A 144,179-nucleotide genomic window follows, 5' to 3' on the forward strand; every position below is an offset into this window, starting at 1 on the left:
TATGCAGTTCCTTGCGGAAATGACACAGCAAGATGCCCCCAGACTCTTCAGCTGGTGATGCAATGATCCTTCTAGAAGCATCAATTTTGAGTTCTTCTTGTGTCTGGAGATGACCTGTCCAATCTTCCAGGTGACTGTAGTATTTATCAGGAAACACATGAGTTTGCATATTGTTTGCATCAAAGTCATGTGCATGCCTTAAGGCTGAGATTGTGTTCATATAGGTCATGATAGGTCAATAAATTAGAATGTCAAGGAAAAATTCATTTATTTCACTAATTCAACTCCAATTGTGAAACCCGTGTATTAAATAAATTAAATGCACACTGACTGAAGTAGTTTAAGTCTTTGGTTCTTTTAATTGTGATTATTTTGGGTCACATTTAACAAAAACCCACCAATTCAAGATCTCAACAAATTAGAATATGGTGACATGCCATTCAGCTAATCAACTCAAAAAATCCGCAAAGATTTCCTGAGCCTTCAAAATGGTCTCTGACAATCATTGACACCCTTCACAAGGAGTGTAAGTCACAAAAATGCATTGCCAATTAGCTGGCTGTTCACAGAGTGCTGTATCCAAGCATGTTAATAGAAAGTTGAGCGGAAGGAAAAAGTGTGGATGAAAAGGATGCACAACTAACCGAGAGAACTGGAGCCTTATGAGGATTGTCAAGCAAAATCGATTCAAGAATTTGAGTGAACTTCACAAGGAATGGACTGAGCCTGGGATCAAGGCATCAAGAGCCACCACACACAGATGTATCAAGGAATTGATGTGGCTACAGTTGTTGTATTCCTCTTGTTAAGCCACTCCTGTACCACAGAAAATGTCAGAGGCGTCTTACCTGGGATAAGGAGAAGAAGAACTGGACTGTTGCCATTGATCCAAACTCCTTTTTTCAGAGGATAGCAAGTTTTGTATTTCATTTGGAAACCAAGTTCCTAGAGGGTGGAGACGCTCATAGCCCAAGTTGCTTGAAGTCCAGTGTTAAGTTTCCACAATCTGTGATGGTTTGGGGTGCAGTGTCATCTGCTGGTGTTATTCCATTGTGTTTTTTTTTGAAAACCAAAGTCTCTGCACCCATTCACCAAGAAATCTTGGAGCACTTCATGCTTCCTTCTGCTGACCAGCTTTTGAAGATGCTGATTTCATTTACAGTAATTGGCACCTACCCATTCTGCCAAAAGCACCAAAAGTTGGTTAAATGACCATGGTGTTGGTGTGCTTGTCTGGCCAGCAAACTCAACAGAGCTAGACCCCAGAGAGAATCTATGGGCTATTATCAAGAGGAAAATGAGAAACAAGAGACCAAACAATGCGGATGAGCTGAAGGCCACTGTCAAAGAATTCTGGGCTTCCAGACCACCTCAGCAGTGCCACAAACTGATCACCTCCATGCCACACCAAACTGAGGAAGTAATTAAAGCAAAAGAAGCCCCTACCAAGTATTGAGTACATGTACAGTAAATAAACATACTTTGCAGAAGGCCAAGAATTCATTAAATGTTTTTTTAATTGGTTTTATGAAGTATTCTAATATTTTGGGTGAATTGGTGTTTTTGTTAAATGTGAGCCAGAATCATTAAAATTACCAATGCCTTAAACTACTTCAGTCTGTGTGCATTGAATTTATTTAAAACATGAGTTTCACAATCTGAGTTGAATTACTGAAATAAATTAACTTTAATTTATTGAAAAGCACCTGTATTTCAGTTGCCACCACCCTCTATTGTTTAAAACCAATAAAAATATTTAGATTAATTAACGTGGACCACAAACAACATCTGAAAGCTGAATTAATAGGCTTTCCATTGATGTAAAACATTTTTTTTTCTTCAGAAAATCACCTTTAAAGATGTTCAAATGAATATCTCAATTTGAACATGATCTTTACTTAATATCCTAATGATTTTTGGTATGAAAGAAAAATCATTCATTTTGACCCATACAATGTATTTGTTTTATACAAATATACCATGCTACATAAAACTGGTTTTGTGGTCCAGGGATATATATATATATATATATATATATATATATATATATATATATATATATATATATACACACACACACACATATATTCATTTGAGGTGTGCATTTCTAAGGATATTTTAAAGAGGTCATATGATGTTGCTTAAAAAATAACATTATTTTGTGTATTTGGTGTAATGCAAAGTGTTTATGTGGTCTAAGGTTAAAAAACACATTATTTTCCATATTATGTACATTATTGTTCCTCCTCTATGCCCTGCCTTCTGAAACGTTGATTTTTACAAAGCTCATTGGTCTGAAAAGCGAGGTGTACTCTGATTGGCCAGCTATCCACTGCATTGTGATTATCCCCTTAACATACTGTGATGTCGTGTCCCGGGGTTCTAACAAATAATGCTACATATCAGATTATGCTACCAACACTGTATTTATCCTACTGTAAGGGTAGGTTTAGGGTTGGGGTAGGTCAGCAGTTCTCAGTTCCAGTCTTCACGTCCTCCTGATCTGCATATTTTGTATTTTTCTCTTAAAGTGCTATGCAGACCTATTAAATACCATCTAGACATCTCTGTTCAAGTTTTAAAGCATTTTATACGCATCTGTAATGGAGAGATGCCTTAATATAGATTTTTCCTCTGAAACACAAAAACGACAATTTAAATAAAATAGATGAATTATGTTTTGAGAATGGCCAAACCTTCACTGGAGATATTGTTGCTTCTGGTTTGTGCATTGTAAATCACAGAAAGTCTACAAAATATATTGTCTCCCAAAAACAGTTTTTGTCACGTCTGTAATGCATGTGTATTTCCCAAATCTAAAATAGCCTATTGAGAGTGAGGAGTTGTCGTCATGGTACAGAGCCCCTCCCTTCGATATCAACCTCTCCACCATGTTGGCAGGATTCCAGCGACAAAACAGGATTGTTTACGGGTGTTGTTAACTCGGTAGTAGAAGAGGTTCTTGCAATTCCGCACTGTTTTAACATGCCTGGAAGTCACTGCTGCGTTAAAAAGTGCTCCAGTGCCTTACACGATACATATGGAAAACATAGGAACAATGGAATAGTTTTTTTAGGTTACCGAAATGGACACAGCATCAATCTGCAGCCTCATCTGAATCTCATACACCTTGCATTCACACTGTTAATGGCTTTAATCTAACCAGGACATTTACATCTTGCAATCACACATTTAACTACCCTAGCCAACCCAGAACTGGTTTGTCCACTTTGCAGCTCCCAAAACAAAAACATGGTACAGTATGTGTCATTGGGCTAAAATCAAATTACAACTAAATACCTAAACATACACAGCTTTAGCCTACATCAAAACATGTTGGAAACGTTTGTGTATATTGAACATCTAGTGTTTATGAAACAATCGCAGTTAATTACTTTTTCATTTTGGTCAAGAAGTTTCTGCTAAATGCAATGTAATTACAACACACTAAAACGCATGTGAAGAAACTTACCTTGGCCAGTACAAGCTTGGTGTGAGCTTGTTCCTGTAAGGTCCCTTTCTTTCGTCTTATCTTTTTGCATTTCTTTACTTTCTTCCTTTTCTTTCCACAATAATAACAAATTATCAATTGATAATTATTCATTATTTTTGCGAAAATCATTGTTATTTGTGAATGTAGGCATTTAAGAAGGCTTTAAGACCAAGCAGAATCCTCTGCCAACTATTCCCGCCTCACAGTGAGCGTGACTCGCACTAACTGACCCAGCTTCACCGTGCATGGTTTGATTTTACCAAATCAGTTTGAGGTGAAAACAACTTATTGATCATGAGCCCAACATTTAGCAAAACAGGAAAACTTTCAGTCTACCTGAAAAAAGACTATATAAAAAATATATATATCTATATGTTAAATATAGATATATATATAAAAAAAACTAGTGTAGACTATTCCTAAACTTGGACCTCATTATATTGAAATACAAATACAAACACCAGAAGCAACCTACTAGTGATGGGAAGTTCGATTCTTTTCCACAAACCGGGTCTTTCAGGCAGTTTGATTCAATAAACCGGTTGAAACCGGTTCAACGGTTCTTTTACGATTGACGTAATGACATAATTGGCAATGACATAATGGCTTCAAGTCTATCAAACATTAAAAAAACACACATTACTCATTAAGAGAATAGGGACAACCCGTTTAGACCATGTGCCTGGGTGCGCCAATCATTTTTCTGTCGTTAAAATAGCCAAAGTGGATTTGGACATGCCCCGAGTGCACCTAAGCCATGCGCTTTACACTTTGCGTTTAGATCGTTAAAAGAAGGCCCAGAAACTTTAGTGTCTTAATTATTGTTCAACTTCCCTTTGGTCTATAATCCAACTTAATCTACAATTTAACAAATTACACAGATTAGATACATTCTTTTTAACAAAAGCAAAATAAAATAGTTATTTTATCACACTTTCTGATGTTTCACTAAATACTTTGATATGCATTTTGTCCTCTTGAAAAATTACATGCATGCGCATTATCATCAGCTCCTCGGTTCTCAAATCGGACACGTCTGAGAGAAACGGTTCTCGGTACAGTGTACTGGTGATCCGAAAACTGTTGCAACAGTTTCTTGACTCGAGAATGAGAATCAGCTAATCAGTTCTCAAATCAGACGCGTCCGACAGAACCGATTCTCTGTTCAGTGTACTGGTGATCCGAAAACCGATGCAACCAGTTCTTGACCTGAGAACGAGAACCGCTCCAGCAGTGGGTGTGTCCGTTCGTTATCTGGCTCGGCTCGGTGTTCATCTTCAGTTCTCACTTCACAGCAGTTCAGTCAGTGTACTTTTTGAGTAAACTAATTACTCCAGGATATTGGTTTATTTTGACTCAAAGGGAGTCCCAGACACATTAAAAAAGTTAACAGTTTAAGGCATTTGTGGATTAATGCTTATTAGAGATGTGAACAGTTTTAAACGATTCAGTCCGATTTGGTGAACTGGTTAAAGAAGAACCGGTTAAATCGAACGTAGGACATCACTACGTTCACCTACACAACTGTTCTTTCATTGAAAAGTATAGATTTTATTTATTCACAGCTATATGGTTAAAATGTTTTATTTCAAAACTATAAGTGCCATTGTTTAAAAAAATGCTTTATTGACTAAAGTTTCATAGACCTTCAGTTTTTATGCTTTAAAATCCAATGTCATTTGTAATTTCACAGAATTTTCACCTCCTAAATTACTAACCTTGTAAAGTCACAATTCTATAATGGTAGAATTTACTCAGGCCAATGGCATTTAAAAAAAAAATATTATTATTTTATTTGTTTTTTAGAATAATCGGAGCATACATAAATGGGTGAATCAAAACAAATATGATAACTTTTTTACTGCAGGCAGATATAGGTGTTATGTTATTGGACAATATTTGCATTGTCCCTTATTCTTTCCCTTATTTTCTTAAAGAATAAACACTTATTTTCTACAAGAATAAACATTATAAACAAGGAATAAAAGAAAGAATCTCAATTAGCCCTTATTTACCATTTCTAAAGTTAATTGGCAACTCTAATGATAATGTAGTTTTTTTTGTAATCTTTGACTCCCCTTACAGTGGAACCTTCTTCTTCTTCTTCAAAAAAAACCCTCAGTTGTAGGAGATATGCAGTGAACAATACATTGAAAAAGCTGGTGCTTGGTTTCCGAAATGGAAAACTAATACAGCTCGTAAAAAAAAGATGTGATGAAAAGTTAATGATAGCATATTATTAATTCATAAGAAATAATTTAAGCAATTAAAAGCAATTAAAACCTTTTTTATACTAGATTCAACTTGAATTTCAAAACTATTAAACTGACTTTAAAATCTCATGGAGTTTATGAGTTGAAACTGTAAAATGTCACAGTGCATGTTAAATGAACTTGTATCTTGTATAGTATCCGAAGACCTTGATTGCATGTAAGCATAAAACTAACAATATAATTAGATTTTTTTTTTTTTAATGAATGATTCCTGTAGAAAATGGGAAATCAACCTTTATATCAAACATTATGAAATCATCCTAAGCTGAGCAACGCTGGAGGCAGGTTCTGCGCAAAGTGAATGTGAAATGTGCAAAGTAATTTTCAGATGCAATGAAAAAGAAAAAGAAAAACCTGGATAAAAACATACACGAAACTTGTAAATCGGTAAGACATAGCCTAGATTAGGCCCAGACCAAATTATTTTAACACGCAACTGACTTGCAGTTAATACCGCACCCATTCTGGTTGTCCAACTACTGTATGCTGGAACAGCATCTTATTCTGTCCTAGAATAAAGTTCTTCATATACTATATGCAGAGAAGACAAAGATACCTAAATTCGAAGAGGCAAGTCAGTATATTATAGGACCTGCACTATGGTATACACGTACATATGTTCCTAAGAGTGGACTCTCACTCTACACTGACTAAGAGGTGTTTCTTATAATTTTGAAGAAACCAAAATTACATACAAAATTTTCATTCAAGGTCTTTTTTTCAAAATATAACTGAAAAAAAAAACTTTTATTTATTTTTTAAAACATAAAAACAGGACCAAGTAGGGACCTGAAGCTCTGAAGTCTACTTATCCAACAGAGGCCCTCCATAGACTGCAATGTAACTGTGTGTGCAAACATAAGGGCAATTGTACCAAGTGTTTCTTCACAATCTAACTATATTTAATGCAACTCTAAACTTTGAAACATTCACACTATGGGCCCTATCATACACCCGGCGCAATGCGATGCAAGACGCAGCGCAAGTGTGTTTGCTAATTTTTACTGTACATATGTATATATACATTATATGTACATATAATACTGACACATTGAGAAGTATCATTATAGTTAGTTTGTTAGTACTTAGTTTCTTATTTTTCAAATAATAATAATAGTAATAAAATTAGAGTAAGCCAGCTGGCAACAGTTCAAGGGCAGAGGTAATGCCTCTCATAATAAACAATATTATTTGTTTTATTTAACATTTATTTAACATTTTCTTGGCTTAACCCCATACACGGCGTATGAATGCAATCAAAACACATTTCTGGGAAGCTCCTGTCGTTGATGATAATTATATCAGATAGATAGATAGATAGATAGATAGATTGATGGAATAGTGCTAATGTTCATCAAAACACTTATTTTTTTTCAGCACAAATAAAAATGACCCTCAATGGCCCGAAATATCAAAGGAGGATTTGTTGCAGAGTGTCTGACAAAATTAATGTCTTGTAATGTATAATGTACACTAAGCATCGCAGAGTGTTCCCGCGATCATTAAATCGAAGCGTGCACGTGCATTTAAAAGTGATTTTAATGCCCCACATTTTGATAGCAACTCACTGATGCACGCAAATTAGGCTACATAACATATGTAGACTGTTATTAGTATGTAGGCTATAACAGGTTTTGTAGTTGTCTATAGATCTGCATAGATCTTGGCTGAAAAAATTGGCTCAATTTGTACTTTGAATATATAGAGAGGACTTATTGTTCCTACTTAATACAACTATTTTTATGTTATTATGTGTTTATTTCTATGTTCAATTTGTGAAAAAGATTTCCATTTCAGTCGGTCACTCTCGGCATCATGTCGGTAACGACCGAAAAATTGGGATCCAATTAGGGCTGAACGATATTCTGTTTTAACATCGACATTGCGATGTAAGCGTGAGCGATCGCCGGAATATGTGATGTGAAGGGTAGTAGCGTAGTAGCCCATGGTGTATTAAGAGAATGGTAGCACCAGGGTAGCACACAGTAAACACGAGTTTGTTGTATGGCTTGTTGCTGGGGTGACATGCATGTTCCATGTGCCTGCACAATGATTGTGTCGCTGCTCACCGCTCACAGCCAACATTCACTGCTAAAAATGCGTGACGAAGAGGATCCGCCACAAAAAATGATTTCGTACCAAAAAGAAAGTCGAAATCATCTATTTGGGTCTATTTCAGCTACAAAAAGGAGGATGTTGAAAAAGAGGTAAACACCACCAATTTGTCTGATCACTTAAAACGGCACCACAAAGCTCTTTACGATGAATACAAGGTCAAATCTGGATGCCATCCAAAACAAACAAATATTTGTGAGGCCTTTGCCAGTGTGACACCTTACAAGAAAGGCTCTCAATGACAGAAAGAAATAACAGACGCAATAACGTTTCATATCGCTACAGATATTGTGATGTTGTGTTTGGAATGTCGTATTGACAACTAATTAATGAGACTTAAAACCATACTGACAATTATTTAATGAGACTGATTTGGGAACGAGGAACACCGGGGGTGTGATCCGCGTATCCAGAGACTGGGGTGAGAAGGATTAAAAAAAGGGTAGGAGAGAATGAAAGCGGACAATCTATATACAAGCCGAAATAGGACGGTGGTACCCAGACATCGTTGGGAGGCTGTCGTTTGCGGTCGTTTAGGACCGCCGGGGATGAAGATAGATAGATAGCTGGGACGGCGTGAGAGTAAGTTTAGGGACGGGGAGTTAGGAGTGCCGTCGTACTGTGTCTAATTAAACTGCTGGACGGTCAGAGCACGCTAGCGTATGGACCAATCCCATTCTGATCAGACTGATTGCTGTTTCTGCCGATGAGATTGATACGTGCATAAGTCCTTGTGCTCTTGAAGTGACGACACGCGGCTCGTATTTGCCTTTACTGATCGGAATGCAACAAGTTCCATGGACTGCAATAAGCTCCTTCAACCTCCAGCACCCCCGAAGAGGGAGTGTCGCCGTAGGGCAAGTTAAGTGGTTTTATGGTTAAAAAAGTTGTGTCTCTTGTAAAATTAGAGGGTGATAAGTGAGGGGGGTAAGACTGAAATAGGCAGGGTTTGGGAGCAGATTTTGCACCTGTTTGACATGTGGTTTTATTTGAGTTTGAAGTGTCACGGTTTGTAGTGGATTTTATGGATTGTCAAAGATGGAGTGAATTTGTGGTACACTGCCCTGAGGCTTTTCAAGTGGAGGTTAGCCCCTCCTGCAGTTATAATTGAAGTAGTGGTGGTGTGTTGTCTTCTGGTGCCAGACCACACTAGCTTAGAGAATTAAAGGTGGTTTCAGCAGCATATCAAAAAAACAGTGCTTATTACAATATGTTGGCATTAAATACCGTCGCCAAAGAGGGATTTAAGAAAATGATCCGAACGCTTGACAGGCGGTATGCTATACCATCCCACACATATTTTTCCCAAGTTGCGATAAAAGAGCTGTATGAAAAATGCAAATCTAAGATTGAAGCAGAACTGTCGCACGTGGAATACTATGCAACTAAAACAGACTTGTGGTCCAGCAGGACATCGGAGCCCTACATGAGTCTGACGGTCCATTTCATCACAGAGGACTTCAAGCTTAAAAGTCGCTGTTTGCAGACCGCATTTTTCCCGGAAAGTTATACAGCAGAGAATATGGCAGAGGCCCTGAGAGAAGCGGTGTCCGCTTGGGGCTTAGATGAGACACGTCTGTATAACAACAGATAATGTAGCGAACATGGTGAAAGCTGCCGATCTGAAAAAGTGGACCCAGACTACAGTGCTTCGGCCACAGACTGCATCTTGCAGTTAGTGAGTAATGACCATGATCTTTATCCTAAATAAATATAAATTTTTACTCAGCTGTTTTACTTAATAACCTGTCCTGAACCTTACAAAACTTGTAAAATTAATTTGTTGCATGTGTGTACGTAGAGCTTTAAAACGTGAGAAAAAAATACAGAGACTAAACATTTAATTTTAAACAACTTATTATTGAATCAGTGGCAAGAAAAAATAGTTTTATGAGCACATTTGAGGAGCTCTTTTCCAAAACGCGTTAACTCCATTTCATTAGTTTTCAGAGAAAATTTAAATTTTTACCTAGACCCAAATATTTTGTGAATATTCACTTTATCCTGTTAAAATGATTTTTTTTGCTCAGTCTGAACATGTTGAATAATGATTATTAAATCAAACAACTATATTGTTGTTGATAAATTTAAAGTAAAAATATTTCTTTTCAAAACGCCATAAATCCGTCAATTTTTTTCAAAAATGGATGGTTGTCTTTTTAAAAAGTCTTTTGTCTTTTATTTTTCATGTTCACATTTATGAGGAAAAACAATGTTACATGACAGTTCTCCGTAATGGATGCGGACGCTCTGAAAAAGGCACTAAAACTTTCACAGAGACCTCAAACAGAAAGCACAAAGCCTTTATTTAAAGCTAATTTCGTTTTGTATTAATTGTATCTTAATTTCAATAAGTGTTTCAGTGTGACTCTGCAATTTTCATAGTCATGAAAATAAAGAAAACTCTTTGAATGAGAAGGTGTGTCTGTACTGTACTGTACTGTATGTTGATGCCATGAAATTTAAAATCAACTTATTTTTCCCTTAAAATGATACATTTTCTAAGTTTAAACTTTTGATATGTCATATATTTTGTATTCTGAATAAAATATTGAAATTTGAATCTTCCACATCATTGTATTCTGTTTTTATTCACAATTTGTACAGTGTCCATACTTTTTTTGGAATCGGGTTTGTAAATACTGTAGTGTATTTTAGTTTTTACTACATTAAACTGTAGTGTGTTGCAGTATAATATACCCTATAGTTGTAAAAAAGCTTAGTACAGTATTGGGAAAAGTACTGTAGTTCGTTTTTATATTACTATAATTGTTATAATACCACAGCAACCATAGTGTTACCACAACAAATTTAAGTACTTTACTATCAGTGATCCGCGGATTGATCCAAAATGAGCGGGTGCCTTTGGTCACCCGTGGTTACTAGTCATCCAAAAGTATTTGTAATGATATTCGGGTCACGGTCGGTCGGGTTGTTTAAAATAAAGATGCCAATTAAACCTTTGTAACTTATATAGTACTAGACACAATTAAGAAATACATAGGCCTACACTTTATCTCATGTTCTCATGTTCTGCCTTCCTTGTGTTTGTTTTTCAGCGTTGGATTGTCTTGTCTTCCCGGAACCCCATCCACTCATCTCATCACTCGTATGAAACTTTATTAGCGTTCTCATAACATCACGCCAACAACATAACATGAATAACATCCTCTCTGCCCCTAACGCTCACTGACTCTGGTCGCTATGGTGACATTTAAACATGCCTTAAAAATAAAAAAATATCGCAAAAATCCACCGCTCCCAGCTCTACTGGTCTAATCAGCGCAGGGCTGTGCCACAGTGTTGTTTTGTGTCGAAAACGTAAAAAATATATATAATGAGCGAGTACATCATGAATCCATTTTCCAAACCGTGTTTTTGTCTTTTCCTTAATCACTACGGTACGCTTATAATAAGTGTTTATATTAGGACTATTTTAGTCTGGTTGGGGTCGGCAACGCTGCAGAGTAGCACAGTACCTGCGTGACTCGCCATAGATGTAAACAGAGAGAAGTAGCTCCGGCTACAATGTTCTTCCACCAGACGCGAGCGCAGAAAGTTCTCTTCCTCTTCCCAGAGGCTCTGCCTGGGGAGTGGGGGCGCCCCATCCATTTCGTGGATCGATGCCCGGTAATGGAGGTGGGGATGTTGGTGTGGATCCCGGACGACCCGCAGGCCGCCACCGATCAAGCCGGGTTATACCAGATACCTGTGACTATTAAGGGGAGTACTTATCAGGCTTTGGTGGATTGAGGTTGCAACCAGACCTCCATACGGGCCACATGGTTAAGGTTGGGTGTGTACATGGGGATATAGTGGAATACCCTGTAAAGGCCATATCCATTAAATTCAGGGGACAAAAGCATAGTGTGGAGGTGGCAGTTAGTCCGCTCCTTCAACATCTGCTAATTTTGGGGACCAATAGGCCTGCTTTTGAACAATTATTGGGATGTTTAAAAGCGGATGTCTCTGGGAAAGTGAGACTGCGGGGAAGGGGGGCGAGCACTCAAGTTGGAGAGTCTGCCGGGGGCCCAGGGGACGGTTTCAGAGTTTTTTCTGCTGGGTGATGCTAAACCTCTTCAGTCGCGATGACTTTCCCTCAAAAACGCATTTGAACAGGTCGGTTCCATCGACGGGTAGATCCTCCAACCTGACCGCACACTCTCCTATCCTTATTTTGCCATTATCAAAGACAGGTTGCATCAAGTGACCCAAGACGCTCAGACAAAGGAAGATACGACACAATTGTTAGTACCACGAAGCCATCGTGAAATGGTTTTCCAGGCGGTACATTGTAATCCGATGGCACCGACATTAACCCGTCCAATGAACGGGTTCTTTTGGCCAGGCATTCACGAGAACGTGCACAGATGGTGAACAAAAGCGCCATTGCGCCCTCTACTTCTAGTGCAGGTCCCCTTCGAACGAATTGGCATGGACCTCATCGGGCCATTAGAACAGTTGACATGGGGACATCACTTTGCGTTGGTTATTGTAGAATACACAACATGATATCCTTAAGCAGTGGCGCTCCGCAACATATCAGTTAAGAGTGTGGCAGACGCCCTGTTTTGTTTAATCTCCCGCGTGGGAATCCCAAAAGAGATTCTCACAGATCAGCGCACCGCATTTATGTCACACACGTTAAAGGAATTGTACGAAATATTGGGCATTAAACTGGTACGTACCAGCGTCTATCACCCACAAACGGACGGCCTGGTCGAACGATTGAAAACAATGATTCGTAAATTCGTGCAAGAAGAAGTGAAAAATTGGGACATCTAAATTGTTAGCAAAGTGGCAAGGACCATTTGAGGTCACACAGCGAATAGGAGATCTCAATTATGAAGTAGTATGAACGGACAGAGGCGATTCATGGCAAATCTACCACCTCAACCTCCTTAAAAAATGGAGGGAGGAGGAGTCAGTGTTGCTGGCAAAGGCAGTGAGTGGAGAGGAGGATCTTGGGCCGGAGGCGATCGTCAAAGTGGGGGGGAGGGGGTCACCTCTCGCCCTCATAGCTCACTGACATCACACGCTTACAATGAGTTTGCAGACGTGTTTTCACCCCTGCCTGTCTGTACTAATCTGATTCAGTACCATATTGACATGGGCGTGGTGGTGTGCGTACGGCCATAGAGATTGCCTGAACACAAAAAAAAGTGGTTTAGACGGAATTAGAGGCAATGCTGGAGATGGGAGTAATCGAGGAGTTACACAGTAACTGGGTGAGCCCGATAGTTTTGGTTCCTAAGACGGACGGCTCGGTGCGGTTTTGCTTAGACTATCGCAGGGTGAATGCAGTGTCAAAGTTTGACGCTTTTCCAATGTCGTGGATTGATGAGCTGCTTGATCAGTAAGTTACGGCTTGTTTTTATTTGACATTGGACTTAATGTCTCCGCTGAGTCGAGCGGCAGGGGAGGCATGGTTCAGCGAGGTCTGCAACGGGAGAGAGAGCGGGGAGACGAGCGTCGATAAGTGAGTACTAACACCTAGGTCTCGTTGCAGTAATGGGCGTGGGGAGACGGTATATAAGCCAGTTGGACGCCGGCAAGGTGCAAGAGAGCTGAGGACTCATGAGGGATGGAAAGTGGAAACCGGAAGTCAGAGCAACATTGCAAGATAGCTATTGAGAGTGTGTGCATGTGGGGAAGTCGTGGCCTAATGGTTAGAGAGTTGGACTCCCAATCGAAAGGTTGTGTGTTCGAGTCCCGGGCCGGCAGGAATTGTGGGTGGGGGGAGTGCATGTACAGTTCTCTCTCCACCTTCAATACCATGACTTAGGTGCCCTTGAGCAAGGCATCGAACCCCCAACTGCTCCCCGGGCGCCGCAGCATAAATGGCTGCCCACTGCTCCGGGTGTGTGCTCACAGTGTGTGTGTGTGTTCACTGCTCTGTGTGTGTGCATTTCGGATGGGTTAAATGCAGAGCACAAATTCTGAGTATGGGTCACCATACTTGGCTGAATGTCACTTCACTTCACTTCAATTGTTTCATTTTATAATTCAAGTCCTCACGAGCCTCAGACAGCCGACCCTGGTCTCCTTCCTTCCCACACACACACCTGGCCTGGCATGAAGCAAAAATAAATAAAAAGATGTGAGTACTTTAACATATTCTCAAATATTTGGTTAAATATTTTAAACATATCAATTTAATTTAGTAATTAATTAAATAATTGTTTTAATACATGTAGCTACCACCTTGGTGTATCTAGTTGTAACATTAGATACATTTTCACTTGAATCATTGAATTAATCTGGAAAATCTGGAAAAAGTAGTATAATTAAAGTTTATTTTATTAAGTATACTTAAGTAATGATCAATTTTTTTAAAGAATACTTTATTGAGTATTATAAGTATTGTTTTGATTAATCTCTTTTTCTTTCTCCTTGTTTCATTTGTTTCAGTAGTTTTTTGTTTATAAACAAATCTTACTATGTGTTTCCAGATCCCTACTATCACTACCACTAGCAAACCACACATCACACAATGTAGACAGCGCAATCTTAACAACCTGCGCACTTTGCCTATATCTGCTAATACACTACTTGCTTTTTCTATTGGTCTCTGGAATTGCCAGTCTGCTGTAAACAAAGTAGATTTCATTACTTCTATTATTAGTCATTCAAAGCTTAATCTCATGGCCCTAACAGAGACCTGGATCAAACCAGAGGACACTGCTACACCTGCAGCACTCTCCAATAATTTCTCATTTTCCCACTCCCCCTGTTTGACTGGAAGAGGTGGAGGTACTGGTCTGCTCATCTTTAATGACTGGAAATTTAATCCTTTACCATCTTTGAGTATCAACAGCTCCTTTGAATCTCATTTAGTTTCTTTTACCTACCCTCTTAAAATACATTTTTTAGTTGTCTATCGACCCCCAGGACCACTGGGTAACTTTTTGGATGAATTAGATGTGTTGCTCTCAACCTTTCCTGAGGATTGTACTTCACTAGTTATACTTGGAGATTTCAACATCCACCTAGATAAACCTCTGGATGCTGATTTCCACACTCTGCTTGCCTCTTTTGATCTCAACCGAGTGTCAACTACTGCTACTCAAAAATCAGGCAACCAACTGGACCTTATTTATAAATGACACTGCTCTACTGATCGTGTTCTGGTTACTCCACTGTACACATTGGATCACTTCCTCCTCACTCTTAACCTCAACATGGTCCCTGACACATCACTTACCCGTCCACATGTAATCTTTTGACGTAACCTACGCACACTTCCACCCTCCCGGCTATCTGCAATGGTTTCATCTTTACTTCCTTCTCCTAAACTGTTTTCCAAGACAGAAATGCTTGTGATTCCAGCAAACCCATCGTTTCATCACAATTTCACCATCAAGTTAGGCACGTCAACCATAACTCCTTCAAAAACAGCTAGAAGCCTTGGAGTTATGATTGATAATCAGCTGACTTTCTCAGACCACATTGCTAAAACTGTCCGATCCTGCAGATTTGCTTTATTCAACATCAAGAAGATCAAGCCCTTTCTTTCAAAACATGCTGCACAACTCCTTGAATATTCTCAAAAAAATCTCGTTCTGTCCAGGCTGGACTATTGCAATCCCCTCTAGGCAGGTCTTCCAGCATATTCTATCAGACCTTTACAATTAATTCAGAAAGCGGCAGCAAGATTAATTTTTAATTAGCCAAAAAGAATACACGTCACACCTCTGTTTATCAATTTGCACTGGCTTCCAATAGCTGCTCGCATAAAATTCAAGGCATTGATGTTTGCCTACAAAACTACCACTGGATCTGCACCCATTTACCTAAATTTGTTACTTCAGACTTATGTGCCCTCTAGAAGCTTGCGTTCTGCAAGTGAACGTTGCTTGATTGTGCCATCCCAAAGAAGCAGAAAGTCACTTTTACGGACTTTTAAATTAAATGTTCCCTCCTGGTGGAATTACCTCCCCAACTCAATCCGAGTCCTTAGCCATCTTCAAGAATTGGCTTCAAACCCATCTCTTCCATCTTTATTTGACCCCCTAACTTTAGCACTCACTATTCTAATTCTATTCTTAAAAAAACAAAAGTCTAACTACCTTTCTAATATTTTTGTATTCTATTTTCTTTTCATTTATTATGCAATTGTATGTGTGTGTCTGTATGTGTAAATGACCTCTAACACTAGCTTGCTCTATTCTTTTTTTTATTCTATCTGTTTTCTTTCTATTTATTATATTATTTAAAATCCCATGCTACGTGTACTGTGTTAAGCTAACTGAGACTTGTTATAGCACTTATATATCATTGCTCTTTTTGTTGTTTTTGATTGCTTCCACTGTCCTTATCTGTAAGTCGCTTTGGATAAAAGCGTCTGCTAAATGAATAAATGTAAATGTAAATGGAGTAAATATACAAATATCATTGTACTAGTATTATACGTGTAAGTGTACTATTTCGATACTCCTTGGGACTAAATTGGCCCACTTTCTAGTATATAAAAATATACTTTTGAGTATACTTTATAACAGTAGTAAACTGGGTACACAACTAGTTACATCAAAGTTTTTCGCTTGTACTGCAATTATACTAAAAGTGAACTTATAGGTATACTGATAGTCAGGGGCGTCACTAGGCCCTTTTTAGGGGGGCTTCAGCCCCCCTAAACTTCTGCCCAGCCCCCCTAAAAAAATATTTGATTAATACATTTTTTATCGCTTCAGTCCCCTTTAAAAAAAACTAATTTGAAACGGCGGCAAGCTGCATCAAGTTTCGGCTCCTCCCCTTATCTGAGTCTGCTTGGAGTTAGCGCATTTTTCAATCTGCAGGGGCGCCGAGCAGAGCGAACATCAGAGATTACAAGGTGTGTCGGGAGTGCATTTATTGATAGATTGCTATGATATTACATCTGGATCGGTGCAGTTCTTTGTCATAAATGCATTGCAGTTTACATAATGTAATGTTACTGGAGCATTGGGAGCAACACGGGACGGCTCGGTTTCTCATCCAATACCAATACGTTTCGCTGCGTTCACCTTCAGCCCTATCACACAGTGTGATAGTTGTTTTTTATTCCTACAAAAATGAAGCGATTAACACCCATGAAAACATACTTTAGAAAACGATCATGATTTATTTTATTTATTTACTTTTTAAACTTTAAAACATATTATTTTGTATTTTGGCATTACATTATGCTGCCATGCACAGAAATGATTAAAGACACACATCATTATCTGAAAGCACTAGATGGACCAGAGAGAGAACATCATTATTATTTTGGAGTTTTTTTGTTTTGTATTAATAAATATAGTTTTGTATTAAGTAATAATGAATCAGGAGGAGTGTACATACATATATTAGAGTAAGCGTAAAAGGGATTTGTGATTTTTTTTAAGTACTTGTACTTTTGTCTAAGTAATACATACTATGTCCCTATTTAAGAATTAATTTGTATATTTATTCAGACCCTCCAGGATTTTGTGATTTTGTGATCGTTGAATTTATCGAAAAATCAAGCAAACTCCACAATTGTAATAAATAATTAAAGGAGTCTAACTAACCACTAGGCCACGACTGTACTGCAGATGAACAAGCACCCTTGCATATGTAAATGCAAACATTAAATAGACATCTCCGAGATGTACATGCACCATCAGGGTTAGTGCTTCACTGGTGCCACCTTCTGTAGAACTTAATGGCACTGGTGCTGGTGTTGTCAAACGTTAGTCTGTAGACCTGCAGTGGTTCTCGAAGTCAGAAAAGTGTTAGGAGAACATTGTCTGTGATATATATTCGCTGCAAAAATCACTGCAAATTTTGAGAAAAACCACAGAAAAATAATAATTTTATTATTATATGAAATATCATATAATAATAATTATATATATATATAATAATTATAATAATTATCAAATGAATTATCATCCACATTTTCCATATGATCATGTACACCAAGATGGCGGAGTAGAGGCACAGTTGCTCACAGCTCTCCCTGCCTAAATTGCTAAAAGAGCTAACCAAAAATCTCCAAGTGCTTAACCTAACTTTTGGTTTTCGAAATTTTCTGTTGACTTCATTATGCCTGAGAAAAGGGGAAACCCAAAGGAGTCGGCGAATGTACAGGCTGAAATCACTGACAATACCTCATGCGGAGGACTGTCTATGGCGGCTCTGGAAGAAACTCTGGAAAAGTTTTTTGCTGTAGCCGACAAAAATGCCAGAGATCGCTTTGAACTTTTGGAAAGTCAGCTTGACTCTATCAAAGTGACACTTGATCAACATTCCAAAGACTTGGATTCCCAGCGTAAGATTACGACTTCTTTACAAACACGTATGAAGCGAGTAGAGAAAGTTACGACTGAACATAACGACATCATGGAGAAACTTCAGCAAAAACTTGCCTCGATGGAAGACCAGAGTAGGAGGAATAATCTCCAAATCATAAACTTGAAAGAAGGAGTGGAAGAAGATCAGGCCTTGGCTTACCTGGTGCGTAACCTTCTTAAATGGTTCCCTGAATTGGTCAGCAGCCCTTCGGAGCTCACGCGAGCACATCGTGTAGGTCCCCCGCGCAAAGCTCCTGCTCCTCAGCGGACCATGATCCTGCACTGTCTTCGTTTCATCGACAGAGATCGGATCCTGGGATTCGAAAGGAAGTCTCCGGTGACAATAGACGGCCAAACAATTCGCTTTACTGCCGATTATAGTGATGCCACCGCTCGCCGCAGATGTCCGTGCTTCTCTATTATGAACAGGGCTCGCACCTTGGGTTTTCAAGCTTTCTTGTTATATCCAGCCACCATTTAGTTGACAAGAGGATTCGACCAAAACTTGTTTACTGAGCCAAGTGTTTGTTTACTTCCGTGCACGGTTTGACGCGCCGATCAGTGCTTGATGTAATTCCATTCAAGGTTATACGTAACGTGTGTGACGGTGTGACCTGATTTTGATTTAATTATTATTATTATTATTAGTTTAATTATCTGCCTTTTTACGGCTTGGAGGCTTGCCAATTTTTAGTTGGTAATAGTATGCTGTTTTGTTGTTCTATCACACTGAGATTTAACTCGTATTTGTTGCTGATCTCTTTTATTTATTTAGCAAAAATATAATAAAGCTGATTGATTGATTAAGCTCAGTAGTGTAATCTTTAGGGGAGAGAGCAAAGGATAGTTATTTGATTTATTGACGTTTTTGTTTCAATGCAAGATTGTGTGTGTGTGTGTGTGTGTGTGTGTGTGTGTGTGTGTGTGTTTGCTCTCATATTTGCCTTACCCCAATTACTTACCGGTATCATTTTACTTTTCAAACTGTAATCAATGGGTAAAGGTCTTCATGTAATTCATCTAAACATTCGCAGTTTAGTTCCTAAAATTGATCAACTAAGGGCATGGCTTGTTTATAATAAACCCAATATTATAACATTATCTGAAACATGGCTAAATGAAAATACAGCAGACTACAATGTTAAACTGGACAACTACATCATATATAGGTTAGATAGAGGAACCAGGGGAGGTGGGGTCGCCACTTACATTTCATCAAATCTGAAATCACAATTAATTACTCCTAAAGTTGAGCCTGAGCTTTTTGAAGGTATCTTTGTCAAGGTTATTCTTCATGAAAATAAACAATTAATAATTGGTAATATATATCGCCCACCAACATCGCCAAAGTTAGAGTCTGTTCGAAACATCCTAGCCACTGTTTCATCGTTTGGTGACTCATCAGAAATTGTGCTGTTGGGGGACTTTAATTTAAACTGGAGAGATCCTTGTACTCTCACGGAACATAACCTGTTCAATGGTTCAAATTTTACACAGGTTATTAAAGAGCCTACAAGAATCAGTCCAAGTTGTAAATCTCTTTTGGACTGGATATTAGTCACTCACCCCAACAGAATAATCAAATCTGGTGTTCTCTCGGATTGTTTCAGTGACCATTCTATCATATATTGCACTTGGAAAATTTCAACTCCCCATCTTCCTTCGAAATATATTAGGATCCGTGACATGAAATCATTTAACAGTGATTTATTTATAAATGATGTGAGTAGGATAAATTGGAATAGACTTAGCCTTATTCCCGACGTGGAAGCTGCTTGGAATTTCTTTTATACAGAATTTGTGCAAGTTATTGATAAGCATGCCCCATGGACAACTATTAAGGTCAAAGGTCATCATCTACCTTGGGTAAATGGGGACCTTATCAGTCTGTTTAAGCAGAGGGACAGGGCGTGGAATAAACATAAATATACTAAACTTCCTGGTGATTGGGAGGAATATAAACGGCTACGAAATATGTGCACCACCCAAACAAGAAATGCGAAAGCCAATTACTACAGAAATAGCTTGTCAAATGACTTCAGTAATCCTAAACAATTTTGGAAAAAAATGAAAACACTACTTGGTAAGTCTAAAAGTACAATGAGCAACATGACAATCAACAATGAAATTGTTAATGATCCAGCAGCGATCTCCAACGCATTTAGTTTGCATTTCTCCCAAACTCCGCAGGTACAGTCATCTACCTTTCTTCCTGAGCCGACTGTAAATTCTCAGCCTTTCCATAGATCTTTCACATTTCGACAAGCTAGCTCAGCTGATGTCCAGCTGGCCATTAGCACGCTATCCTCTAGTAGTGGACCTGGCCCTGATGGCATTGAGGGTAAGTTTATAAAATTTTCTTCATATGTCTTATCCTCTCCATTGGCTACGCTCTTTAATTTGTCATTTCTAACCCATGAAGTGCCTTTGGCATGGAAGTGTACCAAAGTCATTCCATTGCATAAAGGAGGTGACATTCAAAATATGAACAATTACAGACCGATCTCAATAATTAATAGTATTGTGAAAATTTATGAGAAAATTATCTTCGATCAATTATCTAATTATCTCTCTCATAACAACTTACTATCTCAATGCCAGTCAGGTTTCAGGAAACACTTCTCAACTACCACTGCTCTCTTGAAATTTACGAATGATATTTTTTCTAGTTTTGATAATAATATGTGTACTGGTGCCATCTTTTTAGATCTCACAAAAGCATTTGATTTAGTAGATCATTATCTGCTCCTGGATAAATTATATTCAATTGGCCTTTCCCGTTCATCTCTGTTATGGTTTAACTCATATTTTCATCACCGTCGCCAGTGTGTGTCCTTCAGGGGCACTCAGTCGAATTATATAGGGGTAGATAAAGGCATACCTCAGGGTTCTTCGCTTGGGCCTTTGTTATTTTCAATTTTTATTAATGACTTGCCACTGTGCTGTTCAGGATGTGATATTCATCTGTATGCAGATGATACAATTATTTACTGCTCTAAACCAAACATTTCTGACATTAATTATTCTTTACAACATGATTTTGATTCTGTACAGCAGTGGCTGTCATTTAATAAACTTCTGCTGAATAAATCAAAATCTTACTCTATGCTATTCCAGAAGAATGATAGAAATAATCTTAATTAGCATTTTCTGGATTCTTCTCCTCTAGAGCCAACCGAAAAATGTAAATATCTTGGTGTTTGGCTAGAAACTGATCTCTCATTCAAGGCTCATACATGCGCTTAATAACAAGCTTAGCTTTCGTCTTAAAGCATTATATCAATCGATAGACTGCTTTAACTCTCAGGTTAGGAAAAGAATAGTCTCTCAGTTGCTGCTACTTATTCTGGACTATGCTGATACTATATATGCTAACACTACTGCCACTCGTCTACATTCTCTTGATGTGGTATATAACAGCCTGTGCCGATTCGTCCTTCGCTGCCCCTATAGGACTCATCATTGTGTGATGTATGAACAGCTGTCCTGGCTTGCACCCTCAGCCAGAAGACAATATCATTGGCTTCAGCTTATTTTTAAAAGTATTTACTTTCAATATCCATATTATTTATCACAATATCTTGTGCCTTTTAGTTCACAGTATAGCCTTCGTCACAACGAACAGATCTTCTTTACTGTCCCTAGAGTTAAGAGAGAAATTGGGAAATATGCTTTCTGTGTCAGAGCCCCACGTGACTGGAACAGCCTTCCTGCATCTATTCGCTCGCTTACGTCTTTTCCTTTGTTCCGAACTGCTTTGTTAACACATCTTCAGAATACTTGTCTATGTTTCTAGCATCTCAGACTTACAGTTGCATCGATATGTGTGTATATATGTACACTGGGTAGGTAAAGTGAGAGCTTGTGTGTGTGTGTGTATATGTATGTGTGTTTGTATGTTGGGTGAGAATGAGAGAGTGTGTTAAGATTATTATTATTATTGTATAATTTTTTGATTGCATCTACTCTGCTGCTTTGCTGTTCTGTTCTATTCTGAGGACCCCCATGAAAACGAGATGATTCATCTCATGGGGTTTATCCTCTAATAAATGTTCATAAATAAATAAATAAATAAAATAATTTTAGACCGAAAAAAAGTCTGATAAAAGTTCTGCGAAATCCTGGAGGGACTGTATTTTGTTATATGAACATCTGATAATCAAAGAGTAGACGGAGTCGATCAACACCCCAAAGCTTGACAGTCATTATTACCTCTTCATTGGTCGATATTTTATTCCATATTGTTTCACAGTTTTGATGATGGTTTATGTCTGATGATCATGTTAGATTAAATGTGTAAGCATCTTGTTTCGGTTACTTCTTCACTTGTGTTTTTTTGGGGAATTCTGTAAAGATGATTCATTATGTTAAAAGGTTTCACAAAATAATCTGATGGCCAAGTCAGATGGGAGTAGGAGAGTGATGATGATGATGATGATGATGAAGAAGAAGGGAAAAACAATGAGGGTGTCGAGTTTGCTGAACCTGGAACTTTGTTTGGACCAAGATGATGGCCTGGAAAATCAACTGCCTAAAAATTCCCATGTAAATACCACTTAATTTTCAAAACTTAGCTTATTGATTGCAATATAATACAATATTATTTATTAATGGATCTTTGACAGTTTTGAATGGATTCAAACAGACTTATAATAAATTAATCTATAAAAATAATAAAGAATATGACGAAATATCACATTATTACTGTGTATGAAAAGTTAATCTATTTTTTTTTTTTCTTAAAGCGGAAGTAAGCCTTCTGGTTCATTATCCACTATAGTAACTAATAAGAAAAATAAGAGTGTTCCATAAACAGTAAAATTGTTTTAAACTACAAACCAGTGTGCTCATAATTAAAGATAATACATTACAATTTCTTACTGCTAAATTCTGAAAAAACAGAGGTGTTAATTATAGGACCTAAAAACTCCGCTTGTATTAACCTAGAACACTGTCTAAGACTTGATGGTTGCTCTGTCAATTCTTCGTCAATCAAAATCAACTGCGGGCGGCAGATCCTTTTCCTATTTGGCGCCTAAACTCTGGAATAACCTACCTAACATTGTTCGGTAGGCAGACACACTCTTGCAGTTTAAATCTAGATTAAAGACCCATCTCTTTAACCTGGCATACACATAACATACTAATATGCTTTTAATATCCAAATCTGTTAAAAGATTTTTAGGCTGCATTAATTAGGTAAACCGGAACCAGAAACACTTCCCATAACAACCTATTTATAACACCCTACTTGCTACATCATTAGAAGAATGGCATCTACGCTAATATTAGTCTGTTTCTCTCTTATTCCGAGGTCACCGTAGCCACCAGATCCAGTCTGTGTCCAGATCAGAGGGTCACTGCAGTCACCCGGATCCAGTACGTATCCAGACCAGATGGTGGATCAGCACCTAGAAAGGACCTCTACATCCCTGAAAGACAGCGGAGACCAGGACAACTAGAGCCCCATATACAGATCCCCTGTAAAGACCTTGTCTCAGAGGAGCACCAGGACAAGACCACAGGAAACAGATGATTCTTCTGCACAATCTGACTTTGCTGCAGCCTGGAATTGAACTACTGGTTTCGTCTGGTCAGAGGAGAACTGGCCCCCCAACTGAGCCTGGTTTCTCCCAAGGTTTTTTTCTCCATTCTGTCACCGATGGAGTTCCGGTTCCTTGCCGCTGTCGCCTCTGGCTTGCTTAGTTGGGGACACTTCATCTACAGCGATATCGTTGACTTGATTGCAAATAAATGCACCGACACTATTTAACTGAACAGAGATGACATAACTGAATCCAATGATGAACTGCCTTTAACTATCATTTTTGCATTATTGACACTGTTTTCCTAATGAATGTTGTTCAGTTGCTTTGACGCAATGTATTTTGTTTAAAGCGCTATATAAATAAAGGTGACTTTGACTTTGACAATAATATTGCAAGACTCACCAATTTGCAATATCAAGCAGCAAATCGAGCTATTTTGTAGAGCTAAAAATAGCTGGACACGGATGAGACTGGAAGCCACACCCATAAAATTTACCCAGTCTTACAGAAAGAAAAAGGTGGATAAAAGTGCACTGCAAAAATTATTTCCAAAAATGATTTATCTTTTTGACTATTGTTCAGATAACACAACATTTTTGTTTTATGTTGATTAAACTAGTGGCATGGTGGCAATGGATTGATATAAAATAAAAACATTAGCTGATTCTACTAATAGATAGTTTACTGGACTTCATAGACTTAATTTTCCCTGTGCATGCGCCGGGCACCTGGGAGTAAACATTTGAGCGAGAAGGAACCATTTTCTTCTCAGCTTTTTCAGAGGCAAAGAAAGACAGTTTATGGTAAGTCATTTTAAAATTCAGTGTTTCTATTGACTGGTTTGTCTAAGAGTGAATTTATTTATTTACTAGGAAGCGAAAAGTCAGAAGATGGTTTAAATCTATAATAATTTTGGCTAAGAAATTCCAGAAGAAAACATCCTAACGGCCACTTCAACACACACACACACACACACATGATAGGTAAAAATTGATAGCCTGAATGCACTGTAAGTCGCTTTGGATAAAAGCGTCTGCTAAATGCATAAAAAAAAAAATATATATATATATATATTAAATAAAAATATAAAATATGCTATTGGATATATAAACCACCTTGTCCTCAAATGTATCTTGCAAAGTTGAAGTAGGCAAATGACTAATGTCTTTATTTCTTTCATTGTAGTTTTACTGATAAGCTATCAACATTTCAATTCAAAATTTGCTTTGTAAATTATAGAATTATGATAATAGTATTTACCCAAGTAAGCTTTAATGCAGGACATTCAAGCACTGATTAATCAATCAACATACACATTTTACCATTTCTTATTTAATTCATTGAATATAATATTTCAAATAAAATTCAGAATATAAACAATAATGTATTTTGGAAATACTACAACACATACTGATTCTATTAGATACTTTAATTAAAATTACTTCATTTTTAAGGTAATGTAATCTTAATTTTGTAAGTTGTTATCTTTTGCATGATAACTTTAGTGAGAAAAAAAGTCTCAAAATCCCAATTAAAAAACAATATGCACGTCAGCAGGTGCCACTCGTTCAGACTTTGTTGCAAGTACATGAAAATAGATACAGGAAACTGTTTAGAAAATGAAAAGAAATGCTGAATATGTGTTTGTAGTTTATACCTAGTCTGATATGATGAACAAAACATAAACTGCACTGAAAAAATGGTAAAATGTAAATTCAAGTCAAAGTTATAATTTAACATCACTAAATCAACCCCCCAAAAATGTTGCACCAATAAATGTGTCCCTGGACCACAAAACCAGTCATAAGGAGCATGGGTATATTTGTAGCAATAGCCAAAGATATATTGTATGAATCAAAATTATCGATTTTTCTTTAATGCCAAAAATCATTAGGATATTAATTCATCATATTCAATCATATTCAATCAAGATCATATTCAATGAATATATTTAGTACATTTTCTACTGTAAATATATCAAAATGTAATTTTTGTTTTGTAGTTTCCTTTGCTAAGAACTTTATTTGGACAGCTTTTTTTCTCAGATTCCAAGTTTTCAAATAGTTGTATATTGGCTAAATATTGTTCCTTCCTAACAAACCATAAATCAATAGAAAGCTTATTTATTCAGCTTTTTTGGATCATGTATACAATTCAATTTCAAAAAATTATGACTGGTTTTGTGGTCCATGGTCCCAAATATGGGTTTAAATCAGATTTTTTTTAAAATCTCCCTATGGTAACAATTCCAAGCTATCACATTTTACAGTGTAAAATCATGATAAAAAAATTACAGTCAGAATATCCTGCAAAATCTAAATGATCATAATTATATGTGCTGTTAATACAGAGGATGCAGGACTTCTATGGAGAAATACAAATCAACTTTATAAGTATGTGGAATTGCTCTCATCGTCATTCTGATATTCTTCTACACAGTTTTGCTCCAGGATTTTGATGAGCATTAACAATGTGCTATTCGGATCCAGCAGAGTCACTAGAGGGACATTCACACCTCTATCAGCAAAGAGAATATTCTGCAGAGTCATGGCTAACATTGAGTCAATCCCCAAATCGAAAAGTTTAACATCATCATTCAACTCATCAATCTCAACACCAGCTGTTTCGCTAATCATGAGCTGCAGATAATCACGTGGTGAGGAGGATGTCATGGGTTGCTCAGGTCTAGACATGATCACTCCAGTTTTAATGATGGCTTCCTGTGCTATTTTGTACAAGCGTACACTCAGTGATTTGTTCTGACTAAGGATGTTATTCCAGCTTTTATTAAAATCAAACCTGCATACAACCTGTTGAGGCTTGTTGATCAAAATGCACTGCTCAAGACTTTCATGGATTTCTGGAATCTCCAAAAGCATGATTCCCTTTGCCTCCAGAAATCTTTGGAAATGGACTTTGTTCAGAAGAAGGCCAAGATTCAAAGCCCCCCAATTAATGGACTGTCCAGAAAGCCCAATGTTTCTGCGATACTGACAGAAAGTATCCATGAACGTATTAGCCGCAGCGTAATTTGTTTGTGAGGGATTGCCAATGAAGGCAGAGATGGAGGAAAAACACACAAAGTAATCCAGATTGCATTGCAAGGTTGCACGATGGAGGTTAATCACTCCATTCACCTTTGGCCTCATGACTTTCTCATAAAGAGATCTGTCAAGACGTTCAATCAGCCCATCGTGCAGGACAACCGCACTGTGGAATACCCCTTTAATGGGACTGGATGGAAATAGTTTTCCAATATTAACCATCATCTGGTCCACTTGCTCAGATATTGAAACATCACATGGCAGAGATTTAATGACTGAATCCCATTGGCTTCTGACTTGACTTATCTCGTGTTGCATCGTAGAGTTTGGATTACTTCTAGACAGGATAACAATTTTTCCTCCTCCTTTCTGAGCAATGAACTTTACTGTCTCAAAGCCCAATCCCGTTAGACCACCTGTGACAATATATACTGAATCTTTCTGGAATAAACCGTGCTTAGGCATCACTGGAATGTCAGACAGCTGGTGTTTGGCAGCACTGTTCAGAAGTATTATGGGTATGATCTGGCATCTGAAGTATGATTCAGATTCTTTTACAGACAAAAGATCAACATCTTGAGATTTTACTCTTTGAACAGCTGTTGCATCCAAAGACAACGACTTCCTGCCCAAATCCATAGATATCAGCCAACGGTAAATTTGTGGCATTTGGGTTTGCAGAGAGGATTTCTGCATTATTTGGGACATGTAGAGTACATGGCAGTAGACTTCCTCATTTGTACCTCTAAATGTTGTTGAATTAAATGGAAAATCTGTCTGGTTGTCACAGACAAACACAATGTCTTTGATGCCTCTAACACTGCTAGCTATTTCAGCAGTTTTTACATTATAAGGCGGAAGAAAAACAGCTCCCACAACCTCACTAAAATCACAAAACAGCTGATCAGCCTGTGTGCTCACTCTGACATTCCAACCTAATCTGTTTGCAATAGCAATTAAAACAGTCATCAAAGCTGAGTCAGGGACAGTGGAGAAAATACCCAGTTTCCTTGGCTGTTTAGCTCTGGGTAAAGCCTTATGCAAGATCTCCCAAGCTAAGACCATATAAGATACACAAGGGATTTCATTTAGGAATGAAAGCCTTTTAGCTTTGCAGCAAACAGCTGCTGGGAGAACTACTTTAGTGGTGGCAGCAACAGGGCAACAACACACAACGTGATCACCAACTTTAAATTTACTGACATCTTTACCCACTGCTGTGACAGTGCCACTGAAGTCGAGGGCTAAGAGCTTATGGTTTTCATTTGTGTGCTTGTTCCAGTACAATGTCTGACCATAATTCAGATCAGAAATGCTGACTGGAAAGTAGTCTGATGAATGAATGCAGATTTTTCTGAGGTGAAGCTCAATGTTTTTTTCTTGTTTAAGTTCAATTAAATTATCAACTTGTGTTGCTGACAGATTGTTCATTATATATGGGTCAGATGTTTGCAACATAAAGACTTGATCATGCAGCATGTGGACATTTGTTGAAGAGATTGCCAAGGTTGGCAATGGTGTGTGGGTGATTTCAGGTTTGAGAATTATGCCTTCCTTCACAACTAGCTCTGGATATTTGTGACAGGGGTAAGACCTAAGGACTTGAATTAAAGCTCTAATGTCTTCAAAAGAGGCAGAGCCCATGTCAATCAGCTGGAAGGAAAGTTCTGGCAACTCAGCTGCACATGCTCTTGTCATACCTGACAGAACATATCCAGGGTTGATGGAGTCCACTAAGGTCTCAGAGCACCTATAGGTTATTACTCTGATATCACCTGGAAAATGAATTGTCTTGAGATATCCGACAATCTTTCGGAAAACCTCACAACACCCTGCCATGCCGTCCAAGACCTTCTCTGATTCGAGAGAGGTTAAATCTGCATCACTCCAAATGAACAAAATTTCCTGGAAATTTTTCTTTACACTTGAAATTTTCAGTTTTGACAGAAGGAGTTCAACTCCATCTTCTAACAGTATGTTAGCTTTTGAAGGGGACACGTATCTAGATTTTGGATCCAAGTACTGTTGCAAAGCTTCGGAAATTCCTACCTGGTCCGAAAATACCAGTGCCTTAATCTGTGTATCAAATTGAGCAACTTCAGAGATGATACTGAGATTGTTATGGAAGAAGTAGTCTTTGACTACTTGGGAACGACTTCCTAGCATTTTGATCTTCACATAGCAGAGTTCAACCAACACCCTACCCTGTTTGTTGGCTAAGCAGCCACAAATGTCAAAATCATCTTCTCCCACATGTACTGCTCTCAGATATACAACCATCTCCTCTTGCAATGGTTCAAATACAGTCAGGCTTCCAATTTGTGCAGGAAATTGAGGTCTTGATGATATATCATGCACTATAGTTACTGGAACAATTTGCATGACGTAATCCAAGACCACAGGGTGAACGTAATAGTCATGTAATTGAGGCAGTAATTCCTTTGGGACCTTCACAACAGATATAACCTCTCTAAATTCTTCTCCACAAAAAATATCTGCCTTATTTCTGAAGACAGACCCATATTCAAATCCTGTTTGACTTAGATGTTTGTAAAGTTCTTCAGTAGTGACATGGAATGTGCACCTTTTGTAAATACAATCTAATGAAATGAACTGTTCTTCAGGCATTCTACCTGGTTTTGTTTCTACTGTGCCAAATGCATATACTGCAGAAGTAGACTGTATTTTGAAGTTACATTTGTTATCATCCAAATGATCTGAATGATCCAACTGTACATTTATTTCTGGGGCCTTCTGGGTTAAAACGAATGGACTCTGGAATGTTACGCTGAGCTGCAGGTAACTTAGTGGAACCTTAGGTTTTGCATATGCCATGTAAGCTGCTAAACCTAACTCTGCATAAAATGCACCAGGAATGATGGCAACCCCATTGTGCTTGTGGTCCTGCAGGAAGGCCACAGATTCAGACAATAAATCACAGCTGAACATTGAACTGCCTGTGCCAATTTGTGTAACTACTGGATGGTTGCTAGTAGGACCATTTGACTGCAAGCGTGAAACGAAGACATCACTCTTCACATCATCAAACTGGTATCGTGGGTAGGGAATTGGTTCAGTCTCAAAACCTTTGTATAACGTTTCCCAGTCCACTGTGACCCTAAACTCAAACAATTTTGAAACAACAGCAAGCATCGTCTCGTGATCTTTATCAGGCTGCACTGAGGGAATCACAGTGAAGTCATTTCCCAGAGTCTCATTGATGTACCTCTGCAAAGATCTTCTTGGACCAATTTCAACAAATATCACATTCTTTTTGTTTTTAGCTGCAGACTTCACAGCTTGTTCAAATTCAACTGGCTCTCTGATATTCCTTGCCCAATATTCACCAGTAATAAAATCTGAGGAACACAAACTTACACCTGTCACTGTGGAGAACAGTTCTGTCTCCAAGTTATGTGCCTGGAATGAGCCTATACTTTCTTTTACTTTGGACACAATGGGATCCATCTTGTGACTGTGATATGCAGCAGGTACATCCAAAATGCGAAGGAACAATTCAGTTCCTCTAGCTGAAATGCTCAAATTCTGATGCAATCTGTCAATGTCATCTGCATCTCCTGAGAGGGTGCATGACTGAGGGCTGTTATAAGCAGCCAGGCAAACCCTTCCCGAATAAGAAGGAAGAATTTTCAAGACTTCAGAAACAGCCATATTACTGACTACGAGCATTTTCCCTCCTGTCACGGTGCTTTGCAAAGAACTGCGATAGTGGATGATTTTCACTGAGTCTTCAAGTGACAACAAACCAGAACAATGAGCTGCAGCAACTTCTCCAATAGAGTGCCCCAAAACAGCATCAGGACTGATGCCCCAATGTTTCAGAAGTTTGACAATAGCAACCTGAATAGCAAACAGAAGAGGCTGGACAATCTTTGGATCAGATGACTCTGTTCTTTTCTCAGATTCACTTTCCAGCATCTCTATCAGATTCAGACTTCTATAGCTTTGCAAAAGACTTTCAATCTTAATGATTTCCTCTCTGAAAACTGGCTCTTGTTTTAGGAGCTGCTTGCACATACCATGATATGTCACACCGTTGCCACAAAACACAAAAACTAGCTTGGAGTCTGTCTTTGATGGTTCAAGCTTTTTCTGTACAGAAGCAGTAAGTTTCTCTTGCAGTTCTGTCAACGATGCTGTTTGAAACATTTTCCTGTATTTGTTTTTCAAATGACTTCTTCTACATGCAGATGTGTACGATAAAGCCTGTAGATTTGATATTTTCCCTGCTCTGATTTGTTCTGCTGTATCTTTAATGATATTTTTTATAGATTTTTCAGAGGCTGCAGAGACGACAAAATACTGATGGGATTTGCTGATCAGCTGAGCTTTTGGCTTTTTTGACTGCACATATTGTCTGACAACTGCATGTGCATTTGTTCCACCAAAACCAAAGTTATTAATTCCTGCAAACCTCCCGCCTTCTCTCATCCATTTTTCTGCTGTGGTAGGGACTTTTATGTTGAGAGATTCGATGTCTATGCTGGAGTTTTCCATAGAGTAGAACAATGATGGCACAATAGTTTTGTGCTCCATCATCAAGAGAACCTTTATGAGCCCTGCAACACCTGCAGCAGATTCTGTGTGTCCAATATTGCTCTTAACAGAACCAATGATGAGTGGCCCTGACTTTTTAGGTCTTGCTTTGGCAATGACTTTTGAGATGCTACCTGCCTCTACTGGATCTCCAACTGGAGTCCCAGTCCCATGAGCTTCTATGTACTGGACATTAGTCAGATCAGTCTCTGTTGAGTAGATTTTTTTAAGCAGCTCCTCCTGTTGTGCCATGGATGGTTTGGTTATTGGACTAACACTGTGGCCATCCTGGTTTACTGCAGTTTTGCAAATGATGCCCCAAATGTGATCATGGTCCTCGAGTGCCTGCAAAATATAGATATAATATAATAGAACTTATGTTTCTTGATTTTAGCACTTTATTGTATGGTGCATTGTTGTGATGGTGATGTTTTTATATGATACAATCTTTTGTTTACTTTTTTCAAAGGCTTTAGAAGAATAATCCCACAGCCTTCACCTCTCCCATATCCATCTGCTTTGCTGCTGAAAGGTTTACTGGTGCCATCAGAGGAGATCATTTTTGCCTTGGAGAGAGACACAAATATAACTGGCTCCAAAATACAGCTCACACCCCCACACACGGCCATTTCACAGTCTCCTGTTGAGTGAAACACAGAGAGCCAGACATTACAAATGATATGCTCAGGGCCGGCGATTGCTATAGGCGAACTAGGCAGTTGCATAGGGCGACAAATATGTTGGGGGCGCGGGCACCCTCTAGGGTCGCCGTTACGTTATGTTACGTCAGGCAAGTGCGCAGCTGATGAAGAAAATAAAGCGGTCTAATAAACCCTCCAGTACACAGGGACGAAAACGGAGAAAGGAAGAAGGAAAAGGAAAACCCAGTATAGAGGTAAATCTTCTTATCTCAGCCATTAAGGTGTTAAATGAAATAAATTTGCTTAGTATTGTGCATCATCACCTTGAACATTTCATTGCTGTCACTAAGCTATCACTAGCTAGCTAGTTACTTTGCTAGTTTGCTACGTATTACTAGCTAACTTCACTGATAACCTACATGGATGTAAATGTCAAAAGACCAGTATTTCGGATTAACGTATGCATGCTCGTTATGAAAAGTAGAGTTGCTCTCTACTCTACATTCATTATAACTAGCAGGCTTATACACACACAGTAACCATTATGCTGATAGTGGCGTTGACGTGGTGTTCACCCTTCTGCACAGTTTCCCTCTAGGAATATACTAAAATATGTTGTTGTTTTTTTTTTATTGGCCATGGCCAGATGGACTCTGCAATATTTGCAGAGGCTGGCACCTGCTGGAGAAAGGACACTTGATCCTTCATGTTCTCCTCTCTCTGAACTTTGTAAGTACTTTGTAAGTACAATTAGTACTATTGTTGCTGTTTTTGTTATTGTTATTATTATTATTAGCAATTATTACTTTTATAATCACATCACATTAATACTACTAATTGTAATAAGTAGTATAATTTAGCCTAGTAGCAGCCTAATAGATTAGTAATAATAGTAGTGGTGGAAGTAATTGTAATTTATCTACTACAAGTTACATGGCCAGAGATAAAATGTATTTGTTCAATGCAACTATGTGGTAGGATGATAGAAATGACTAAATGCAATTGTGTAATGAACAGCATGGATGAACTCTGTGTTTAAATACATACAGCTGCAGGAGTAGGGACATCCAGTAGTGGTACTCCGGGGACGGATGGGAAATGTCGCATTAACAGATGGGAAAATGGGAAAGTCGCATTAACAGTGTACAGGCTCTGAGATTCCAGACAGCGGAGGTGAGGGATGCCCTTCTTGAGGTCAGGGAGAAAGCCACTGATTCTATAATTAAAACTGAGGCACAGTCTTTGGCTGAAGTGGCTGGGTCATACTGCTTCTCCATTTGTAGCGTTGTGTGGTATGACATGCTGGCCAAAATTCATTATGTCAGCAAAGCATTACAGTCCATGTCTATGCAACTGGATGTGGCTCTGAATCTCCTGAGGACAACTGAAGCCTCTCTGGTTAGCTACAGAAGCACTGGGTTCACTTCTGCTCAGGTATCTGCAAGAGATCTCTGTGAGGAGAAGAATGTGGACACTGTCCTAAAGCAGAAGAGGCTGAGCAAAAACAAAAGACAGTACTCTTATGAATCCCCTGATGAGCCAGAGAGATATGCGCTAAAGAAATTGGAAAATTTCCTTTTTCAATATCATTGTTAATGCGTCAGTTACATCAATGAAAGAACGCTTCAAGTTCATGGGTGATGTTCAGGACAAGTTTGGAGTGTTGGTGAACTTTCCTAATTTGCCAGAGGAAGTACTTGCAAAGGAATGCGAAACCCTCAGCAACACTCTGAGCCACGGTGACCATAAAGATGTTGATGGGAGGGAACTAGCACTTGAGTTGGAAAATTTCCCAGTGTTGCCAAAAGCTGGCATGACGACAATGGAAATTCTGAATTTCTGAACAAGAAACTTGAAGAAGTTTTTCCTAATATGTGGGTGGCCCTAAGAATTGCTGTCACACTACCTGTGACAGTAGCTTCTGCTGAAAGAAGCTTCTCTAAATTAAAAATATTTAATGTCAATGTCACCTTTATTTATATAGCGCTTTAAACAAAATACATTGCGTCAAAGCAACTGAACAACATTCATTAGGAAAACAGTGTCAATAATGCAAAAATGAGAGTTAAAGGCAGTTCATCATTGGATTCAGTTATGTCATCTCTGTTCAGTTAAATAGTGTCTGTGCATTTATTTGCAATCAAGTCAACGATATCGCTGTAGATGAAGGGTCCCCAACTAAGCCAGAGCCAGAGCCAAGCCAGAGGCGACAGCGGCAAGGAACCGAAACTCCATCGGTGACAGAATGGAGAAAAAAACCTTGGGAGAAACCAGGCTCAGTTGGGGGGCCAGTTCTCCTCTGACCAGATGAAACCAGTAGTTCAATTCCAGGCTGCAGCAAAGTCAGATTGTGCAGAAGAATCATCTGTTTCCTGTGGTCTTGTCCTGGTGCTCCTCTGAGACAAGGTCTTTACAGGGGATCTGTATCTGGGGCTCTAGTTGTCCTGGTCTCCGCTGTCTTTCAGGGATGTAGAGGTCCTTTCTAGGTGCTGATCCACCATCTGGTCTGGATACGTACTGGATCCGGGTGACTGCAGTGACCCTCTGATCTGGACACAGACTGGATCTGGTGGCCACGGTGACCTCGGAACAAGAGAGAAACAGACAAATATTAGCGTAGATGCCATTCTTCTAATGATGTAGCAAGTACATAGGTTGTTATGGGAAGTGTTTCCGGTTCCGGTTTACCTAATTAATGCAGCCTAAAAATCCTTTAACGGATTTGGATAATAAAAGCATATTAGTATGTTATGTGTATGCCAGGTTAAAGAGATGGGTCTTTAATCTAGATTTAAACTGCAAGAGTGTGTCTGCCTCCCGAACAATGTTAGGTAGGTTATTCCAGAGTTTGGGCGCCAAATAGGAAAAGGATCTGCCGCCTGCAGTTGATTTTGATATTCTAGGTATTATCAAATTGCCTGAGTTTTGAGAACGTAGCGGACGTAGAGGATTATAATGTAAAAGGAGCTCATTCAAATACTGAGGTGCTAAACCATTCAGGGCTTTATAAGTAATAAGCAATATTTTTAAATCTATGCGATGCTTGATAGGGAGCCAGTGCAGTGTTGACAGGACCGGGCTAATATGGTCATACTTCCTGGTTCTAGTAAGAACTCTTGCTGCTGCATTTTGGACTAGCTGTAGTTTGTTTACTAAGCGTGCAGAACAACCACCCAATAAAGCATTACAATAATCTAACCTTGAGGTGCATGGATTAACATTTCTGCATTTGACATTGAGAGCATAGGCCGTAATTTAGATATATTTTTGAGATGGAAAAATGCAGTTTTACAAATGCTAGAAACGTGGCTTTCTAAGGAAAGATTGCGATCAAGTAGCACACCTAGGTTCCTAACTGATGATGAAGAATTGACAGAGCAACCATCAAGTCTTAGACAGTGTTCCAGGTTATTACAAGCAGAGTTTTTAGGTCCTATAATTAACACCTCTGTTTTTTCAGAATTTAGCAGTAAGAAATTACTCGTCATCCAGTTTTTTATATCGACTATGCAATCCATTAGTTTTTCAAATTGGTGTGTTTCACCGGGCTGCGAAGAAATATAGAGCTGAGTATCATCAGCATAACAGTGAAAGCTAACACCATGTTTCCTGATGATATCTCCCAAGGGTAACATATAAAGCGTGAAGAGTAGCGGCCCTAGTACTGAGCCTTGAGGTACTCCATACTGCACTTGTGATCGATAGGATACATCTTCATTCACTGCTACGAACTGATGGCGGTCATATAAGTACGATTTAAACCATGCTAATGCACTTCCACTGATAACAACAAAGTATTCAAGTCTATGCAAAAGAATGTTGAGGTCAATTGTGTCAAACGCAGCACTAAGATCCAATAAAACTAATAGAGAGATACACCCACGATCAGATGATAAGAGCAGATCATTTGTAACTCTAAGAAGAGCAGTCTCAGTACTATGATACGGTCTAAATCCTGACTGGAAATCCTCACATATACCATTTTTCTCTAAGAAGGAATATAATTGTGTGGATACCACCCTTTCTAGTATCTTGGACAGAAAAGGGAGATTCGAGATTGGTCTATAATTAACTAGTTCTTTGGGGTCAAGTTGTGGTTTTTTGATGAGAGGCTTAATAACAGCCAGGTTGAAGGTTTTGGGGACATGTCCTAATGACAATGAGGAATTAATAATAGTCAGAAGAGGATCTATGACTTCTGGAAGCACCTCTTTCAGGAGCTTAGATGGTATAGGGTCTAACATACATGTTGTTGGTTTAGATGATTTAACAAGTTTATACAATTCTTCCTCTCCTATAGTAGAGAATGAGTAAAACTGTTCCTCAGGGGATCTATAGTGCACTGTCTGATGTGATACTGTAGCTGACGGCTGAATGGTTGCAATTTTATCTCTAATAGTATTGATTTTAGAAGTAAAGTAGTTCATAAAGTCATTACTGCTGTGGTGTTGGGAAATGTCAACACTTGTTGAGGCTTTATTTTTCGTTAATTTGAACGAAATTGAATAAATACCTGGGGTTATGTTTGTTTTCTTCTAAAAGAGAAGAAAAGTAATCGGATCTAGCAGTTTTTAATGCTTTTCTGTAGGATATGTTACTTTCCCGCCAAGCAATACGAAATACCTCTAGTTTTGTTTTCCTCCAGCTGCGCTCCATTTTTTGGGCTGCTCTCTTTAGGGTGCGAGTATGCTCATTATACCATGGTGTCAAACTGTTTTCCTTAACCTTCCTTAAGCGTAAAGGAGCAACTTTATTTAAAGTGCTAGAAAAGAGAAAGTCCATAGTTTCTGTTACATCATCAAGTTGTTCTGAGGTTTTGGATATGCTAAGGAATTTGGATACATCAGGAAGATAACTTAAAAAGCAGTCTTTTGTGTTAGAAGTGATGGTTCTTCCATACTTGTAACAAGAAGTAGAATTTACCATTTTGGCTATATGAATTTTGCAAAGAACTAAATAATGATCTGAGATATCATCACTTGGCTGAATAATTTCAACACCATCAACATCAATTCCATGTGACAGTATTAAATCTAGAGTATGATTTCGACAATGAGTAGGTCCTGAAACGTGTTGTCTAACACCAATAGAGTTCAGAATGTCTATAAATGCTGATCCCAGTGCATCGTTTTCATTATCAACATGGATATTAAAATCACCAACTATTAAAACTTTATCTGCAGCCAGAACTAACTCGGATGTAAAATCAACAAACTCTTTAATAAAGTCTGTATGGTGCCCTGGTGGCCTGTATACAGTAGCCAGTACAAACATAACAGGGGATTTATCATTAACATTTGTTTCTTTGGATAATGTTATATGAAGTACCATTACTTCAAATGAGTTATACTTGAAGCCTGCCCTCTGAGAAATCCTGAAAACGTTGTTATAAATTGAAGCAACACCTCCACCTTTGCCTTTTAGACGTGGCTCATGTTTATAACAGTAATCTTGGGGGGTGGACTCATTTAAAATAATGTAATCATCAGGTTTTAGCCAGGTTTCTGTCAAACAGAGTACATCTATATTATGATCAGTGATCATATTATTTACAAAAAGTGTTTTCGTAGAAAGGGATCTGATATTCAATAAGCCAAGCTTTATCATTTGTTTATCCATATTGCTTCTGTTTTTTATTTGTTGAACCTCAATTAAATTGTTAATCTTAACTTGGTTTGGACGTTTTTTGTATTTTCTAGTTCGGGGAACAGACACAGTCTCTATAGTGTGATATCTAGGTGAAAAAGTCTCTATGTGCTGAGAATTGACTGACCTCTGTGACGGGAGGCAGCTAGCAGACGGTCGGTTTAGCCAGTCTGTCTGCTTCCTGACCTGGGCCCCAGTTAGTCAAGTATAAACACTAAGACTATTTGCCATATTTCTAGAGAGAAGAGTGGCGCCACCCCAGGAGGGATGAAGACCATCTCTTTTAAACAGGTCAGGTCTGCACCAAAAGCTCGTCCAATTGTCTATGAAACCTATGTTATTCTGTGGGCACCACTTAGACATCCAGCCATTGAGTGATGACAATCTGCTATGCATCTCATCACCACGGTAAGCAGGGAGGGGACCAGAGCATATTACAGTGTCTGACATCGTGCTTGCAAGTTCACACACCTCTTTAATGTTATTTTTAGTGATCTCCGACTGGCGAAGTCGAACATCATTAGCGCCGGCATGAATAACAATCTTACTGTATTTACGTTTAGCATTAGCCAGCACTTTTAAATTTGCCAAGATGTCAGGGGCTCTGGCTCCCGGTAAACATTTGACTATGGTGGCTGGTGTCTCTATATTCACTTTCCGTACAATAGAATCACCAATAACTAGAGCACTTTCATCAGGTTTCTCAGTGGGTGCATCACTGAGTGGGGAGAACCTGTTTAATGTTTTGATCGGAACAGAAGAGCGGTGTTTTGACCCACGACTACGCTGCCTCACCGTCACCCAGTTGCCCTGCTGCTGGGGCTCTGTTTCCGGAACCGAACAATGTACAGGAATCCCTGAGCTAGACGCATCCAAAGCCGTATCTAGAGCCCTAACATTCTTACTGTCCTCAATTAAAGTTTGGATGCGTGTCTCTAATTCTGAAATCTTCTCTGTCAGCCTAACTATTTCCCTGCATTTATCACATGTGAATCCCTCATCAGCGACAGAGATAGATAAACTGTACATGTGGCAAGAGGTGCAAGAAAACCTGTGACAGTAGCTTCTGCTGAAAGAAGCTTCTCTAAATTAAAAATATTTAAGACCAACTTGAGGTCAACTATGAGTCAGGAACACCTCAATGGGCTTGCACTGATGAGCATCAACCAAGAAGTCTCAAGTAAAATATCATTTGATGATACCATCAACTAATTTTTGTCATTAGGAAGTCCAGACGAGTCAAATTGTAATGCTGCGTCAATTTTGAAGGTGAAAGCCGAATGGGACTTTTGTTTGTAGAGGGTATAGTTTTGCAGAGTTTATTACTTAATTTGGTAAATACCCTCAAACATTCTTTGTAGCATTTGTGTAAGTACAATTTATTACTGTTGATCCTTCAAGTCCTAATTTGCTTGTTGAAGTGTTGCAGTGACTATAAAAGCATTTTTGTTTGTTCATCCATTGTTTGAGTCATAATTAAATGTCCTTGAACATTCTTTGTAGTATTTTTGTATATGCAACTTATTAGTTTGGGTGGGGGGGGGGTGATAATGAAAACACATGTAAATCACAATAACATCACATCCCTATGAATCTAATTTCAACCACAGTTTTAGTAATTTTCACTAATTTAATATAACACATCCTCGAACATTCTTTGTAGCATTTGTGTATGGGGGGGGGGGGGGGGGGGTTGTAGCGCAAAACTCAATCTCGCCTAGGGCAACTAAAGGGCAAGAGCCGGCCCTGGATATGCTAGTGTACTCAAAGCTGATTTTTAAGACACAAATCAGGTAAGTACTATAATAGACAAATCACACTTAATTACAGATTACAATAATATTGCTACAATAATTTATACCTTTTTTTCCTGTTTGGTATGCAGTAATGGCACCAACCCCCTGGGTGCCACAGCAAAAGTTAGACATGGCTATCCAATGTTTTGGGTGTGTGAGTTCACTAGTATGTGTGTGTGTGTGTGTGTGTGTGTGTGTGTGTGCACTTTGATAGGTTAAATTCCATGTATTGGACACCATACTTGGCCACACATCACTTCACTTTAAGTTACATTTATATTATCTATAACTAGGGATTGATATTATTTGACTGTATAATTGGCCATTGATATTAATTTACTGTATTCATCTTAATCCTGTGATCAGCAATTGGTCGATCTTGCTTAAATTTAAGACCCATAAGTTGTACTCACTAAATGCACAGGACATGCTTTTCCTGTCCAAGAGTCCCACTTAAAATTGGATTAAAATGGTTCCAACAAATTGTATTACTGTACTGTGATGCATTTCTAAGTGAACTGGCTATCTTACAAGAAAATAAAATACAGGACAGGATTTGATTTTATCCATCAATTTGGATTGTGAAAAGTGAGTGTTGCATACACTCAGACAACGGATCAATTAAAACTGACATTGTCACACTTGGTTGCAAGGATGAGAAACTACGGGCAGCCATTAGTTTTTCAAATTGGTGTGTTTCACCGGGCCGCAAAGAAATATAGAGCTGAGTATCATCAGCATAACAGTGAAAGCTAACACCATGTTTCCTGATGATATCTCCCAAGGGTAACATATAAAGCGTGAAGAGTAGCGGCCCTAGTACTGAGCCTTGAGGTACTCCATACTGCACTTGTGATCGATACGATACATCTTCATTCACTGCTACAAACTGATGGCGGTCATATAAGTACGATTTAAACCATGCTAATGCACTTCCATTAATGCCAACAAAGTGTTCAAGTCTATGCAAAAGAATGTTGTGGTCAATTGTGTCAAACGCAGCACTAAGATCCAATAAATCTAAAAGAGAGATACAACCACGATTAGATGATAAGAGCAGATAATTTGTAACTCTAAGGAGAGCAGTCTCAGTACTATAATACGGTCTAAATCATGACTGGAAATCCTCACATAGACCGTTTTTCTCTAAAAAGGAATATAATTGTGAGGATACCACCTTTTCTAGTATCTTGGACAGAAAAGGGAGATTCGAGATTGGTCTATAATTAACTAGTTCTTTGGGGTCAAGTTGTGGTTTTTCGATGAGAGGTTTAATAACAACCAGTTTGAAGTTTTTGGGGACATATCCTAATGACAATGATGAATTAATAATAGTCAGAAGAGGATCTATGACTTCTGGAAGCACCTCTTTAAGGAGCTTAGATGGTATAGGGTCTAACATACATGTTGTTGGTTTAGATGATTTAACAAGTTTATACAATTCAGAAGAAACTCATTGGGATGGAATCAATGATGAGAACAACCAGGGGTGTGGATTCGCATGACAATGTGTCCGTCTGCTTGGAAAAATATAACCTGCCATGAAGAAAGCTGACAAGTGTCACAAAAGATGGATCATTAAATCTAACCAGTACAAAACACTTGACTGCTAAAAGGTTAGAAGACAAAATAAAAGAAGAAACTCCAAACTCAGAAGAACTGATATTTCTTAACTGCATCATACACCACCTTGTGTAAAAATGTGTTGAAGCTAAAAAAAAGTCAAAGTTGTTGTGAAACAGTTGCTTAACGAAATGGAGGCAGAGCACCAAATCTCTTGTACCATTCAATGTCAAAAAGGTCTCGACAATGTGTTTTACTGTGTATGGGAACTAAAAGTTGAGATAGCAACATTCCTCGATACAACTGGCAAAACTGATGACTTTCCCGAATTACAAGACACAGACTGGCTGAACGACCTCGCATTCGGCGTTGATATACTGAGGCATCTGAACTATCTCAATTTCAGACTTCAGGGAAAGGACGTTGTCATGCATGAACTATACAGCAATGTGAAAGCTTTCTAGGCCAAACTTGTACTGTTCTCCAAACAGATATCCAGCCGAGATTTCACTTATTTTCCCACAGTGACCAGATTAAGCACACCAATAACACAGTCCCGTATTAAACAGCACTTTGCTCGACCTGCATGCAGATTTTTCCCATCGCTTCACAGACTTTGAGAAAATTGAGACTGAGCTTGAACTTATTGCATGCCCCCTAACTTTTGACAGTGGGAAAGACACACAGCTGGAACTCATCGACATCCAGTGTGACAGTACTTTGAAGGAGAAGTTTCAGACAGCATCAGTTAACCAGTTTTTTGCCTCACTGGATGAAAAACAATTCCCAAACATTAAAAAGCATGCCCAAAGAATGATTATTTTATTTGGATCTCAGTCATCAACTACAACAAATCCCACCACAGATCAAATTTAACAAATTGCCACTTGTCAGCTATCCTGAGGATCTCTACATCAAAGATCACTCCAGACTTTGACACCCTTGCAAGGAGAGCAGACCAGGCTCATTGTTCACATTAACATACTCATAACCATGACATGGAAAAACAAAGACTAGGGTTCTCCTTCAGTTTTTATCATACATAGTTTAATGATGAGTGATATGTACATAATAACCAGTGCTAATAAGACTGTTGTAAATTTGACTCAATAATAAATATTAAATAAGATTTTATGTTTAATGTGTTAATATGTTAAATGTTTCTGTCAGATATTATATGTTCCATGTAGGGCTGGATGAATTGAAAATTAATCGAAACCGAAATTCAGAACCTCTAACCAACGTAATTTTCCCATGTCAGTTATTTCGTTTTTTTTTCATCCTGTTAATACTTCCCACTTAAAAACATACTAGCGCGCGTGTAGCCACGTGACTCTGCCCCATCCAGTCAACACGCAGGTGAACGCCGAGTCAACACAGAGATGGCGTGAGCAGTGAGCCTACGGTTACGTGTATTAGGTTTATGTGTATTAGCCTACGGTTTGCCAGTTTAGACATTCAAACGAATATATGATTGGATGTGTATTATTATATCGAGCTATAGTGCTTGCGCAGCTGCATTGTGGCATGAACACAGAAACTAGTTGTCAGCGCTGTCCTGTGATTTATTACTAAAGTAGCTTAGAAACTCAAAAGTTATTATAGCATATATTTTTCAACTTTTGAAGGAACTATTTACAACCCACAGCTTTACAATTTAATAGAGAAATGGTATAACTAATTCACACACGCAAACACTCTCATTATGTACTGGTACTGTGCTAATTTATCTTTATCTGATTTACAAAAAGCAGAAATCTTTTAGAAATGTTACCAACATAGATAAAATAACTGCTGAAATTGAGCTATGTCATGTCAGATCATTCTTTCAAAAGGAAAAAATATCCCATCGTTAATAGTCAAGCAAATTTACAGTACAAACGTTGTAAGTGAATTATGAGGGCAAAACAATCAAACAAACAAAACAATCATTCATTAATCGTAATCGAGGTCAAATGTTTATTTAATCGAAGTTTTGATTTTAGGTCATAATCAGCCAGCCCTAGTTCCATGCATACTGCCACTGTAATTAAAAGTTCCTTTATTAAGGATATGGCATGTGGCCCTTCACTTGGTTTGCCAAACTTGATGTAGCCCTCTGGTCTAAAAAGTTTGTCCACATATGTTCTAGAGGCACAAAAGTCTGAAGATGTGCATTTAGGTAAAAGGGTGACGTCAGTGGTAGTTTTTAAGGCAAACATTAATGGGTTTAGTTTTATGCGAACAGTTATTGGTAGCCAGTGCTCATTGTGTCACGGTTCAGGGTGCTTCATCGGCTTCCCCTTTGTCTGTGTCCTGTCATTTTCTGCAGCTCTTGACCTGGGCAATCAGCGCTGATACATCGGCGCTGGTATGTGCAGATCACGAGCTGATTGCCCTCACCTAGGATCACCGAGCGGTGCCATCATCTCACTCACAGTCTGTGTCTTCACTGTGGGGGGGCGGGGCATGTGGCGGCCTCGTGTCCTGTGAGGAGGCGTCGTTTTTCGCCCAAGGAGGGGCATACGATAAGCGTCACTAATACATTGCTGCCCTCTGGTGGTCGTTCCGTCCTCCAGGCTTCATTACAATTTAATAAAACTCTTCACCAGCTGTCAGCTTTGATTGATTCTGGAGCAGAGGTTGATTTTAATGGACATTGAGCTGGCTGCAGGATTAGGTGTTCCATCAGTTCTGCTGGCCGAGCCCATTTCAGCCAGGACTCTGTGCAGCACCCATCTCACCAGAATTACCCACTTCACCAGGTTTATAACTCTGACCCTCTCGGGTAATCATTCTGAGGAGATTTGTTTTCTCCTCGTTCATTCTCCCTCTGCTCCATTAGTGTTAGGACACACATGGTTAGTCAAACATAACCCGCACATTGACTGGACTCTTAATTCTGTTCTGGCATGGAGCTCCTTTGGTTTATCTCAATGTTTAGGTCCTGCGTTTTCCCTGTTATGTCTTGTTCTGTGTTACAGGAGGAGCCGGTGAGCCTGGCGAATGTACCGGAGGCTTACCATGACTTGAGAGCGGTTTTTAGTAAGTCTCGAGCTTCATATCTTCCTCCCCACAACCGTACGACTGTGCGATAGATCTGTTGCCTGGCACTTCTCCACCTAGGGGGCACCTTTACTCTCTTTCCGGGCCTGAGAGGGAGGCCATGGAGAAGTACATCAATGATTCTCAGGCAGCTGGCATCATTCTTTGTGGGGAAGAAAGATGGATCGCTCCATCCCTGTATAGATTATCTGGGGTTGAATGACATCACGGTCGAGAAGGAAGTCGTGGCCTAATGGTTAGAGACTCGGACTCACAATCAAAAGGTTGTGAGTTTGAGTCTCGGGTCTGCAGGAATTGTAGGTGGGGGGAGTGCATGTACAGTTCTCTCTCCACCTTCAATACCATGACTTAAGTGCCCTTGAGCAAGGCACAGAATCCCCAACTGCTCCCCGGGTGCTGCAGCATAAATGGCTGCCCACTGCTCCGGGTGTGTGTTCACAGTGTGTGTGTTCACTGCTGTGTGTGTGTGCACTTCGGATGGGTTAAAAGCAGAGCACGAATTCCGAGTATGGGTCACCATACTTGGCTGTAGGTCACGTCACTCACTTAAGAATTGTTATCCTTTGCCGTTGATGTCATCGGCCTTCAAGCTCTTGCAGGGGGCGACCATCTTTACGAAGTTGGACCATCGCAATGCTTATTACCTAGTTCGGATTAGGGTGGGGGATGAATGGAAAACCACCTTTAACACCCCATTGGGGCACTTTGAGTATTTGGTCATGCCCTTTGGACTTTCTAACTCCCCGGCGGTCTTCCAGGCACTCGTTAATGACGTGCTTAGAGACATGGTTGACCGTATGTATTTGTTTATTTCGACGACATCCTGATCTTCTCCTAGAACGAGCGTGACCATGTCCAACACGTCAGACGAGTGCTCCAGCGGTTGCTTGAGAATCGTTCATTCGCCACGGTGGAGAAGTGCGAGTTTCACGCACGGTTGGTTCCGTTCCTGGGATTTATTCTTTTACCCGAAGGAATCCGAATGGATCCTGCTAAGGTAAAAGCAGTTGCTGATTGGCCCACCCCAGATAGTCGTAGAAGGATCCAGCTATTTCTGGGGTTTGCCAATTATGACAGGCGACTCATTCGGAATTTTAGCCAGGTCACCTCCCCTCTGACGGATCTCACCTCCATTCGAAGATGTTTCTGTTGGTCACCACAGGCTCAGGCTGCATTCTCTAATTTAAAGAGTTGCTTTGTTTTTCGGCTACCATTCTTGTTACTCCCAATCCATCTCGTCAGCAGGGGCAATTTTGTCTCAGAGGTCACCTTCGGACGACAAAGTACATCCCTGTGCATTTTTTTCTCATCGTTTAACCCCCTCGGAACGGAATTATGACATTGGGAATAGGGAGTTACTGGCTGTTAAGTTGACGCTGGAGGAGTGGCGTCGCTGGTTAGAGGGCGCGGAGGTCCCTTTTTTCATAAGAACTTAGAATACATCCGCACCGCTAAACGACTGAATTCCCGACAGGCTCGCTGGGCACTATTCTTCGGTCAGTTCAATTTTAACATCTTCTATCGTCCGGGGTCCAAGAATGGTAAGCCTGACGCACTTTCGTGGATCTTTGAGGCTGAACCAAGATCCATCCTTCCGGTGACCATTCTGCCCCCCGATCGGGTAGTAGCGATGGTCACCTGGGGGATGGAGTCCAGAGTCCGCTCAGCTCTGCGCAACGTCACAGTTCCCTCGGGTTGCCCTGAGAGACTGTTGTTCGTGCCAGAATCGGTCTGAACTAACGTCCTACAGTGGGGTCACTCGTCCGTAATAGCTTGCCGGCCAGGAGCAACTCGTACCTGTAGTTTAATCAAGCAGCGCTTCTGGTAGCCTTCCATGGCGTGAGACGCTCGTCAGTTCGTGTCGGCATGTCCTGTTTGTGCTGCGGGTAAGGGCTCCAATCGACCCCCAGCAGGGTTACTCCAGTCGCTGCCTGTCCCTTCGAGACCCTGGTCACACATAGCTATAGACTTTGTCACAGGCCTACCTCCATCTAGCGGCAACACAGTAGTCCTTACTGTGGTGGACAGGTTCTCGAAGGCCGCACATTTTATTCCCCTCCCCAAATTGCCCTCAGCGAGGGAGACAGCAACTATTGTCCTGGATCACGTTTTCCGTATTCATGGCCTCCCAGTGAACGTGGTTTCTGACAGGGGTCCCCAATTTGTGTCTAAGTTTTGGGCAGAGTTCTGTCGACAGCTGTGGGCGACTGCGAGTCTTTCCTCCAGGTATCACCCACAGACAAACTGTCAGGCTGAGTGTGTTAACCAGGATCTGGAGAGAGTCTTGCATTGTGTAGTGTCCGCAGAACCGTCATCTTGGAGTTCCAGATTAACTATGGTGGAGTATGCTCATAACTCCCTCCTGGTCTCATCTACGGGTTTGTCTCCCTTCCAGTGCTGTTTAGGCTACCAGCCACCCTTATTCCCCTCCCAAGTATGACGGCTCCTTAATGTGAGACGGAGGGGTAGAGGTTATCAATACCTGGTAGACTGGGAGGGCTATGGTCCGAAGGAGAAATGCTGGATTCCTGCTCGTGACATTCTGGATCGCGCTCTCATTGACCAATTCAATCGGCATCATGGTGAGTCCGCCGGGGGGTACTGTCACGTTTAGGGTGCTTCATCGGCTTCCCAGTTGTCTGTGTCCTGTCATTTTCTGCAGCTCGTGACCTGGGCAATCAGTGCTGATACATCGGCACTGGTGTGTGCAGATCACGAGCTGATTGCCCTCACCTGTCGCTTGTTCCCGTTCTCCCTTATATTCCCTGCTGTGTCTGTCCCTTGTTGTCAGTAGATTTCGTGTTTTCATTGTGACTGTGCTGTGTTTTCCTCTGTTGTTCTCAGGATGTCTAGACAAGGAGTCTTTCGTTGGCCGTGTGCCCGAGATCCTCTATCCCGTATTTCCTCGTCCCGTTGGGCATTGCACCAGAGGTGGTCTCCACAGCCTGTGTCCGCATGTGACTGTACGGATGGCTCTGGGGTTTCACCAGTTTTTGGCTCGTGTGTGTGTCTTCACACGTTGGATTATTTTTGGATTTTCTGTTACCAAATAAACTGTCGCACTTATCCTCTGCTTTTGAGTCCTCTCTCTTCATGCACCCTAACACATTGATTAAGAGAAGTGTTATGTAATAAATGATTCAAATCTGAATAAAAACAAAATCAATTGAAGACATTATGTAAGTTTTAATCAGTGTTTTATCAAGGTACATTTTTTTAGGTTTGAACAATATTTTGAAATTGTGATAATATGCAATATGATTGTGAAGTTGGGTGTGATAAGATGTGACAGAACCCTCATGTTTCTCTAAGTAAACATGCATTATATGGCTATTAGAGATGCACCAGTTGACCGGTTATCAATCAGAACCGGCTGGTTTTTGCTTTATATCGGCTAATCTCTAAACTTGCAAACAAACTGCATTACAGTCATTTTCCAAAATGTAATGTTTCTTGAAATATTACAAAGTCTATGAACACAACATTAACAAAGGCCAGAGATGCTGAAAAGATTAATGCATGATGCTGCACAAAATATTGGAAGAATATCAAAATATTGAATTGGGGTGGAGGTTTCATTTTAATGTATCTTTGAGGGGAACTATCTTCAGAAAGTTTATTTGGCATTTTTTATTAATCTTGTCTCTGTATAATGCATATATAAAGGAAGTAAATGTTGTGTTGCTGCCGTTCCAGACTCTCCCTTAGGTTGCCATCAATACAATCAGCTGTGCCATTATTTATAAAATTAACTTGTCCTTTTGATTCTTAAGTAGTTTTAATATCAGTTACTTTAATACTAAGTATTTTTCTAATGAGCAATTTTAACTTTTACTTTAGTAAAAGTACAGATACCTTTATGGAAATTGAAGTGTGACAGTTTACTTTATACTATGATTACTTTATAGGATACTTAATATTACACTGGGCACAGGAGATTTCGTGCTAGATGGGACCATTGGGGACAAGAAAATATCCTCTTCAAGTTGCTGAAATGATGAAGGGGACAGTTTTCAACCGGCACACAACAACTTGCAAAATCCACATCACCAACAATTGTAACACAGTTCAGTGACTGATGCACTTTAGATAGAGACCCAATATGCCAGTTGACAGAACATTGACTGTGAATGACAGAAAGATAAAGTATAGGTTACTGTTGTTACCCTCATTCCCTGATGGAGGGAATGGATACATTATTTTCCTCCGGCCACATCTTTGAACTACCCCAGCTGAATGGTCTCAGCTCCTGAGCATAAACATGAATGAGTAAAGAATGCCCACCAGCTTATATACCCATATGCCCAAGGAAGTGGCTCAGGAATCAAATTCCACTCACCAATTTCAATGCCCATTTTTGTAAAATTCAGATTTGACTAGGCTCCCAAGTGAGACCCCATATATCAGTCGACATAATGTCTTTGTTCGCTCTATCAGGGAAAGGGGGTGTAATGACTGCGCTGAGGCAGTGTGAGAATCCATTAGCAGAAGTTTATTGAAGGGACTTGCAGTAATCAATAACATAAGTTTAGGAAAGGGGTCAGTAGTAAGATAGCAGTCCAATCCGATAAACACAGGGATAGTCCAATCCGATAAACACAGGGATACTCCAAAAGGCAAAGGTGAGTAGACAAACAAGAGGTCAAAGCATAAACATCTGTCAGATCAGGCAGTCAAGAAAAAATGCCAAATCCAGGAACCAGTAGTCAACAAACAGGCAGAGTCATAAACAGAACAGGCAAACAGAGAACTTTGAGAAATGCTTGATAAGGCAGATGAACTGGCAATACTTTGCATGGTCTGAGAGGCTAGGCCTGCTAATAAGTGCTACAAACAGGAAATGAGTACAGAAGCAGAGGAGGTTGGGCCGTGTCAGTATTCAGACGATGGGCTCCCTCTGCTGGTGGGATGTTACAGGGGGTTATGATAGTATCCAAGACGTTTTACATACAGTACATATTTGTGAAGACTACCTTGTTTTATGGCTTGACAAGCGAAGTGCAGGGCAACAAGGGATGAGGAGCAGGCACAGTCAATGGACAATGAGGGGCCAGTGAAGTTGAATATGTAAGAGATGCGGTTGGCAGCTATGCTCATAGCGACACCAGTGGCTATGGTGTGGTCGATGTTTTTTGGATTGGTCCTTATACTAGCCAGCTCAAAGTCCCTGTTCATTAGGCCTGAAAAATCAAGTAAACAATAGCACAGCATATTAACCACAGATTGCCCCTAGGGTATTTACCATCCAATTACAAATGTACATATACAGAAATCCACTGAGATTAAAAACTGAACACACACATACATTTTCTCCCAGACAATAACAGTAATAATATATCAATTATTTAAAATGTTACCCAAAAATACTCCTGTTCTCGTTCCACTGGCCTTCTCCATTGGTATTCCAGCATCCTCAAGAGCCCTGTAGGTGCACTGCAGCAACAGTTTGTGCTGAGGGTCCATATTGTTCGATTCAGCATCAGTGATTCCGAAGAACTTGTTGTCAAACTCATTCAGTCTACACAGAAGAAAAGTAAACGATGGGCTTATTGTATTTGGAGAGTGAACTGATGCAAACAGAGGCCAAACAGATGGCCTTTAATGTATTAATACATTCGGACCATTTATTTTACAAACATATGTGAACACTAAGGAGCATAATGATTAAAAAAAGAGAGTACAACCGCTTTGATTTCTTTTATAAAGGTAAATGAAATGAAGACTGACCCATTAATAAGTGCTGCCTTTGCTGTGTATGTCTTTCCTGCTTTACTCTCATTTGGATCATACCACTGAGAGAGATTAAACCTGTCATTTGGTATTTGAACCGCACAGTTTTCTCCATGAAGGAGGACTCTCCAGAAGTTTTCAAGACCCTCGCCTAAAACAGATGAGAACACATACAATTCATATATATCCAAATCATGACATGAAGGAATAATGAAATAGAGTAAATTCTTTACAATTACCTCCAGGAAAATTGCATCCAATCCCAACAACAGCAATTTCTGCATCATCATCCATCATATTTCCCACACCATGTGTGCAAATACAGTTGATTTTTACAATCTATAGACAAAAATAAATACTGAGGTACTGAGGAAATCATATTGAAAAGAAACAAAGCTACACACTTAAATTGACTATTTCCAAGGATCTGCACTCTCTCTCTGAGAAAAATGATGCTTGCTGTAAGAATTTTATGCAAAATAACTGAAGGCTTTTATTTGTCATATTGGTTTTGGTTCAAATATATGTTGTCCTATTTTATTTTGTAACAGAATGTTCTGATTGGTTGTTTTTGGTTTCCTGATCCCACCCTGCTCTCTCTCCCACTTTCATTCAAGAGCAAACAATGGAAGATACATTTCAAATCAACTTTGTTGCTGAAATAAATACAGCGATGCAGGCAATAATTGTCATGTTAGAAATACACGTATACCTAACTTGCATAACTCACATAAAATCCATAATGTTTGTAAAAGTATTTGAAAGTGAAAAAAGTGAAAGTGACATGACATTCAGCCAAGTATGGTGACCCATACTCAGAATTCGTGCTCTGCATTTAACCCATCCGAAGTGCACACACACAGAGCAGTGAACACACACACACACACACACACACACACACACTGTGAACACACACCCGGAGCAGTGGGCAGCCATTTATGCTGCGGCGCCCGGGGAGCAGTTGGGGGTTCGATGCCTTGCTCAAGGGCACCTAAGTCGTGGTATTGAAGGTGGAGAGGGCACTGTACATGCACTCCCCCCACCCACAATTCCTGCCGGCCCGAGACTCGAACTCACAACCCTTCGATTGAGAGTACAACTCTCTAACCATTAGGCCACGACTTCCCCCCTTTATCAAAAGGTGTGATGAAGGTATGGCATGGCCATGAGATTTCATGCTAGAAAGGAGTTTATTGTCAGTGCAGTAAATGCCCTCACTGTGCCATATGACTGAATTTACACTGAAGTGGAACTTTTTTCCTAGATAAAGGGTGAGCTATAGTAATGTGCAGTCTCTACCATGGTAATGGCTCTATATACTGTATCACATGGCATAATGTAATGTAAAATGATGTATTTGATGCCATCTGTCTTCCTTCTTCTGATACATCTTTGATCAAATCCCTGATCAGTTACTCTCCCTTGTGTCCTGCTGGATGTTGATGTGTTGCCAAGTCCGCAGGAATTGGGGTACTTTAACAGTTACCGCGGGTTGTTTTTCATGTCTGCAGGTTATAGGGACCACAATAATGTGATATTTAACCCCTGGAATGCTAATTTTACCAGGGGAACCCTGCCAAAAAAAAAGTGTATTAGACCCCCAGAAGTTTTTACAGGGTACCTCCTCAAAACACGATTTTTTTTACATTTTACATTTTTACATTCGTTTTACAAATGAGGGTGTCCTCAACAGTTTTTGGTGATTTGTCAGGTTTTGCTCACTTCTGGGTACCAATTAGTCCCCAAAATATGGTTAAGTAGGTAGACACACAAACTTTCTATAGCCTTTTATTACTTTTATACTGATCAAACAATATTTTCTACCCCCTAACCCAAACCTAAACCTAATCTTTAAAGAAAACCTAATTGCATTGTTTCACTTTCAAATCAACATCATTTAGTATTTTTTATATTTTTTTTTTTCTATTGTAGGGACCAGAGGCCTATTTCTATTGTAGGGACCACAACATTTTGGGGACATTTGTTCCCCACAATGTACCATAAACAATAACACACACACACACACACACACACACACACACACACACACGATCAACCACCTGAGAGACACACACACACACACACACACACACACACACACACACACAGATATTCATTATGGTAATTTTCCATCAGAGTAATGGATTTTATACTGTTTTATACTGTACAAACTCTATATTCTATCCACTACATCAGTGATTCTCAAACCTATACCCCCAGCCCTGCACATTTTGTATGTCTTCCTCATCTATCACACCTGATTCCACTCATCAAATCATTAGTGGAGACTGCAAGACCTGAAGTGGATGTGTGTCAGATATAGGGACATACAAGATGGCCAATGGCCATGCAGTTTCACTGCGTGATTGTAAAGGCTTCAGTCATCAGAGAAAACGGAGTGTTTCCCACTGCATCTAGTGAAACAGTACGAGTGTAGTATCGAAAGGGACCTGAGGTGACATTAGTAACCTTTTTTTCAAAAGAAAAAAAGTCTTTCCCGAACATCTTTATTGACATCTTTCTGGGAACACACACTTACAAAATAGTGGTTATCATCTAGGAAAAATCACTTACAGTGTAAAAATAATTATGTTTGGTTATCCTTAAATTGCAAACGAGTACTTTGGAAACTGTACCTATTGAAGCTATATCTATAGATGCACCAAATGTTTAAACGATTAAACATTAAGATGAGTTATATAAAAAAATAGATAAATGAAAAAACTGAATGAAAAGGCATGCCAATGAAACGTTTGATAGTAAGAGCTTTAATAAAGTTAGTGTGAATGAAATGTTTGTATAGATTAAACACTTTTTTTGTTTAGTGAAAAGGATGCTTTTTGATTCTGATAAAGGCTTTTAGCAAAAAATGCACAGAACAAGAACAACACCCAGAAAACTGATGCTTTGACTCTGAGTACCGGCAACATGTCAGAAGTGCCGGTATGCACAAAGAAGTAAAGACGCTAAAGACTAAAATATAGACGTGTCTGTACTGCATAACTAGTCTGTACCTGCCCACTTCAAGCACTGAATCTCACTCATCTTAATGACTAATCAGTTAATCAAGAAGGTGGAGCTTTATATATATATAATCATTTTTTGCAATATCCTGTTAAGCAAGCTATTGTGAATGCAAAATCTGTGAGATTTTTTTAAAAACAAGTGTTGAGATAAATTCCGCTGGAGCGGGTGGACACAAACATTGCGGGTGCGGGCGGGCCTGGAACACATACATTCATACATGCGGGCGGGCCCAGACATACATTCATCGGGAGCAGGCGGGTGCGGGTTTAAGAAAACAGTACCGCACAGGGCTCTGGTGTGTTCTTCTTCTGCTCTGGAAGTCTATGGCAACCCATAGGACTGCTTGCAGAAAAGTTATGAAATGTGGTACACACATGGAGAACAGCATCAACATTAAACATACCTACTTTGGAATGTCTAATTCAAACCTGCTAGCTCCACTAACAGCTCAAATTTGCATGGATAATAACATTTGACTATAAACATTTCCCCCCCCTCTGATTCCTTCACTTATTCGAATGCATACTAGAATTTCTACAGGTCAAGAATTTTTGCCATATTTAATTATTTGAAAAACCTACTTTTATAACTTGTCCTAGATGGTTTATCAGATTTTTACCGAAATTGGCTCAGATCATCTTCAGTCCATGCTGGCAAAAAGTTATCAAAAGCTTTGTAAAAAACCTTACCATTCTCAAATAATGTGCAAACAAATTTTACAAAGAGCATGCCACAATGTATGTGAGGCTATATGTCCATAAAGCTTCAGCATATTCAAACCAAACTTGGTGTGTGATATAAAATTCATGACCCAAGGATTCCTGCATAGTTTTGGGACAGTGCCACCTAGTGGTCAGGAGATAATACAAATGGCTGTTTTTGTCTTTTTATAAATATTATCCAGTTTTCCCATTTTGGATTTTGTAGTAAAAAAGCTGTATTTTATGTATTGGCCGATCATTAAAAAAATGATTTATGGGTTATCAGCACTATGCCCTGAAGGAGTCTGAGAAGTTTCCAGTCAGAGACTGTACATTTGCGAGATGGACGTATGTGCATCTTGTCATTTTGCAATCACATATGGCATTAGAGTTTACATATGGTCCTGTTGTGTCTAATATGAATAGACCCAAGCAGTTCACAGATATTGCCAGATAATCACTTTTCCTCTAACATACTTTTAACAGACTTGAATTGTTTGTGATTCTGGCTGTCATCCTTTCTTGTATTGTCTTGAGCCTTCACATTGCCAATTATAAGCTATATTGTAAGTAGCCTGGATAGCCCACAGTCATTATGCTACATCAGTATATCCTCTACTCAATGTAAAATGCTTTGCAGTACATTTTGTCATTTTAGAATGTATAGTTCTACTTCTGTAGTTATTTTGGTGAAAGTAACTCAAAAGTAATACAGGAGTCATGTAACACATTACAATTCTGAGACAGTAATATTGTAAGGTAAGGAATTACTCTTAAGTGAAAGTAACAAGTAATCTATAATGTATTACAGTTTGGAAGTAACTTGCACAACACTGGAGCACAGTCTCAACATTAACATTGCAAGTTTGAAGTCTCTAACTCAATCCCTCTAGTGCCACCAACAGCTAAAATTTTCACTCATGTTTATGATACTAACTTTGAACCATGGAGATAAGACGCAAAAAATGTCCCTTTGATTCCATGGCTCATGCCGAGTCAAATGCATACCAAAATCTAAAATTGTATGTGCCAAGATTTTTCAAAATTTGATTATTAAAAAAATATACAGGTGCATCTAAATAAATTAGAATGTAGTGGAAAAATTCATTTATTTCGGTAATTCAACTCAAATTGTGAAACTCAAGAGTTGTAAACACAAACAATACTGGACAACGCTAACTGACAGGATTCAGGTTTTTAAACACGGGATGATAAGGAGCTATGGAGACACACATGGGAACAAAGGAAATGAAACATGGGAAAAATCTGGGATGAAATTAACACAATCAGAGACCAGGAACACATGCAAAACATGGAATAGAGTCTGACAATAATGTAATATAATGTAAAATGAAATGGCGCAGAAGTTCACTTTGTTTGAACCTGATACTGAAGCAGTCAGGTGGTTTTCAGGCAAATGAAGCTTTGAATGTCATAGATCACATGCTTTCTCAAAATGATTCAAGCTCCTATGCAGTGATTTAATGTTAAATGTGTTTTTTTAATACAAGCTTCAAAGCTTTGATGTTGAATTTAACATTAACACTACTGTTTGCTACAGCCTGGACTATTGCTTGTGTTTACAGATTACCCCTTTTATCAAAAATTGTTCACCGATCGATGACCCACGCCTATCCTAAGATTACTGGCTTGCCTCATTCATGTCTGTTTGTTGTTATTTGTCCCATGCCTGTTCCCGACCATGCTCATGAATAAAGATCTGCATTTAGATCCACACACTTCCTCTATTCTCTCTGTAACACATACAAAGGTACATTTTTCATTTGAAAAACATGAGATGCAATAGGATGGAGAGTAAAAAAAACCTTAAGATCTTAAGATATGTTTTTTCAAAGTATTAACTTATATTAATTTTACATAGCTTTTAAAACGTGGCTCTTTTGGGTAAACGGGAGTGCAACGGTGATATATGTCCCTATAGAAAATGCAATAAATATGTATTCCGTGTGAATGGCTTCATTTCAGTTTTGACGTAAACAAGATCTTCTCCTGATGTCATCATTGATGTTCTCTTTTTCCAAAATATTATTACTGAAAACCACAGCAGCGCCACGTCTAGTGGCTTTAACGGGAAAGCCTAAAAAAAAAATTTATGTGGATTTTTATTTTAAATTTGACAAATATTCGAAATTCGAACTTTTTTTGACAGCCCTTTTAGATGGTCTGTCTGATTTACACCAAAATTGGCTCAGTTTATCTTTAGAAAATGCTGGCAACAAGCTATGGTATTCAAGTTAATTAGTCAGACCTTTCAAAAATAAAATGTGAAGGAATTGGATGAAGAGCACACAAAAATGGAACCAAACTTGGTGTGTCATAACAGGGGTTTTCAAACTGTGGGTCAGAGTGGGACAACGTGGGTCGCACAAAAGTCACATGGCTGCAGATAAATTTACATTTCAATGACACACACAGAACAGTCAAGGGCTGCGTGAAATACCAACGAATTGCGATATTGCTTAGTGCGATTTTAGAATCGCAAAGACCACGATTTAAAACCTGTCTTGCGTGTTCCGAAGCATGGGCACACATGAATTGTAATAAAAGTTAGGATCTCAGAGGGATGAGAAGAAACTTGCTCACTTCAGTCCACTGTATTCTGCATGAGATTGCATAAACCGGAAAATTCAAATGTTACGAAAACTGTTTCAGGTATGTTCATCCATTTCCATCAACTGTTTAACCCCTTTGCTTGCAAGCATCGCCGACGGCCCCAGATTTTGGGCATTGGCCATTTTTAATTTTGTTAAAGATTCTGTATTTGGACTTCCGGCTGAGTATGTGAGTGAGAAGACGCACGTGAAGCGAGCTCCCGAGCATTTTTTCATCTTTCAGGCTATCTAAAGTTTTTAGCACACTTGGTGGTTTCGTTTTGTAAATCACTTATTCTTGGATTGATGCTCGGAAAGAGTTATGGCTTCTGAAAGGCAACGTAAACTTAAATCGTCAGCGACCGTGACAGAGAGTCATGGCGACAAGCTGCCGCTTGATCTGGAAAATCTCCGTGCCACCCTGATCTCCGAGCTATCATCCACCATCGCAGAACAGGTGAAAGCAGCCATTGACTCCGCTCTTGCTCCAGTTGTTGCGTCCTTTGAGAGCTTTAAATCGAGCATTGAATCACAGGGACGACACATTGACGAGCTCGATAAGCACCTGAATGATTACAGTGACCGCATTGTAGCACTGGAACAGGCGGTGCTAAAGTTGAATTCGGCTAACAAACAACTCACCGACAAAGTGGAGGACTTGGAGTCACGTTCTCGGCGTTGTAATCTCCGTGTCATCGGCATCCCAGAGCGAGCAGAAGGAAGCGACCCGGTTGCCTTTATGTCACAGTTTTTCCAGGATGTGCTCGGGTCAGAAATCTTTCCAACTCCGCCGCTGCTAGATAGAGCGCACCGTATTGGGCCCGCGCCTTCGGCTGACCGGGAGAATCAAAGGCCTAGATTAATGATCGTGCGGTTCCACTACTTTAGCGATAAAGAAAAGGCTGCTCGTCGTGGGAATTGGAACCAGCTCTTCCATCAGAGCCGTAAGGTCTTCATTTTCCCTGATTTCAACTCTAGTGTTGCTAAGAGGAGGGCGGCATTTACAGCAGTGAGGAACGGCCTGCGTGAGAAGAGCGTGCGGTTTTCTCTTAGATTCCCTGCTCGTCTGGTGATCGACCTCGGTGATGAGAAGCTTCAATTTGATTGCCCCAAAGAAGCACAGCGATGGTTTAATGAACGGTACTCAGCATCCTAGGTATCTTGTAGAGGAAAAATGCAAAGGACACCATTGTAAAAGCAATGTGCTCTTGATACAATGCTAACCGTCATCCAAGTGAATTTAGGCAATAATATCCTTTCGGGTTGCCTGAATTGAATGTTATAGATGTTAACTTAACTCCATGTTCGGGAGTGACTTCATGCGACATAGATGCAAATAGATAGGGTTCACCAGCATCGGATGTTCCTGAGTTTTGGCGTTCTGCCTCCATTATTTGGGAATGGAGAGAAGAAATTGAGTGATGTTCAGGGCAGGGTTGTTTTTTTTTTTTTTTTTTTTTGTGCTTTTTTTTGTTTTTGTTTTTTTGTTTGTTTTTTTGCATACACTACTTTTTTCTCCTCTGCTTTTGGCCTCTTCTAATTATAAATTAACCTAACTTGATGAACAGCACCAGAGGTTCAGTTAGGTTCTTGAGTTGGAATATGAAAGGACTGAATGGCCCCATTAAAAGATCCAAATTTTTGACACATTTAAAACAACAGAAACCTGACATTGTATTCCTCCAGGAAACTCATCTGCGCCTCAAGGATCAATGTAGACTCCAATCTCGCTGGATATCACACGCGTTTCATTCCAACTTTGATTCTAGGTCAAGAGGAGTTGCCATTTTGGTTAACAAGACTGTGCCGTTTTCGATTGACAATGTCATTTCCGATATGAATGGTAGATATGTAATTGTGAAAGGGAAAATTTCACAAACACCAGTAGTTTTGGTAAATGTATATGCCCCGAATTTTGACAATGCTCTCTTTGCTCAAAACTTGTTTTCTAAGATCCCAGCTCTGAACACACATTTCTTGATATTTGGGGGTGATCTAAACTGTGTGATTGATCCAGATTTGGATAAGTCAAGTACTGTTATGAGAGCTCCATCTGCTATGTCAAAGGTATTTTCTGAGTTTATGGTTCAAAATGGTTACATTGACCCATGGAGACACATTAATCCCACAGCGAGAAAATACTCATTTTATTCGTATGTCCATCAATCTTTTTCTCGTATAGATTATTTTTTTATCAACAATTCTCTAATTCCCCAGGTTGTAAACTCAGAATATCTGCCCATTGTTATTTCAGACCATGCTCCTCTAAGTCTTGACATTCTTTTATTTTCATATCGCACTTCTCGACCACCCTGGAGGCTCAATTCTTTACTCCTATCTGACTCAGCATTTTGTGAATATATTTCTAATTCAATAGATGATTTTCTCCTTACTGATCAGACCGATTCAATCTCTTATTCCTTACTCTGGGAAACTTTGAAGGCTTTTTTAAGAGGACAGATGATCTCTTACTCTGCTTATGTTAATAAAGAACGGAGGAATAGGATTAAAAAGCTATCTGACAATATTCAAGCTTTAGATGACCAATATACTCACAACCCGACTCCTGACTTACATAAGCAAAGGCTTAACTTGCAGGCAGAATTTAATCTATTATCCACAGGTGAGGCAGAGAGACTTTTATTACACACGCGTGGCAATTACTATGAGTATGGGGATAAGATCGGTCGGCTCCTGGCCCACCAGCTGCGCGGACGAGCGGCTTCTCGTTTTATTACTCAAATTGCGCAACCCGGTGGCGCATTAACCTCAGATCCTGAGGAGATCAATTCGACCTTCCAAGATTTTTACTCCTCCCTATACAAAACTGAAGCTTTGAACGATAAAGAAGAAATGGAACAATTTCTTGGGCTTGTTGACTTCCCCAAGGTTGATTCTATTTTGGCATCTGAAATTGATGGACCCATTACTTTAGAGGAAATTGTTAAGTCAATTCATTCATTGCAATCGAAGAAATCCCCTGGCCCAGACGGGCTGCCATCTGAATTTTATAAGAAATTTCATGCTAAATTGGTTCCACTTCTTTTATCTGTATTTGAGGAATCCTTAGAGCTAGGTATGTTGCCCCCATCATTGAGACAAGCATCTATAACTCTATTGCTTAAAGATGGGAAGGACCCGACATTATGTAACTCGTACAGACCTATTAGCCTGCTCAATAATGATGTTAAAATCTTAGCCAAACTTTTAGCTTCTCGTTTAGAGGCAATACTACCTAGTATTATCTCAGAGGAACAAACTGGATTTATAAAAGGACGGCATTCATTTTCTAATATCCGTACTCTTTTTAATATTTTATACTCAGGACAAAACAATAGCTCCGCTGAGGTGATCATCTCGTTAGATGCCGAAAAGGCATTTGATAGGATAGAATGGGCTTATCTGTTTAGGACATTAGAGGAGTTCGGTTTTGGGGATCGATTGATTTCATGGATACGTTTATTATATGCTGGCCCTCAAGCTTCAGTTTATACTAATAATGCCAAATCTGAATATTTTACTTTATCACGGGGTACGCGCCAGGGATGTCCCCTATCTCCAATACTTTTTGCCATAGCTATTGAACCCCTTTCAATAATGCTTAGAACACTTCCGATATTTCAGGGCATAATCCGCAAGGGAACTGAATATAAATTGGCTTTATATGCTGACGACTTGTTACTCTATGTTACCAGCCCAACTGCATCTATCCCCGGGATAATACATCTATTAGATGATTTTGGGAAATTTTCTGGGTATAAATTGAACTTACAGAAGAGTGAATGTCTACCCATAAATCAGTCTGGCCAAAAACTAAAACAGAATGACATACCCTTCCATTTGGTGAATTCTAAATTTAAGTATCTTGGTGTTAATGTTACGCTTTCTTATTCCGCCTTAAAAGCAGCAAATTTTACACCTTTGGTTTCATACATGAAGTCCGCTTTTTAAGATGGGCAACTCTCCCATTATCTCCACTAGGTAGGATAAACGCTGTCAAAATGAACATTCTGCCAAAATTTCTTTATCTCTTTCAAGCTATTCCTCTGTTTTTACCTAAATCTTTCTTCAAGAATATAGACAAACTAATCTCTTCATTTATATGGGCAGGGAAAACTCCTAGAGTTTCCAAAATTTTGCTCCAAAAAAGTCGGCTAAGTGGAGGGCTTTCCCTGCCTAACTTTATGTATTATTACTGGGCGGCGAATATTCAGAAATTAGTGTTTTGGGTACAGACCCCCTCTTTACCATGGTGCCGCTTAGAAGCTAAGTCTTGCATTTTAACATCTCTCCCTGCTATGGCATTCTATTCTCTCCCTATGTCCCTTTCACATTACACGAAAAACCCAATAGTATGCTCTTCTCTCAAAATATTCTTTCAATTTCGACGCCATTTTAAATTTACCTCAGCATCAACCATGGCTCCTATACGAAATAATCATCTCTTTCTTCCTCCCATTTCAGATTCTGTATACTCTCTTTGGGAAAAGAAAGGTCTGAAATGCTTTAAAGATCTTTTCATTAATGATATGTTTGCAAGTTTTTCTGAATTATCTTCATCCTTTAATTTGCTTCCTTCTCACCTATTTCGTTATTTTCAAATTAGGCACTGTGCCTCCTCTCTGTTTTCCGGGTTTCCCTCTCTGCCTACAAAGTCTACATGGGAAGAGGCTTTTAAACTGAATCCTCACATGGGGGGGATTATCTCAAAGATATATGCAATTATCTTGTCAAAAGATAATGCTCACAACATCAAAACTATCAGGGCTTGGGAAGAGGAACTTGAATTAGAGTTTGAAGATGACTACTGGAGTAGAGTATTAGACAACGTACGTACCACTACTTCGTGTGCTAGGCTTAGTTTTATACAATTTAAAACTATTCATGGAGCTCATCTTTCGAAGACAAAACTTTCTAAAATGTATCCCAATGTTTCAGATTTGTGTGATAAATGTAAACTTTCACCATGTAACCTTAGCCATATGTTTGTATTGTGTCCCAAGTTACAAAACTTTTGGAATTCTTTCTTTAAAATAGTTTCTGAGGTCCTGGGGGTCAAGTTAGCGGTTTGCCCTTTGATTGCAACCTTTGGAGTTCCATCTCGGCGTTAGCCTTCAAGCCGTAGACAGGCCGATGCCGTAGCTTTCGCATCTCTCCTCGCCAGGCGGAGAATACTGTTATCTTGGACCTCCCCACAACCCCCTTCTATTTCAGCTTGGCTCAAAGATTTGGTCTTTTTTTTTGAAACTTGAAAAAATTAAGTACAATATCAGAGGTAGGGGAGATTCCTTTGGCAAAAAATGGCAAAAATTTATTACATTCTTTAATGACTTACCAACCTTAGACGTGGATTGAATGGGGGTCTATATATGTGTCATCTCAATTTGGTATGTATCTTTGCCTGTATGTAGATATACATTAATGTATGCACATATGTGTGTTTTTTTTTTTTTTTTTTTTTTTTGATCTTCAGATGCCTTGTTTATCAGATTGGGGATTGCTTTGTTGGGGCTGGGTAGGGTTGTTTATGGTGGGTGGGGTGGTATAAAATGTAAAAATGCAGTTTGCAACAATAAAAATTCTATGACAAAAAAAAAAAAGATTCTGTATTTTACAAATGCATTAGTTTATCAATACGAAACTCTGTGTGCTACTCAGAAAAGCTCCACTTACTGGTCAAAATTCATGATTATATGTTTTTAAAATACTAATAGATTTTGATTAATTTTGCCTATTTTAATTTAAACTGGTCTTGATAGATTCCTTGGTTCATCCAGAGAATAAACATAATAAATGTGCCTCATTGGCCGCTTGACTGAATGTCACCGCCACCGCCATATTGGTGAAGGCAGCTCTCCATAACCCTCACATCTGGACAGAAGAAAGTATGCGATTTGTCGGCAGCTTGGGCATCTACAAACCATCGCACACTAATAAAAACAGATCTCAGGGTATTATCTTTTACAAATAAGACCAAACAGTTGTTTCTGGATGTTTTTTGGTCATTTTTAACATTATGTTGACAGCTTAATTAGCCACCCGTGTCAGACTATTAATAGCTAGCGATATCGCTAGTTATCTGTGAAAGCTGAGACTTTATAAGAAATCAAAGTTTCAATTAATTATTCATAAGTTTTAACTTATATTGTAGTTTATATAATAAACGAAATTGTGTTATGAAGCCCCGCCCCACCCCACCCACCCAGTTTCTTCAGTCAATCACAATACTATAGACTGCATTTAAAAATATTTACACAGGCTGTTTAATGCTGATCATGTACTGTATGTGTCTTTACACAAAACCTGCATATTGTAAATAGCCTAGAAATTAAAAACACAGAAACTCATTAGTGGGTTAAGCTGCAATATCATGACAAAATCATTGTTTATTATTGCCTGATGTTGTAATAATGATAATTAATTTTGATTAATAGATTTGTTTTTTGAGGGGGAGGATCTCATATTCTGGTCTGTGTTAAACATAACTATACTTTAATATTTTGTTGTACAACATAAACTGCCCACACTCACACCCCAAACATTCCTATGTATGGAAAAATAAATGACTCTTTTAAAAGTTGTGTTCTCTTACGAGAGTTCTCTCGTACTGCGTCTTAGTTAAGACGCTACGGGAAAAGTCTCTTTTCACGAAATACTGAAGCAAAAAATTATCCTTAATTTTGAATTGTTGTAAAGCGCATTTGCAGCAGCACACAGCCATAGGCGAGACGCTTCGCGCCCTTCTTGCCACTTCCCGCCAAAACGGGTGTGGCCCAACCCTATAAAAGGAGCTCGAAAAGGCTGACTCACCTGATTTTTCATCTCTTCAATGAAGCTCACGCATCGTTGGATCACGAAGGAAGCAAGCGCCGTCTGATAAGCATCTCAGCGGGACGAGCCACTTCTGAAGCCGCTGGCCTTCGCCGCCTTCCACTGCCATTCCTGCTGCGCTCTCCGGCGCCTATATCCTTTAATATTCTTGTGTGTTTTTCGCCCTGCGACACACATTCATAAAAGATGCCCTCGTGCGGCTCGTGCAGAGCCCCGCTCAGCGAAGGAGACCGTCACGTCATCTGTGTCTCCTGCCTGGGTGAGGATCATGCAGCGCTCGTGCTCGCTGACGGCGGCTGCCCTCACTGCGAGCTAATGCCGATGGTGACTCTGAGGACTCGCCTGGCATTCTTCTCTGAGCCTGCATCCTCCGCTGCGCCGCAGCGCCATAAAAAGCGCAGTTCCCAGCGATTACCGGAACCGCCTCCAGGTCTACCGAGCTCGCCGGTTCTTCCTGCTTCACCGGCCTTGCCTGCATCGCTTCCTGATGGTCAGCGCCCGCTGTCTGCTGCCGCGTCTTCCGAGGAAGTGGATCTCAGGGCCGCATCTGAGGAAGAGGACACGTGCTCTCTGCTAGCCTCAGAGGCCCGGCAGACGGGCTGATATCGAGAAGGAGCTGATGCGAGTGCTCACGCTGGCTGCGGCGAGCCTCGGCTTCGAGTGGTCTGCACCAGTGCCTCCCTTTCATTCCCGGCTGGATGGTAGCTTTCTGCCGGATGAGCGTATTTCTCCCAGCTCGAAGTCCGCCCCGTTTCTTCCTGAGCTTCATGAAGAAGTGGCGAAAGCTTGGAACTCGTTTGTCTGTTTCGCCAGCATTCTCCACACTGGATGATGCTAAAAACAGAGGCTACCAGTCACTTCCGCCGGTGGAACAGGCTATAGCAACGCACCTTTGCCTGCCCTCTGCGGCGAAAGCGGCGTTGCCATCGAAAGCCTGCCGCATGACGTCATCTCTGCTCGCACGGATCTTTTCTGCTGCTGGGCAGGCTGCGTCTGCGCTACACACCATGGCCACGCTGCAGATTTTCCAGGGCGATCTCCTCCGCAAGCTGGATGAGATGGGGCCTGAAGCTATCTGCCTCGCGGATCTGAGGAGTGCTTTGGATCTCTCCCTCCGCGCTACTAAGTCCGCTGCACAGGCCATGGGACGGGTTATGGCTTCTGCTACGGTGGCTGAGAGACATTTGTGGCTAACGCTTTTGGACATGGCAGAGTCTGAGCGCGCTGCGTTCCTCGACGCCCCGCTGACTCCTGCTGGCCTCTTCGGATCGTCTGTCAACAAGTTTGTCAAAAGATTCGTCAAGGACCAGAAAGCATCACAAGCCTTTAAGCACTTCTTACCGAAGCGCTCCAGTTCTGCAGCGAGTCGCGCTAGACCGGCCCCGCAAAGCTCTCAGTCACGCCCCCCGCCTCCAGCTGCTTCATCGCGACAGCGTCAGCAACGCAGCTAGGGACCCCGTTCTCGCTCTACCAGCCGTCGCCCCGCACCGCGGGAGTCACGGCAGAGGATTACGGTGAAGCCGGAAGCCCCGAAGTCATCCTAGCACTTCTAGGAAAGCGCCATTGAACGAGTTCTGCTGTGGCCGAGCTCTCACCCAAGCGCGCCGCTGTTGCAGTTCCAGGAATTGACTGTCTTAGCGGTTTCTGCAACGCGCAAGCCTGCACAGTTGCCCGCTTGCCTGCACACAAAAGCCGTTATCACGGCTACCCAGATATTTCCCGAAAAAGGTGTTATTTCTGGTGTTCCAGCCACGGCCGATGGTGCTGTAAAAGTAGTGACGATGCCCACTCCTCAGTGCCCATCTCCACATATAAGCACAGCCCTGCACACAGGGCTCGCGCCCATAAGATCGACTCAGGTCGGTCGCGCGCGCTACATAGTAAACGTGCCCACTCCTCAGTGCCCACAAACACTATGTCTCACACGGCGCGCGGTTTCTGTAAAAACGAAACCCGTGCACGTACGCTCTGCCCAGGCAGACAGCGAGTCGAAAGTAGTAAATGTGCACGCTTACAGCCCACAGTTACTCTCAGACATCACGAGTCCCACGGGACCCGCTCAGCCCTCCCTCAATCGGTTAAGCACCGTGGCGGGGTCGAGGAAGAGCGATCTGCCCGCTGTGATCAGCGCGCTCCCCGCCTCAAATGCCACAGGCATAACGCCCATGGTGCAGCACATCGAAGCACCGCCGTTGCCCAGTCAACAGAGCGCACTTCGCATCCAGCCCTTAGCCATTCATGCAGATGCATGGTCAGCGCTTCCAAGGGTTTCGGATTGGGTGCTAGACATTATAAAGAGAGGCTACTCGCTACAGTTTTTTCGACGCCCTCCGCCGCTCTTCAGCGCGCATCAAAACTACGGTCAAAACAGAAGTAGCACACCTACTTCGGGCCGAAATATCAAAACTGTTGAGCAAAGGGGCTGTGGAGCCTGTATCTCAAGCTCAAAGCGAGGGGGGGCTGTACAGCAGATACTTTCTAGTGCCCAAGAAAGACGGGGGTCTCAGGCCCATACTGGATCTAAGTTTACGAGGTGCATGGACTTAGCGCTCGCTCCTCTCAGACTCAGAGGCATGCGAGTGCTGAACTATTTGGACGACTGGCTGATTCTGGCTCAATCACGATCAGAGCTCGTGGAACACGGGGCCATTTTACTCGATCACCTCGAGAAACTCGGTCTCAGTGTCAACTGGACAAAGAGTTCGCTGAACCCCAGTCAGACGATACTGTTCTTGGGTATAGCTCTGGACTCACGTTCTATGACGGCCCGGCTGTCACCACAGCGCGCGTTGGGCATTCAGCGCGCAGCGAGTTCTCTCCACTGCGGCGCGACCGTCTCGCTCAGAGGTTTTCAGAAGATGCTGGGTCTCATGGCCTCAGCATCTCCAGTTCTTCGGTTGGGCCTGCTCCGCATGCGGCCCTTGCAGTTCTGGCTGAGAGCGCGGATATCTGGTCAGCTGCGTCTCAGGGTCAATCAGAGCTGCGTTACAGCCCTGAAACCCTGGACAGCGAACGACTGGTACCAATCAGGTGTAAGCCTGGGGACTTCCTCGAAAGTGAAGATGGTGTCGACGGACGCCTCCACTTCGGGATGGAGAGCGCTGCTCGAGGGCAGACCGTCCTTTGGCCTATGGTCAGAACGGGAAAAGCTCCAACATATCAACTGTCTGGAAATGCTGGCAGTGGAGAACGCGCTGACGCGTTTTTGTCCCCGAATCAAAGGCCAACACGTCTTAGTCCGTTCGGACAACATGTCTGTGGTGTCCTACATAAATCGCCAGGGCGGTCTCGGGTCCCGAAACCTGTACAGGTTGGTGGAGCGCCTCCTGGTTTGGGCTCAGCACAACTTGCGCTCGCTGAGGGCAGTTCATGTGCCTGGGCTACAGAATCTGGGTCCAGACAGGCTGTCCAGAAACAACATACCCACGGGCGAATGGTCTCTACACCCGCAAACACTCCAGCTGTTGTGGGAGAGATTTGGCAGGGGGACCTCTTCGCGTCCCACGAAAAAAACGCTCACTGCCCCGCGTTCTTTTCCAAGAACGAAAGCGCGCTGTCACGGAGATGGCCGAGCTGCCCGCTTTATGCTTTTCCCCCTGTCTCCCTCCTTCCGCAGGTGATAGAACGGGTGAGGGAAACGAGATGCTCAGTACTGCTTGTAGCACCTTTTTGGAAGAACCAACCATGGTTTCCAGATTTGATGCAGTTAGTAGACACTGCCCCGTGGCCAGTGCCGTTGAGGAGGGATCTCCTCTCGCAGGCCGGGGGCTCGATTTGGCACCCTCAACCGGAGTTGTGGTCCCTTCATGTGTGGGCGCTCAACGGTTACCCGCTGATCTCTCAGTGGGAGTGCTAAATACCATCACTCAGGCTAGAGCCCTGTCGACACGACGGCTGTATGCCTCGAAGTGGTCGGTGTTTTCCAGCTGGTGAACAGCTCGGGGATTTTCGCCCCTTAGTTGTGAGGTGACGGAGGTTCTCTCCTTCCTACAGGAGCTGTTGGATAAGGGCAGAGCCCCCTCCACGCTCAAAGTGTACGTGGCGGCTATCGCAGCGTTTTCTGAGACAGCGCTCGGTCAGTCAATAGGAAGGAACAATTTGGTTATCCGCTTCCTTAGAGGAGCTAGGAGGCTGAATCCTCCCAGACCTCCGTCAGTCCCTGTATGGGACCTCGCGACGGTTTTGGAGGCCATGAAAGGTTCCCCATTCGAGCCTATCCTAACGATTAGCCTCAAGCATCTGTCGTTCAAGACAGTGTTCTTGTTGGCTCTCGCATCAGTGAAGCGTGTGGTTGACCATGGAGTTTGGGCCTAATGACTCAAGGGTCATACTCAAACCTAGGCACGGTTATGTGCCGAAATCCCTCAACACGCCGTTTTCGGGCTCAGGTTATTGCCCTGTCTGCCCTGTCGGTGTCAGGAGAGGATGTACGAGTACTGCGTTCTCTGCCGTACGCACGATTCACTCTGGTTCGCTTCGGCGATGAAATAAATCAGGTGAGTCAGCCTTTTCGAGCTCCTTTTATAGGGTTGGGCAATACCCGTTTCGGCGGGAAGTGGCAAGAAGGGCGCGAAGCATCAGACATTGGTCTGATGTTCATCAGCCTGCGCTCGATAGGCTTGTGCAGTTGCCGCAGAGCAGCCAATGAGCGAGCGAGCCGTCTCGCCTATGGCTGTGTGCTGCTGCAAATGCGCTTTACAACGATTAAAAATTAAGGATAATTTTTTGCTTCAGTATTTCGTGAAAAGAGACTTTTCCCGTAGCGTCTTAGCTAAGACGCAGTACTCGTTCCCTCTTCTAGAGAGAACCGAGGTTACGTTAGTAACAGAGTACGTTTTCTGCATGGGTGTGTGTAATTTGCAATGTAGAGCAAAATGTCAAGCATCGTCAAGTTGTTCACATTATTGTAGAATTGGTCTTTATTGGTCAGGTTTTGTCATCACAACTAAACCACTCTATTCCCGGGGGAAAGCTAGAACTGAAAAATGAAATAGAATGTGTATCTTGAGCTAAAATTGAGTTATATATGTGTGTGTGTGTGTGTGTGTGTGTGTGTGTGTGTAGTGTCATTAGCTGTGTCTTAATTTAATAATTACACAAATACTGTAATAAATCTGTAGTCTATTCTGTATTATTCCACCCTTGATTTTTCATATTCTAGCTAAAATTCATCTATTGTAATTCATTTATTTATTATGGTATTACACATAATTTTTGCTATTATAAATCTGTTATATCACTTATGTTACTGTTGTACTCGCTTTTTATATTATTCACTTTACTACATATTGTACTACATATACTTTTTAAGATCACATATCACTTTTACTATATTTTTACTGTGTACTGTATCAGTGCATAATATTTTACCACTGTAACTGTAAGTTTTACTGGATCCATAAAGGCTTATCAGTTGCATTTGTTATTGTTTGTTGTGGAGTAGGCTATAGAATGCTGTCAAAATAAAAAGAAGACTACCAGTGTGTCACTTTGATTTGTATTTGCATTCGTTTTTGCAGGTGCATCCCAAATTTGTACTTATGCACTATTCTATGACGTTTTTAGCATGAATAGTATGAGAAGTGCATTCACACTTAAAATTCCTAAAAGGAAAAGTGCACTTTACTTTAAGCACGTAAGTGTATGAGTGCATAGTGTATAGTGCGCCATTTGGGACACAGCTGTAGTCTTGCCCTCACAAACATGGCGGACGCATTGACTTATCACAGCAATGACTCAAAGTGGCCAATGAGGCATCTATGTATGTCTATGATCCAGAGAAGTTGAACATAATACCAATTATGCCATATTCGGTTGAACTTTGGAATTTCTTTGAGAACCTACTTTTTCAAACTCCTATACTTTTGGTCTGATTTTCTCCAAAATTAGCTCAGATCATTTTCAGACCATTTTGGCAAAAAGTTATCAAAAGCTTTTTGATAGGCTAAACCATTCTAAAATAATGAATCAATGAAGTTGTTGGCATGATGCCAAGCTGATTCTGAGGCTGCAACCCTGTAACACTTTGGCATATTGACACCAAACTTTTATGTGTCATTATCATTTCGTACCGACCACAACATAATAAGTTGACAACAGCAGCATCTCTTGCTCAAAAGTGATTAGCAATTAAAATGTTTTACTTTTGAAGGTATTTGTGATTTTACAGCCATTTTGACTTAATGATTTAAAAATGTCTTTAACAGCTCATTGTTACAGTTGGTCTGATGCTCCCATGAATTAAACATATTTAACATAAACTGAAAAAAGAAACCAGGTCATCTGTAAAATATGTAAGAGGCATGAGTGTTTTAGTTGTTTTTGAGTATGTTGTTTTCTATGCTTAACACACTTAAGACCTAACAAAACCAAAACTCAAACAAAGAATCACTGCTGGAATCTTTCTCCAGTCAGAATAACAAAGAAATGCTTTTCAGAGAGACGAACGGCTTGACCTAGTTCTCTTCATGAGTATCCAAGAATATCTACTCTATTTTTGTTTCCCAGAATCCTCAAATCAAGATGCACTTTCTAAAGAAGCAAAATTATTTAAGAAGGGTTTCTTTTAAATTAAACTTAGCAGATTTTTTCCCCTGATTAAAAAAAAAACAAACACTTAATTTCAGTACAGTACACAGATAGAGTTGATTAAAAGGTAAATTAACTAATAAACAAAACACACTATGACCTCATTTTAGTGCCACGTAAAAAAAAATAATAAAAAAAAAAACTTTAACGAGATTAAGGTCGTAATATCTTAAATCGAAATATTACGAGAATAAAGTCCAAATTACGATCAATTTAAATCGTAGAAATTAAAGTTATAATATTTAGTATTGCCTAATGTAAATGTCCCGGATTGAGAGCACCGGGAGAAGTCAATTTTAAGGACTCGCGGAAACTGCTTAATGTCAAGAATATTATATTTATTAACAGACTGAACAGGAACAACTTTTTATCTTAACATCAGCTCACACACCAAGTCGACATTCCTTTGGTGGCACCATAGCACACTTAAACCCTTTTTAATACACTACAAATAGGCCTATATGTGGGATTATTAGCAGAAATCATACCACGTGTCATACTCACGGGGACAGCATGCTTGGTAATAATATTTCAAGTCTTCGATTGCATTCGTTATTTGTAGGGCACTAGCCCTCTTGTGCTTTTGGTACTTTAATATAAACAAACCCTCAACTCTCAATAAAAGTTTTATAGGGAAATACAAACAATGTGTTTATCAAGATCTTTAATGAGGGATGACAGATTTCTGTCTATTTGTGTTAATCAATTCATTAAATTGTACAGTTTTCTTTCTGAAAATTCCACCACCTACTCTGTATAAAAACGTCTGTGGCATCCAACCTTTCATTCCTCAAAGGTATTTAATAAAAAACAACAATAAAACGTTCTAAAGGTTAAAGCGGACTCCTAACATAAGTTATATTGTTGTCTTTTCAGAGGTAGGCTATATAATGTTAAGTGACTATTGACCAGCTGTTTTATTCAAAGTATAATAGCGACAATTATTATATAATATTTAACGTGAACACATGATAGGTAAAAAATTGATAGACTGAATGCGCTGCAAGTCGCTTTGGATAAAAGCATCTGCTAAATGCATAAATTTAATTTCATTTCATTTTAATGTCTTCCATTATTTGGTGCACGCCAGCCACCTAGTAATAGCAATAATTTTGAGCTTTGTTGCTTTTAATATAACACAGCTCATTCGAAATCTGTCAGTTTTATCTCAAAATTCAGACTGAGACTTTGGAATATCTACCGGTGCTCCCTATCTGGTCCATTTGCATTCACAATAAACTAATATATTCTCAAATATATTATAAATTTAATCTCATAATTGCTACAAATTAATTCTCGTAATCTTGGAATTTTTTATTTATTATGTGGTACTAAATTGCCATCGTACAACACGACTACTTCCGAATTAGGAAAAAATTTGGACATCTTTATCCTGTAGAGCAAAATGTGTTTCGTTCTGGAGCATCAGTGAATGCTTTAACCTTTTTTAATAGTTGTGTTTGAGTGCCTTAATTGTCCTCAGTGTGAAAAGATGGATTTCAAAATCATAGTCAATGCTGGAAAGGGTTTAAATATGCCAAAGATGCTGGAAGCTGTAGATTCCACAGGACATGGATAATTTTTCTAAAGAACAGTTCTCAGTTTAACTGTTCAGAACAAACAAGGGACTCATGAACAACCATCAAAAAACAAAAAACAATCATGGATCATCCTGATAACCACACAGTTTAAAGAACCAAAAACCAGAACCCTTGAAAAGGGTTATTTGAATAATTTCAGCTTATTGTTTGTCTTGTGGACTAAATGTAAATACATTTTATGTAAAATATCTTACTCAGGACAGTACTAAATAAAAAATAACATGCATTTTCTATGATCTCTCTTATTCAAACTTTCACAGATTTCGCAATTGGTTCACAAACTTTCAAGTGACACTGAACAGCAGGTGCAAACAGGTGTTACACTTCTCAAGTAAATGCATCTTGATTCAATATTTTTTTTATATTTGTACTGGAAAACCAGACAAAAATACTGAAGAATATCAATTTTAGAATTTTAGAAAAATCTTCTGATTACCTGGATACTTGAGACCTGGAGTATTGCCTTGTTGAAAATGTTTACATGACCACCTCTGCAGTATTTTATTGGCTAATTAAAGGAGGAGCAATACTTCCTCTTTGAAAAAAATCTTTATGACTGTATCACACACATGTATGCAAAGTCTATATCTCCTGGTGCTCTTTGGATATTGGTTAACTGATTTATTGAAAAAAGATTTATAACCCTTCTCTCAAGGTTACGTGTAAAACAAATAATAAAATCTAAAGACTTTATTGCTTCATGGCTAATTCCCTCTGACTATAATTGAATTGAAACTCATTTTGTTCTTATGTTTGATAGTAATCCGTCCTTTGACTAAAATATTTTGAGTATTTATAGAATGTCTCAAGTTATACAGTACATATAACCATGGCTTCATCACACTGTATCCTCTAGAGGAGTGGCTTTCAAACTGGCTTACTTAATTAAAGTAAAGTAAGTAATTGAGCATGTATTTTTGCAAAATGCATCTTCTAGTGTAAATACTGGAACATCCAATCTAATTACCTAATCTTTTGCGGTCAAAACTGACTGTATGCATTCACACAGCGTGCACATGATAGGATGCCTGCACAGTATGCTGATTTAGTGCTCTTCAATGTATCTTTATGCTATAAAGTGCTAAAAACAAAGAAACCCAGAACACTAAAATCAAACAACAAGGCATTCAGTTTGATCAGTTATATATTCATAATGAAGTGTCATCTAAGCACATTGCCACATCTAGACTAGTCCACATTCAGCTAAGTATAATATTCAAAAGTCAAATAACAAAACAAACCAATAAAACATTTAATTCATGGGGATGAACACAGAAACTATCCTTATCATTATGAAGCCTCTTATTAAATGGATCTAAATTTAGAGTAATGGTAAAATTATTGTGGTACAAATTAGTGTGGTTTATTTTTATCTTAATAAATGTAAATTGATTTGAATACAAATACTAATTTACAACATCCAGCACCACATTTAAATGTTTTGCACAGCTAAATAGGCTAAACTGAGATTGCTGACACCCACTCAAACAATCGAGTTTATGTTAAAATAAGATGGAAAGATAAAAAAAATAGTCTTTGCATCTGTTTGTTTGATGTTTGAATCAGGTCTCCTCTATTGGAATAGAATTGGCTAGATGGCGCTGCCACAAAAAAATAGTGTCCTAGAAATGCAGTCCTAGAACTGCAGCCTCTGGGATTGCAGGAACATTAGGTTGTTTTTTGTTCAGACCAATGTGAAAATCAACCCATGTTTTTACCCTACAAATACACAGAGCTGTAAATGTGAACTGGTGGATCTATAAGATTCATTATAAAAATCTAAATAATAAAATGTTTTGAATGGTATTTAATTAATATAATTTTATAATAATTGTTTATATAAATATTGTATTCTAATTAATAGTTTTGACTCATCCATTAAAAAATAATTTAAAGGCTTAAATGTTAAGTCTATTATTTTATAAAAAAAAATATTTTTGTCAAAACCTGAATCTAAACTGTAAATCATGCTTTTTACATTCATTTTATGGTTTAATTATTTACCTGTTAAGTGAAAAAATGTAGATAGAATGTAAACAACAAAACTAAAATTTTTAAACAAGCCCCAAATCAAATAAATAACACAAAAGAAATATCTTCATATAAACAAAATAAGGCTTTGTCTGTGTTCTTTCCATTTAAAACTAGAGGCAATCACTGCATTTTAATCATGATCCAAACAAAGATACTGCATACATGCAGCATGAGCAGTTTTTAATCTAAATGATATTGTGTAATTTCGAAATTTTGAAGCAAAAAACTGAATGTTTTGACTTCAGTCTTGTGAAATTATACATCTAAATACAAACCCGATTCCAAAAAACTTGGAACATTGTAAAAATTGTTAATAAAAGCAGAATGCTTCAAAACAGAAAGTTTCAAAACAGAAAGTTTCAAATTTCAATATTTTATTAAGAATACAACATAGATGACTTATCAAATGTTTAAACTGAGAAAATGTATAATTTTAAGGGAAAAATAAGTTGATTCTAACTTTCATGGCATCCACACATCTCAAAAAAGTCTCTGCAAATGTCTGGGGACTGAGGAGACAAGTTGCTCAAGTTTAGGAATAGGAACGTTGTCCCATTCTTGTCTAATACAGGCTTCTAGTTGCTCAACTGTTTTAGGTCTTCTTTGTCACATCGTCCTCTTTATGATGCGCCAAATGTTTTCTATGGGTGAAAGATCTGGACTGCAGGCTGACCAGTGCCCGGATCCTTCTTCTACGCAACCATGATGTTGTAATTGATGGAGTATGTGGTCTGGCATTGTCATGTTGGAAAATGAAGATATGGCTTCTTTTTTTACCTATAGATTAACCTGTTAATTAATAGTCTCTAAACCTATTTTAATTGGGCTAAAAGTTAACTCAAAATCTACTGCATTCCACACTTCATCTGAAGGTTCAAATCGCAAGTAAATCCTTTCAGCAGTTGGCTAACATAACTTTCAACATGGCACTGGCTGATTGAGTAGAGGGTTTTGCTATGGAGAAAGAAGGAATGTTGCTGATGGTAGAGAAGATTTCGGGTAAGATCCTCAGTGTTCTTAATGAAAGATTTTACAAACTTCTTACTTTGGAAACTTCTCTGAACACTTTGCATTAGGAAAACAAGATGTTAAAGTCTAAACTCAAGGCAGATCACGTCGTAACAACGGTTATCGGGGCTCCAGGAGTCGAGAGAGGAAGACCAACTGAGTTCATGGCAGAATTGATCAAGCAACTCTTCGTTGGTTTCTCTGATCCCCCAGACATTGAATGCATATACAGGGTACCGCAGCCAAAGCCCCCAGATGGTGCCAGACCACGGCGCAAGCTTGATTAGTAGGGACACAATGTATTACTTTATGAACTACTTTACTTCTAAAATCGATACTATTAGGGATAACATTTTAACCCTCTGGAGTTGAATTAACACGCATACGCGTTATGAGGCATTTTCTCCTGATAACCCAGAAAAGAACTTAAATTACACTTTCAGTTTTGATCGTACACATAAGAGCAATTCATCAATCAAACCTGTAAAGGGTCTACTTTTTTTGTAAACAGACATAATAACAACAAAACTTTGTATATTTATAAAATAAAGATAACAAACAAGGTGTGCTGTCTGCAGCTTTTGTCTGCTCTGATCTTCATTTACAAACCTGTGCTGAATGTCCTATTCAGATTATAATATTTCACTGAAGCGCGTGGCTTGAATACGCCCATACAACAGAAAACAACGCAGTGAGAATGTTAAAGTTTTTTTCACTTTACTGTTTGCTTTGCGGTGAGAGGAATAAGAAATAATTCACCCCAAAAAGATGTGATGTGGATTACCTCAGGATTTGATATTTGGATTTCCTCAGAAAAAAATAATGAAGCGCTTTATTCAGAAGAGATCATAAACATCAGTAAGTCTCTTTATATATATATATATATATATATATATATATATAGTCATCAATAAGGGAGTGATCCAATATGTCCCTAGCAGGTACCCAACTCCTCTACTCCGGACCGTAACCTTCCCAGTCCACCAGGTACTGGAATCCTCGTCCCCTCCGTCTTGAGTCCAGAATACGATTAACCGAATAAGTCGGTTCCCCATCTACGAGACGCGTTGGCGGGTGAACCGGAGAAGGCGGATTAATACGTGCATAAAACACGGGTTTAATTTTGGACACAAGAAAGGCGGGGTACTACCTCCTGCATGCTGGAGGTAGTTTGAGGCGGACTGTCACTGGACTAATGATCTTGGTGATAGTAAACGGGCCAATAAATTTGGGAGCTAATTTATTAGATACGGAACACAGAGGAATGTTACTGGTAGAAAGCCACACCTTTTGACCCACGACGTTAACGGGAGGCTTTGACCGGTGGCGATCGGCCTTAGCCTTAGTGCGCTCCCTCATCCGGAGCAGAGTCTACTAGGCTCTGGTCCAGGTGGGGTGGCACCTCTGGACAAACGTGTGAGCTGAGGGGACCGCGACTTCAGATTCCAGACTGGGAAAGACTGGTGGCTGGTAACCTAAACTACACTGAAACGGAGAAAGGCCCGTAGCTGACACTGGCAACGAATTGTGGGCGTACTCCACCATAGAGAGTTGTTGACTCCAGGAAGAAGGATTCTTGGAGACCAAACATTGCAACGTCCTATCTAAATCTTGGTTGGCTCTCTCAGATTGTCCGTTACTTTGGGGATGATAACCCGAAGACAAGCTAACTGACGCTCCTAGCAATTTACAAAACTCTTTCCAAAATTTGTGTATAAATTGAGATCCCCTGTCAGAAACCACGTCTACCGGGAGGCCATGAAGCCGAAAGACGTGATCTAGGACAGTGACCACTGTCTCCTTGGCTGTTGGTAATTTGGGCAAGAAAATGCCTTCGAGAACCGGTCCACTACGGTCAAAACGACCGTCATGTCATTAGAGGGCGGGAGGGCGGTAACAAAATCTAGTGCGGTGTGGGACCAGGGTCTCGAAGGGACAGACAGCGGTTGAAGAAGCCCATCAGGAGGCCGGTTAGATGACTTACCACTGGAGTAAACTGAGCAAGCCAAAACAAAATCGCGGACGTCACGAGCCATACATGGCCACCAGAATCGTGTGGTCGGGACGGATGCCCCCCAGGGCGGAGCAGAAGACCACCACAACCGTGCGGCCGAACCAGACACTCCCCAGGGCGGAGCAGAAGACCACCACATCCTTGTGGTTGAGGCAGAAGGCCCCCAGGGCGGAGCAGAAGACCACCACAACCGTGTGGTCGGGACGGACGCCCCCCAGGGCGGTGTGGAAGACCACCACATCTGTGCGGCCGGACAAACAGGAGGACAAGTCTGGTTTGGCAAGTCTGAAACATAGAACATTGAACATGTTAAGGGTAGCCTCCGTGGCCACAACAGGATCAGTCGGGTGTTCAGAGAGTTCGACTGAGACAAAACGAGACTTTGGAAGTTCCGCAGAGGTGAGGAGAGACTCTGGTAGTTCAGCAGAGACGTGGAACGGCTCTGGCAGTTAATCAGAGACGTGGAGAGGCTCTGATAGTTCAGCAGAAACGTGGAACGGCTCTGGCAGTTCAGCAGAGATGTGGAAAGGCTCTGGCAGTTCCACAGAGAAGTGACGAGACTCTGGTAATCCCATGCTGTATATACTGGATTCCAGAAGATCAATGCTGACTTGACTCTGCTCGTGAAGATTATTGGTGACTTGCATTTGTTCATGAAGATCATTGGTGACTTGTATTTGTTCATGAAGATCAATGGTGACTTGCCTTTGTTCATGAAGATCAATGGTGACTTGCCTTTGTTCATGAAGATCAATGGTGACTTGCCTTTGTTCATAAAGATCAATGGTGACTTGCCTTTGTTCATGAAGATCACTGGTGACTTGAATTCTCCCAAGAAGAACCCCGGTGACTTGACTCTGTCCTTGAAGATCACCAGTGCCTTGACTCTGTCCTTGAGGATCACCAGTGACTTGGCTCTGTCCTTGAAGATCACCAGTGACTTGGCTTAACTCTGTAAGGTCAACGGTGACTAGCCTTGACTCTGGAAAGTCCACGGTAACTAGCCCTGACTCTGGAAGGTCAATGGTGACTAGTCCTGACACTGGAAGGTCAACGGTGACTAGCCCTGATTCTGGAAGGTCAAAGGTGACTAACCCTGACTCTGGAAGGTCAACGGTGACTAACCCTGATTCTGGAGGGTCCCCGAGCCCCTGACTCAACTCTGGAAGGTCAACAGGAACTAACCCTGACTCTGAAAGGTCAACAGTGACTGACCCTGACTCTGGAAAGTCGATGGTGACTAGCCCTGACTCTGGAAGGTCGACGGTGACGAACCCTGACTCTGGAGGGTCCACGAGCATCTGACTCGACATAGGAGGGTCAACCGGAACCATGACTCAACTCTGGAAATTCAACGGGCACCTGACTCGACTCTGGAAGGTCAACAGGAACTAGCCCGGACTTTGGAAGGTCAGCGGTGACTAACCCTGACTCTGGAAGGTCGATGGTGATTAACCCTGACTCTGGAAGGTCAACGGTGACTAACCCTGACTCTGGAGGGTCCATGAGCACCTGACTCGACTCTGGAGGGTCCACGAGCACCTGACTCGATTCTGGAGGGTCAACCAGAACCTGACTCAACTCTGGAAAGTCAACGGGCACCTGACTCGACTCTGGAAGGTCAACAGGAATCTGACTTGATTCTGGAGAACCAACTGTCACGGTTGGTAAACCGTGATCTCTGGGTTTTGCACTTTGTGGTGAAGTCTGTGTGTTTCGTGTCTGCACTGATTAGTTTGTGGGCGTCTCCGTGAATTGTCATCAGCAGCAGCTGTCACTCATTACACACTCCCTTTATATTGGCTTGTCTCACGTCTTGTGTTGGTGAGAACGTTCTGTGACGACTGGGTGAAGGAAGGATTGGAAACAATAGCAAGTTTAACAATTTAATAAAAGTAAATAAACAAACAGGAGTACAAAGACAATGCTGGGAAGACGACAATCCAAGATGGCGGTGAGGTGGTGAGGAATCCGGGTGATGACGGTGAGAAGGCAGCAGGAGAGGATGGCACAGGAACTGCGGGGAATAAAGCCGAAGGTAAGTCTTGTTGCTGAGTGAAAGTGCGGAGAGTGGATGAGGTTCCGGGGGAAAACACGGACATCCAACGCAAACAACACAGAAGCAAAAAGACAGAGGTAATGACATTAAACAACGTTCTCACAAACACAAGACGTGAGACAAGCCAATATATAGGGAGTGTGTAATGAGTGACAGCTGCTGCTGATGACAATTAACGGAGACGCCCACAAACTAATCAGTGCAGACGCGAAACACACAGACTTCACCACATTTAAGTGCAGTATGGAGTTCCCCAAGGCTCAGTACTAGGGCTGTTACTCTTCACGCCTTACATGTTACCCTTGGGAGATATCATCAGGAAACACAGTGTTTTAACAGCTTTCATTGTTATGCTGATGGTACTCAGCTCTATATTTCTTCGTGGCCCTGCGAAACATACCAATTTGAAAAACTAATGGAATGCATAGTCGATATAGAAAACAGGATGACGAGTAATTTCTTACTGCTAAATTCTGAAAAAAAGAGGTGTTAATTATAGGACCTAAAACCTCTGCATGTAATAACCTAGAACAATGTCTAAGACTTGATGGCTGCTCTGTCAATTCTTCGTCATCAGTTAGGAACCTAGGTGTGCTATTTGATAGCAATCTTTCCTTACAAAGCCACGTTTCTAGCATTTGTAAAACTCCATTTTTTCATCTCAAAAATATATCTAAATTATGGCCTATGCTCTCAATGTCAAATGCAGAAATCTTAATCCATGATTTATTACCTCAAGGTTAGATTATTGTAATGCTTTATTGGGTGGTTGTTCTGCATGCCTAGTAAACAAACTACAGTTAGTCCAAAATGCAGCAGCAAGAGTTCTTACTAGTACCAGGAAGTATGACCATATTAGCCCGGCCCTGTCAATACTGCATTGGCTCCCTATCAAAAATCGTATAGATTTTAAAATCTTGCTTATTACTTATAAAGCCCTGATTGGTTTAGCACCTCAGCATTTGAATGAACTCTTGTTACATTATAATCCTCCATGTCCGCTGCGTTCTCAAAACTCAGGCAATTTGATAGTACCAAGAATATCAAAATCAACTGTGGGCGGCAGATCCTTTTCCTATTTGGCGACTAAACTCTGGAATAACCTACCTAACATTGTTCGGGAGGCAGACACACACTTGCAGACCCATCTCTTTAACCTGGTTTACACCTAACACACTAATGTGCTTCTAATATCCAAATCTGTTAAAGGATTTTTAGGCTGCATTAATTAGGTAAACTGGAACCAGGAACACTTCCCATAACACCTGATGTACATGCTACATCGTTAGAAGAATTGCATCTATGTTAATATTAGCCTGGTTTCTCCCAAGGTTTTTTTTTCAACATTCTGTCACTGATGGGAGTTTTGGTTCCTTGCCGCTGTCGCCTCTGGCTTGCTTAGTTGGGGTCACTTCATAGCGATATCGTTGACTTGATTGCAAATGATTGCACATACACTATTTAAATTGAACTGAGATGACATCACTGAATTCATGAACTGCCTTTAACTGTCATTTTGCATTATTGACACACTGTTTTCCTAATTAATGTTGTTCAGTTGCTTTGACGCAATGTATTTTGTTTAAAGTGCTATATAAATAAAGGTGAATTCACTTGACTTGAATATTAATCTTCCCAGATTAAACTGTGGAGGCAGTGGAACACAGTCGGAGCTTAATCGAAGTAAAACAGTCATAACAAAAGCTGAAGGTGGGTTATTATTTGCATTTTCCTGCTAAACTCTGCATAGCTTATAACAGAATATCAAAGGTGTTTACATCTCCCATGGATGCAAAGTTATATGTGGATAAAGATCTGAAACAATCCATGGTGATGGATCAGAACTAATTTTGGTTTCCTTTACATCAGAAAGAGACTGACGAATGGGCTCTCGCCCTTCGAGTGTCAACAAAATGAGCCAATAGTACACAGAGTACCTTGATCTGTGGAATTGGCATTGCGACCTTTGCCCTGCAGTGCGGGTATATAAGGAGCGCGATTCAGCGGTTCGTCTGGGTCTCCTGTAGTCAGCTTCCGCATTCCCCTATGCGCTTCAGCACCACTGAAAGCTTTTCCTCTCACTAAAAGAGTAAATGGGTTGAATATGCGTCTTTTGAAAGATGTCATTTCACCCTGCGTTTCTGAGTGTGGTCGATATATCGCTCCTCGTGAAGCCCACAATAGCTGTGTCACGTGTCTGGGCTTTCAGCATGCTGAGACTGCGTTCCTGGATGACTCATGTTCTCATTGCGGGGACATGACCATCTCGGTGTTAAGATCGAGACTCGATTACTTTAAAAGGTATAGAGTCCCCTCTGCCACATCCTGTTTTAGCTCTTCTCCTCGTAAGAGGGCTACTTCGGCTGGTGGCCAGGGTAATCTGAGGGTTACCGTGTGGGCTTCCCTGACGAGCCAGCCTCCTCAGGCCACACCCTCCTCACAAACGCTGCAGCAGGTTGAGTTTCCGGATGAGTTTGCTGTACCCTTTCAGGCTCCTGACATCTCATTCGGGGCTCGGGAGCTAGACCTTATGTTGATCGCCGCATCACAAGACGAGCTTGAGACCTCGGGAGATGAGGATTTGGCTGCGCTGCCTCCCTTGGGAGTGCCAGCTTTGCCCGAGTCCAATCCCGAGCTGACAGCCGTGCTTTCCAGGGCAGCTGAGAGCATCGGGCTTGAGTGGAATCCTCCACCCTGTCCCGAGCGCTCGAGGCTGGATGGTGGGTTGCTGGGGGCTGCTTGTGCTGATCGCTAGCAACCCCTGCTGGTTCCTTTCTTTCCGGAAGTGCACCAGGAAGTGACCAGTTCATGGAAGGCACCTTTAACTGCCCGAAACCATTTTGGTGCTTCCTCCGCCTTCACGGCCCTCGATGGGGGCAGTGCTGACCCAGGGGTTTTGCGCACTGGAGGCACGCACTGCTAGCAACCTCGCTCCCCGGGCGACGAAGGTTACAGCCACCTTGGCTAAACCTGGCAGACATGAGGTAGTCTGATCGGACTCAGCTTCTCAACTCCTCGGTCTCCCAGGCTGGCCTCTTCGGCAACGCGGAATAGACTCGGTCACCATGTTCGCGCAGCTTATGTCACTGCTGAATTGCCTGAGACATTTCAAGGGCAAGAGAGTGGTTCCACTGAAACTGTTTCAGAGGCTCCTGTGGCATATGGCATCCGCAACAGTCATACCGCTCGGGTTGCTCCATATGAGACCGCTTCAGCACTGGCTTCACGACCGAGTCCCAAGACTCAGCCCGCATCTGAAGCTACCATCACTTCAGCTAGACCTGTGTCCACCAGACATGCCTATACTTTGAAGTGGAACATCTTCGTCACTTGGTGTTCTTCACGTCGTACGACCCCTGGAGATGCCCGGTCAGTCCTTTCCTTTCTTCATGGGTTAGAACGAAGGCTGTCTCCTGTCACCCTGAAGGTCTATGTGGCCGCCATTTCCGCTCACCATGACCCTGTTGATGCCAAGTCTCTTGGGAAGCATGATCTGATCATCAGATTCCTGAGAGGGGCCAGGAGGCTCAATCTGCCTCGCCCTCAGCAAGTTCCCTCTTGGGACCTTGCAGTGGTTCTATCAGCACTGCAGAGGGTTCCCTTCGAACCCTTGCTCTCAGTATAGCTAAAGTTTCTATCATTGAAAACTCCGCTCCTGACAGCTTTGGCTTCGGTGAAAAGGGTTGGGGACCTGCAGGTATTTTCAGTTGATGAAGCGTGCCTGGAATTCGGGCCGGCCAACTCTCACGTTTTCTTGAGATCCCGGCCTGGGTACGTGCCCAAAGTTCCCACCACTCCTTTTAGAGATCAGGTGGTGAACTTGCAAGCGCTGCCCCTGGAGGAGGAAGACCCAGCTCTGGCACTGCTCTGTCCAGTACGTGTGCTTCTCACTTACGTGGACAGAACTCAGTGCCTTAGGACCTCAGACCAGCTCTCTGTTTGTTACGGAGGCCAGTAGAAGGGAAAGGCTGTCTCCAAGCAGAGGTTATCCCACTGGATCCTATTGTCCTGGCTTATCAGGCTCAAGACCTGCCAAGCCCCCTAGGGGTGAGAGCTCACTGAACTATGAGTAGCTTCTTCCTGGGCCATGGCGCATGGCACCTCGCTAACAGACATCTGTAGAGCTGCGGGCTGGGCGACACCTAACACATCTGCAAAATTTTATCTCCGTGTAGAGCCTGTGTCCTCCCGGGCACTCACCCCTTCGGGCCAGTATGGACCTGCTCTGTGTCAATCCGCTTGCTGCACCATCTCACTCCTCGGACTGGATGCGTGCACTATTCCCCTCAGGTGAGTTCCTCAGTTCAGAACCCCTGGGTTCCTCCAGCACTGTTGATGTCCAGCACTTGCATGCATACCCTATCGGTCAGCCCTGTGTGGGACTAGGTGCCTCCATGTGTTGTGATTCCCCTTTCTGGGCAATCCCACGTGTGTATTTCCACAGTAAGTCTCCTCGTAGCATGTGTCTTTCCCTTGGCAAGCACATTGCCAGCTCTGTCGTTGAAACTTCCACTCTGGGGGCTGGGTACTTCAGAGTTCATGTGTATCAACATCTTTTGGTTGATACCTGCCTTTGTAAGTCCTCCTATGAGCAGGCAGCCTGCTAGCATACTTCCAGCTGGAATATGCTACCCAGTGTATTCTGTGTCAGCTGGCATGTCATGTGGCATTTTGTAAGGGACCCCATTCGTCAGACTCTTTCTGACGTAACGTAGAACATGACCGACTGAAAGGGAACATCTAGGTAACGTATGTAACCCTCATTCCCTGAAGGAGGGAACGGAGACGTTACGTCCCTTTGCCATATCGCTGTGCCGCTGAACGGCCGGGTCACTGGCTCGGCTCCTTAGCGAAGGCTTGAGTGTGAGTTGCTTGCGCTGCTCCTTATATAACTGCACTGCGAGGCGGTGCTTGCGATGCAAATTCCGCAGACCAAGGTACTCTGTGTACCATTGGCTCATTTTGTTACCACTCGAAGGTGATTGAGCTCTCAGGCGAGATCACATTCTTCAGTCTCTTTCTGACGTAATACCTCCGTTCCCTCTTTCAGGGAACGAGGGTTACATAAGTATTCTAGATGTTATCCTGCATACCCCTTTTCTTTTGTCTTTCTTCTTTTTAAATGCTTAAGACTTTGAACGATAAATTGAGACTGTCAATCCAAATCATTCTGTCAGATACGACTTGGTTGTGGAGTTTTTCCTCTTTCTCGTGTTTTTTTTTTCTGTGTGTTTGTCATACTCATACACTAGCGCTAGGCTGTTATTGTACTTCTTTTACGTTCCTACTTGTCCAGCCATTACAGGGAGTCATAATGCTTTGTGTGGGAAAGTCATTTGAGGCACAAGGAGGGGGGATAAAGAGTTATATATTTGTTAAAGATGTCCCTTTTTTGGCCTACTTTATGTCTTACTGTTTTGTACAATAGTTAAATGAGTGGAAGTGATCAAACAATCGGAGGAAATAATACATTAATCTCATTTTTGGAGGGGAAGTCGTGGCCTAGTGGTTAGAGAGTTTGACTCCTAACCCGAGGGTTGTGAGTTCGAATTTTAGGCCGGCAATACCATGACTGAGGTGCCCTTGAGCAAGGCATCGAACCCCCAGCTGCTCCCCGGGCGCCGCAGCATAAATGGCTGCCCACTGCTCCGGGTGTGTGTTCACAGTGTTAATGTGTGTGTGTGTGTTCACTGCTCTGTGTGTGTGCACTTTGGATGGGTTAAATGCAGAACATGAATTCTGAGTATGGGTCACCATACTTGGCTGAATGTCACGTCACTAGGTTCTTGGAATGTTAAAGGGGTTTGGACACTACAATAAAAGGGGCAAAGTGTTTGCTTTTCTCAAATCACTAAAAGCAGATATCCTCTTCCTTAAAAAAAAATACACGTAGCTGTTGGACAAGAACCTAAACGTAGGTCAAACTGGATATCCCAGGTATATCAGGCACCATTCAACAGTAAACCCACACTTTTTCCTTCCACTCAACTTTGTGTTAACATGCTTGGATACTGCACTCTGTGAACAGCCAGCTTCTTTGGCAATGAATGTTTATGTCTTACCCTCCTTGTGAAGGGTGTCAATGATTCTCTTCTGGACAACTGTCATATCAGCAGTCCTTCCCCATGATCGTGTAGCCAAACTAAGAGACCATTTTGAAGGCCCAGGAAACCTTTGCAGTTGCTTTGAGTTGATTAGCTGATTGGCATTTCATCATATTCTAATTTGTTGAGATTGTAAATTGGTGGGTCCAAATCAACACAATTAAAAGAACCAAAGACTTAAACTACTTCAGTCTGTGTGCACTGAATTTATTTAATACACGAGTTTCACAATATGAGTTGAATTACTGAAATAAGTCAAATTTTCCACAACATTCAAATTTATCGCGATGCACCTGTATGTATACACATCTCAATCATTTTGGTACTTTCCTATTATCAAACTAGTTGAAGATCAATTTACTTATCTTGGCGTCAGGATTCCAAAGAATCATAAAAACATATTTAAATAGATTTTTTTTTATCAATGATTGATAAACTGAAGGATAATATTGGTAAATGGAGGCTACTTCCTTTATCAACAGTTGGAAAGATCAACACAATTAAAAGAATTATTTTACCACAGATTCTATACCTTTTTCAAAATCTTCCCATTTATATACCCATGTCCTTTTTTAAACATCTAGATTCAGTTATCATGCCATTTGACTGGGACTATAAAACTCCACGTATAACGAAAATGCATGTAGAAAACCCCCAAATTTGTGAGCAAGCCAAAGACTAATAAATTTGATTGAAAGTATTATGTCAAATCCAACCTCTAAACATTTGATCTCACAATTTGTTAATGCATTCCTGATGACTGTTAATACAAACCACTTAAAAGTAGCTTGGGCCAAAGGTTTTGTTGTAGACTTGTCTGATGAAATATGGAATGATTGCCTTAGTAAGATCCAATATTGTTCAATAAATGCCAGACACAGAATGATCCAGTTTAAAACAGTGCATAGATTGTATTATTCCAAAGTTAGACTGAATAAAATATACAACACTATTTCTTCAAAATGTTATAAATGTGAAGTGACAGAGGGCTCTCTGTCACATCTGTTCTGGTTTTGTCTTAACCTGTTTGATTATTGGAGTAGCAATTTCTGACTTTTTTTCAAAGGTTTTTCAAAAGTTTGTGAAGCCTGATCCCAATTTAGCAGTTTTGGAGACTTCTGAGGCACTGAACACTTTGCCAAGCTATCAAGCTATCAACAGCAATCACTCTTGTTGGGTATGGTTGTTGCTAAAAAGAGAATACTCTTAAACTGGAAACCTGTCCCTCTTTTCAAAACCTGGCTGTCTGAGTTGTATATGATGAGTTGTAATATGTCTATTGGAGCGCAAACTAAATTGTCGATTCCAAGCTATATAGGAACCCTTTCTTGATTTCCTCGAGCCTTTATAATCTACACTTATGTAAAACTCTTCCTGCTGTATTTCAACATTAGTTATGTTAGCCCATTCCACCTTTTTTTTAAGTTACTTATTATTTTTATTATTTTATTATTATATAATTTCCCCCTATTTTTGGTATTGTACTTTATTGTTTAAATATTTTGTTCTGTATGTCATTATGAAAAGCTTAAAAAAAGAGATAAAACATTACAGGTGTGCATCTTGACTCAGAACAATGACATTGACATATTTTAAGATATGCCAGCACATGATATTTTCAGTTGAGACAGCTCAAACATGCATAGGCCTCATCCACACGGAGACGTGCTGTATATGCATAAATTTTGTATCGTATAGGCGTTTCGTCCACACAAATCTGGTGTTTTGGGAGAGTGAAACTGATATTTTTTTAAAACGGGTCCCAGAGTGGATAAATCTGAAAACACTGCCATTGCATTTTTGTGTGGACAGCGAATCCATATATTTTGTGAAACGATCATCAGCACATGTCTCACCCCTAGTCAGACACCTCTACGTTACGTAACAGCAACAAAAACATGAACAAACACTGAACAATTGTCTTTTTATTAACTAACATTAACAGATTAACAAATGTTTTGTTTCATGTTCGTTTGTATTCTGCATGCAAGGTTTATGCACATAGTCCAAGTGTTCTCAATTTTTTGTGTATCTCTGTGGTACAATTACTTTGCCACATACTGGTCTGGCATGTATACTATATCGTTTTGTGTCTGTTTAAAGGTTTCATGTGGACACAGATATTTCTTGAGGGGGTAAAAAAGATTGGATATGGAAAGCTCTGGCTTCGTGTGAGCATAGCTTTAGTCTGGGACTAGCTTAAGCCTTTTCTGTGAAACCAGGAATAAGACACTCTAAATGAGGACTCATATAATACTGTTATAAATGTTTTGTGATTGAGTGAAATGCAATAAAAAAAGATAGTTCTTTGTCAGCATATTTTATCTCAATTTCCTTGTGCCAGAAAATCTTTTGGAGCTTACATTCGCATGATTTCATTTGCATGACTGTGTTAAGACATTAAATGTTAAAACGAAGACATAACATTTTATTTTCTTTTATAATGCCATAAAATATTTGATCCCTCTATAGAGTAGGTATAAAACGTTTGAAACTTATGTGTTCATTTTATATTGCCTTCCTGATGCCTGTAAATATAAACCACTTAAAAGAAGCTTGGGCCAAATTTGTTGTAGACTTGTCTGATGAAATATGGAATGATTGACTTAGTAAGATCCAATATTGTTAAATAAACACCAGACACAGACTTATCCAGTTTAAAACAGTGCATAGATTCTGTTATTACAAAGTTAGACTGAATAAAATATAAATATGTGAAAAATAAAATATAAATAACAACCCTTTCTTGATTGTGTAAAGCCTTTATAATCTACATTTATGTAAAACTGATTCTGCTGTATTTCAACATTACATGTTAGCCCATTCGACCTTTTTTGAAGTTACTTATTTTTATTATTTTATTATTATATTATTGTTCCCCTTTTTTGGTATTGTACTATATTGTTTAAATATTTTGTTCTGTATGTCATAACAAAAAGCTATAAAAAGAGAGAAAACATTACAGGTGTGCATCTTGACTCAGAACAATGACATTGACACATTTTAAGATATGCCAGCACATGATATTTTCAGTTGAGACAGCTCAAACATGCATTTTAGTTTCACTATAACACACAATAAGAACAGAATACTCCAAAAAATGTTGTGGACCTTAACAATTTTTGTGGTCTGTAACTAAATAAAAAAAATGTAAAAGTCAACATTAATTATATTTGACAGTTAAGTCAAATTAAAAAGCTTAAATTTGTTTTGTGCAGTATACTTACAATTTGATGCTTATCATGCATAATGTTTTCATTTACCAATTATTTTGATGCAGTAGTGCTTTATTAAATACAAATACTAACTCAAAAAATACACATGCATAAAAAAAACACAACTGTGGCTATCCAATTAAGGATTTTGTATTCAGCCTTTTTTTTAAACCGTGTGAACTGTGTATTTCTGAATGTCAAACACTGGAAGATTATCTCATCACAACTGCAGTGTTTGCAGGACTTGCAGTGGCTTCGTTGTCCATGATAACAAAATCAGAAGGAGAGGTGTTTGTGTCAGTGCTGTCTGGCTCGCCCAATTCCTCCTGGAATAAGTACAGAGGGTAAAACTTACATTTCAGAGACTAAAAGTAGAGATGTATATTTACTGCCAATAGAGTGGGGGAACTATAACATCAGAACCCGGACGAGTAATTCGCCATGTGTTCCTTCTAGATTTTCAGGTGGGGTTCTCTTACGAGAGCTCTCTCGTACTGCGTCTTAGCTAAGACGCTACGGGAAAAGTCTCTTTTCACGAAATACTGAAGCAAAAAATTATCCTTAATTTTGTATTTTTGTAAAGCGCATTTGCAGCAGTACACAGCCATAGGCGAGACGGCTCGTTCGCTCATTGGCTTGTTCTGCGGCAACTGCACAGCCTATCGAGCGCGGGCTGATGCAACATCAGACCAATAAGGGCGCTTCGCGCCCTTCTTGCCACTTCCCGCCGAAACGGGTGTGGCCCAACCTATAAAAGGAGCTCGAAAAGGCTGACTCACCTGATTTTTTTCATCTCTTCAGCGAAGCTCACGCATCGCTGGATCACGGAGGAAGCAAGCGCCGTCTGAGAAAGCACATCAGCAGGACGAGCCATTCTGAAGCTGCTGGCATCGCCGCCTTCCATTGCCGTTCCTGCTGCGCTATCCGGCGCCTATATCCTTTCAATCCTGTTATATACAAGCTGTTCTTTATGTGTGTGTGTGTGTTCGCCCTGCGACACACACTCGTAAAAGAGCTCGCGTCTTTTTTAAGATGCCTTCCTGCGGCTCGTCAGAGCCCCACTCAGCGAGGGAGACCGGTACGTCATCTGTGTCTCCTGCCTGGGTGAAGATCACGCAGCGCTCGCTCGCTGACGGCGGATGCCCCCACTGCGAGCTGTTGCCATGGTGACTCTGAGGACTCGCCTGGCCTTTTTCTCTGAGCCTGCATTCTCCGCTGCGCTGAAGCGCCGTAAAAGCATCGCTTCCAGCGGATTCCGGAACCGTCTTCAGCTCAACCGAGCTCGCCGGTTCGCCCTGCTTCACCGGCCCCCCCCCTGCATCGCTTCCCGGTGGGCAGCGCCCGCTGTTTGCCGGCGCGTCGTCCGAGGAAGTCGATCTCAGGGCCGCGTCGGGGGAAGAGGACACGCGCTCTCTGCTGGCTTCGGGCAGTGATGGCTGGGCGAGCTCCGAGGATCTCGCGCCTTCTGCTCAGAAGCCCAGCAGACGAGCTGACATCGAGAAGGAGCCGGGGCGAATGCTCGTGTTGGCCGCGATGTGTCTCGGCCGCGAGTGGTTTGCACCAGCGCCCCCCCCTCTCGTTCCCGGCTGGATGGTATTTCCCTTTCGGATGAGCGTACTTCTCAAAGCCCGCCTCATTTCTTCCTGAGCTTCACGAAGAGGTGGCGAAGGCTTGGAACGCTCCATATTCAGCACGAACTCGTTCGTCTGTCTCACTAGCATTCTCCACACTGATGATGCTAAAAACAGGAACTACCACTCACTTCCGCCGGTGGAACAGGCGATAGCGACGCACCTTTGTCCGCCCTCTGCTGGACGGCGGCAAAAGCGGTGTTGCCATCTAAAGCCTCCTGTGTGACGCTGCGTCGGCACTACTAACGATGGCTGCTTCATCGAAGCGCAGGTGTACGAGTTCCGCTGTGGCCGAGCTCTCACCCAAGCGCGCCGCTGTTTCAGTTCCAGGAATTGTGACTGTCTCAGCGTTTTCTGCAATGCGCAAGCCTGCACAGTTGCCCGCTTGCCTGCACACAAAAGCCGTTATCACAACAGCTTCAGCAACGCAGCTCGAGACCCCCGTTCTCGCTCTACTGGCCGTCGCCCCGCGCCGCGGGGACCGCGGCAGAGGATTACGGTGAGGCCGGGAGCCCCGAAGCCATCCTGGGAAAGCCATCTACGCATGCTGCATGACGCTGCGTCGGCACTACACACGATGGCTGCTTCATCGAAGCGCCGGTGTACGAGTTCCGCTGCGGCCGGGCTGTCACCGAAGCGCGCCGCTGTTTCAGTTTCCAGAGATTGTGACTGTTTCAGCGTTGTTTGCAATGCGCAAGCCTGTACGGTTGCCCGCTTGCCTGCACACGAAAACCGTTATCACGGCTACCCAGATATTTCCCGAAAAAGGTGTAATTTCTGGTGTCCCGGCCACGGCCGATGGTGCTATAAATGTAGTGACGATGCCCACTGCTCAGTGCCCATCTCCGCATATAAGCACAGCCCTTCACACAGGGCTCGCGCCTATAAAAGCGACTCAAGTCGGTCGCGCACACTGCATAGTAAACGTGCCCACCCCTCAGTGCCCACAATTACTATGTCACACACGTCATGTGGTTTCTGTAAAAACGAAACCCGTGCATGCTCGTCCGGCCACGGCCGATGGTGCTATAAATGCAGTGACGATGCCCACTACCCAGTGCCCATCTCCACATGTAAGCACAGCCCTGCACACAGGGCTAGCGCACATAAGATCGACACAGATCGGTCGAGCGCGCCGCATAGTAAACGTGCCCACTTCCCAGTGCCCACATACACTATGTCACATACGGCGCGGGGCTTCTGTAAAAATGAGACCCGTGCACGTACATTCTGCACAGGCAGACAGCGAGTTGAAAGTGGTAAAAGTGCACACATGCAGCCCACGGTTACTCGCAGATATATCGAGTCCCACGGGACCCGCTCAGCCTCCCTCCAGTCGGTTAAGCGCCGGAACGGGGTCGAGGAAGAGCGATCTGCCCGCTGTGATCAGCGCGCTCCCCGCCTCAGATGCGCAGCACACTCGAGCGCCGCCGTTGCCCAGTCAACAGAGCGCGTTTCGCATCCAGCCCTTAGCCATTCATGCAGATGCATGGTCAGTGCTTCCAGGGGTTTCGGATTGGGTGCTAGGCATTATAAAGAGAGGCTACTCGCTACAGTTTTCTCGACGCCCACCGTGCTTTTCAGCGCGCGTCGAAACTACGGTCAAAACAGAAGTAGCACACATACTTCGGGCCGAAATATCAAAACTGTTGAGCAAAGGGGCTGTAGAGCCTGTGTCTCAAAGCGAGGGGGGGCTGTACAGCAGATACTTTCTGGTGCCCAAGAGAGACGGGGGTCTCCGGCCCATACTGGATCTAAGACAGCTGAACAGGCATTGATGAAACACAGTTTCAAAATGTTCACGACCAGGAAGCTCCTCGCGCAGATTCGCAGAGGGGACTGGTTCATGTCAATAGATCTGAAGGACGCGTATTTTCAAATACAGATAGCGTCAAACCACAGGCGATATTTGAGATTCGCCTTCGAGGGCCAGGCATACCAGTTTGCAGTCCTGCCATTCGGCTTGTCCGTAGCTCCTCGTACGCTTACGAGGTGCATGGATGCAGCGCTCGCTCCTCTTAGACTCAGAGGCACACGAGTGCTGAATTATTTGGACGACTGGCTGGTTCTGGCCCGATCATGAGCGGAGCTCATGGACCACAGAGCCGTTTTACTCGATCACCTCGAGAAGCTCGGCCTCAGTGTCAATTGGGTGAAGAGTTCGCTGAACCCCAGTCAGACGATCCTGTTTCTGGGTATAGTTCTGAACTCGTGTTCCATGACGGCGCGGCTGTCACCACAGCGCGCGATGGGCATTCAGCGTGCAGCGAGTTCTTTCCGCTGTGGCGCGACTGTGTCGCTCAAACACTGTCAAAAGATGCTGGGTTTCATGGCCTCAGCATCTCCGGTTCTGCGGCTGGGCCTGCTCCGCATGCGCCCCCTGCAGTTCTGGCTGAAGGCTCGGGTGCCGCGCAGAGCGTGGGCGTCTGGCCGGCTGCATTTCAAGGTCGATCAGAGCTGTGTTGCGGCTCTAGCACCTTGGACAGCGAACGGCTGGTACCGATCAGGTGTAAGCCTGGGGACTTCCCCGAGTGTGAAAATGGTGTCGACGGACGCCTCCACTTCGGGATGGGGAGCGCTGCTCGAAGGCAGACCGTCCTTTGGCCTATGGTCAGAATGGGAAAAGCTCCATCATATCAACTGCCTGGAAATGCTGGCAGTGGAGAATGCGCTGACGCGCTTTTGTCCCCATATCAAGGATCACCACGTCGTAGTCCGTTCGGACAACATGTCCGTGGTGTCCTACATAAATCGCCAGGGCGGTCTCGGGTCCCGAAACCTGTACAGGCTGACGGAACGCCTCCTGATTTGGGCTCAACGCAACGTGTGCTCGCTGAGAGCGGTGCATGTGCCTGGACTGCAGAATCTGGGTCCAGACAGGCTGTCCAGAGGCAATGTCCCTACGGGAGAATGGTCTCTACACCCGCAAACAGTTCGGCTGTTGTGGGAGAGATTTGGCATGGCGGAGGTGGACCTCTTTGCGTCCCACGGAAACGCTCACTGCCCCACATTCTTTTCCAAGAACGAAAGCGCGCTGTCACGGAAATGGCCGTGCTGCCCGCTTTATACGTTCCCTCCCGTCTCCCTCCTTCCGCAGGTGATAGAACGGGTGAGAGAAACGAGATGTTCAATACTGCTTGTGGCACCTCTTTGGAAGAACCATCCATGGTTCCCAGATTTGATGCAATTAGCAGATGTCGCCCCATGGCCGGTACCGTTGAGGAGAGATCTCCTCTCGCAGGCCAGGGGCTCGATTTGGCTCCCTCGACCGGAGTTGTGGTCCCTCCATGTATGGGCACTCAACGGTTACCCGCTGATCTCGCAGGGGGAGTGCTAAATACCATCACTCAGGCTAGAGCTCCGTCGACACGACGTCTGTATGCCTCGAAGTGGTCGGTGTTCTCCAGCTGGTGCACAGCTCGAGGTTATTCACCCCTTAGTTGTGAGGTGACGGAGGTCCTCTCCTTCCTACAGGAGCTGTTGGATAAGGGCAGAGCCCCATCCACGCTCAAAGTTTATGTGGCGGCCATCGCGGCGTTTTCTGAAACGGCGTCCGGTCAGTCAATAGGAAGGAACGATTTAGTCATCCGGTTCCTCAGAGGAGCTAGGAGGCTGAATCCTCCCAGACATCCGTCAGTCCCTATGTGGGACCTCGCGGCGGTTTTGGAGGCCTTGAAGGGTCCCCCTTTTGAGCCTATCCAATCGGTTAGCCTTCAGCATCTGTCGTTCAAGACAGTATTCTTGTTGGCTCTCGCTTCTGTGAAGCGTGTGGGTGATTTGCACGCGCTCTCGGTGAGCCAGTCGTGCTTGGAGTTTGGGCCCAATGACTCAAGGGTCATACTCAAACCTAGGCATGGTTATGTGCCGAAATCCCTCAACACACCGTTTCGGGCTCAGGTTATTGCCCTGTCTGCCCTGCCGGTGTCAGGGGAGGATGGAGACTCGAGTCTTCTTTGCCCTGTCAGGGTTTTAAGAGCTTATGTGTCTCGCTCTGCTGCCTCTCGGCAGACGGAGCAGCTATTTGTCTCGTTCGGTGGACGTTCCAAAGGAATGGCTGTTTCGAGACAGACTCTATCCAGATGGATAGTTGACGCCATAGCGTTAGCTTACGCTTCCAGGGGCCTTCAGTGCCCGTTGGGCGTCAGAGCACACTCCACAAGAGGCGTCGCCTCGTCGTGGGCGTGGTCTACTGGGATCTCCTTGCAGGATATATGTATGGCGGCGGGTTGGGCCTCGCCGTCTACATTTATCAGGTTCTATAACCTGGAGGTTCCCGCCTTGCAAGCAAGGCTGCTGTCGGTATAGAAGAATCAGGGCCCTGAGGGGAATTCTGAATTCATGAGCGCTAGGCGCTGCCGACTGTTATATGGGCAGTATTGCGTAAGACCCGCATTGCCACATTGGTCAGGCCTTGCCTCGGCTGTGTGATGTCATATTGCCGCATCTACGGATGCTGCTAGATATGGGACGGAGGGTTTTTCCCCCTTTTTTCTGTCCCGGACTCTCTGTGAGTCCCTCAGGTGACTGTGCACTGTAAATCCTGGGCGTTGCTTCAGGTTTATCGGTGTGTGATCCCTGCGCGCACGGCGTTTTACATCGGGTTCCCGTAGCGTCTTAGCTAAGACGCAGTACGAGAGAGCTCTCGTAAGAGAACGTACTCGGTTACTAAACGTAACCTCGGTTCTCTCTAGAAGAGCGAACGAGTACTGCGTTCTCTGCCGTGCGTACGATTCACTCTGGTTCGCTTCGGCGATGAAATAAATCAGGTGAGTCAGCCTTTTCGAGCTCCTTTTATAGGTTGGGCCACACCCGTTTCGGCGGGAAGTGGCAAGAAGGGCGCGAAGCGCCCTTATTGGTCTGATGTTGCATCAGCCCGCGCTCGATAGGCTGTGCAGTTGCCGCAGAACAAGCCAATGAGCGAACGAGCCGTCTCGCCTATGGCTGTGTACTGCTGCAAATGCGCTTTACAAAAATACAAAATTAAGGATAATTTTTTGCTTCAGTATTTCGTGAAAAGAGACTTTTCCCGTAGCGTCTTAGCTAAGACGCAGTACTCGTTCGCTCTTCTAGAGAGAACCGAGGTTACGTTTAGTAACCGAGTACGTTTTATAATGTTTTTTTTTTCAGTTAAAACAAAGCCTGTAAACAACGTTAATTATCCATACCTAAAATACACATTTTGAAGCAGTTAATTTTCACATTTGAAAACTTATGTTTCTAATAAGTACAGTAGGTGGCCAGCCTATCTGGGCCTTACCGCTGCAGTGGTGCCGCGGCGTTAACTGTAATTCAGTCGCGTGTTGAAATCATTCGCGAAACTACCGCCAGGTGGCGCAAAGGGACGCATTGCAAAATGAGATAGCAGTAAGTAAAACAACAATAACATTATGATATAACATTGTAACATTTAAAAAAAAAGAACATAAATTTTTAGGCTACAGTCTACTAAACAAAAATTAAAAGAAGACCTTTACAAAAAGGATCATATATTTTTATTAAACAGTAAATAAATATAAGGCCTATATATATATATATATATATATATATATATATATATATATATATATATATATATATATATATATATATATATATATATATAAGCTAAATGTTTTAATTTCATTTTCATTTCGGTTCATTCTTGATTTAAAAAAATCTTCAGGTTCCATAAGCAGAGCAAAATGGGAACGGACCAGCATTTAGCAGTAATTAGTATTAACTCTGTTATTATTCTTGATTTTTCAAACTAGCAACACTTTGCATTTTTTAATTATGCCTTATGTGTGACCAAAAATTAAGTATTATTTGTTTCAGCTGTTTGAGCGTGCTGGTGCCCCGTGCACATATTCACTGGAAACAGCAGTCGTTCACCAGACATTCGGCGTGAGCACTTTGACATTGTTAATTATGATTTTTTTTTTTTTGCTCGATACTGAAACGCACACAGCCTATTTACCTCATGAATAATAGTTAAGCTTCAAATGGGCAACATCACTTTGGATTTCTCCCGATTGAGAAAGCCCAAGCTTAACTTATGCTTAGCTTTAAATTATTATTTTTTTTTTTTTATTACTAAGCCTATATTATTATATACTGCAATTATATTTATCTATTGGAATTATATATTTTTAATTATTGTTTTGTTCTGATAAATTTGTTAAATTTAAAGGATTTGTTGTAAAATATTTGCACATGTGTATTTTTTTCCTCTCACAAACTCTGATTTATTTTTTAGCGTTTAAAAAAAAACATGCAGCAAACGAAAATAGGTGATTAATCCCTTAAAATTAAACGTATCGACTCTATTTTATTCCTCTGACAAACTTAAATTATTTTTTATCGTGTTTAAAAAATAAAAAATAAAGAAAACATTCAGCAAATGAAAATAGGCGATTAATCTGTTATAATTTGTTACTCTTGGTTAACAGTAATTATAATTATTTTACCTCAGAACAGAGCCTGGGACTAATCTAGGCTAACCAGGGTTTTTTTTTTTTTTTTTTTCTCATTGCATCTGAAAATGACTTTGTTGATTACATTCTCCTTACGCGCTCTGGCGCAGATCAGCCTCCCGCGATGCTCAGCTGTGGACGATTTAAAAATGTTTGATATAAAGCAGTGGTTCTCAACCCGCAGCCCGTCACGAATTCAAATGCGGCCCGCACCACTTGCTGAATTAAAAAAAAAAAAAAAAATATATATATATATATATATATATATATATTTTTTTTTTACATCAATTAAAATTGTTTTTCCTACTAATGAAATATACGCTATATCCTAATGTTTGTATGTGAATTTTTTTTCTTCATATATTATTTTCAGACATGAGCAGACCTACAGGCATTAGCATTTAACAAACACATACAAGCGCGCACTTTGGCAGAATTCAATTCAAATAGTCATTAACAGCCATTAGGTAAATTGCCTTTAAGGTAAAATTGCACATCAGAATGGACACATTTGTTTTTTAAGGGAGAAAAAAAAAGCGCGTAACAGTGGTAGCCAGTGGGCCTCCACCTGACCAGATGTAAATTTCAGCATCAGAGGGAGAGCTGCCCGATGAAGATTTGGCCACGCTGCCACCCTCCGGGATGGTGGCAAAGCCTGAATCAAATCTGTAGATGACAACTATGCTTTCTCAGTTCGCTGAGAGCGTAGTCTGCCAAAGATCGTTTCCTTAATGCCCCTGAGTCCCAGACCGACCACTGTGGCGACTCGGTCTAGAAGCTGTGTCGATCCTTACAAGCCACAGACCATTTCTGCGGTTTGCGTTCAAAGGACGGGCATATCAGTACAAGGCACCTAAACGAATGCTATATGTGTATTTGCTTCCGAAACTCCTTCGGGAAGGATGGGGCTTTCACAGCATCCCTGTTCCAAGCAAAACTGGTACGTTTTCCTAGTGTCATCCAATCTCATCCAGTGAGGTAGTGCTTTGACAGTGGTGAGTAGAATTACTTGTTCCGAGCCCCGGCCTACACCAAAGAGGGGCGCAGGTGGCTCACACAGGGCACTGGAAGGGGCAGCACCCATGGCACTTTGGTAGGGATCCTAATTGGTCGGTCACCAACGTGACGTCAAGACTGTAAGACTGAAAGGGAATTTCTCAATTACATATGGTAACCCCCGTTCCCTGAAGGAGGGAATGGAGACAGCACGTCCCATTGTCATGATTTGCTGTACCACCGCTAAGACGCCGGGTCACCAGCTCGGCTTATCAGCGAAAACCTGGTATGCATTGCACCTGCTGCCTTATAATACTCATGCTGTGATCAGCAGCATCTGGATGCAATAACTGGATACCAATGTGCATTAGCTCATTTAGTTTACAGTCAAAGTATATTTGTATATCGCCATATCTAAGCAATATCCCAATTCGTCAGTCACAGACATGATGTCTCCATTCCCTCCTTCAGGGAACGAGGGCTACCATAAGTAACCGAGACGTTCTCCTCACACACATACACAGAGAGAGAATAAAGGGCTTGTTTCATGTTGCCATCATGCAAACAAAAAATAATAAACATTTTAACAAGCAGGACAACTTTATTTTATACACTATGAAGACAGTGATGGAGGTAGTTAGTGTTTGTGAATTTGCACTCACCTGAAGATCACCAAATGCACTCACCAAATGTCATGCAACATTTGTGAAATTTTGCTGGTGTGTGCCACTTTCTCTGATATGGTGAAACTCATCACACACCTAGAAAACCACAAACACGCACAAATAAGTGAAAGTGAAAGTGAAGTGACATTCAGCCAAGTATGGTGACCCATACTCAGAATTTGTGCTCTGCATTTAACCCATCCGAAATGCACACACACAGAGCAGTGAACACACACACACACTGTGAGCACACACCCGGAGCAGTGGGCAGCCATTTATGCTGCGGCGCCCGGGGAGCAGTTGGGGGTTCGATGCCTTGCTCAAGGGCACCTAAGTCGTGGTATTGAAGGTGGAGAGAGAACTGTACATGCACTCCCCCCCACCCACAATTCCTGCTGGCCCGGGACTCGAACTCACAACCTTTCGATTGGGAGTCCAACTCTCTAACCATTAGGCCACGACTTCCCACGTGTATAACCAACAATGTAATGTAGAAAAGGGAAAGTGGAATTGGTATGCTAGGACACATCACACAACTTGCTCTTCAACTCAATAGAAGTTACCTTAAGTGTTGAGGCTCACTCTTTTGTATTCAGCATACATCTCAGATTGCAATTAAAGAAAGTTTGTAAAGGTTTACAACAAGTTTGCAGATGCGTTTGCTTTTGTAAATGTAACAATTTTGGATTACTACTCTTTGCAGCTAGTTGTTTAAAAATATAACAAATAGAAATCACATTTACCAAAAAAATCCTTATGTGTCTGAAATCCGTATGATTAACATGATCGTAGAAACATTTGCCACCAAATGGTCTCAAAAATCGACTGTTAGCTCACAATGCTTTTGATAAACTCAGCCCTAAACATTGCAGTTAACAGCTGCGACATTTAAAACATACGTTAGGACTGTTTACAAAAAAATGCCAGCTAACGTTAACATCAGTGTCCTTCTTTAAAAACAGCATTTCCCAAAAATTCTTATAACACTCAAAAAGCAAATAAGAAATTTTCACAGTTGTTCTGATTTACTTAGTTTACTTAGTTACTTAGTTGATCCATTAAAGGGACTCCATTAAATACTACACGCCAAAAGGAAAATTATCTTGAAAACTGTCATCAATTAACTGTCATTAATTAAATTTCATGAATCACTAACCACCATGTCGTTCCAAACCCGTAAAAACTTTGTTCGTCTTCAGAATTTTTTTTTATGATATTTTGGATGAAAACCAGGAGGCTTGTGGCTGTCCCATAGACTGCCAGGTAAAATACACTGTCAAGGTTCCAGAAAAGTTTGAAAGACATCGTCAGAATACCCCATCTGCCATCAGAGGTTCAACCATAACATTATGATGAGACGTGAGACGGGAATACTGTTTCACTAGTTCACACTTACATATAGTTAGCTGAAGTATTATAATGCATATTTGGCGTGCTGTCCAGGGAAGGGCTCAGAGCTTGGGAATGACCCGAACCTAGAGTACCCCCCAAAAAAGCAATGAGAAAAAAAGCAAAAAAAAAAAACGGAAAGGACAGCCGCCAGACTAAGGACCTCCCCACAATAGTCAGCTGGTTGGCAGGTCGAAAGAGCCTATGTACTGTACTCCAGTGAAAGCAACTTTACATATTTGGAGAGTTAGGCCCTACCGGCTGCTTATATCAGACTGTGTGATTTGGGGCGACTGGTCACTGCATTGGAACGGATGAGCCCTACCGGCCAGTATTTGGCCAGACAGTGAAGGATTTTTTTTTTTAAAGAGCGATTACTTTAGTGGTGATAGATGAGGGTTTGCTGGGCTTCTTTAATGTGAAACAGATTGGTTCTGATCTAGCTTTGATAGCTTTTGAAGACCATTCTTCATCTTCATAGAGTCATAGGCCTTTTTGGGATGCTGATGTTGCTGCCCCAAAGCGAAAAAGAGTGTTTAGAGAAATTTTCTGCTGGAATACCTGATATTTGCAGGACGGATTTGAGATGTTTTTGGAACCGGAAGCGAGTGACGGGGTTTTTTTTATGTCGTCTAAAAATAGAGGTTCATGGGGGAATTGCATCTGAGAATTTCTAAGTACGAGGTATTCGAAGATGGACTAGTATGGTTAGATTGGAGAAGAAAAAGTCAGTTGTCTACCCAGGAGGCTTTCACCGACGTCCGATGGGAGCTCAATACTCGCTGCATGAACAGGTAACTTCAATGGTAGTCGGATGGAAAGGCCAAGATTGCTTAACCGGGAGGGCTCTTGCAGCATTCGACAGGAGTTCAATACACAGTGCATGGACGGGTAAGCAACACTGTTAGTTGAAATAAAACATTAATGTAACTGGGAAAGCTCTTGCAGCATCTAACAGGAGTTTAATACTCGCGACGTCATATGAGTAAGCTTTGCTGGTAGTTAAACGGAAAAGCAAAGGTTTGCTCGACCGGGAGCACTCTTAAATAGTGTCTATGCATTCATTTGCAATCAAGTCAACAATATCGCTGTAGATGAAGTGACCCAAACTAAGCAAGCCAGAGGCAACAGCGGCAAGGAACCAAAACTCCATCGGTGACAGAACGAAGAGAAAAACCTTGGGAGAAACCAGGCTGAGTTCGGGGGCCAGTTCTCCTCTGACCAGATGAAACCAGCAGTTCAATTCCAGGCTGCAGCAAAGTCAGATTGTGCAGAAGAACCATCTGTTTCCTGTGGTCTTGTCCTGGTGGTCCTCTGAGACAAGGTCTTTACAGGGGATCTGTATCTGGGGGTCTAGATCTCCTGGTCTCCGCTGTCTTTCAGGGATGTAGAGGTCCTTTCTAGGTGCTGATCCACCATCTGGGTCTGGATACGTACTGGATCCGGGTGACTTACATCTAGATTTAAACTGCAAGAGTGTGTCTACCTCCCGAACAATGTTAGGTAGGTTATTCCAGAGTTTAGGCGCCAAATAGGAAAAGGATCTGCCGCACGCAGTTGATTTTGATATTCTAAGTGTTATCAAATTGCCTGAGTTTTGAGAACGCAGAGGACATGGAGAATTATAATGTAACAGGAGCTCAGGTGCTAAACCATTCAGGGCTTTAAAAGTAATAAGCAATATTTTAAAATCTATATGATGTTTGATAGGGAGCCAGTGCAGTGTTGACAGGACCGGGCTAATATGGTCATACTTCCTGGTTCTAGTAAGAACTGTAGCTGCAGCATTATAGACTAACTGGAGTTTGTTTATTAAGCGTGCAAAACAACCACCCAATAAAGCATTACAATAATCTAACCTTGATGTCATGGTTAGATCATAAACACATGGATTTACATTTCTGCATTTGACATTGAGAGCATAGACCGTAATTTAGATATATTGTTGGGATGTAAAAATGCAGTTTTACAAATGCTATAAATGTTGGTTCCTAAGAAAAGATGGTTATCAAATAGCACACCTAGGTTCCTGACTGATGACGAAGAATTGACAGAGTAGCCATCAAGTCTTAGACAGCGTTCTAGGTGCAGTTTTTAGGTCCTATAATTAACACCTCTGTTTTTTCAGAATTTAGCAGTAAGAACACGTTGTAACATGTTGTAAATGTTTTGTGAATTAGGGAGTGAAATGTAAGAATAGTTATTTCTCTGCCTTTTTATTTAATTTTTATTGTCCCAGAAAAACCTTTGAAGCTTACATTTATGTGATTGAAGTTGCATGACTGAACTTTGTACAGTTGCAGTTATGCCATAAAATGTTAAAATGAAGACATAAAATTTATTCTCTTTTATAACACCATAAAATGTTCCTTTGTTTTCCTTTGCCTTTTTGTTTGAAATATTCCCAAACGTGTTACACATACGTATTTCATATATTTCTTGATATAGTTTAGTAAATGCATTTTGCACCTTTACACCTTTATTATTTTGATCTATAACAGCGGTGGGCAAAGTAGCCTAATAATGTAATCTATAAATTTGGCATAAAACCCCTATTTAAAAAAATTAAGTACAAGATGTATGGCTGACATGCCATAAAATATATTTTTAATGTGACTGACTTTATATTTACTTAAATAAAAACATTGTAAGTTGCTAATTATGAAACTTTTTATTGTGTAGAAAGAGAGCAATTTAAATTTCCATTATCAAAGAACATTTTAATTTACTTCAATATAGCAATATAGTTCAAGCAGTCTCAAAAATGCTTTTTAAAGTCACAAAAGCTGTTTACACTGTGAAATGAATTTATATAAAAAAAATATATTAAGACTTTTTTGTGTTTTGGAAGCTGCACTTAAAATCCACTTGGCACAAAAATCTGAGGGGGCCTGTGCCCCTTCGGTTTCAATGGGCATGATGCATCTGTACTTTAGTAGTTTCTTTGCCTGGTTAGGTTTAGGAATAGTTCACCCAAAAATAGAAAATTACACCATGATTTACTCACCCTCAAGCCATCCTAGGTCTAAATGACTTCCATCCTCCAAATAAATAGCATTTTAGTTATATAAAAAATATTCTGGTTCTTCCAAGTTGTACAATGGCAGTAAATTGGCATCAAGATTTTGAAGCCCAAAAAAAGGTGAATCCATCTATCATAAATGTACGTTATGGCTTTGGGGGTTAATTAAGGCCTTCTGAAGTGAAGTGATGCATTTATATAAGAAAAATACCAATGTTTAAGAATTGTGTGGTGTGGATCCAAATCCTGGCTTTATTATTAAGATGTAGTCAGACAGATAGGGTCAAAACACCAGCAAAAAGTAGCACACAGGGTGATCACAAAAGGTTATGCAAAAACAGGCGAAGGTCAGGGCAGGCAACAAACTTTTACAAAACATATAAACAGTCCAAGAGCAAAAATACAAATGCAAGGAACCACGGAAGAACAGGAAATGTTCCAAGCTAACAGTCATCAGCGATGTGAGAGTGTTAATTGATAAGTCTAGGCAAAGGATTATGGAGAATGTAGTCCTAGGTGACTAGTAAGAGTCAGGGATGGAGTGCCTCTTGTTGAGTTGAGCTCATGGGCACTCCAGCTAGAGATTGTGAAACATACAAGGGTTCCTAGCCTTAACCCTAACCCTTACTAAGAACTAAGATCAGGGCTGGAAACAGACATTGGGCTGCGGTAAGGGGCTGGAATAATCTCTGGGCTAAATGCAGGAACTGAAGCACTCTCTGGGCTAAATTCAGGAACTGAAGCCCTCTCTGGGCTAAACTCGGGATCCGAATCCCTCTCTATGCTAAACTCGGGAACTCTTGCAGTGTGTGCGGCCCAAATACATAGAATGGCTATAGCTATCATAGGCAGAACAGAGAGCACAGTATCTTATCTGCGATATAGAATGTGCTGTGACGGTTAAACTAGAGTGCATGCCAGCCGGTGGGTTAGAGTATGCAAAAAATGAATTGTGACATGCTTGTGAGCATAGAGTCTGCGGTGCTCAGGAGCAAGATTTTTGGGTTAAACCACAGCTCGCACAGACACCAGCAGAGAATCCTCCACACTGGATGCCAGTCTTGGATGCTCAGTGACTGCTTCAAGGACTCTGGTTGTAGCTTTAGGCACGGTCGACATGATAGGACGAGACTCTGTAATGGTGGCCATGATTAAATGAGACTGTTGAACAGCGGTCATGATAGGACAAGATTCTGGAATGGCGGCCACTTTGTGGATAATCTTTGGGCTGGCATCTTATGAAAAGTCTCAGTATTCGTAACCATTTTGTGAACAGTCTCAGAGCTAGCAGTCATCTAAGAAAAAGTCTCTGGACTGGCAGCCACTTTGTGACTAGGCTCAGGTACAGAGACCATAGAACATAAAGATGCTGAAAACATAGGAGTAGTGATCTTCTCATCCTCCCCAACTGTAAAGGGAGATCCACAAAACTGCAGAACAAAGTCAATAAACTGTGCCAGAGTCCAGCTGGGGTCTTCCTATGGTAAATTCAGTCTAATGTTAGCATCAAGTACACTCCAGAAAGAGTTCTTTACTGTAGCCTCATCAACAGGAACAAGGTGCCTATACAAAATGAATTCCTGTACATAAAGTTAAATAGGTCGGACATTTAGAAAAATGGAGCAGAGCGCACTTAAGGGGTTGCAAAATTTTTTGCCTGGCTCCATACCTGGTCTGATGCTCAATAAAACTGCTGTATCCGGTTTTGGCTGATAATTCTGTATCATTGGAATTGTGACGGGGTGTGGATCCATGCTTTATTATTAAGACATAGACAGGGTCAGACCAGTAGCACACAAGGAAATCCAAAAGGGTAATCCAAAAACAGGTGAAGGTCAGGGCAGGGAGCAAACGATAACAAAACATATAAACAGTCCAAGAGCAAAAACACAAAGGCAAGGAACCACAGAAAAAAACAGGAAATGTTACAAGCTAACAGTCATCAGTGATGTGAGAGTGTGTGTGTTTCATTCTTATTGTGTGAGACTGATGAGGTGGTGAGAGACAGGTGATTGTAATTGATGAGTCTGGGCAAAGGATTATGGGGAATGTTTTCTTGGGTAAATGGTTAGAGTCAGGGATGGAATTACCTCCAGCTAGAGATTGTGACACATAAACACGTTCCTAACCCTAACCCTAACCCTTACTGGCTGTTATTAAGGCCTCTCATTAACCTGTTAACCTGCACCTGGACACCGTCACCTTTGTTTACATTTCAGTTCTTCAGGGACAGTATTGTCTGTGTCCGGTATGGAATAACTCGCGCTCAGAAACAAAACAAAAAAAATAGCATGGTTTTATAGCATACGGTGTCACAAACAGAATGAGATGATCCACAAAAAAAAAAAATCACAGATAGGCAGAAGATTGTTTATTTGAATTCTGGCTCTCTCCTCACGTGCTCTGTGATACACATGTCATCTGATGGGGGCGTAACTTAACAATCGGGCATTGGTATACATAAATAAACGTCTTTTTTATTTTTCAACAGTTTCTTATATATGTGTGAATGTGGATGTATCTGCATGTTTAACAGTTTGAGCGCAAATCACCATATTATTATTGCTCAATCACAGCTATCAATGTGAACGCCTTCTTTATGAATAGAGTGTGATTATTGACTTTATGATTACCATCTCTATAACTGGGCATCAGCACGTCAGCACGTGATAACTGACTATATTACCATCTAATGTAAATGCTGTATTTCTAACAATCTCAGGATGTACTGTAATTGGCATACATATTTAATTATTATTATATATAATATATATTTCCATTATTATTGCTCATTATTTTTCTAGTGCTCAAATAAATCACTTATATGATGTCTAAGAGTATGTCTCTTGTTTTATAATAGAAAAACTATGCATTGGTATGTTTAATGACTACTGTATACTATAATACTTTTCTAGATTGCTCCAAGACTGATTTCATTTATTTTTATAAAAAAAAAAAAAAAAAAATTCAGTGTACATTTTTTTCAATTCCATTAATTCGTGGCAATGAATGAAAAAGTAAACTGATTACAAGCGTAGGCTGGAGTACCACAAAGCTACTAGGACCATTAATTTTCACGCTTAACATGTTAAGCTTGGGAGATATCATCAGAAAACATGGTTAGCTTTCACTTTTATGCAGATGATACTCAGCTCTATATTTTGTCGAAGCAAACCAATTCGCAAAACTAAGGGAATGCATAGTTCATATAAAAACTGGATGACTAGTTATTCCCTACTGCTAAATTCTGAAAAAACTGAGGTTTTAATTATTGGACAAAAACCTCTAACACTCGATGTTTGCTCTGTTAATTCTTCATTATCAGATGGGAACTTAGTTGTGCTATTTGATAGCAATCTTTCCCTTGAAAGACACTCTCTAGCATTTGAAAAACCAAATTATGTCATCTTAAAATTACGACATTTGTCCTCAATGTCAAAACCAGAAATGTTAATTAATCTGTTCATGACCTCAAGGTTAGATTATTGTAATGCTTTATTGGGTGGTTGTTCAGCACGCTTAATAAAAAACATCAGTTGGTCCAAAATGCAGCAGCTAGAGTTCTTACTAGAACCAGTAAGTATGACCATATTAGCCCTGTTCTGTCAGCTCTGCACTGACTCCCCATTAAACATTGTATAAATTTTTTAATTCCTGCTAATTAGTAATAAAGCCCTGAATGGTTTAGCTCCTTAATACCTGACAATATGCATTATTGTCCTTCACAATGTCTAAACTCTGGCCATTTGATAATCACACGTGGGCGGCAGATCTGTCAGTTTAAATATAGATTAAAGACCCATCTCTTTAACCTGGCTTACACAAAACATACTAACAGATTTGAGTTACAGCAATGTGTTAAAGGATTGTCATGCTGTAATAATTAGGCCATCCGGAACCTAGAATACTTCACATAACCCCCAGTGTTCTTATAAGAGAAATGGCTTTTACGCTAATCACAGCATCCATATCACCCTGTAGTCCATGACTGGTTGCCCACTGAAGCTAAGCAGGGTTGAGCCTGGTCAGTACCTAGATGGGAGACCTCCTAGAAAAAAATAGGTTGCTGCTAGAAGAGGTGTTAGTGAGGCCATACTTTAAAAAGCACCGTCCTTCAGATTAGATCTTAAACCAAGTTCCTGGTTTAACATCTTCCACTCAATTCACTGTTAGGCCTCTAACCATCATGGCCTCCTAATAATCCCCATAATTACTGATTGGCTTGACTTAACTCACGAGATGAGATGAAATACAGATACTTGGTTTACTAGAACAAGAAAATATTTTAATACAATTTTTAAGGAATTTTCAATGACAAAATATTGTCTTTTAATTACAAAAAATAAAACAATGCAGTTGTATTTAGACATATTTTAACTAATTGCCAACAGTCTGGTGATGTTTCACTTTACAGTGTGATGTTTAAATCCATCCATTAAATTTTCATATTTGGCTACATGCAGAAACTTTTATTTTGAAATCGTGATGTACAATACATGGCATATTTAAACATAGGTTACATAGGTTGATGTATTCTGTGTTGGTAAAGGTTTATAAATGATTTAAGCCTCGTAGCTTTTTATTGCGCTTCTCCATTCATCAGGCTGCAACTCCACAATTGGATACTATTATGCAAGTCTCATGTTTATAAGAGAAAAACATTCTTATTGGCTAGTAATGTTATTTTGGTTGAGGGTGAAAGCTGTGCTCTTGTGAGAGTGTGCATGTGATGGCAAGAGAAGGTTATGGGAAATGTAGTGCTATTGTTGAGGTGACAGGCATAATCAATGCATTCGAAACTGCATACTTCCCCACAATATAGTAGGCAAAAAGCAGCAGGTGAAGAATAAGTATGTCTGAGTCCGTAGTATTCATAAAAGATAAGTGAGAATTACCTGCATGGTGCACTAATTTTTGCAAGATTTATACGTACATATTTACCTACATATCTACTCTATAGTGAAGAAAGAAGTATGTTCGAAACCTCAGAATTCATAAAAGAGTAGGTGAGAAATCCCCAGATGTCCTACTGCTTCAGCCCAGATTCTGGAGTGTGCATCTTACTTAACATACTGTGGGTTAACATACTCAAGAGTTTTCACTTACTTTTTGCAGTGAGACCACTGATCTACTGTCCATTTTGTATATTTTTTTCTCTTTAAATATTATTTGTGTATTGTTATTTCCTATTTACTTACTGTATATTTATTATTTTTATTATTTGTGTCTTGTCTTATTGCTGTCATTTTGTTTTGTGCTGTTGGAGCTTATGTCACCAAAACAAATTCCTTGTATGTGTAAACATAACTGGCAATAAAACTCTTCTGATTCTGATTCATCACGTTGTTAATATGACAAAAACCGCATTCTATATGCTATAAACATCACATGTTTGTCACCAATCAACTATATGAAATGTAAAATTACTTATGTTTGTCTGCTGCTGGCTGGATGTGTAAAATATGTTAATAATTTTGATGTGTTATTTTCTTTCATAAATAAATAGTATGTAAAATGACCTGTCATGACAAAATCTTTAGCTTCAATGCAATGAAAACTGTACATTTCTCATCACTTACCACCGCCTGCTACTGATAACAATAAATGAAATAGCATAGTTATGCTAGAGTGTGAATACATTGTTCTCTTACGAGAGTTCTCTGCGGCAACTGCTCGCGCCCTCCATGCCACTTCCCGCCGAAACGGGTGTGGCCTAGCCCTATAAAGGGAGCTTGAAAAGGCTGACTCACCTGATTTTTCATCTCTTCAGCGAAGCTCACGCATCGTTGGATCACGAAAGGAAGCAAGCGCCGTCAGATAGCATCTCAGCGGGACGAGCCATTCCTGAAGCCGCTGGCCAACGCCGCCTTCCACTGCCGTTCCGGCGCCTATATCCTTTTCTGCATGCTTGTGTGTGTTCGCCCTGCGATACACACTCGTAAAAGAGCTGCGTCTTTTTAAAGATGCCATCTTGCGGCTCGTGCAGAGCCCCGCTCAGCGTGGGAGACCGTCACGTCATCTGTGTCTCCTGCCTGGGGAGGGCGGCAGCCCTCACTGCGAGCTGTTGCCAATGGTGACTCTGAGGACTCGCTTGGCATTTTTCTCCGAGCCTGCATTCCCCGCTGCACTGCAGCGCCGTAAAAAGTGCCGCTCCCAGCGGATTCCGGAACCGTCTCCAGCTCAACCGAGCTCGCCGGTTCGCCCTGCTTCACCGGCCTCCCCTGCATCGCTTCCCGATGGTCTGCCGCCGCGTCTTCCGAGGAAGTAGATCTCAGGGCCGCGTCGGGGGAAGAGGACACGTGCTCTCTGCTAGCTTCGGGCAGTGAAGGCTGGACGAGCTCCGGGGATCTCGCGCTTTCTGCTCAGAAGCCCAGCAGACGAGCTGACATCGAGAAGGAGCTGATGCGAGTGCTCACGCTGGCCGCGATGAGTCTCGGCCTCGAGTGGTCTGCACCAGCGCCCCCCTCTCGTTCCCGGCTGGATGGTAGCTTTCTTCCGGATGAGCTTACGTCCCCGAACTCAAAGCCCGCCCCATTTCTTCCTTAGCTTCACGAAGAGGTGGCAAAGACTTGGAACACTCCATACTCAGCGCGAACTCGTTCGTCTGTTTCACCAGCATTCTCCACACTGGATGATGCTAAAAACAGAGGCTACCAGTCACTTCCGCTGGTGGAACAGGCGATAGCGACGCACCTTTGCCCGCCCTCTGCTGGACGGTGGACAAAAGCAGTGTTGCCATCTAAAGCCTGCCGCATGACGTCATCTTTGCTCGTGCGGATCTTTTCTGCTGCTGGGCAGGCTGCGTCTGCACTACACACCATGGCCACGCTGCAGATATTCCAGGGTGATCTCCTCCGTAAGCTGGACGAGATGGGACCTGAGGCTATCTGTCTCGCGGATTTGAGGAGTGCTTCGGATCTCTCTCTTCACGCTACTAAGTCCGCTGCACAGGCCATGGGACGAGTTATGGCTTCCGCTACTGTGGCTGAGAGGCATCTATGGCTGACGCTATCAGACATGGCAGAGTCTGAACGCACCGCGTTCCTCGACGCCCCGCTGACTCCCGCTGGCCTCTTCAGATCTTCTGTCAACGAGTTCGTTGAGAGATTCGTCGAGGACCAGAAAGCGTCACAAGCGTTCAAGCACTTCCTCCCAAAGCGCTCCGGTTCTGCAGCGAGTCGTGCTAGACCGGCCCCGCAAAGCTCTCAGCCACACCCCCCGCCTCCTGCTGCTTCATCGCAACAGCGTCAGCAACGCAGCTCGAGACACCGCTCTCGCTCTACCGGCCGTCGCAGAGGATTACGGTGAGGCCGGAAGCCCCGAAGTCATCCTAGCACTCCTAGGAAAGCGCCGGTGTACGAGTCCCGCTGCGGCCGAACTCTCACCCAAGCGCGCCGCTGTTTCAGTTCCAGGAATTGTGACTGTCTCAGCGTTTTCTGCAACGCGCAAGCCTGTGCAGTTGCCCGCTTGCCTGCACACAAAAGCCGTTATTACGGCTACCCAGATATTTCCCGAAAAGAGTGTAATTTCTGGTATCCCAGCCACGGCCGATGGTGCTATAAATGTAGTGACGATGCCCACTGCTCAGTGCCCATCTCCACATATAAGCACACCCCTTCACACAGGGCTCGTGCCCATAAAAGCGACTCAGGTCGATCGCGCGCACTACATAGTAAATGTACCCACTCCTCAGTGCCCACAAACACTATGTCACATACGGCATGTGGTTTCTGTAAAAAAAAAATCTGTAAAATGTGGTTTCTGCCGTTGCCCAGCCAACAGAGCGTGCTTCGCATCCAACCCTTAGCCATTCATGCAGATGCATGGTCAGCGCTTCCAGGGGTTTCGGATTGGGTGCTAGACATTATAAAGAGAGGCTACTCGCTACAGTTTTTTCGACGCCCTCCGCGCTTTTTAGCGCGCGTCGAAACTACAGTCAAAACAGAAGTAGCACACCTACTTCGAGCCGAAATATCAAAACTGTTGAGCAAAGGGGCTGTGGAGCCTGTATCTCAAGCTCAAAGCGAAGGGGGGCTGTACAGCAAATACTTTCTAGTGCCCAAGAAAGACGGGGGTTTCAGACCCATACTGGATCTAAGACAGCTGAACAAGGCATTGCTGAAACGCAGTTTCAAAATGCTTACAACCAGGAAACTCCTCGCGGATATTTGCAGAGGAGACTGGTTCATGTCGATAGATCTGAAGGACGCGTATTTTCAAATACAGATAGCGTCACGTCACAGGCGATACTTGAGATTCGCCTTCGAGGGCCAGACTTACCAGTATACAGTCCTGCCGTTCGGCTTGTCCATGGCTCCTCGTACGTTTACGAGGTGCATGGACGCAGCGCTTGCTCCTCTCAGACTCAGAGGCATGCGAGTGCTAAACTATTTGGACGACTGGCTGATTCTGGCTCAATCATGATCAGAGCTCGTGGAACACAGGGCCATTATACTCGATCACCTCGAGAAATTCGGTCTCAGTGTCAACTGGACGAAGAGTTCGCTGAACCCCAGTCAGACGATACTGTTTTTGGGTATAGCTCTGGACTCACGCTCCATGATGGCGCGGCTGTCGCCACAGCGCTCGTTGAGCATTCAGCGCGCAGCGAGCTCTCTCCGCTGCGGCGCGACCTTCTCGCTCAGAGAATTTCAGAAGATGCTAGGTCTCATGGCCTCAGCATCACCAGTTCTTCAGTTGGGCCTGCTCCGCATGCGCCCCTTGCAGTTCTGGCTGAAAGCGCGAGTACCGCACAGAGCGTGGATATCCGAACAGTTGCGTCTCAAGGTCAATCAGAGCTGTGTCACAGCCTTGAAACCCAGGACAGCGAACGACTGGTACCAATCAGGTGTAAGCCTGGGGACTTCCTCGAAAGTGAAAGTGGTGTCGACGGATGCCTCCACTTTGGGATGGGGAGCGCTGCTCGAGGGCAGACTGTTCTTTGGCCTGTGGTCAGAATGGGAAAAGCTCCAACATATCAACTGTCTGGAAATGCTGGCAGTGGAGAACGCGCTGACGCGCTTTTGTCCCCGAATCAAAGACCACCACGTCTTAGTCCGTTCGGACAACATGTCTGTGGTGTCCTACATAAATCGCCAGGGCGGTCTCAGGTCCCGAAACCTGTACAGGTTGGCGGAACGCGTTCTTTTCCAAGAACGAAAGCATTCTGTCAAAAAGGTGGCCGTGCTGGCCGCTCTATGCTTTTCCCCCCGTCTCCCTCCTTCCGCAGGTGATAGAACGGGTGAGGGAAACAAGATGCTCAGTACTGCTTGTAGCACCACTTTGGAAGAACCAACCATGGTTTCCAGATTTGATGCAGTTAGCAGACACTGCCCCGTGGCCAGTGCCGTTGAGGAGGGACCTCCTCTCTCAGGCCGGGGGCTCGATTTGGCACCCTCAACCGGAGTTGTGGTCCCTCCATGTGTGGGCGCTCAACGGTTACCCGCTGATCTCTCAGTCGGAGTGCTAAATACTATCACTCAGGCTAGAGCTCCGTCGACTCGACGGCTATATGCCTCAAAGTGGTCAGTATTCTCCAGCTGGTGCACAGCTCAGGGACGTTCACCCCTTAGTTGTGAGGTGACGGAGGTTCTCTCCTTCCTACAGGAGCTGTTGGATAAGGGCAGAGCCCCCTCCACGCTCAAAGTTTACGTGGCGGCTATCGCAGCGTTTTCTGAGACAACGCTCGGTCAGTCAATAGGAAGGAACGTTTTGGTCATCCGCTTCCTTAGAGGAGCTAGGAGGCTGAATCCTCCCAGACCTCCGTCAGTCCCTGTATGGGGCCATGAAAGGTTCCCCTTTCGAGCCTATCTGAACGATTAGCCTCAAACATCTGTCATTCAAGACAGTGTTCTTGTTGGCTCTCGCTTCAGTGAAGCGTGTGGGTGACCTGCACGCGCTCTCGGTGAGCCCGACGTGCTTGGATTTTGGGCCTAATGACTCAAGAGTCATACTCAAACCTAGGCACGGTTATGTGCCGAAATCCCTCAACACACCGTTTCAGGCTCAGGTTATTTCCCTGTCTGCCCTGTCGGTGTCAGAAGAGGATGGAGACTCAAGTCTTCTTTGCCCCGTTAGGGTTTTAAGAACTTATGTGTCTCGCTCTGCTGTCTTCAGACAGACTGAGCAGCTGTTTGTCTCGTTCAGTGGACGTTCCAAGGGAATGGCTGTTTCGAAACAGAGCCTATCCAGATGGATAGTTGACGCTATAGCGTTAGCTTACACTTCCAGGGGCCTTCAGTGCCCACTGGGTGTCAGAGCACACTCCACAAGAGGCGTCGCCTCATCGTGGGCGTGGTCTAGTGGGATTTCCTTACAGGATATATGTATGGCGGCAGGATGGGCCTCGCCGTCTACATTTATCAGATTCTATAACCTAGAGGTTCCCGCTCTGCAGGCAAAGCTGTTGTCGGTATAGTTGAATCAGTGTCCTGATTGGAACTATGAGATCACAAGCGTGATGCGCTGCCAACTGTTATATGGGCAGTATTGCGTAAGACCCACATTCCCACATTGGTCAGGCCTTGCCTTGAATATGTGATGTCATATTGCCGGGTCTACGGACGCTGCTAGATATGGGACGGAGGGTTTCCCCCTCCTGTTCTAGGACTCTCTGTGAGTTCCTCTGGTGATTGTGCACTGTAAATCCTGGGCGTCGCTTCCAGGTTTATTGGTGTGTGATCTCTGCACGCACGGCGTTTTACATTGGGTTCCCGTACCGTCTTAGCTAAGACGCAGTACGAGAGAACTCTCGTAAGAGAACGTACTTGGTTACTAATGTAACCTCGATTCTCTCTAGAAGAGGGAACAAGTACTGTGTTCTCTGCCGTGCGTACGATTCACTCTGGTTCGATTCGGCGATGAAATAAATCAGGTGAGTCAGCCTTTTCGAGCTCCCCTTATAGGGCTAGGCCACACCCGTTTCGGCGGGAAGTGGCATGGAGGGCGCGAGCGCCCTCATTGGTCTGATGTTGCATCAGCCTGCGCTCAATAGGCTTATGCAGTTGCCGCAGAGCAGCCAATGAGCGAGCGAGCCGTCTCGACTATGGCTGTGTGCTGCTGCAAATGCGCTTTACAATAATTCAAAATTAAGGATAATTTTTTGCTTCAGTGTATCGTGAAAAGAGACTTTTCCCGTAGCGTCTTAGCTAAGACGCAGTACTTGTTCCCTCTTCTAGAGAGAACCGAGGTTACATTAGTAACCGAGTACGTTTTACAACAGATAAACATTGTTAAAACAAAACTATTTTGCACATTGTTTATATTAGACATATTTTAATAACTGTACTAACTAACCTTCCTATTTGGTGCCTAAACACTGGAATAACCTACCTAACATTGTTCGGGAGGCAGACACACTCTATCAGTTTAAATCTAGATTAAAGACCCATCTCTTTAACCTGGCTTACACATAACATACTAATATGCTTTTAATATCCAGTCCGTTAAAGGATTTTTAGGCTGCATTAATTAGGTAAACCGGAACCGGGAACACTTCCCATAACACCCTATGTACTTGCTACATCATTAGAAGAATGGCATCTACGCTAATATTTGTCTGTTTCTCTCTTGTTCCAAGGTCACCGTAGCCACCAGATCCAGTCTGTATCCAGATCAGAGGGTCACTGTAGTCACCCGGATCCAGTACGTATCCAGACCAGATGGTGGATCAGCACCTAGAAAGGACCTCTACATCCCTGAAAGACAGCGGAGACCAGGACAACTAGAGCCCCAGATACAGATCCCCTGTAAAGACCTTGTCTCAGAGGACCACCAGGACAAGACCACAGGAAACAGATGATTCTTCTGCACAATCTGACTTTGCTGCAGCCTGGAATTGAACTGCTGGTTTCGTCTGGTCAGAGGAGAGCTGGCCCCCCGACTGAGCCTGGTTTCTCCCAAGGATTTTTATCCATTCTGTCACCGATTGAGTTTTGGTTTCTTGCCACTGTCACCTCTGGCTTGTTTAGATGGGGACACTTCATTTACAGCGATATCATTGACTTGATTGCAAATGATTGCACAGATACTATTTAAACTGAACTGAGATGATGACATCACTAACTGCCTTTAACTAGCATTTTGCATTATATACACACTGTTTTCCTAATTAATGTTGTTCAGTTGCTTTGACGCAATCTTTTTTGTTAAAAGTGCTATATAATTAAAGGTGACTTGACTGACTTAGGGATGCACCCAACTCCATTGCTTTATGATACAGCAGATCCTACAATTTACACTTTAGACCCGAGTATTCACAATTTATGTGGCCAAATTTTTATTTGAGGAACACATTCACTATTAACTACAACTTTGCCTCAAACTCATTATTTAATGCTTTTTAATAGTGAGAGCTGCATCTCAATAAATTAGAATGTCTTGGAAAAGTTAATTTATTTCAACAATTCAACTCAAATTGTTAAACTTGAGTATTAAATAAATTAAATGCACACAGACTGAAGTAGTTTCAGTCCTTGGTTCTTTTAATTATGATGATTTTGGCTCACATTTAACAAAAACCCACCAATTCACTCTCAACAAATTAGAATATGGTGACATGCCAAATCAGCTAATCAACTCAAAACACCTGCAAAGGTTTCCTGAGCATGAAGAAAAAGATGCACAACCAACCGAGAGAACCTTTTGAGGATTGTCAAGCAAACTGGATTCAAGAATTTGAGTGAACTTCACAAGGAATGGACTGGGGCTGGGGTCAAGGCATACAGACGTGTCAAGGAATTTGGCAACAGTTGTTGTATTCCTCTTGTTAAGCCACTCCTGAACCACAGACATCACCATCTGCAGTGCGTATGCAGTCCATGTGCATTACGTATGTGGTCCTGAAGCAGCACGGACTCATTGTGCTTTCACACACGACGTGTTTGCAGTCCGCTACTGATCCGCGACTGTTTAAGCCACAAAAAACATTTGTCCATTATTTTGATATCAAATCATGTAAAAAAAAAAAAAAAAACATCAAAAAGCTTTTTCAGCATTGTGATACTCTTTCATCACAGTACAGTAACAATCTTTCATAGACATATTTAAATTCAAATATAACAATGTATTACTCATGCATTTGACTGTTAGGTTTTTATAATAAGTTGCTGAAACAAGCTGCAACACATTTAAACACAACCTTAGCCTACTTTTCTCTTTTAGGATATCACAAACATTTAAAATTAAAACTCACCACTGACAGAAACAGTCGACTCTCGTGCCTTTTGCATTTAAATCTTTATTACATGCAATCCAACGGGTCTTAAATTACTTTGTTTTTCTGCCTCCATAAAAGGGCAACATTATATATGCATTGTTTCTCTAAAGTTGCTCTTTTTCTTGTTTTAAGTTTAGCCAAAACCCATGTGTTGCGTGTGAAACACAGTAGGCTTAAATTAGTATACATTTATTGTGAAATGACTGCATTTCCATGTCAATCCATGTTAATTTTTCCCGCGAACAATACGTTGTCACTTTAATTCAGCGCATGCAGCACAGCAAAAATAGACTCGTTACGTAAATGATTGCTGCACTGCTGCAGACGCACCGCTCCTGGAACACACTGACGGACCGCAACCGCGTGCAGTGTGAACACTGGAATCCGTTAACATGGGTACATTAAAAATTACGCAACGCATACGCACCACAGACGGAGTATGTGTGAAACGGGCCTAAGGAGAAGAACTGGACTGTTGCCCAGTGGTCCCAAGTCTATTTTTCAGATGAGAGAACGTTTTGTATTTCATTTGGAAACCAAGATGCTAGAGTCTGGAGGAAGGGTGGAGAAGCCCATAGCCCAAGTTACTTGAAGTCCAGTGTAAAGTTTCCACAGTCTGTGATGATTTGGGGTGCAATGTCTTCTGCTGGTGTTGGTCCATAGTGCTTTTTGAAAACCAAAGTCACTACACCCGTTTTACCAAGAAATTTTGGAGCACTTCATGCTTGCTTCTGCTGACAAGCTTTTTAAAGATTTAATTTTTCAGCAGGATTTGGCACCTGCCCACACTGCCAAAAGCATCTGTTGTACCAGGCAAGCAGTTAATCTTCTTTACGGTCTGACTACACCACCCCCTGATGATGTGCAGGAGGACCCACAAATCTTCCCTTAATGTAGTGTAGCTAATGCTATATTTTCCCTGCAAAAGGGACAGTTGACAAGAGACAGATATATAAATGTATTTCAAATTTATTACAATTTAGTACAAAAAGTGTGGAAAAGTTATTAAAATTGATTTTAAATACTGCTATAAACAATTGGTGGATTCTCCTCAGTCTAGGAAGGTCAGATCAGCCAATGCGAAACCCCTGCTCAGGAGGACCCTGGTGAAACAAAAAAGAAACAGGAGACAGCAACCCAGCACCAGAAAAAGCATGCAACACAGCAAGCACCACACATTCAAGATCTTCAGATACCACGACAAAAATCTCACACAGTGTTATAGTTATAAATACACCCCAAACCAATGTCTCTAGCAATGTGGTCCCTTGGCAAGAAGGGGCAAAGCATCAGTGTGGATCCGGCCTTGTACAGGGATAGCCTAAGCAGAAGACATAGTTAGGGAGGAGAACCACCAGCATTGATAGCACCAGTAGTTAAGTAACCTACTACAAGTAGGGCACGTGGATGGTAGGCCCAGATGCAAAATCACATCACACAATCACACAAACAAACCAACCAAACAATGATTAAAAATGCGTATTAAATCACAAGTAAACAGTGGCTGGCCTTGTCTCTTTTTGGAAATAAACAATCATGTTAGTTGCCAGCCTCATTAAACAGCATACCATAGTCAACTCAAACATAGCTAGAAAAATATAGGCCTACTTTTCAGTATGCTCAACTGTCCCACAGCTCATTGACGTATGAAGACAAATGTGAACATTCCGTTGCTACGGACAGAAAAAGTATTTTAAAACATGTTCCAATGCAGATATAAAACACTCAATGGTAAATGTGCATATTAAGGCATTTACCGATGCAGCCCAGCAGCTCAGGTCACAATGAGGTGATCACAACAAATTTTAAAACTCCATGCAGAAGCCTGTGTCCTCCATGAAGAGTAGACACGCACTTCTAGAAATTACCCTGATAAAACGAAATAAATATTACAATTCAAATGGCAGTGATTAATCATGCTCTACCATGACCAACAGTACCTACATGAAGAGGAAGCCCAACGCGCACAACAGTTTCCAGCACCAACACAAAGGCTGCATCCGCACCTCATGGAACGGATTACGGACAGGCTTCTGAGGCGAAGTAATGGTTTAATGATCTACAGCAAAATATAGAGAGCTTTGGTGATAATTAAGTGGATATTTCATTACTGCAATATTAATTTCTCACTAGAAATTACATAAAAATAGTGGAAAACGTTGTTCAGAAACATACATTTACACACAAACTGACCACCGACCTCAACTTTCAGACGCCATCCTTATTTTTTGGCTTAACTGTAACAGAATGGAATGCACAGGATTGTGGGATATCAAAGGCAGCGAAGGATACATCTATCTGCCTTTAAAAAACGGCCAGATGAAAGCATCTCAGAAAACAGGAAATGAAGCTGACATTGATTTCGTACGTGCCTTGATGCCTTCCTACCTTGGAATGCGACCTCCTAAGGCAGCATTTTTCAGTTTTCGGATGCAGCCAATGACAATCTGCCTTGCAACCAGAAGACATTTATCACTTCCTAATTGGTCATGTGACTTTTCAAAACATCATGTGATCCTGGGTGTTGTGTGAATGTGATGCAGCTATGTTGTGTGCCTGCCTGTGTACATCCCCACACATCAAAAGTTGGTTAAATGGCCATGGTGTTGGTGTGCTTGACTGGCCAGCAAACTCACCAGACCTGAACCCCAGAGAGAATCTATGGGCTATTGTAAAGAGGAAGAAGAGAAACAAGAGACCAAACAATGCGAATGAGCTGAAGGCCACTGTCAAAGAATTCTGGGCTTCCAGACCACCTCAGCAGTGCCACAAACTGATCACCTCCATGCCACGCTGAATTGAGGCAGTAATTAAAGCAATAGGATCCTCTACCAAGTATTGAGTACGTGTACAGTAAATGAACATACTTTCCAGAAGTCCAACAATTAAAAAAAACATTTTTTTAATTGGTTTTAAATAGTATTATAATTTGTTGAGAGTGAATTGGTGGGTTTGTGTTAAATGTGAGCCAAAATCATCACGATTAAAAGAACCAAAGACTTAAACTACTTCAGTCTGTGTAAATTGAATTTATTTAATACACAATTTTCACAATTTGAGTTGAATTACTGAAATGAACATTTCAACAACAATAAATGTGACCCAATTCCAATTTTTTCTCATATGTGACACAGATCGGATCTGTTCTATTACAGTGTAAATGGGGAAAAAAACACATGCATTCAGATATTTCAAGATTGGTTCAGGCCTCATTCATATGTGGAAATAAATTGGATATAAATCAGATACGTGCCAATGCGACTGTTAAGGAAACAAGCAGATACGATTTTCTGAGGCATTGCATTCTGAACGTCATTAAAACTGTGACAATTTGGTACTTCTCAGTGATTTAAGGACGTCATGACTGTGCTGCCAAAATGAGTGTAAATTTGCACAGGCTATTTTGAGCTACAGACAAAAACATTTTTTATATATTTGTACATTTACTCCGCTCGCTTCTCACACTGACTGTTACTAAAGTGTGTGCATATAATGGCACTTCTGTCTGCGTGCGATCCTGATGAATACATGTACAGGATTACAGTATTTCAGAATTCATGCAAACATAATCTCCTCTGTCTTAAGTGAATGCTTAGGGGGAAAAAAAGACAAATTTTTCTCAGGAGGAAGCACACGTGGAGGCGTTAAATGACAAAAACGCATGCGCGATGTTTCAGGTGGTATAGCAAGTGTAAACACATGAATCGGATATAGGTCACAATTGAAAGAATGTGTAAACGGACAGCCCAAAAAATTGGATATTGGCTGCAACAAATCAGAATTGGGTATCAAGACCTGCAGTGTAAACGAGGCAACTTGCCATGGTGCCGAGCCTTAGAAGCAGCAAAAGAACATTCACATCATTCACAATAAAGAAACTTGTACACACTTACACAGAGCTCAAATTGCTTTAATTCCGAACATAAAAATCCTAACATTCAATAAACTGGTTAAATGCATGCACTTAGATTATACGTGCAAAGGTAAAATGAAGAGCCATTCATGTTAAATAGAACTGCAATGCATATAGATAATTTTTAAAGGAAATTATTTGCCAAAAAAAATATAACTAAAAGAGATGATTAGAAAAAACATACAAAAATGTACAAGTTAATACATAACTCAGCAGAATGATTTCAATTTCAGGATTTTCTTGCATGGTCCAATCAAAGTGTCATATAGACCTAAACTCATACATATAAGAAGAAAGTTTGTCCATTTTCTGTATGTCATATGTAGGGTCAGTTAGTGTTAGTCAATTGTTTAGGTTATAGGCTGGGACAGTCAGGATCAGTACCCCATACGTTCTTGGCCTGATCCATGACTGGGACTGCCTTTTGCTGTTTGTTTGTGTCACTGTATTGTTTATTCTTTACACGACTATTACTACAATTGCCAAGGAAGGTCAGGAACACAGGTATGAATACGATGCCATGGACGGCCCCAAACAGAATGACTAAGAGCATAATTTTGAAGAAGGTCCTGAAGATGTAGCTTTTAGCAGCTGCGAGCACTACCACACCTGCGATAGTGGACACGGCTCCCTGAACGATCGGATAGCCCAGTTTAGAGATGGCATCCGTGGCTTTCTCATTCGCTGAGGGTTTTTCACTTGACACAAAAGCATAGGATATGTGAGCAGAGAAGTCCACAGAAAACCCAATACAGATGACAAGATTAATCATAGACACAGAGTCTAAACTAACATCCCATAATGCCATGAAACCGGCCACTCCCACAATGACAGATGCTATGGAAAATGTCACCCAGAGAGAGCAGAGAGGGTTTGGGATCAGCAAGAGTGAAATAACTAACATTGCACATGTAGCAACAACTATATTTTGGATTGTATTACTGATGATGACGGCATATTGGTCAAAATAGATGAACGCAGGGTGGTACACAATAAGATTAACTGGTGGCTGCAACTTTCCACATTCGACTGAGGTTTCTCTAAATGCATTCAGCATGTTCTTCTCATCGATCGCTGTGCGGATGTTTACTGACTGAACAAACATACGTGATGCTTGAATTTGATTGTTAGTGAAATTAACATCTTGAATAAAACCAGAATAATTAAGAAATGCAGTTAAATGGCTTTTGAACTGTGTTTCATTGTCTACATCAAAACCAGAATTCATCCCATCCTGCACATATACATGAAGCCAAGAAATAGGTGGAAGGTCTGAGTCTGCCAGTGTCAGATTTTGAAAGTTTTCTAAACACAAGTCAAGACTTTTACGAGCAGTCGGGTTCCAGTACTGGAAATGCTCATCCTTTATAACTAACATGACATTAGGACCAAAATCAGAGAAGAATTCATCTTCTTTATCGTAGTAATCACCAACATATGAGCCATCTACTGCTAAATGTTTCAGGTCTAGACCTTCCTGTATTTGGAAGCACCCGTAGATACTGACTGCCAAATATCCGGCATAGATCAGACACACAAGGGTCTTAACCCACACTCTTGTCAGAAATGGGCTGTAATACTTTTTAAAAAATGAATCCATTGGCATTTCAAACTCCTTACGTGTGTTTTCATCATAAGCACCACCCACACAACAAGCTATAGCATCACCAGGTGGTTCTGGGACTTTCATGCAGGTCAGCCAGTGTCTGTTGCATTTCTCTCGCCTTCCGTTTAACGCGAGACATGCACCGAAGAAAATTATGTTGAAGATGTAGCAGAACAGAAGAGCTGTGCTGGTGTACATGCAGAAAGACTGAACTGAGCGGAATGGAGTCAGGAGGCCGATGTAGAACGCCAGCACGTCCGTCAGCGTGGTGATCGTGATGGACACACCGGCCTCCTTATACGTTTCTGCTAAGCGAACCTCAACGGCTTTATGAACTTCAGTCTTCTGCCAACAGGAGATCATTATGAACATGTCGTCAACACCAACACCTGGAGGAAAGCAGAGACTGTGATCCCAGGAACATCAGCTGTGAGACACCTAGTGCGTGATGAATGAAATTTACCAAGAATCAGAAAGGGAGCTGAAGCCACAGTCATGGCAAATGGCATCCCGCAGAACAGCAGCAGCCCAAAGCTAGCCAACACAGCCATACCAGCGGACACAACGCCGAACAAGGCCACCCACACCTTCGTCCTGACACAGTCTAACCTGTGGAAGGAGACAAAGTATAAATGACAAAGTTAGAGATTTAAAAAATAGTGGTTATATGATATGTTTTAATTCTTAGCGATACCTCAAACAAGACAGAACGGAAATGTTAATGGCCAGGAAATATGTTGCAGAGAAGAGGGGAATCACAGAGTCTGAATTGGTTTCGAACTCTTTCTGTCTTGATAGTGATGTAAAGTAAGACACATGGACCTGTACAAATACAACACAAATCTCTGTCAGTATACAGTGCATGTGGAAAAAATTCACAGCAATTCACTTTTTCAAATTTTATTATTTTGCTGTCTTATTCATAAATGGATTAAATTATTTATTTTCCTAAAAGTTCTACAAACAGTACCCCACAATAACAACGTGAAAGAAGTTTCTTTGCACATTTATTAATAAATGTAAACTAAGGAAGTCACATTTTTATAAGTATTTACAGCCTTTGCTCAATACCACTGCATGAAAAGGGTTAATCTGTTAATATCTGATCATGAAATTACCTGAGCCAAGTTACACAGAAATTTCCAGAAATACCCAGATACTCCAGCATACATGGACATATACAGGGATCTGTGAAGTTTCATTGACATCAATGGCTGAAATACTGCTGGTTGTGAGGACTGGGGGCTGTCGGACCTTTCATATGTTAAAGGTCCCATATTGTCAAAACTGAAATTTCCTTTTTTTTTTTCATGATAACTGAGGTCTAGGGGCTATTTAACTACAGTATAAGTTTCAAAACAGTAAAATGCACACAGTCTGCATTAAAGAGTTAGTTCAGCCAAATATTAAAATTATGTCATTAATAACTTACCCTCATGTCGTTCCAAACCCGTGAGACCTTTGTTTATCTTTGAAACACAGTTTAAGATATTTTAGATTTAGTCCAAGTCCCTCCATTGAAACTGTGTGTACGGTCTACTGTCCATGTCCAGAAAGGTAAGAAAAACATAATCGAAGTAGTCCATGTGACATCAGAGGGTCAGTTAGAATTTTTTGAAAAATCGAAAATACATTTTGGTCCAAAAATAGCAAAAACTATGACTCTATTCAGCATTGTCTTCTCTTCCGTGTCTGTTGTAAGACAGTTCAAAACAAAGCAGTTTGTGATATCCGGTTCGCGAACGAATCATTCGATGTAACCGGATCTTTTTGAACCAGTTCACCAAATCAAACTGAATCGTTTTAAACGGTTCACGTCTCCAATACGCATTAATCTACAAATGACTTAAACTGTTAACTTCTTTAATGTGGCTGACACTCCCTATGAGTTCAACCAAACCAATAAAATTTACTCAAACAGTACACTGACTGAATTGCTGTGAAGAGAGAACTGAAGATGAACACCGAGCCGAGCCAGATAATGAACAATAGACTGACTCGTTCACGAGTCCAGAACCGGTTGCATCACCAGTACTTCTCTCGGACAGTTCAATTCAATAAACCGGTTGAAGAAAACGATTCACCGGTTCTTTTGCGCTCGACGTAATGGCGTCATTGGCGATGATTGCCCTTGATTCAAGCCTTCAGTTTACCTGGGCTCATAACATTAGCACAAAATCAGTTCAGAATCAATCACCAAAAGAATCAGTTCGGTTCTGACGCTCTGCGTGTCGGTCTGCTTCACGCTGAATCACTCATGCGCAGTATCATCAGCTCCTCGGTAACCGGATATCACTACACTGCAGTGAACTCGTCACAACAGACACGGAAGAGAAGACATTGATGAAAAAGTCGTAGTTTTTGCTATTTTTGGACCAAAATGTATTTTCGATGCTTCAAAAAATTCTAACTGACCCTCTGATGTCACATGGACTACTTTGATGATGTTTTTCTTAACTTTCTGGACATGGACAGTATACCGTACACACAGCTTCAATGGAGGGACTGAGAGCTCTCGGACTAAATCTAAAATATCTTAAACTGTGTCCCTAAGATAAACGGAGGTCTTACGGGTTTGGAACGACATGAGGGTGAGTTATTAATAACATAATTATGATTTTTGGGTGAACTATCCCTTTAAGGAGCTGTGATTTTTCACGAACCGTGGTGACTTCCGTAAAAGTTGAAGTAAGAACTACACATTCTTGGCCTTCAGTCACCAGTCACTCTCCTTTTGCCAAACCCCCAGACAACATCGCGTCCATGCCATTCACTAGTTCACGCTTACATATAATTAGCTGAGGTATGGTATGCGTATTTGGCGTGCTGTCAGGGGAAGGGCTCCGAGCTCGGGAATGGCCCGAACCTAGAGTACCCCCCCTTCCCCGTCTATTTATAAAGTGAACTCAAAGTGAGGAGATGGGGTGGAGGAGGGATGCTGATAAACCGTCAATGGATAGAGGGAAGTCAGCGATATTTATACTATGGGATTGATTACTTGATTATGGTCCACCTGTGTTGATTAGGCTAAGTATCTGACGCACTCCTCCCGAATCTTATTAATAAAATTTCATTTATTGAGCTTTGAGCAACAACAGCACTGAAACATGTTGAAAAGATTAAGTTTAACCACAGAACCAGATCGGCCGACCTATACCGTTACACTTTCACTCATAGGATGGATGATCTGACAGGATTGTTACCGTGAGGTGGACATCAAACGTGTAAATTAAAGACAAACTCATCGCCGCTATTCAATCATGATGAAGATGCATACCGTATTTTCCGGACTATAAGTCAAACCTTTTTTCATAGTTTGGCTGGTCCTTCGACTTATAGTCAGGTGCGACTTATTTATCAAAATTAATTTGACATGAACCAAGAAAAATGAACCAAGAGAAAACATTACCGTCTACAGCCGCAAAAGAGGGCGCTCTATGCTGCTCAGTGCTCCTGTAGCCTACCACTGAATACTGTTAACTGAAAACAATGGAAAACTGTTAACTGAAATATTAACTTGAGAAAGTGAAAGAAACTGAGAAAGACTTAATGCAAACAAAATGCCCCCAAAAAGAAAATCCTATTCTGCAGATTACAAAAGGTAGTAAAATATGCAGCGGAAAACGGTAATCGAGGTTACAGGAGCACTGAGCAGCGTAGAGCACCCTCTCGCAGCTGTAGACGGTAATGTTTTCTCTTGGTTCTTGGTGCTAAATAAATGCGACTTATAGTCCAGTGCAACTTATATATGTTTTTTTTCCTCAGCATGATGTATTTTTGCACTGATGTGACTTATACTTAGGTGCGACTTATAGTCTGAAAAATACAGTATACATTTAAATTTCAGCAGGCAGATATTTTTACAACTACATTGTTCCAGCTACAATCAATCACAACAATGTATATACAAATACAAATGTTTATATATAAATTGTCAGTTTGTTGTTTTACACACATGCACTCAGACATTATTTCATACACAACATTTTAAGCTCCTTCTATAGCTGAACCTGCTCTGGTTTGAATTGGCCGCCTCCAGCTTTCCTTTTGTTTTTCTGCCTCCAGCTAGCACTCAGAAAAAAAAACAAGAAGAGAGGCTCAATGCTAATTAGACAGGCCAAAATCGACGTTCTCAACAGAGCTCCAGAGAAAGGAGCTGTAAAAATATACTGAGATGGTTTTTGGTACTTATTCTGCAAATATAAATTCTTAAGGACATCAAATCTAAACCTGTGGTAAAAAACACCTTTTTTTTTTACTCTGTCAACGCTTTCCAAGACGCTCTCTGAGGGAGTGTTTACTTGTTAATTAGAACATATTAGGAAAGGCGATTTGTAAAGATTAATTAAACCCTTAGCTACCCCCCCCCCCACCCCCACACACACATTTTTAGCATGGAGACACTAACGATGTACCCAAAATAAAAAGGTTGCTGCTCATGTTTCTTTCGTACTAGATACATAATCAACATACAATCAACACTTCACAAAGCTGACACTTCAAAATTTACGGTACAGGAATAAGACTTACTCAGACTGTTATAATCTAAAAAAAATAAGCTCAAATATAAAAACAAAAATAAAAATATTAACAAATATATTTTTTTAATGTATAAAAATATGTTGCTGTAGGATTTCTCAGCTCGACTTTAAGCTGAAAAGTAATGAAAAGTAAAATCAATCATTCAGTTTTTTTTTGGAACAAATGTAATTGATTCTAAAGAAGTCTCATCAGTGCTTTATCAGGTGTTACATTAATCAGTGTATTTTTTATATCTCCCTTAAATTGATGGCTGTTACACTTTTTAACTTTATTCATTTATGTTGAATTCGTACATGTGATCAGTACATTAAGTTAGAATAATAAGACATGGATGGATGTTACTATACAAATGAAATCAGTATCAACAAACTCCATTCGTCCAAATGCATAAATAATGTTATTAGAATAATGTTTTACTTTTTTGACATACAAATATGAAATGTTGGAAAAATGCAATGATGCTTTTAAATATTATATTAAACCACCAGTAGGTGTTGGCAAGTCTTAATGAGTGAATCATTGATTCAACCGATTCATTCAAATGGCTGATTTAGTCAATAAATGAAGCTAGTAACTGTTTTTATAAATGGCTTTCGTGAATCATTGACTCATTCAAAAATGAATCATTTAGTAACAAAAGACTGTTGTGTGTTGCTTGGAGATTTGCGACTGCTCTGCTGTGGCTTTGCTTAGAACTATTTTTGTTTGAAATCGAGCAAAAACAATCCATAATGTGCCTAAAATGTAAGTCAGTTAATAATCGAGCATCGCGTTAGTTCAGTCAGGCCACGTTAGTCACGCTTGCATCAGCCGACAGTCAGCTGTTCCTGACGTGTACCAATCCAGTCTTGACACCTATCGCATGCGGTCTATTTAAATTCCCATTCTTCAGTGTCTCTTCCATCGCATCGCTGCTTGCAATTAACTGATCGCATCGCTGCTTGCAAATCAAAATGTTGCAGTTTGTTTCAGAACATCTGAAATCCGCATCTAAGATAAGTGAATGCTCTTTTAATCCATATCGCTGTGCATGTTGCCTGGTGGTTAACATCATTTTGCATCGGTTGCAGGAATGAATATTAAGCATATTTGCAGCAGCATTTATACATCTATGTTCATACACCTGGAGCAATACGCAGCTAGAGCATGCAATCCCTCTGAGGACACACCGATAAGGCCACGAGAACAGGGATAAATGAGACCAGCATTCTCGTGTAAGCGTTTCAACGGAGGTTTCGAAGTATTAGCGGTGAAATTTCAATTTCACTGGTGTTTATTTCTAAGGTTGATGTCACATTAACTGTGTGATTGTTTCAGATGCACGCAGCTTCAAAAGCACGCATATATCGCTATATGGCTTCTATACATACGCTTATAAGAACGTGATCTCAATAGCCACGTTTACATGTATTTTATTTTTTCATTCAGATTTAAAGATTCAGTGGACTGTTTACATGAGACGTTATCTAATCTGATATGGTGTTTACATGTGCTCGTGCTTTCGATTTGGGACATACTAAGTGGCTACGATGGTATGCAAATTACCAGAGAGAGAGAGAAAAAAAAACATGCCCGCAGTTGCATTAATATTATTAATAACTGCTCGCACTTGCTTAGAATTAAGACTAATATTCGAACCTTGAGCTGATCGCCGAAGCAAGGGAAACCTCCCCCACATTAGGCACTGTTTCTAAATTACACCAAACTGCCAAAAAAGTGTGAAGCGGCTCTACGCACTGCATCCTCCAGCTGCACGCAAGAGCAGAGTCTCCCGCACAGCACTGCATTGCGCAACAATGTAAAGTGATAAACCGCTTCATCCATTCAGATGTGACACAGAATTATTGATAATGTCGTGTCGTGTGACACATGAGAACATTAAGGTTCTGTAGTGATGCTGGCTGAAAACATACACAATAATGTTAACTGCATGAAGAGTAAACTGGAAAACGCCAACATAGGCGTCAATTCAGCAAAGGGAAATAGCCGCAGCCTAAGACCTTCTGTAATGCTGCTCTGAAATGAATTGTATTCTGATATAAAAAAAAAAAATTAACAAAATCAAATGATGATAATAATAATAATTAAAATAATAATAATAATAATTCTGTACTTAAATGGAAAAATACACGATTTCTCACCAAGTTTCGTTAAACAATGAATCATGAGGGGCGGCTTATGAACGCAGGTTGTTCAGTTGCTTTGACGCAATGTATTTTGTTTAAAGCGCTATATAAATAAAGGTGACTTGACTTGACTTGATAGTGCTTGCAACGAGCTATCGCACAACATTTACAAATGGGTTTATGAATCTGTATAATTCATACAATGACAGGCAAATTTTGGTCAAGTGTTTTCATTGAGCTATTCACTATCATAGTGTTATTTCAAAGCTGAAAAGCAGTAAATTGTGCTTGATTTATTACATCAGCTTTCTGCTCTGGTCATGAGATTCCAGATTCCATTCTAATGTGTGTTCTTGTATAATTGGAATTATATCTTCTTCGTCCACTATTTCCCAGTCTCTACTGTAATGCCAAAGTCTACTAATCACTGAATGCACAGCGTTGCTGACATCATGTTCCCATTCTGATGACTACTACTACTGATGTGGTTACATAGATACTAGTAATCGGTTTAACGCGTTAACATGGCAGAATTTTAATTTATTTCAGTTATAGAAGGTTATCCCACCCCTTTCAACAGATTACCATTTTGGTTTGAGCAATTTTATTCTGACTGAGGTATTTATATGGAGCATTTTCATTCAGACTGGATGTCATCCTAAGTTTCCCAAGGGTGTTTACTTCCTCTACTGGACTACCACCCTCCATTATGCAACTTACAGCTTTAATGCATATTACATGCTCCTCGTGCCGCAGCAAGGGGTCGTATGTATCATACATTTGCTTAAAGGGGGGATACCATGGTGTTTCATGGATTCAGAGTTGTTCAGTGTTAAAGAGATGGATTTTCATGCTAAACATGGCCAATTTTGGATGAATGGAGATTCTGTGCCGAAAATCTTACTTATGGGTGGTACAAGTTTTGGTAGTTTTTTCGATCATGGATTTTATGACGTAGGTGATGGTGGAACTCCTTATGAGCATTTCTCTCGGGAAAGCACGCCTGCGCACAAGTCGAGAGCGAGACCTCGCCTATAAACGCAATTCATCAGGAAATCGTTGGCAGCGCTGCATAGGATTTGTTCAAGAATATCTCCAAATAAGTGTGTTTTGGATGTGAGGGAAAGTTTACCATGTTCAGCTTCTCAAAGAACCTAGCATTAAACGAACCGTGGATGCAATTGGCTTTTTCCGGGGCAGCAATGGAGTGTAGCAAGTGTGTTTGTGTTCTCGTCATTTCAGTGATGAATGTTTTATAAACAACACCTGGTTGATGCTAGATTTGCACATTGTTTGCTATTAAAACATGGTAAAAGACCCCATTCAGGTAAGTACAACTGCATCAGATTTCTATCTTTTGTCGGAAATCAACACTTAAGTGAATATTTGTTAATGGAAACAACATGAAACATCAGTATTATAGCTCCGCCCACAGCATGCCTACAGGAGCTTGGTTTTCCAGAGAGAATCGGAAGCTGTATTTTTGTTTTGCAGATATGACAAGGCTGGGGACTTTTGGAGATGGGGATTCGGTACTGCTCTGTGGGTACTCGGGATTGGCATGAGATTTAAGAATTAAGAAACATGCTTGTTGCACATCCTCAATTGCTTAACTTGGGGTGATGTTTGCCCCTTTGTGATTTTACAGCATGGTAGATACATAAAATTGGATAATATACAACTGCCATCATATTAGACTGCTGCTTCCCCCTTTACAATCACACAGTCGCTTTAAGCATTTTAAGAACATACTTGTTGCACATCCTCTATTGCTTAACTTTGGGTGACGCTCCCCCCCACCTCCTTAATGTGATTTTTCAGCATGTTAGACACTTAAAATTGGATAATATACAAACTGCCGTCGTATTATGCACTGCTGCTAGGGGTGTATGCTTCCCCCTTAATGTGATTTTACAGCATGTTAGACACTCAAATTGAATGATATACAAACTGCCATCGTATTATGCTGTTGCTGCTGGGGGTGTATGCTTCCCCCTTAATGTGATTTTACAGCATGGTAGACACTTAAATTGAATGATATGCAAACTGCCATAGTATTAGGCTGCTGCTGCTGCTGCTAGGGGTGTATGCTTCCCCCATACCTTCAAATATTTGCATAAGCAGCTAAAGCAACATGCTTCTTGTATGCTTTCTTTCCGAGTTTGGGGATGCTTCCCCCATAAAAATAGTATCAAGCAACATTTCTCATTGCTGGCAATTCAAATTGCATCAGTTGTGTTGGGGGGTTTTGGCATATGGTTGTTTTGGGGGTTTGTCTTGTTGCTCTCCCCGCTCTGTCCAAGCATGGCTGCATGGACAGGCGTGTGGAGTGTTGCCCAGAACATAACCATACCGTCAACACTAACTGCATGCAATATAACTGTCATAAAATATACTTGACGGAAGTGGTCCTGATTGAATTACTTGTTTATTTAACTAAAGTTGTATAAAATCAATATTAAATTTGCAATCAAGCTGAAAGTTGGGAAAACATCACTCCTGGTCGTGTGATGTTGCATATATTATATAGAAAATGTAACAAATTCCTACCGCAGTATTGTTCAGGTTTATTTCTTTGTGTGTGCTGTTGCGCTTATAGTGTTGATTTTTCACAAGTCAGACATTACGTGACATTGATACTGTCAATACATTATCCGTTATTAGTCACCGTTTACACTGAAACTGTGGAATTTGGTTGTTTACTTTTGTGAAAAGAGTCTATTTATAGCCTTTTATATCACTGCACAAATTAGCATTTCAGATGTACATATTTTTTATGGTTATGCACAGTTTGTCAGATGCACAGTTTGTCCAGATCAAGTAAGAATGCGATGTTTAATGTGCTGTTAAAGTGAAACAACAATAATCTGGGGCTGTCGCCAATCTTTTACCGCTAAGGGGTTCAAAAACCATATACTCACTTCTTCTGTAGCTGAAACTGGATCACAAATGATTCATGTGAACATAGAGGCATTTAGGTAGATTGGAGGATGCATTGCAGGAACCCCCACTGAGTGGCGTGGTATCGCAAAACCCCTGAGGTACAGTACAGACCAAAAGTTTGGACACACCTTCTCATTCAAAGAGTTTTCTTTATTTTCATGACTATGAAAATTGTAGATTCACACTGAAGGCATCAAAACTATGAATTAACACATGTGGAATTATATATGGAATTATATACATAACAAAAAAGTGTGAAACAACTGAAAATATGTCATATTCTATGTTCTTCAAAGTAGCCACCTTTTGCTTTGATTACTGCTTTGCACACTCTTGGCATTCTCTTGATGAGCTTCAAGAGGTAGTCACCTGAAATGGTCTTCAACAGTCTTGAAGGAGTTCCCCGAGAGATGCTTAGCACTTGTTGGCCCTTTTGTCTTCTGTCTGCGGTCCAGCTCACCCCTAAACCATCTGGATTGGGTTCAGGTCCGGTGACTGTGGAGGCCAGGTCATCTGGCGCAGCACCCCATCACTCTCCTTCTTGGTCAAATAGCCCTTGATGACTTCAGTGTGACTCTACAATTTTCATAGTCATGAAAATAAAGAAAACTCTTTGAATGAGAAGGTGTGTCCAAACTTTTGGTCTGTACTGTAGCGGTGCCCACTCACCATCCCCCCGATGTGGGGGTGCCTATTCATAATGCTCCCGAGGCGGCGGGACTTGCTTCCGGCCTTCCTGAAGCGGCAGAACCTGCTGATGATCCCTCCAAAGCAGTGGGGCTCGCTTCAGGCCGTCCTGAAGTGGTGGATCCCACTCGCAGTTCACCCAAGGCAGCAGTGTCCATTCACATTTCCCCCTAAGTGGCAGCATCTACTCACAAAGCTCCAGAAGCACCGACACCCGCTCACTGTTCCTCAGAGACAGTGGTGCCCACTCACAAAGCTCCCGAAATGGTAATGCCTGCTCACGATTCTCCTGAGGCGGCAGCATCTGCTCACAGTTCCAATTCACAATCTTTCTGAGGCAGCAGAATCTGCTCAACAATGGGGTCCGCCATTGCCTGTACCAGGAGGGCAGCTCTACACACACACCACTGTGGTGGCCGCTGGTTCTGCCCTGGATCCCAGCCCACCGGCTCTGCATTAGTCCCCAGGTCTCCCTCCTGCACAAGGCTGTTGCCCATCCTGATGTCTATTTACACTCATGCCCCATGCCTCTTTGGGCTGGATTATTTGTAATTTTAAGTGTAGTTATTTGTTGTGTAGATTGATCCAGGCATGTTGGTTGCCAAATTTGTATCCCTCACCTGATCTTGGTTTGTTTCTTTTTGTCTGCCTTTCTGTTCAATAAATCTCTCTGTTTCTCCTGCATTTGGACCCAGACCTTGTTTACACAGTGTGTTATGTTACCGCGCCATGACATACATCCAACAACAAAACACCTCATTTGCTTAGGACTCATTCTTAAATACATCTGCTCAGGCATCGAACACAGACAGGCATCTGAGATTGGCTCGATTTGAGAAAGAGGTAAAGATTTCAATAGATTAAAAAAAAAACGCTGGGTGGATTTTTTATCCTTATAGGGTGGTTGTGTACACACTGCCAACACACACTTCATTTCAAACAACTTGTAAAAGTGCGTGTAGCATCGGAGGACCCCTTTAAGACAATAAACACTCAACTGTGACAAAATTTATCAGTGTTCTTAAAACAAGCTTGGGTATTTTCATAATAAGTATATTTATAGTCAACCTGCGCGTGGACAGGTCCCCAGGTTTTTGTGTAGTTTAGAGTAACAGTTCTTACTAGTGTACTTGTTGCTAAAATGCGTACAGGTTGGCAGGTCTGCATACGTACACATATTTGAGAGATTATAGTAAAATCAAATTTAGTATGGCTTCAGAGCAACTCCCCACAAATGTTGTGCAGTACAGTGTGTAGTAAACGAAACCACCCATCTGCATCATTAATTCACACAGAACATGCAGGATTTTATATATAGTCTTTTTGCAGCTAAATGTACACACACTAATCCATTACACATTTTGATTCAAGTCAGAGACAGTTTATAAGAGACATGCCACTTCCTCAATCCTCAATACAACTATATAAGGAAAACCTGTAACGGCAAAGATGGCGGTTGTGTGCACATGTCCCGCCCCTCCCGCTGGAAAGCCAATCATCTGCTTTTAACAGTCAAGCCGGGAAAACATTTAAGCCTATCGTCTGGTTCCACTGACGTATGCGCACAGTTGAGGAACCCTTGCGCATGCGTAGTAAAGTGTAATCTGTGGGGAAAAAGGCGTTTTAAACCTTATTTTGGGGCAAAGTTGTCAAAAAATTTCAGTGATTTTTATCATATTTCACTGCTGTTTCTATACATGCAGTTTTTATGTCCCGGTGACCAGTGAAAGTTCAGTTCTGACTCTCTGCCCATTCATTTAGATAGGAGCTGGTCTTTTTATTCTGAAATAGCTGCCCGGAGGCGTAGCCAAGATGGCGGCCGAGTGGCACGACTTGCCTGAAAGGACTTTGTTCAAGTCTATTCATCAAAGATTTGGCATTATACATTAATTCAGTTTTTATGACTGGATTCCATGAATCTTTGTTTTCCACATCTTGAAAATCATAGAGCCCTATGTCTCATATTTTAAGAACAGTCAGTGCAATTTGTGAAAAAAAAAATCTATTAAATCTAAATGTGTGTGTGTGTGTGAGTGAAAATATTCAGATGTAACCTCCTTTGTAATCATTTACATTTTCATAAGTAACTGCAATTTAGTTACCCTTTTTTCTCAGTAACTGTAATTGATAACAATTACATTTATTTTGTAATTAAATTACATTTCACCATTACATTTATATAACTATTTATTCTACAACACTGTTAAGGTTATGGGAGATATTTTTACACACATGAGTAGATGTAACTCAAAACTCACAATTAGCTTTTTGACTTACCGTTTTTTGCTCTGTATAGTTTGAGAGGAGTTTGAGGAAGTCATCAAGCCAGTAAGAGTTTTCCTTTGTCTTTTTCTCATCTAGGAAATAAAAAAGCCTTACCGCTTTTGCACTGGATATCTCGGAGCTATCCGGCTTTAGCTCTACACCGCCGATACTTGATCCCAAAAACATGCTATTATTCAATGGATATGTTATTTTTGAAGAAACTATTTCAGCAGCATTGTAATGGATAATGTCCAAAATTGTGTTTGACATGCACCTTCCCTTTGTTTTGGCACAGAGGTTTTCAAAAGTGTTTCCTGTTGTTATACTTTTCACTTGTCTGTCTAACTCAATAATGTTGTTAAAAGCTGGTACAGTTAATATATTTTCTCCATGCAAATCTGTGATGATCACAGAGGCATAAGTGCCTTCAGACGTGAGCCGTAACTGAGAAAACTCTTCAGATTGTGAGAAAGTTTCCACCACAAATGCTCTCTCCAGCTTGGCAGGTCCATTGACCGGTGTGAACTGATCTTCAATATCATTTGCCTCCCTCTCCTGAAGAAAAACAAAACCAGCTCCAAGGGCAGCAGCAACATATAAAGCTACTAAAAGAAACACACACGGATGCCTACCAACAACACAACCAAGTTTTTCAAAAGCCAGAGAGAGAGGCCTTTCAATGCAGTCTGTTTTACACTTCGCCATCCTCCATATGTTTTTACAGTCTATGGTGAACCTCTTAGTCTTCTGTAAAGCCCCAGCAACAATGACACAAAGTTGTCATGATGTACTTAAAGGCTGAGCTGAGCACTAACAATTCACTTGTTACTCATTAACAACATACAAGGTTACTCACTGACAAACTTCCTTGTTGGCACCTACCCTCTGTATCACTCCCACATGAAAAAATACTATAGAAAATTTACTATAGAAAATGAAGTAAAATTTCTCTAGTAAATAGTAGTGTTTTTGAACCATACTATAGTAATTTGTATAAATATTTACCAAAAAAAAAAAAGCAAAAATGTCTGTAGTAAATACTAAATGTTTTTAAACCATACTGTAGTGAGGAACTGCAGTAAATTGTAGTAACTTATGAATGGTAATTCACTGTGGTTATTCTACTATTGCAATGTAACAAATTAAATGACTTTACCCATTACCGTAGTAAATTTTTCTAACACTCCATTATAAGATACTACAACATGACAGTCATAACAGCACAGCACAGGTCAGGGCAAAACATAACTGATACAATGCATGCAAATTCCTTCAAATGAACAACACCAAACAATTTATCATGAAGTCTATTTTGTTGTTGTCGTTCTTGTTTAACTTTTGATTGGCATTGCTGTCAAGCAGAAATGGAAGTCTGGCCTTGGCAGCCACTGAAAAAACATAAACATGCACAAGTTAATTTATTACTGGTAAATGCACTTTAATGCAAGGGTGTAACCATGTCTTGAACATTGGGGGCGAAGAACTTATATAAATAGGTGTTGATATATTTAAATACATTTTAAATATTTAATGTTTAATTCTACGTCAGTTTTTTCACCATTCTATATTAATAGGCCTGCTTTCATTGATACACAGAGATCGGAGATCGCACACAGAAACATTCAGAAACTTACTGTCAATGCTGACTTTTATTAATAAAATAGCGATAGTGAATCCTGAATCACTATATTTCTCAGCAATGAGGGGGTAAAATTGCTGATTTTGAAGCAAAACTCCTAGCTTCATTGTTTGTAAAGAAAGATACACAGACTCAGGGAACTTAATTCACACATGCAATTTTAATCTCTCTCTTTCTTGCTCGCTCTCAAAATAGACATATTTGAGGAAAAATGTCAAGTAGTTTGCCTCACTGGATATAGCTGTCAGTCGTTTAAAATTTCTATCTAACAGTTGACTAAAGCCACGTTTCCACGCAGGAACTTTCCCCAGGAACTAGGGACTTTGGGCCGGTACTCTGAGTTTTCACCACAGGAACCAGAAACTAACTAAAGTTCCGGGTAAAAAAAATGCCCCTCAGAAAGTCCCTGCTGGCGAGGTGGTACTTTTTCAAAGTTCCGGAACTTTTGGGGGCGGGACTTGGGCGCTAAACATCCTGATTGGTTGAGTTCATGCAACATTGGTTGAGTTCAACCACCATTTATTCAGATCATTTTCAAAATATTACTGTTATTGTGTCATGAAATGTAATTTTTAAAGTATTTCAGGCGAGAATGTAGTTGTTTAAAACTCAAATCTGTGGTATATTTATAAAGACAGCGCATATTTAAAAATGTGTTTCGCCGAGTTTGAAGACGGTGAGCTCCACGCGATCAGCGGGAGCTCAGTGATCATGTATCCGCCAAGAAGCAGCCTCACCTCGGCTAGACCTTCTGATATGTGCTGCTGGATCTGATGTCTCTTTAGTGGTTAAACATAAAATCTAATTCATTTTGGGTAAATCTAACAGGTAATCTTTGGTCTGTATTCAATTTATCTATATTTAAAAAATTAAAATCAAAAATCTAATTGATATAATATTTAGTTTCATTGTAATGGCTGTATATATACAGATTTCCTTGAACTAAGTACATTTCTGCAGCTGTTATGTTTAAATGAAAATGAAAGGAGGCAGTAGTATTTGATATCCCATTTCGTTTTATTGTAAATATACAGAGAGGAAAATTGCAGAAGTCAAGGTGAGCTGACTGAAGTTATCAAGTATATGCTGCTGTTTGCAGATTTACCGGATTTACGTCGTCGCGGACATCACACTCCCGAGTCGAATGAGCAAAGACCGAACTACAGAGGATGCACGTCCAAAATCAGCGTACTTTGTATTGAGAAACGCGCACAGACCTACGTCACCAGACTATTTGCCTAATCTTCCCGGTACTTTAGACCGCAGTGGAAACACAGAAAGCAACAGGTCTGGGGGGAAAAAGTTCCTGGTAGAAATGTTCCGGGTAATTTCAGAAACGCGGCATGATATTAAATGATTTGCAACTTTCATCTTACCTCACCCTTTTAGCATTAAAGGGTTACTTCACCCAAAAATGAAAATTAGCCCAAGATTTACTCACCCTCGAGGCATCCTAGGTGTATATGACTTTTTTCTTTCAGATTAAACCAATCGGAGTTATGTAAAAAAATGCTCTGGCTCTTCCAAGCTTTATAATGGCAATGGGTGGGTGTTATTACAGTAGTTGGCCAACCAAAATGTAGTTTCTGATGCTGCTGCTGCATCTGTAAAGTGCATTTGCAGCTTTTGACCACTGAGTGGCGCTTTTTTTGAAAAGTTATCAAACAAGCTCATCAAAGCACATTTTTGAAAATAGTTGGGGGTTCAGTGCCTTGCTCAAGTGCCTTGCATGTCATTTACTTTGTAATGCTTATGCAAAATGTGAATTATTAATCATATTCAAGTATTTGAGCTTGAAAAATGTATTTCAAACGAATCAATTCAAAACGAAAGCATTATGCAATCTGTGAAGGTTGCCTTTCTCTTTAAAGACGCATCCATGTGGAGAGAATCAGCACTGTGAATTTATTCTTGGAGCCGACAAGAAAACATTTATTAATAAAGAATTAAAATGTCTTCTTTTTCATAATTATTGGGCTACTTCTGCATGTGCTTTGTGGCAAAATTAATGCATGTGCTTGAGCACGGAATATATTAAGACTTGATTAAGTAAATTTAATATAAATCTGCGATTAGTTGAATAATGACAAATGAACCAGTATCTTACGTGGGGGGCAGACCTATTAAATGCCCTCTAGACTGCTCTATTGAAGTTTTTACAGCATTTTATACGCGTTTGCATAAATTCTGCTTTCAGAACTGTACGTAATGGAAAGATGCCTAAACATTGATTTTTCCTCTGAAACACAAAAAACTAATTTATTTAAAGAATTAATATTTTATGTTTTGAGAATGGCCAACCCTTCTCTGCAGATATTGTGGTTCTGGTTTGTGCTTTGTAAATCACATAAAGTCTACAAGATATAATGTCTCCCAAAAACTCTGGTGTTTTTTGTCACATCTGTAACACGTGTATTTCCCAAATCTTAAATAGCCTATAAAACATGTTCATAGATGGATACTTTACTGATGTCTGGGCTCAGTTTGGGATTCAGGAAAGTATAAAGAGGTGGTTCAATATATTTGTAATGAATGGGCTACATTCTGTGAGAATTTATATTTCACATTCTTAAAAATATTGTATGGATGCAACAAAATAAAATTAATGCAACAGTTTGCATCTTTTTTTTTTTTTGAGTTAAGGCAACTTCCACTCAAATTAACTTATAATAATTAATAAACTTTATTGCGCTATACAGTAGTCAACATTTGAAGTGGATCGAACCTTTCTTTAAAGTTGTTCTAAAACCAATATGTCCTGTTCTGTAAGTTTGAAACCCTCATAAGACACTGTCTATATGAAAGAGCAAGATATTTACACCTTTATCTCGACCCCCACAAGCTTTACAGAAGCAGCCCCCCTCCAGCTGAACTGAATTTGGTCAGTTTTTTTGGCTGCGAGGAACGGTGTGTTTCCATGTTACTGGGTTGAAACAAGCCTGCACTCACAGCAACTTTACTCTTTTTATTCATTATTTTCTCGCAGCCCATATTATTATGTTCACTAGACCGAAATAATAACAAATTATCAATTCATAATTAATCTTTTTTTTCTTCGAAAATCATTGTTTTTTGTGAACGTAGGCGTTTGTGGAAGGCTTTAAGACCAAGCGGAATCCTCCGTCATATGCTCCCGCCTCACAGTGAGCTCGAGTGCTAACTGACCCAACATTTAGCAAGGAAGGAAAACATTCAGTCTGCCTGAAGGAAGATGTATTTCATTGAGCTAATGCTGTTAAATAGAGAGTAAAAACCCCTATTGTAGGTTATTCTTAAACTTGGAGCTCATTATATTGAAGTACAAATCCAAACACCAGAAACAACTTACACTCTATAAATGTTCACATGAATGGTGTCAGGATGCTTTACTGTTGGCATGACACAGGACTGATGGTAGCGCTCACCTTTTCTTCTCCGGACAAGCCTTTTTCCAGATGCCCCAAACAATCGGAAAGGGGCTTCATCGGAGAATATGACTTTGCCCCAGTCCTCAGCAGTCCATTCACTATACTTTCTGCAGAAGATCAATCTGTCCCTGATGTTTATTTTGGAGAGAAGTGACTTCTTTGCTGTCCTTCTTGACACCAGGCCATCTTCCAAAAGTCTTGGCCTCACTGTGCGTATATAGATGCGCTCACACCTGCCTGCTGCCATTCCTGAGCAAGCTCTGCACTGGTGGCACTCCGATCCCGCAGCTGAATCCTCTTTAGGAGACCATCCTGGCGCTTGCTGGACTTTCTTGGACGCCCTGAAGCCTTCTTTACAAGAATTGAACCTCTTTCCTTGAAGTTCTTGATGATCCTATAGATTGTTGATTTAGGTGCAATCTTAGTAGCCACAATATCCTTGCCTGGGAAGCCATTTTTATGCAACGCAATGATGGCTGCACGCGTTTCTTTGCAGGTCACCATGGTTAACAATGGAAGAACAATGATTTCAAACATCACCCTCCTTTTAACATGTCAAGTCTGCCATTCTAAGCCAATCAGCCTGACATAATGATCTCCAGCCTTGTGCTCGTCAACATTCTCACCTGAGTTAACAAGACGATTACTGAAATGATCTCAGCAGCTCCTTTAATGACAGCAATGAAATGCAGTGGAAAGGTTTTTTTGGGGATTAAGTTAATTTTCATGGCAAAGAAGGACTATGCAATTCATCTGATTACTCTTCATAATATTCTGGAGTATATGCAAATTGCCATTATAAAAACTTAAGCAGCAACTTTTCCAATTTCCAATATTTATGTAATTCTCAAAACTTTTGGCCTAGACTGTATATTAATAATAATTATATATATAATTGAGTATTGTGATTATATAACTATTGCAATTCGTGACTCATCCAAATTGTCTATAAAATGATTTGTTTGTTTCTGTAGATTTGAGGGAAAGATTAAAAACAAGGAGGTCTGGGAACGACTGAAGGGAACTGACAGCAGTGAGGGAAGGAAGTAATCACCAGAATGTAAGTTCTTTGAGAATGTGTGCATTGTTTATTACAAGTTGAGTTTTGATTTAGATGTAGCAATGTACACAGTTGGTCAAAAGTTTTAAATATATTTTAAAAGTATAGTTTATTTCTATAATACACAGTTTTATTTTCAGCATTAATTACTCCAGTCTTCAGTGTCACATGATCTTCAGAAATCATTCTAATATGATGATTTACTGCCCAAGAAATTTTTCTGTTTATTATCAATGTTGAAAACAGTTGTGCTGCCCAATATTTTTGTCTACAGTTAATTTAAATTTTTTTTATTGGGGAGGGGGGAGACTAAAAAAATTGCATAAAATTGAAATGCAGTGGTAGAGAAGACTTTTGTAATTTTACAAAAGATTACCTTTTTATTCAATGTTTTGAACTTTGTATTTATAAAATAATCATGATGAAAAAATTAGGTTCTCCAGAAATGAAAAAAGTTTTCTTCCCCATCATTTCTAATATGGGGTGCGTTTCCCTAAAACCAACTGTGGTCACAAGTTCCTTCATTACCAATAGAGTTCAGTGGAACTAACGTCCGTAGTAAGCTAACTGGTGTATGTCATAAGCAGATGTACACTTTGATCATAGCGGCAATAATGCGATTAGCTGCATGTAAATGCACTGATCTGTGATAATCAGCAATGTTTCCAGAGTAGCAAATCAGTATATGAAAAAGATCATGTGACACTGAAGACTGGAGTAAAGTTACTGAAAAAATCAGCTTTGCCTCATAATTATTTCATATAGTATTATTTTATAGTAAATTCGAAAAAGAGTATGAAAACTGTTATTTCACTTTTATTTTTTTTTTGTAATTTTGATCAAATTAATTTAGCCTCGGTGAGCAGAAGAGACTTCTCTTGAAAACCATAAAGAAAAGATTCCAGATTTTTGACTGGTTGTGAACATACATGAGCAACATTAACAAGATGATCCTCCCTTTCAGCTGCCAGAGAAGGATGTTGACAGTGCAGGCCCAGGATGAAGAAGAGGAGGAAGAACACATTTAACAATTTTCTCAGAAACTTGCCATGTGTTATAATAAAAACAATGAACATGACTACAATAATATGCTAAATGTTATTAAAAGATTCTTGTTTGCAAGAAATCTGAGTCTCACTATACACTAGAGGAACTCTTTTCTGAAGAACATCAGGTGCTGAGAAGAAGCCTTCCCATATGGAAAAGTTTTGTTAAAAACCCCCGTGATTCTTATATGTTCCAACTGAATATTGTAAGGGACATATATGCTGCAAAAACCACATATACAAAAAGCATAATATTAATGTACTTTCAATCATATATGTTATATATGTCCTACATATGACTAAAGCCTCATAAGATTTCATGACGTAAAAACAGGGAAAGAATGCTAATTTAATATAAGTGTCCACCACATCTCTTGAGACGTGTATAAAACATAGTGCAGTTTACCAATCAGTATAAGGTTGCACTTCACTCATCCCCTTGGTCTTATCTTGTACAAAGTTGAGCCCATGCCTATAGTCAATCATTGTCATATACTGTATATTGATTTTCAGCCTTAGATAAAACACAACATTTAAACTAGTCAGACAAGCACACATTTTAATTACAAAATTATTTATTAGAGTGTATTCTACAAGATACAGTTGCATTTTCACATTTCAAAAATGTTTTCCTTTCAAATCCTACATCACCAGATTTCATTTTCATTTATGACAATGTTTATCACAACTTTATTACAGTACTAAGTTTACTATATTCAAAAGTTCTGTTTAACATCAAACTTTCCAAAATGTCAAAGTGATTCTTATACATATCGCCACCAACAGTTTGTCACATTTACAAAAATGACTTTCTGTCTAATATATTCCAGCCAATTTTTAACCCCTGAATTGTTAACATTTTAGATTAATGTTCTACAAACATATTTGACTCAACTTCATTCATTTACAATAATATGTTTTGATTTGTTCACAAACAACAGGACCAGACTGTTCACAATTAATGTAAACACATGGTCTCACAATGTCATTGCTGTCAATTGCTCTTTCAAATCCTGTAGGAAAATGTACAGTCTTCATATAGGTCAATGATATTTTGAGAGTGCATCCTCGAACCAGCTTCTGCACTGTACAATTTCCAAATTTACCAACTGAATATAGGTGATGTTGGTCATCACTGACACAGAGAAAGTATGAAACCTTGAAAATGCTGCCATCTTTCAGTATCAGAACAGAGTTGTTCCTTTTCTTTGTCTTTGTGTATGTTTGGCTGTGAATAACCTCTCCATTCACAACTATTCTGTTATAGTACATGCCAGTAGAGGTCCCGGGTACATCTCACAATATCATTTTCAGACACTGCCCTAATCTTTGGCACTCCAAGTGCAGTCACCCTGTCATATCTAGCATAGTTCCTTATGTTATGTTTACTGGAGGTCATTTCTGTGTAGAATGACTTCATTTCAGGTGAGACATCATTAGATGAGCAGGCCTTAGCTATATGCGTGGCAATGCACGAGACCAAACTACCCTTTTGCAAAGCTGCTGAGGCACTACATTACTGCTTTTTACTTGCTTGAGCAAGTAGCCATTATAGTTCTCAAACATGAAAGCAGACTGGGCCCAGAGAGGACCCAAATTCTCAACACTCTTAGTCAAATGCAGGAGTGAATGCACATTGTAGGTCATCTGATCTTTGCCGTACAAAGACTGAACTAATTTAACATAAAGCTCAACAGCCTAACGAGCATGGTCAATATTCTCTTGGCTAATGTCTGAACCTAGCAAAATGCTCACACCCTCCACAAGTAATGCCCAGTGGCAAAGATACTTGTTTGGAAGTATCCCCTTCAGGACTGGCAAACTGTAATATAAAAGCCAGTTCTGCCATTCGTGAGTTTTCCAAAACCTTCGCTCAGCAATAGACCGTGGGATTCTGGAAAAAATGCTTGGAGGCTTGATTGATAAAAGATTTCCACCCACTGTTGCAGTGTTCAAACCAATATACCATGGTTGACTGTAGCTTTTGGAATCAAACCATAAAGTGGCTATTTGCCGACAAACCCCCAGTAACACACAATGCACACGATATCGGAGTGGCGCCGATACAGGATGGCTGCCTCCGTGACGTGCTCTGCAGTTGTTTTTGTGTTTTTGTTAGTTTGTCCTGTCTTTAGTTATATTCCTGCAATCAGTTTCACCAGGGACGAATTGCTGGATATTCGGCAACACACATCTCCCGATATTTCACCGGTTTTCGACTATTCTGATGTTTTGCTGGACATTCTTGTCGGCGGAGCGGCTGCCCTGATCACACGCTTCAAGAGGACGCGCAGGCGGGGAAAGCGAGCGGGAGCGCTCGTGAGACTCAGAAAACGCGGATTTCGAACGCCGTTGCCTAGCATCCATCTGGCAAATCTCCGCTCTCTACCCAACAAAACGGACGAACTGCTTCTGCTCTCTCGGACAAATAAAGATTTCTCCCACTCTGCTGCTCTGTGTTTCACGGAAACTTGGCTGAATGACACCATACCGGACAGCGCGCTCCATCTGCCGGACTTTCAGCTGTTTAGAGCGGATCGCGACGCAGAATCAACGGGGAAATCGCGCGGCGGCGGGACATGCTTTTACATCAATGAACGGTGGTGTACAGATGTAACTGTGTTAAAGAAGACGTGCTGCTCAAATCTCGAAACGCTCTTCATTAACTGCAAGCCGTTCTATTCGCCGCGGGAGTTTCATTCGTTCATTCTGGTGAGTGTTTACATCCCTCCTCAAGCGCACGTGAGCTCAGCTTTACAGAAACTCGCTGAGCAGATCACAGAGACAGAACAACAACACCCAGACTCTGTTTTAATCATTCTTGGGGACTTTAATAAAGCCAATCTCTCCCGTGAACTGCCAAAATACAGACAGCATGTTACTTGTCCCACAAGAGACAGTAATATATTGGATCACTGTTACACAACAATAAAGGATGCATTTCACTCTGTTCCACGAGCAGCTTTGGGACATTCTGATCACCTTCTGGTTCATCTTATACCGACCTACAGGCAGAAACTAAAATCAGCTAAACCTGTATTAAGGACTGTAAAAAGATGGACTAATGAAGCAGAGCAGGATTTACAATCTTGTTTTGACCTCACTGATTGGAGTGTTTTTGAAGCTGCTGCCACCGATCTGGATGAACTCACAGAGACCGTAACATCATATATCAGTTTCTGTGAGGATATGTGTATTCCTACCAAGACTCAACTAAATTACAACAATGACAAACCGTGGTTCACTGCAAAACTCAGACAGCTCCGTCAGGCCAAAGAAGATGCTTAAGTGAAGGGGGACAATGTCTTGTATAAACAGGCTAAATACACACTGGAAAAGGAGATCAAAGTGGCAAAGAGGAATTATTCTGAAAAAATAAGGACTCAGTTCACTTCGAACGACTCCGCATCAGTGTGGAAAAGCCTAAAGAAGATCACCAATTACAAGACACCACCCCCCAGCACTGTGGAGAATCAACGACTGGCAGACGATCTGAACGAGTTTTACTGCAGGTTTGAAAGAACACCCATCACCTGCCCTGAACACCTCTCCACACAACCGTTCACACCAATAACAACTCCTGCAACCAACCCTGAATGCCTCTCCAAACAAACGTTCACACCATTCACAGCTCCTGCAACCAACCCTGAATGCCTCTCCACACAACCGTTCACACCATTAACAGCTCCTGCAACCCATCCTGATCACCTCTCCAATAGACCGCTCTCACCATTCACAACTCCTGCAACCAACCCTGAATGCCTCTCCAAACAACTGTTCACACCACTCACAACTCCTGCAACCCACCCTGAACACCTCTCCAATCAAGCGCTCTCACCATTCACACCTCCTGCATCCCCCCTCTCCCCCACACCTGCAATACAGATCAGCGAGGATGCGGTGCGCCAGGTCTTCAGGAAGCAGAAAAGGAAAAAAGCACCAGGCCCAGATTGTGTTACACCAGCCTGTCTGAAATCCTGTGCTGACCAGCTGGCCCCCATCTTCACAAAGATCTTCAACAGATCGCTGG

At 41.1% G+C, this 144,179-nt stretch overlaps 2 protein-coding genes and 1 long non-coding RNA gene across 4 annotated transcripts; all 3 read right to left on the bottom strand.

The window, feature by feature from the left end:
* Window positions 1-25,910: 25,910 nt before the first annotated feature.
* On the bottom strand, window positions 25,911-71,566 carry LOC132139809 (uncharacterized). The gene is made up of 7 exons (XM_059548424.1): window positions 71,547-71,566; window positions 49,990-50,089; window positions 49,748-49,901; window positions 49,378-49,538; window positions 48,994-49,200; window positions 31,788-31,969; window positions 25,911-31,674 (listed from the first exon to the last, which is right to left on the bottom strand). The coding sequence occupies exons 2-7, from the start codon at window positions 50,045-50,047 to the stop codon at window positions 26,116-26,118; spliced, it is 6,321 nt and encodes a 2,106-aa protein (XP_059404407.1). The 5' UTR covers window positions 50,048-50,089; window positions 71,547-71,566; the 3' UTR covers window positions 25,911-26,115.
* Window positions 71,567-115,963: 44,397 nt separating this feature from the next.
* Window positions 115,964-116,854, bottom strand: LOC132102157 (uncharacterized). The gene is made up of 3 exons (XR_009423273.1): window positions 116,673-116,854; window positions 116,524-116,588; window positions 115,964-116,236 (listed from the first exon to the last, which is right to left on the bottom strand). It is a non-coding gene; the product is annotated as an uncharacterized LOC132102157 (long non-coding RNA).
* Window positions 116,855-118,732: 1,878 nt separating this feature from the next.
* Window positions 118,733-133,741, bottom strand: LOC132139818 (patched domain-containing protein 3-like). 2 transcript variants are annotated; one of them, XM_059548445.1, is made up of 5 exons: window positions 133,630-133,741; window positions 133,010-133,089; window positions 121,129-121,256; window positions 120,898-121,043; window positions 118,733-120,823 (listed from the first exon to the last, which is right to left on the bottom strand). In XM_059548445.1, the coding sequence occupies exons 1-5, from the start codon at window positions 133,700-133,702 to the stop codon at window positions 119,184-119,186; spliced, it is 2,067 nt and encodes a 688-aa protein (XP_059404428.1). In that variant the 5' UTR covers window positions 133,703-133,741; the 3' UTR covers window positions 118,733-119,183. The 2 variants fall into 2 exon arrangements, with proteins under 2 accessions (XP_059404428.1, XP_059404418.1); XM_059548435.1 differs by having other exon boundaries at window positions 133,010-133,741.
* Window positions 133,742-144,179: the final 10,438 nt, after the last annotated feature.

The sequence above is a fragment of the Carassius carassius genome, chromosome 1, assembly GCF_963082965.1.
Source record: "Carassius carassius chromosome 1, fCarCar2.1, whole genome shotgun sequence".
Lineage (NCBI taxonomy): Eukaryota > Metazoa > Chordata > Actinopteri > Cypriniformes > Cyprinidae > Carassius > Carassius carassius.

Bases quoted from the DNA above. Each gene is read 5' to 3' on its own strand.
- LOC132139809 (XM_059548424.1), bottom strand. From the start codon at position 50,047: ATGATGGATGATGATGCAGAAATTGCTGTTGTTGGGATTGGATGCAAT. The intron at 49,201-49,377 runs GTAACATTTTAA...TTGATTTTTCAG, and splicing joins GAGAACAGGAGTATTTTTGG to GCCTAATGAACAGGGACTTT. The intron at 31,675-31,787 runs GTAAACAAAAGA...TATATTTTGCAG, and splicing joins TTCTAAAGCCTTTGAAAAAA to GCACTCGAGGACCATGATCA.
- LOC132139818 (XM_059548435.1), bottom strand. From the start codon at position 133,702: ATGGCGAAGTGTAAAACAGACTGCATTGAAAGGCCTCTCTCTCTGGCT. The intron at 121,257-133,009 runs GTAAGTCAAAAA...GTATTTGTACAG, and splicing joins ACTATACAGAGCAAAAAACG to GTCCATGTGTCTTACTTTAC. The intron at 121,044-121,128 runs GTATCGCTAAGA...CTCCTTCCACAG, and splicing joins TCCGTTCTGTCTTGTTTGAG to GTTAGACTGTGTCAGGACGA.